The sequence below is a fragment of the Thamnophis sirtalis genome, unplaced genomic scaffold, assembly GCF_051295495.1.
Source record: "Thamnophis sirtalis isolate CommonGarterSnake01/CBP01778 unplaced genomic scaffold, rThaSir2_p1.2 scaffold_6, whole genome shotgun sequence".
Taxonomy (NCBI): Eukaryota; Metazoa; Chordata; class Lepidosauria; order Squamata; family Natricidae; genus Thamnophis; species Thamnophis sirtalis.
The window spans coordinates 53,804,601-53,948,779 of record NW_028261386.1 but is presented as its reverse complement, the minus strand read 5'-3'; the positions used below and the strand labels follow the sequence as shown (position 1 = coordinate 53,948,779).

The 144,179-nt window shown below is 38.8% G+C and overlaps 5 protein-coding genes and 3 non-coding genes across 11 annotated transcripts in view; 7 read left to right on the top strand and 1 right to left on the bottom strand.

Moving 5' to 3' along the window:
• Positions 1-19,600, top strand: part of PPP1CB (protein phosphatase 1 catalytic subunit beta) — a 25,012-nt gene extending 5,412 nt beyond the window's left edge. For both annotated transcript variants that reach the window (XM_014052685.2, XM_014052686.2), the window contains exons 2-8: positions 3,497-3,628; positions 6,344-6,574; positions 6,766-6,870; positions 13,074-13,145; positions 14,208-14,359; positions 14,838-14,972; positions 16,661-19,600. In XM_014052685.2, the coding sequence (XP_013908160.1) occupies positions 3,497-3,628; positions 6,344-6,574; positions 6,766-6,870; positions 13,074-13,145; positions 14,208-14,359; positions 14,838-14,972; positions 16,661-16,765 (932 nt within the window). In that variant the 3' untranslated portion in view covers positions 16,766-19,600. The remainder of the gene's footprint in view (positions 1-3,496; positions 3,629-6,343; positions 6,575-6,765; positions 6,871-13,073; positions 13,146-14,207; positions 14,360-14,837; positions 14,973-16,660) is intronic.
• A 6,458-nt stretch (positions 19,601-26,058) lies between these two features.
• SPDYA (speedy/RINGO cell cycle regulator family member A) lies at positions 26,059-50,003 on the top strand. 2 transcript variants are annotated; one of them, XM_014052683.2, is made up of 9 exons: positions 26,059-26,542; positions 33,148-33,234; positions 34,119-34,162; positions 35,729-35,981; positions 36,533-36,591; positions 37,649-37,734; positions 45,385-45,556; positions 48,799-49,087; positions 49,863-50,003. In XM_014052683.2, the coding sequence occupies exons 4-9, from the start codon at positions 35,747-35,749 to the stop codon at positions 49,934-49,936; spliced, it is 915 nt and encodes a 304-aa protein (XP_013908158.2). In that variant the 5' UTR covers positions 26,059-26,542; positions 33,148-33,234; positions 34,119-34,162; positions 35,729-35,746; the 3' UTR covers positions 49,937-50,003. The 2 variants fall into 2 exon arrangements, with proteins under 2 accessions (XP_013908158.2, XP_013908157.2); XM_014052682.2 differs by lacking the exon at positions 33,148-33,234.
• Positions 50,004-50,075: 72 nt separating this feature from the next.
• Positions 50,076-57,416, bottom strand: TRMT61B (tRNA methyltransferase 61B). 2 transcript variants are annotated; one of them, XM_014052681.2, is made up of 8 exons: positions 56,818-57,416; positions 56,287-56,422; positions 55,228-55,330; positions 54,187-54,377; positions 53,799-53,890; positions 51,174-51,394; positions 50,361-50,429; positions 50,076-50,213 (listed from the first exon to the last, which is right to left on the bottom strand). In XM_014052681.2, exons 1-8 carry the CDS (start codon positions 56,994-56,996, stop codon positions 50,128-50,130), a joined length of 1,077 nt encoding a protein of 358 aa, XP_013908156.2. In that variant the 5' UTR covers positions 56,997-57,416; the 3' UTR covers positions 50,076-50,127. The 2 variants fall into 2 exon arrangements, with proteins under 2 accessions (XP_013908156.2, XP_087574016.1); XM_087717890.1 differs by having other exon boundaries at positions 56,287-56,961.
• Positions 57,417-59,921: 2,505 nt separating this feature from the next.
• WDR43 (WD repeat domain 43) lies at positions 59,922-85,322 on the top strand. Its single transcript, XM_014052688.2, has 18 exons — positions 59,922-60,266; positions 64,583-64,717; positions 65,192-65,310; positions 67,184-67,304; positions 68,572-68,711; positions 69,408-69,510; positions 72,241-72,305; positions 73,073-73,244; positions 73,587-73,673; positions 75,947-76,069; positions 76,949-77,089; positions 77,462-77,548; positions 78,098-78,129; positions 78,810-78,873; positions 79,817-79,930; positions 81,429-81,498; positions 83,889-83,941; positions 84,035-85,322. Exons 1-18 carry the CDS (start codon positions 59,964-59,966, stop codon positions 84,194-84,196), a joined length of 2,091 nt encoding a protein of 696 aa, XP_013908163.1. The 5' UTR covers positions 59,922-59,963; the 3' UTR covers positions 84,197-85,322.
• LOC148044978 (small nucleolar RNA SNORD53/SNORD92) lies at positions 66,437-66,514 on the top strand. The gene has a single exon (XR_015697218.1). It is a non-coding gene; the product is annotated as a small nucleolar RNA SNORD53/SNORD92 (small nucleolar RNA).
• On the top strand, positions 67,415-67,499 carry LOC148044977 (small nucleolar RNA SNORD53/SNORD92). The gene has a single exon (XR_015697220.1). It is a non-coding gene; the product is annotated as a small nucleolar RNA SNORD53/SNORD92 (small nucleolar RNA).
• Positions 74,049-74,123, top strand: LOC148044976 (small nucleolar RNA SNORD53/SNORD92). The gene has a single exon (XR_015697219.1). It is a non-coding gene; the product is annotated as a small nucleolar RNA SNORD53/SNORD92 (small nucleolar RNA).
• A 29,880-nt stretch (positions 85,323-115,202) lies between the features above and the next one.
• The window catches only part of TOGARAM2 (TOG array regulator of axonemal microtubules 2), a 62,114-nt gene continuing 33,137 nt past the window's right edge, over positions 115,203-144,179 (top strand). The window contains exons 1-7 of the mRNA XM_087717889.1: positions 115,203-115,328; positions 126,769-126,899; positions 127,261-127,395; positions 128,669-128,935; positions 130,572-130,798; positions 141,593-141,768; positions 142,604-142,653. Of these exons, the coding sequence (XP_087574015.1) occupies positions 126,875-126,899; positions 127,261-127,395; positions 128,669-128,935; positions 130,572-130,798; positions 141,593-141,768; positions 142,604-142,653 (880 nt within the window). The 5' untranslated portion in view covers positions 115,203-115,328; positions 126,769-126,874. The remainder of the gene's footprint in view (positions 115,329-126,768; positions 126,900-127,260; positions 127,396-128,668; positions 128,936-130,571; positions 130,799-141,592; positions 141,769-142,603; positions 142,654-144,179) is intronic.

Here is a 144,179-nt window from a genome sequence, read left to right as displayed (position 1 = left end):
CTTTTTGTATATGTACGGCAATATTTCTGTATGCTTTATTTAATCCCGTTGGATTCCAGAGTTTTATAGAAATAGTTTAAAGATTTTTCTCCTGGAGGTTGAAGAATAGTGTTGAAGCTTTTTTTGTTTTTGTTTTACTCTTGTAATTAGATTTTAAACTTTGAAATAGGTCACATGTTTTTGAGGTATAACTTCCATTTACTTTCATGTTAAGATACAGTATATAGAACTAGCATGATAAGTTTGACTAGGATCAGAGACAACCATGAAACTTATTTGTTAATTTTGGACCAGTTATTTTCTCCCAACCCTTTTTACAAATTTAATGTTGAAAATGAATAAAGCATAAAATAAATAAGGTCACTGTGTAAAAACTGCATTAACCTCTGGGAGGAAAGTTAGGACAAAAATCTAAAAATAAATACATAAGTAAAAATAAGTATGGAATAGTTTCTTTACATCTGGGATTATTTAGCCAATGAAATATCATCAGTCACATAGACGTCCAAACATTTTTGTTGGCTATTAGTTTTTAAAGAATAGAGATAGTCCTTGACTTAAAACCACAATTGGGACCAGAATTTTCTTTGCTAAGCAAGATGTTGTTAAGTGAGTCACACCTGATTTTACAACTTTATTTGCCAGGGCTGTTAAGCGAATCACTACTTGTTAAATGAATCATGCAGTTGTTAGGCAAGTCAGGCTTCCCCCATTTGCTTGTTAGAGACTGCCTGGGAAGGTTGCAAATGGTGATGACATGATCCTGGGATACTACAATTGTTGCCAAGCATTTGAATTTTAATTGTGTGACCATAGGGATGCTGCAGTGGTTGTAAGTGCGAAGACCACTTGTACGTTACTTCTAATGTAGTAAGCATTTCATCTGACAAATGTCTGTTCTTTTTCAGAAGTATTAAGTTCTTTAATTCTGCTATCACATTTAACTTCATAGGCAGAGTAGTTTTTAACATATCTCTGTTGATAATTTATCAAGGTCAAATTTCTTATCTGGCTGACTGCAAAACATATCATTACTGTTAGCAAACTATGACCACTGGAAGATTTTGGAGGTGGGGAAATCTCCCTATATACTATGTACTTGAAAAAGGGAGTAACTAGTAAATGCTTAGCTATACTGTGTCATATTTTCTTGAGGTACTCTTTTTATCTCCAAAATCAGTTATTGCCTTACTGCCAATGAAACATATATCTTATGTTCATAGTTTCTTACATTAAAAAAAATGTGTATGTTCATAATTTTGGATTGGCATTAAAATATAAAATACACTATTCTCCAAAGTTGGTGGAGACAGCATCCAGAGTGGGTTAACTCCGTCCAGCATCCAATGGGACAACTATGATGTTACACCTCCTGTGTAGTTCCTCCCAGTTTTAGACTTTGTTGATCCAGGACTGAAAAACTTTTCAGTCTTATCAGATAGATATCAGTCTCCTCTTGAAAACCTAAAATGGAAACAAGTACCCTCCCAGGATATAAGAATTATACAAGATATAAGAATACATTACAGATAAACTAGAGACGCTATTATGAAAGAATTCCACTGACTCTTGTGTATAAATGCAAGTCCTGTTTATAGTGAAATCAATGTTCTTGCCTCTGTTTCTCCTGTCCACACTGTGTAACAGTTTAAAAACCAGGGTGAGGGAGCAGGAGAGATGGCTTTCACCTGGCTCTTCTTTCTCCTCTGTTTTGATAGTGGAGTAATCTAGTATTAGGTTGTTTATTTATGACATCTGAGAACTGTTTCTCAAGATAATAAAATGAATAAAAAGAATGGGAAAAAATTACTTTTATATCAGTTCAGACTCCCATGAGGCAATAGCTTTATTTAAATTTTTTGATACATTTTGCATGCTCTCATAAATATCTGCTCTGACGTGTTCTGCATAAAGAATCTTTCCCAAATCAATTTTCCAGCTTATAAATTGGCAAGATTTAAAGAAAAATAAATTGTCTAAGTATTTAATGTGAAGCAGAGAAGGGTATGAGTTCCAAAATAGAAAACACTATGGATCCTATAGTATTCTATTTCTTCTGCTGTTTTGCATAAGACACATTTTGTTTAGATACTGGATAGTAGCAGAAATGGGACCTCTGCTATATAATCTTGTATAATTGATCACTTGTATAATTGAACTATATCCACATCAATATGATTTGTCAATAGTACTAGCATTATTTCACATGCAGTTTCATGCTTTAAGAAAGTGGTCCATTCCATAAGAAAAACCATTGGATTTGTATTCTTTTCCATGGCTTGCTGTTAATACACTAATTTTATGGGATTTACGTTGATTCCTCTTTTCCTTTTTCCCATACCAGAAGAAGTAGGGAACTCCTCTTTGGTCTTCTGTGGTTGAATTAAAAGAAATGGTAGCTTTGGCCAGAAAAAAAATGTCATGGATTTATCTGGAAACACGAGACAATTTTAAACAGCATAAAATTAAACAGACATTACAAAGGGTTGTTTTTTTAATCTTGATTTAAAAATAGTATGATTTCTGCAGAATTGTATTTCCTTCAGCCCAGTAAATCAGTATTTTATACCCAAATAGTTTGGAGTTCTGGAACATCTGAATTAGATTAACATTTGAGGCATAGGGATTATAACAAAATGGAATTAACATTTTTTTTCAAAATTTGGGTTGTGAGATTTGAAATCAAGTATTTTTCCTAATTTTTATTTGTGGGAGGCCTCATAATTTTATAATGAAAGTGTGACAGATGTCAAAAGCTTTTCTTTTAAAAATTGAACAGTCTTTTTGTCTATAGTAGCAGTTTCTGCATTCTGGCAACCCTCTGAATGCTATATTTGCACTTCCCCCAAACACCATAATCAGGTTGAAGATAGTATCACTATTTGGAGCAATACAAAAGAAGAATTAACTCAGTGATTGCAGTAGTTGCAGATTCAAGGAATCTTGATTAAAATAAAATTATAGAAACCCCTACATTGGGGGGGTATGGTTTCTGAACGGACTTTAAAAACCTCATTATTTCTACATCCATATGCCTCTGGAAAAGTAAAGAACATAGGCATAACTACCTTGTTAAGCAGGGGAGTTTGATTTCTAGGCAGTCCACAGATGAAGAACCTCTAAATTAAAAACAATTTCTAGCTATGAAGACGCTGCCTATTACTAAAAAATTCAGTTTGAGTTCTTCTTAAGCTGACAAAGTACTGAAGATGTTCAGTGCTTTCAAGAGCCACTGAAGCTATTGGATTTTTTTTACACAAGGCCTGTTTTCAAGGGTTCCTAAAAACATTGCGTGTCTCCAGTGCTTCATCCACTTGAGAGAAGTCAGTGTGATCCACCATTTTTAGTAATACGCAACGTTTGTAAGAAGTTCCAACTTAAATAACCAATTTGGGTTAAAAACAGGAAACAAATCATTCTTAACCGAGGAACTGCATTTTTTCCTTGACATTTTAAGAGATTCAGAATTTTAATGTTTTAATTCTTCGACTTGCAGTGCGAGGATGTCGTCCTGGAAAGATTGTACAGATGACAGAAGCTGAAGTTCGGGGTTTGTGTATAAAATCACGAGAAATTTTTCTTAGCCAGCCCATTCTCTTGGAGCTAGAAGCACCACTGAAGATCTGTGGTATGTGCTGATTTCTTTCATGTTTTAAAAAAAACTTTAACTTGTATGACAAAATTTCTCAATATTGATGATGGATTTAAGTTATATAAAAAACACAGCAAAACATTCCAATCTGAAAGGATGATTGGCTAAGTAATCACTTAGTTTTAAAATTAAATAGTCATTGGAATGGGAATTAAAGGGTAAACTAAGAACTAAAATGTGTAGCATTCTGTGCAGTTATTTTGTATCTATATGTTTGGGATCCTCTGAATATCCTCTAAAGAAGTGTTTTGTCTTTTGAGCTAAACATCAAGAATGGCAGATGGTTTTGAGACTTTGAAGGAGTAGCAGAATGTCATTATAATAACTCTCACAATAATCTTCATTTTCCAAAATTAATAGGTAGTACAGAGAAATCTGTTATTTACATTCGTTTTTTCAAGTGGTCAGAATGATTGTCATGTAGACTGACATGGTACAAATAAAAATGGAAAGTAGAAAATATGTAATCTTAAATCGTATTTAAAATGTTTGGGTTTACTGGGCTTGAATTTTTGTTAGGTGTAACCAAATGCTAATACAATAAAAAGAGATTTACTACCTTTTTTGAATTATGTAATATTAATTTTAAAACTTCTGTTATGTATTTATATTAAAAAATGTAGAGTTTAGAAAAAAAACTTGGAAAAAAGAGGTCCCTTAAATATAGTCAGATCTTTAAATCTCCATTCCTTTAAAAAAACTACTTATGAAGAAAAATAGGGAGGCCTCAAGGCTTTCAATAAATCTTTTTCAAAGTTTATTAAGGACTTTTTAAAAATAAAATTTATAACATCAAGAGGATATGACCCCAATCAGCTGGGTGAGGTCAAACAGTAAAGATTCATGTTCCAGAACTTGACTCGCAAGGAAGCTGGAAAAAGAGGGCAAATCTTGCAGCCCTTTTCTCTACTCTCACATCTTTTTTAATCTTTACCTCCCTTCTGGGATAATTAGCAAGTGGAAATCGATGTTTGTATTTGAAAGGAAGAAAGTAGAAAAAGTAAGCATACACAATGAGGAATAGACATTGAAATAAATGCCTTGATACCTTGTTTGTGGCTGCTTAGGATATAAAAGAAAACTTTGGGGTGAAATTGATTAAGATCATAGTGACCTGACTGCTAATCAAGGTTGCAGAGCGGAGCTAACTTTCTGTTAGCACCTTTCAGGGAAGTGCAGCCTGTCTGGCAAAGAGAAGTAATTTAGAAAGCAAGAGCTTTTCCAAGCAATCTCTGTCCTCTGCAAGAGAGGAAATTCTGGGAATGGGAAAATGGGGACCCTAAAAAAAAAACAGTTTAGGCAATTAGGCGGGGACACAGGCTCCTTGAATTACTTATTAGACTTTTATCCTGTCTTTATATTTATAAGTAAATAATCACCAGGAGTCCACTCTGACTCAAAGGCACAAATAAAAAAGGAAGGATGAAATTTATTTTGTTTGCAGAATGAAGTTTTAATGGCATCATAATCATTGCTGCTGAGGAAGATTGAAGGATTAATCCAATTTAGATGAAATCCTAGTGTCCTTAGTATTTATAGCCATCTGCTGGCCTCCCCTATTTTTTCATCCTGTTATGAGAAACAAAATGAAAGAATTTGCTTTTATTTCCACATATTCATGTCCAAACTAAATTATGATTTTTATATGGGTTATCTTAACTATCCAGGATGTGAACCATAGTGTGAAGCTGATGTGCTTCAACACATCGTAGTTCAACATACAGTATATTGTCCAAGTTCTGTTATAGTAGTAAATTGTAGTTGAGTAAAAAATAAAATACTTTCAAAGCATAGATACATAAAACATTATTTTATATTCTTGTATACATCTGCCAATAAAAATACATGGGCAGCTGTATACAATAATATAAAATATCAAAGTTAGTATATCCTTATGATATGATTAAGAACAATTATAAAATGTCAAATGCTAAATAAAGTATGAAAATGCCCTAGCAAAAGGACTGCCTATAATTGTTTATCTGAAGAACGTGATATGAATGTGGGAGACTCATCAAATTCAAAATCAATTATGGTTCGCTCATGTCCATAAATAGATTCTATTTATAATTTACATGTGTGATAATATCACAGTTTTGATTACGTAGATTTGATTATGTGCTGGTATTGCTAAAGGAAAATTGGCACATATCTTATGCATATGGTTGATGTTAACTGATTAGCAATTATAAACAACTGAACATTTAATACTCTTTATGAAAGCTTCCATAAAAGGGACAAGGAAGATGTTCTATGTTAATAATTTAGTAAATTTGTATGGTGCCCAGCTCTCAAGACTCTGAGAGGTTCACAACAAATTATAATAAAACCAATAAGACATCAAATAATGATAAAAGAAGTTTAGTTGAAGCAAGGAGTGTTGCTTTCCCTCACAAAAGGGCTTGGTAAAAAGCCAGATCTTTACAGCTGTTGTAAACAGAAAGTAGGGCCATTCAGATCTTGGTGGAAGCCTCATTCCATATTCAGTCTAATGGGCAAAACAATTTTGAAATTATTTGCAAGATAAAAATTCAGATAGACAGAATCTTGAATCACCCTTGGTGTTTGCTATATTAATTATTGGAGAACTTGAGAAGCAAAATTCTGTTTTTTATTTCCAGTTCTTTAGATAGTTGTAAACTGATATAAGCCTCATGATACTTGTAATACAACTTTTCTTAATTATTTTAGGTGACATTCATGGCCAGTATACAGATTTACTTCGATTATTTGAATATGGAGGATTTCCACCAGAAGCTAACTATCTTTTTCTGGGAGATTATGTGGACAGAGGCAAACAATCCTTGGAAACTATCTGCTTGTTACTTGCGTATAAAATAAAATATCCTGAGAATTTTTTTCTCTTGAGAGGAAATCATGAGTGTGCTAGTATAAATCGCATCTACGGATTCTATGATGAATGTAAGTAAAATTTTCTGTAAATGATTCTCTTTTATGAAATGACTACAATATTTTGAAATGCTTAATACATTTATAGTTCTTCAAGTTTGTAATGCATCCTCTTGCAACAAGAAGTTAGTGAAATTGTTGAGCAATTCATGTCATATAACTTTGGTCATTCTACAGTGTAAATATTATTCCAATTTTATTAGGTAAACGAAGATTTAATATCAAACTCTGGAAGACATTTACAGATTGCTTTAATTGTCTGCCTATTGCAGCAATAGTAGATGAGAAGATTTTCTGCTGCCATGGAGGTAAGGAAAAGTCCATTTTTATATTGATGAAATTATTTCTTTGTTGAAAGTTAAATAAAAATATACAGAAATATTTGATTTCTTTTCAAACAAAAGGTGAACCATATGATCAGCCTATCCTCTAGAATACCAATATTTTCCAAGAACCTGTCCAAGAATACGTGATAAATCAAATTCAGCTTCCTCAGGAGGAAACATAAAGCTTGCAAACAGGGCATGGTAGTTTAATTCATTTTCTTAGTTGTGAAGAAAGACAGAGGTTATCAATACAATACAATAGCAGAGTTGGAAGGGACCTTGGAGGTCTTCTAGTCCAACCCCCGGCCTAGGTAGGAAAACCTATACCTTTTCAGACAAATGGCTATCCAACATCTTCTTAAAGACTTCCAGTGTTGGGGCATTCACATCTTCTGGAGGCAAGCTATTCCACTGATTAATTGTTCTGTCAGGAAATTTCTCCTCAGTTCTAAGTTGCTTCTCTCCTTGATTAGTTTCCACCCATTGCTTCTTCATCTACCCTCAGGTGCCTTGGAAAATAGTTTGACTCCCTCTTCTTTGTGGCAACTCCTGATATATTGGAACACTGCTACCATGTCTCCCCCAGTCCTTCTTTCTATTAAACTAGACATACCCAGTTCCTGCAACCGTTCTTCATATGTTTTAGTCTCCAGTCCCCTAATCATCTTTGTTGCTCTTCTCTGCACTCTTTCTAGAGTTTCCACCCATTGCTTCTTGTTCTACCCTCAGGTGCCTTGGAGAATAGTTTGACTCCCTCTTCTTTGTGAGATATTGGAACAATGTTATCATGTCTCCCCTAGTCCTTCTTTTCACTAAACTAGACATACCCAGTTCCTGCAACCGTTCTTCATATGTTTTAGTCTCCAGTTCCCTAATCACCTTTGTTGCTCTTCTCTGCACTCTTTCTAGAGTCTTCACATCTTTTCTACATCGTGGCGACCAAAACTTAATGCTGTATTCCAAGTGTGGCCTTACCAAGGCATTATAAAGTGGTATTAACACTTTATACCCAAAGGACTCCGGGCAGCTTACATACTGAATATAAAAAACATAAAAACAATACAATTTAAAACAACAATCATCCCTCATAAATTCATTCTAGTCGGGGCCGGACCTCAGTAGTGAGGTCAACAGCGCCAGGCCTGCTGGAACAGCCAACAGCCATCAGAGTGGCCTTCAGGATCACTTCACGTGATCTTGATTCTATCCCTCTGTTTATGTAGCCTAGAACTGTGTTGGCTTTTTGGGCAGCTGCTGCACACTGTGGCTCATATTTAAATAGTTGTCTACCAGGATTCCAAGATCCCTCTCACAGTTACTACTATTGAGAAAGGTACCACCTTTACTGCACCTGTGCATTCCGTTTTTCTTGCCTAAATGTAGAATCTTACTCTTTTTACCATTGAATTTCATTTTATTAGATAGTGCCCAGTGTTCAAGTTTGTCAAGATCCTTCTGTATTTTAAGCCTGTCTTCTGGAGTGTTGGCTATTCCTGCCAGCTTGGTGTCGTCTGCAAATTTGATGAGTTCCCCATTTATTCCCTCATCCAAATCATTGATGAAGATGTTGAAGAGTAGTGGGCCTAAAACAGAGCCTTGGGGTACTCCACTGCATACTTTCTTCCGTGTAGATGCAGTTCCATTGAGGACTACATGTTGAGCGCGGTTGGTCAGCTAGTTACGAATCCATCTGGTGGTGATGCTGTCCAACCCACATTCTTCTACTTTATCTAGTAGTATATTATCCAATGCCTTACTGAAGTCCAAGTAAACTATATTGACGGCATTCCTCTGGTTCACTAATTTTGTCTCTTTGTCAAAGAATACAATAGGATTAGTCTGGCATGATCTGTTTTTGACAAACCCATGTTGGCTTTTGGCTATTACTTTGTTTACTTCTAGGTGTTCGCTAATTTGTTGCTTGATTATCTTTTTCAGAATCTTTCCTGGTATTGAGGTCAGACTGATAGGTCTATAGTTTCCTCGATCTATTTTTTTTCCTTTTTTGAAGATGGGAACCACATCAGCTCTTTTCCAGTCCTCTGGCACTTCCCTGGTGCTACAGGATCTCTGAAAGATATAGTTCAGTGGTTCTGAGATCTCATCTGCCAGTTCCTTCAGAACCCTGGGGTGTAATCCTTCCGGTCCTGGTAATTTGAACTCGTCTAGGGTAGACAGGTGCTCACTTACCATTTTCTTCCCTATTTCAATTTGTGTTCCTAATCTGATTTTTGTGGTACTGTTTTTGATAGGTTGGACTGTTTTATCCTGTTGTGTAAAGACGGATGCAAAAAAATGAGTTCTGCTTTCTCTCTGTTGCTTGTCACCTTCTTGCCACTTTCTCCCAGCAACGGACCAATTGTTTCCTTAACCTTTTTCTTGTTTTTAACATGTTGGAAGAAGCTTTTTTTGTTATTTTTTACTTTCGTGGCAAGCCTTTCTTCATTGTGAGCCTTAGCTTTCCTTACTTCATCTCTACAGGCTCGGGCTGTTTGTTGATATTCTTCCTTAGTTATGCCCGCCTCTTTCTACTTTTCATACTTAACTTTTTTGTCTTTCAATTTATCAGAGAGTTCTTTATGCAGCCATACTGGTTTATTTTGTGAGCTGTCATTTTTCTTCTTCATTGGTATTGTGCTAGACTGAAGAATCTGAAGAATCAAATTGATTTGTTGAACTATAAGATTGCACTCTTAATTTTTGCTGGATCCATTTACTATTTATTATTTTATTATCCTTTAAGCCACTTCGCAAATATTGTAGCTAGGACTTGTGAGCAAAAGGGTATACATGATGCCTATGTTTCAGAAATCACCAAAGTGTATGTTAGTTGAGATGATCTAGAAATCCTAGGACAGCATAACTTTTGGTGTGAGCTGAAATTTAAATTATCTAATCCCATCTTAATAACTGTACTGTTCTGATGATATTTCCAGTTTTATTGAATGCTTCTGTAATTCAATAAGGAGGAGCATTTGCTAGGCCAGATCAAGTCTGGTATGCTGAGATAACATATTTGTTCAACTTTATGACTCCTTGAAGAATACAGATAGAGTGCCTAAAATCTTTCTGGAAGGGTAGGTAGACCTCAGTAGGGAGACTATGAACCTCCAGAACCATCCACATTTCTCATGGGATGCTAAGCACATTTCTTTGAGTCATTCACAGTAGAAGTCTGAATTTAAAGCACTTGGCTCAGTGGTAAATGAATATGAAGAAATAGATCATAACCTAATATTTTAAATTAAAACAAGCAGGTTCCAAATAAGCTTATCCTTAAATAGCTTCATCAAAATTCCAGCTTATGATACATAAGTAACTTGATGTGAATTTGTCTCAGAGTTGGTGCCCAGCAAATGAGTTTTAACTACTAACATTTCTTAACACTGGCCTTAACTGGGTAAGAAATTGTAGATGAAGTTCATATATATGAACATGCAACTAATATATTGTATAATAACAATTTCATAAAAGATGCAATCTTAAAAAAATCACCAAAGATTGGTACAATTATTTCACACAATATAAACTAGTTAAAACAAAATCCTACACTTTCAAAGATCTTATGAATACTTAAAAAAAAACCAAATCTTTCTCTGGAATTAAAATGATCATTACAACACAGTTACAAGGAATGCATTTGTTTAACAATATTTTTTGTTAAAGATAGTTTGTTGGAGAAAAATCAGATTTCATAAATACTTTGGGGGGGGGGGAGTTCCTAGTGTGCATTTAGTTCAGGAACTTAAAACGTTCCAGTGAACTGTCATCCTGCACGACCAACTGGAAATATATGGACTGTTTTTTCAAAGGATATGTTAATATACCAAATGGAGGGTTATTAGAACATCTATCATAATGAGGCTACATCCAGCCTACAGATTTCCATTTAGCTTCTGATGACAGACAGCGACCAGTAGATATTTGAAATAGCTGTTTTGTTTCTATGTCTACCCATAGAAGACTCATTCTAGCTTACAGTAACAGCAAAAGAATGGGAAAGTGTAATCATGATAATGTCGACACAGTTTTATAAAGTGTTAATGAGATAACTTAGAAAACTTGTCCTGCTTAAGTGGTACAGCAGCAAGCACTTGTTCTACCCACCTACACTTTCCTATCTGAAGAAAAAAGCTTGCACATGTACTCAGGAAGATATCTTTAAGATACCATATAGTTACTTTGTTTTATGTTAAAGAACTGAATTTGGAATAAATATATGGTAGACAGCATTTGTCGGGAAAATGAAAATATCAGATTAGTTTCTGATCTAGAACATGTATTTGTATAGGCATAGAATTGTATACAGTGGTCTTATTTCATGAATGGAATGCAGACAGATCAAATTCTTCATCTTGTACATCCTCCCTATTCTTCAGACCTATGCTATATAATTAAGAAATTCCATAGAACTAGGTCCAGGCTTATTTGCTTTGCACTTGAAAAAGTCTATTAGCATATTTGGGTATAGTTTAATTCCTTGTGCAAATTCTTCCTAGTATGTCCAATGAATAATTTATCTGCTAATTTCCTATTCTAGTAAATTTTCTTGTTCTATAAATCTATGTATGTAGTATGTTACTTGGGACTATGCTAGTCATTTTTAAAAGAGTTAGGATTTGCCTTTTGACAATTGGGAAGCAGTGTTTTGTATCCAAAGTACTATTCAGGGTGATTTAGAAATAGTGATGGTTTTTTTTTTAAAGTAGAAGTCATACAATCCATTACTGCATTTCCCTCCATAAGTATATTTGTTGAGAAGCTAGATTTCTGTAGCATTTTAACTTTTTATTTATTGATTCTTGTTCTTAATTCCTTCGATTATAGGAAATTGTATGTTTTAGAGTGATCTGTGCATTTTTTGAATAACAAAATGTTTCATTTGTATCATGCCTTTATTATTTTCACAAATAACTCAAGGCGGCAAACATATCCACCTTTGTTCACCTATTTTCCTCACAATAACAACCCTGTGAAGTGATTTGGACTGAGAGAGCAATTGGCCCAAGGTCACCCACCTGGCTTCCATGGCCAAGGCATGGCTAGAACTCATAGTCTCTATCCCATTGCCTTTTGGGGCTTTTTAAAAAAGTTTTAGAGTTGACATTTTTCTAGGAAAATATAACTCCAACCAAGCATATTCATTTGAATTGTTTTATGGAGAAAACTGCCTAAATTTTAGTTTATTCAGAATAAATTCTTAGATTTTCTGTGCTCAGCATTTTTCCCACCTAGAAAATAGTCACTATGTGGAGATGACTGTAAGAGTTTTTTTAAAAAAATGTGGCATACATTTTCAGTGTGTTGCAGGTACATAGATCTGTTTCAAGACATGCAAGACATACCAAAGTATCAGAAAAGCTTGAAATAAAATATGTGTAGTCTAACCCTATGCTTGCTTACTATTTGTACTCCCTCCCTTGAATTACTTACTTGTTTTTCTATACTGTTTTGAAATGATGCTGCTACAGCTGCATACCAGATCTAAAACCATCAGAGACAACCTTTTACTTACTAGTGAAGTTTGAATGGTGGCAATAACTCGTGTCTAGTCACAGGAGTTCCTTGCAGCAGTACAAGTCCTTTCTGAGATCCAGAATGCCGCCTGCAGCTTAACTCTGTTTCCTCAAGATCACCTCACACAATGTAAGCAGATAGTAGCAGAAAATAACCCTGCTGCTGTACAGTGGCACAGAAAGAAAATTTAAAATAGCATTCTGGTCCCATTGCACAGAACACTTAACCGTACAGTTCAAAAAGGCTGCGATTGTTAAAAGTGTTTGCCAAAAACACAGTTCTTAAAATGCCTGTTCTTTGGTTTTGAGCATAGAATACTTACATGTTCTGAGTTTTAAAATGTTGAATGGTTTTATATATGCTTAATCAAAAAAAAATAATCAAATTCCTACTCTTATGCCAGTTCATTGAACTATAACTGTTCTCTATCAAGAGTTTCATCTTCTATTTATCTGTAAAGTATTGGAAATGGATCAGTTAAGAATTCCTTTCCTGTTATTCAGACATGCAAAAATGGTAGTGCTGCTCTACTTAAAAGTATCAGCATTAGTAACACTAGTTACAAAAGTGACTTCAAAAATCCTATGGCTAATTAACTTGACTGTTTAACTGAAAAGTATAGAAAATACATTTTTTTACAGTAAACTTAAAATCTTTTGTTGTCATAGGATTGTCACCAGATCTGCAGTCAATGGAACAGATCCGAAGAATTATGAGACCCACAGATGTTCCTGACACAGGTGAAGTTTTTTAAGGATTAAGAATATGCTTCTGCAACTGCCGTTTTAGGAGCATATTCTCAAAATACTTAATAATCTGGTCCTAAAACTGTAATATTTAGAAATTAACATACACCACCTAGAATCTTACGGCAAGGGGACTAAAAAGTGTTATTAAAGTTAAAGTTTTAAAAGTTAATTATAGAAAATGCACTGTAGACATTTTCTAGTTATTAATGCTGTGGCTTGACAATGGGAATTTTGTCCCACTGGGTTTAGTGAGTACTAATTATGACATAGTCCCTCTCTATATATTAAATTGCTGTTTATATTTTAAAGAAGTAGCCTATTTGTATAAGAAATGTAGTCAAACATTGTTTATCAATTTGGATTCTCAGGGTTGTTGTGTCTTAACTAGGTTATTAAATTATATTACTTTTTAGAAAGTGAAACCAGTGAGTTATAAACTAGTGCTTAGTGATTGTAGCCTTGGGAATTAAAAAATACGTTTATGCTACATATATATAAATAAATTTAAATACAATAACCGCAATAATCAAAAATTGCATGACACAATATTGACAAAATTTCCATCTGCCAATAACAAATCTTATTGATTCACACATACATGTCAATACATTAGAACAGGGGTGTAAAACTATTTCATTAAGGTTGTGTTTAACTTCAGGGGGCCGGGATGGGTGTGGTGTCCCAAGTGCTCTGCCAGCGAAAACGGCCTCCTGAGCTCAGTTTTTGGCTGTGACGGCCTCCTGCAATCCTTTCAGCGAAAACGGAGGCTGGGAGGGCAACCCGCGGCTCTCCCAAGCTCCATTTTTGCTGGCAGAGGCACTGTGGGCCAGTCCGTCACCGTTTCCAGGGCCAGATCTAAGCATCCCACAGGCCGGGTCTGTCCTCTGGGCCTTGAGTTTGACCCCTGCATTAGAATATTGTAGGTTCTTGGGAAGAACTTGATGCAAATGAAAGCCAACACCAACTAAAGAAATGGCAGCTATGAGTTCATATTGTGGCATGTGTAATGTTGTTTGTAAGTCTTAATGAATGTATACTTTTTTTCTTTTTAAGGCTTGCTTTGTGATCTGTTGTGGTCTGATCCTGACAAGGATGTGCAAGGCTGGGGCGAAAATGACCGTGGAGTTTCCTTTACTTTTGGAGCTGATGTGGTCAGCAAATTCTTGAACAGACATGATTTGGATTTGATTTGTCGAGCTCATCAGGTATGAAAACATTACTGCTAAAAAGATTGCATTTTTTATTCTCAGAATTTATGCTTTGGCAAGTGTTTATTTTTTTTGCATTCAGTGTATTCTGGCATGTAGATGAGCCAGTGTAAATTGGATTGCAGATAACTATCACTTCTGTTAATACAAATACACTGTCACACCCAAAATGTTCCTGTGAAATTACGGTACAGGGCCATAATCATTGATATACTATATTCTCATGTACACCTTCATTTTAAAATGCATTATAAAATGTAGCACTTTTGTATAGGTGGTCTTGCTTACACATGCATACATACTCATTTTCTTTTATTCTTTTCATTGTTTTGCTATCTAAATTTTAAAATTAAAAATCCTGATTTTTAATAAGTTTTCAGCTGTTTTTAGACAAAATATTTTTAACAAGCAATCTCAAATTATAGATATATTTACAATTATATTGATAATGGTTTTCTGTTCTTCTCACTGGCAGGTGGTTGAAGATGGCTATGAATTCTTTGCTAAACGACAGCTGGTTACTCTATTTTCTGCTCCTAATTACTGTGGAGAATTTGACAATGCTGGTGGCATGATGAGTGTGGATGAAACTTTAATGTGTTCTTTTCAGGTAGGTGTTTTTGATATTAACCATAAGTTATAAATTTAAAAGCATTACTATGTGCCTAAAACTAGAATAGCAAAACTTAATTGGAATCACTAAAGATAATATTTAATTGAATCTTGATTGAAGATTAGGATTTTGGATTATAAAAGCTAAGCTCTAATTGGAAGCACTAATTATTATGTCCATTATATCAAACCAAAATAAAAGGCCTGAAGATGTGAATCCAAGCTTGAGCTCTGTCAATGGAATCTTTTGATAATGTAGGTAAAATAATACCCTAATTAGTGCAAAGCACAAATGGGATTTGGTGTTATGTTCAGAGATAGTCATTTACAAAACGCTGAGCTCCCATCTCTTTCTGATACAGCAATCAATAAATGCAATTATTTTTTAAAATTTCAGTTTAGCAATAACATTGGCAGGTATAGAAATTGAATGAATGAATGGGTATTTGTAAACCTCACTATTACAAAATGTTTTGCACTATAGTTTTATTGTATGCAGCTCATGTATAAGAGAGAAAAATATACTACTACTCTGTTGCTGGTCATGGTGTATTAGAGCATGGATAAAATCAACCTGATTTGTTCCGAACTCCAGATAAATTTCCAAAATGCTTGATGTTTTTTCTACAGTCAAAAACTTAGCGCCCAGAAATTGTTCTGTTTTGTTTAACAAATCGGAAATATTCTTAAATAATAGTTTGTGGATAATGACAACTCAAAATCCTTTTAAGCAAAGCTGAATTCTTGTTTGGTATTTCTTTAATTTTATATCTAATGGACAAGGAAATAACATGTAACAAGTTTTGTAACATCTCGGGCCTTGTGAACATATCGGAATCAGTCTACAGTTAGTCATCACTTAACAACCATTCATTCAGTGACTGTTTAAAATTATAGTGGTGCTGAATGAATAATGCTCAACTCTCCTATCTCTTGCCATCCCTGTTCGTTTGGCTACCCTGTGTTCTCTTGCTACCCCCACTGCAGCCAGCCCTGGCCCACTTGTGCACCCTCTGCCTCCAAGCAACAGCCATCTCTGATCCTGCCACAGTCCCATGCTTTTCTGCTGACCTGCTTGCAAGTGCCCAGGACTTGAAAGTTCCTGCCATTTTCTCAATTGACTTTGATTGTTGAAAACAAGCTGGAATTCATGAGGAGGTCCTCACTTAATGACAGCAATGGGATTACTGTCACTAAGCAATGTGGTCATGTAACACCAGTCGTGCTTTATGACTTCATTACTTAGCACTGAAAATTCTATTCCCAATTATTGCATTATCAAAGGACTCTACCTGTAGTATTTTGAAGGGATATATGTGTTTCTGAGCACCACTGTCTGCAAAATGACTTCTGCAGAGTAGAATAAATAATTGTTGCAGATCTGGTAGTCATAATTTTGCAAGACATAGGCTGTACAAGGTGACAGAAAATAGTCTAAGATTATATAATCCTAATTAAGGTCATATAAATTCAAAATAATGGGTTTATATTCAAGTCATCTGTCCTCCTTTTGCTATGGATTTGTGATCTTGGGCAAGTTATTTGTTTCTATTCTTTTCAGTTTCCTAAGTGAAGATAGGTATAGCTAGTTCAGTCATGGCAGCCATTTTATAGTGACATAAAATGATTTTTTGACATGCAAAATATTTCCCAGCTCATAAAGACTGAACTCTTTTTTCTCTTAAGATTCTGAAACCTTCTGAAAAGAAAGCAAAGTACCAGTATGGTGGACTGAATTCTGGACGTCCAGTTACTCCACCTCGCACAGCTAATCCACCGAAGAAGAGGTGAAGAAAGGAATACAGTAGAAAATCATCAGATCTGTAAAGGACAAAACTCCATATATACAGTATATAATAAGTGTGCACTGTAAAACCATCCAGCCATTTGACAACCTTTATGATGTCACATCTTTAACTTAAAGAGACGGGTAAAGGATCCTTAATATTTTCTAGTTGACAGATGTGCAACACTGTATTGTAATAAGTATACACCAAGTTCCAGTAATCAACATAAAGTAAATCAGATCTAAACAAATTATTTTGGTTGCATACATGTCAGTTTTAAAGTTGACCAACATCCCAATTTAAGCTTAATGTAATAGTTAAATCAGATGAGAGCATGATGTTTCATTTGTGTAATGTGGTCTTACTGTTGCTTGATTGCTTTTATTTCTATTTTGTAGCTAGAATGATGGCAAGGTATCTTAGTAATGTTCCCTGGCTAAAAATGAACTGTGGAAGGGATTTGAATAGCCAGCTGTTGCTGTTCATTCTCTTCCAGTAATCTTGCTGACTAAGTGTTTCCCCCTCTAATAGGAGTCTGGTGATTAAAGACAAACCAAGCTCAAGCTAGTTCTTACAGTAATGTTCCTTTTCCAAAGAGACTAGAAATCAGTGTTTTTTCATAAAACAAAACTTGTTATTTAGTCTGCCACTTTGTGCACTGCACCATTTTAAACTAACATTATACTCATAACAGCACTCATTCAACTAAAATAGGTCAAAAGTTGTATTCTTTGTTGGTCATGGAATATCTTGCATTAGATTTTATTAGCATGAAACATTTTTCAGCATGCTTGGCTTCTTGATAATGCCACACTTGCATTAAAGTACATTCTGCATTTCTCAGAAGACGTGAAGATTCTTCTCCGACAGCCTTGGAAGTGCTATTTCTCTTCCCTTTTCTTCCCTGCCAACACTCCAGGAGGGTTATTTAAATGTATATTGATAAATAAACAGTAAGGAAACTAAAGCTAATGGTGGTTGAACTGTCTAATATATCTACATGATTGTAAGGCTTATCTTACAAAGAACAATATCTTCTGGATTTTCATGATCAAAATTCATACTCATGTAGAGATTTCTGCTTTGTAGTGTACATATAGTAGCAATAATTTCTGTACATGATCAAGAGTTGATGCAGTATTTCTTTTCCTGCTTTCCTTTTTAAGGATTCATATTAATGATAAGTGTAAGGTCATGTGTAAAGTTTGTAAGACAATAAAAATTGAAAGGTAAAGATTTCATTGAATAGGATTACAAACTTTTATTGGACACTGAAAAACTTGTAAGATTTAAGAGGTAAGGTTACAGTTTGTACCATTCTGTGCGCAACAATAAATGTAAAACTTTAATTTTGCCTTTGCAAATGTTACACTGAGGATTTGAATCTTGCATTTTATAAATAGCACGTATTATGCAAGTGATTTCTGCTAAGTGAAGTTCTTTAAATTTAAGCCTCTTTTCTAATTCCATTTTGTTTTAAACATTAAATGTAGTTTTTTTTTTCCATTTAGTAAAGTTGTTTAATTCATTTGAAGTCTGACTGTTTATTCCAATCCTTTTAAATAATTCATTAGCTTTTAATGGCATGCATTAATTGCTATGTGGGTAAAAGGTTGATACTAATGCTAATATAAACATTCAATAAGGGTATTTAAAAACTGTGTTATTTTTCTGTTTTAAAATCACAGAACTCAGTAATAAGAATGGTGCAGTGCCAAGTTGCTGAACAAATGTCACTTCCAGAACAATGGCTAATTTTCAGTTGCAGTTATCCAGCACAGTGATAAAAAGTTCTCATCTGACTTCAGACAGGTGAACTTGAGTCATTAGCTAGATGAGAAATTCATGACAATAACCTCAGTAGGAATTGAGAAAATGGAAGCAAAGCTTACATAGCTGCTGGTCCAATAATGATCCTTTTTTACTTATTTAAGTGTTTTAGAACATTAATTTGTACATCTGAGTTTAAACATTATTTTTTGGGAGAAAATGCTGTTACATCACTGCTTATATAAGCATGCAAAAAATTATTGAAAGATGGTAACTTTTTACTTATCAGTATCCTGTAACAGAAATCTCTCTTGTCATTAATATCTGGTAACAGCACAATTCTAGTATCTGTGCAACAAATAATATAATCACTAAAATCACCACTTATCATCTTTTTCTTGCAACATTTCTGAAAGAATAATTTATTGGAAGCGCTTAAAGGCAAATCATGTTCAGTACATAGAACTGGTTCATGAATATGAAATCCCCATTGATATATGAGCTCTGACATGCCATAAGTTCAGTTTAAAGATCAGTAATGTGTCATTTCCTTTAAAAATATTTTGGACATGGGTGCATATCCTTTCTGTATAACCAGAATGGAAGTTGTAATGTATTAAGCATGATTTTAAATATTATTTTATTGTCTGTCTCCCCCCCCCTTTTCATTCATTGCTTGCGTAAAAGGAACACAGTTCCTTTTTCTGCAATCTTTCTGTAAAGCTGGTGTCACTTTCTAGTAGCGTTTTTCCACAGTTTTATTTCTAAGTAGATTCTACTTACTGTGTGGAGTTTTCTTTCCTGCTATTGTTCCATCAAACTGTCATATAAGCAATTTGCTTAAAGACAATCTTGTGCAATGTGGATGGACTGTTAGAAGATTCCAATATGAAAGTAGTTCACAGGATAGTTTTTGAACAAACTGTGTAAAAGACTTTTTTCCACACGTGTGAATGGACATTGTTTAAAACCCATCTTGTGGATGCAAAATATCATATCTAAGCTGGTTGTGTCCTGCCAACTTGGAGGAATATTGAGTTTTAGGAATAAATACAACTAAACCTCTTGATTCTGTATTCATGCCTCTTATTTGCACATTAATGCGTTTCAGTTGTACACATTGTCTCAAATGTATCTGCTGTTAAATTTTACAGACATGATGTTTTGGAAAGGAAGAACACCTCTTTAAATGCCACTAACTTTGTTAATCCAAAGGCAAGATAATCATAGAATCCAGTTAAGTTCCAGCTTCACTAGAATAGATTGGGTTAACTTTCCGTGCAACATCCCAATATCTGCTGAATGTTGGTTCTAACCAATATCCATATTTCATAGTGGTCAGTATTGAAGAGATAAGATTAGACAATTAAAAAGGCAAAAGAAAGAAGTGTTTCCATGCAGTGCAGATGCTAACACATATCCAAACATTTAAGAAATATGGAAACACACAAAAGTACATTATCTTTTGGGTGACCAAAAAAACATAAAATGTACAAGTGATCCTCCCCTGCAGATAGAAACTTTATAGAAATATTAAAATATATTCACATTGCAGATTTAAGAAATCCTAAGTTATTTTGTAGATACCCATCTTATGTAGACACAAAAGATTGGGGGAAATTTGTTTGCAATACTTCTAGCAGCTATATAGTCCAATATCTCTTTCTGCAATTAACCAAATACTTTGGAAAATAAAGCGCAAGGCTTTCCATCCTTGAACATGAGTTTATATTGTTTATATATGAATCAGATTCATTTTTCCAGAATGGGAGGAGGGAATGGTCACATGTGGGTTTTATCACAGCCTGATTGGTCCAAGGCTGAGAGGAAATCTATAAATACCGGTGCCTGTCCATTGCTAGCCCAGATTCTCTCAGCCTGGTCCAAGCTGTAGAGTAGTTGGATAGGTTCTGTTTGTTTTCTCCTTTTGGGTGAGTTCTATTCAGTCTGATTCCTATTTGGCTAATTGGGCACTTTAAATTTAAATTCTAAATTGATCTGCTGCGGCCCCAAGGGACAGATCTCTGCCTCGGGCGGCTGGGGGAGAGCCCAGTGGGGCACTAGTCTCCCCCCCCCCGCAGGCCAGGAACCTTTGCCCGTCCCCGGGTGCGGGGGTGCGGTTCCATTCAAACTACTTTGAAGAGGCTGTTTTTTTGCAGCAGGAAAGTGAAAGAGAAACTTTAAGCCTCGAGGCTCCAGCGAGCAGATCGCTCCGGAGGGGGCCCCTCGCTGCAGGCTTCCTTTGTTTGTGTTGCCGGGGAGACAGAGCAGGGGGGGAGAGCGGCTCTCCCTGCTCATTTTAAAGTGAAGCCGGCTAGAAAAGCCTGGCTGGGCTGCTGGTGATTATTTCCAGCCCTTTTCTCCCGCGCACGGAGTTCCGGCGGCCATTTTGGAGGCTGCCACGTGCGTGAGGCCTGGCCCTTATCGACGGGCCTAGTGCGGCCTAGTGAGAGGCCTTGAGCCTAGGTCTCCCCACAGGCTTCAGGCCCTGGTCTCAGGTGGGACTTTGGAGGCCGATTCCTGCTCCTTTCATCGGACACGTGAGTGGGGCATGGACGAGGGAGCGGAGATTCCCCAGGGACAAGGGGCAGGCCCTACTGGGAGTGAGGAGGCCCTGGATCAGGAGGTGGGGGGGAGGGCTCCCCCTCAGAGATCCCTTTCTTCAAGGCGCCCCTCCAGTTCTGTCTCTAGGGATGAGGCAGCTCGCCATAGGGCGCTGGAAAGGACCTTTGCCAGGGCAGAAAGGCAGGCCCAGTCCTCCAAGCCTTTATCTAGGGACAGATCCAGGTCCCCTGTTAGGCCCATTTCAGAAAGGTCTCTACTTAGAGGTTTTAGCCCGGCTTCTTCATGCAGCTCCCCTGGTAGGTCGCAGGCCTTCTCCAGGAGGGGGCGTTCTCCATCCCCCATAGATGATCCTCTGGAGGGCACGTCCAGAGGCCCCTGTTCCCCCTAAAGGTTGGCTCCTCAGGGCCCTGCTTCTACTTATGGGGAGGTGGAGGATCTGGATAATCTCCCTGAAGGGATTAAGAGGCTTATTTCGGCAGCCATCACTCGGGGCATTGCCCAGCGGGACAAAGGCTCCCTTTACTCTAGGCATGGGGGGCTGAACAGGGCTCAGTTTTGGGCTTCCTCCCCTTCCATGATCAGTGAGGCTTCCTTCCTGGGTGGGGGGGAGTTACCCCAGGAGATGGGATTCTCAGATGATGAGAATACCACTGTTTCGGAGGAACCTTCTTCTAAGGTCCTATTTATGCCCGCCTTGTTTAAAGTTCTCTTGGATAAGGCGAGGCACACCACCAAGGTCGGAACTGGGGATCCCTCTGTGCCCCCCCCAAGGGATCCCGACATGGTCATGTTCTCTGCCACGGCCACCAACAAGGAAGAGATCCCTGCCCCTCCCTTGTTCCTAGAGGTTCTGACCGACCAGTGGGCTAAACCTTCCACTTTCTCTTCTCCAGGTAGTACCGACCGTCGGCATTATAACATGGAGCAAACCTTTGCTCAGGCCATTCAGCTCCCGACGGTTGACACCCCTGTGGCCGCATTGGTGTCCTCCTCCCCGGTGGTGTCGGGCGATGCGGCAGATAAGATGAAGCCGGAGGATAAGCGCGCAGAGCTTACTTTGCGGAAGAACTTCAACGCCACAGCGTGGGCCATTAAGGCAGCGGCCTCGGCTTCCTACTTTAATCGTGCCACGGTCATGTGGCTCAAGAAGCTGCAGGCACGCATTCCCATACAGGAGGACCGGATCCATCAGGATCTGGTCAAGATTCTGGCGGCGTGTCAGTTCTCAGCTGACGCGACCTTGGACACGGTCAAGTTTGCTTCTAGCGCCCTGGCCACCTCGGTCACCTCCCGTAGGCTCCTGTGGTTGCGCCATTGGCAAATGGACAACAAAGCCAAATGGGATTTGGCGGCTGCCCCCTTCAAGGGGACCGATCTCTTCGGGGAGGCCCTTACTCGCATCCTCGTGGAGGATAAGGACAAGAAGAAGGTCCTACCCTCCACGGCTAAGAAGGCCGAGAACAAGTCACGTCCCTTCCGTAGGCAACGGTATAGGGCCCCTAACTTCGGCTATAACCAGTGCTTCTCTTCTTTCTCTTCTGACAGGCATTTCTTGGGGCAGCCCTTCCAGGACAGGAGCCGTTTCCAGGGCCAGGCTCGGCGGCCCTTTCGGGGGGGAGGCGGCCGTCCCTTCCGCAGGGGGAAGTGACTCGAACCCGAGTCATCCCATCGGCGGCCGCCTCGCTCTTTATGCGGACCGGTGGGACGACATCACGTCGGACGCCTGGGTTCGAGCCACGGTTCGTTACGGGCTCAGGTTAGAATTTCTCTCCACTCCTCCAAATCTCTTTCGGTCGTTCCCTCCATCCCGGAGTCGAGAGCGCCGCCGCCTGATGAGTCAGGCGATCGCCCACCTCCTCGAAATCCATGCGGTGGAGGCGGTTCCCGCAGGGGAACGGGGCCGGGGCCACTACTCAAATCTCTTCGTGGTCCCAAAGAGCACGGGGGGTTGGAGAGCAATTCTAGACCTCAAGCGCCTGAACAGGTTTCTGGTCTACAGGCGGTTCAAAATGTCATCGCTCAAGTCCATCCTTCAGGGCATCAGGAAAGGCGATTTCCTGGCCTCCGTGGATCTCACGGAGGCCTATCTTCATATCCCCATCCTGCCCGCTCATCGCCGGTTCTTGAGGTTCTCCCACGGGCCCCACCATTACCAGTACAGGGCTCTTCCCTTCGGCCTGGCCTCGGCCCCGAGGACCTTCACAAAGGTCCTGGCGGCTCTGGCGGCCCATCTGAGATCGGTCCCGGTCCGCCTCCAATGTTATTTAGACGATGTCTTGCTTCAGGCGGGCTCCCTGTCTCAGGCCGTTTCAGATCTTCAGATTACCATTCGAAGCCTCCAGGCCCTGGGGTTCTCGGTAAACTTCGAAAAGAGCCATCTCACTCCCTCCACTCGGATTCTGCATCTGGGGACAGTCATAGATTCCAAGTTGGGGGAGGTGCGTCTGTCTCAGGAGAGGCAGGTCAGCCTTCGTCGGCTGGCAGAGAGCGTTCGCACAAAGCGCTCCGTTTCCATCCTCTCTCTGTCGCAGTTATTGGGCAAGATGGTCTCTTGCATAGGGATTGTCCCGTGGGCCAGACTCCATCTTCGGCCCCTTCAATGGGAGCTTATCCCCTATCAGAGGGGACGAATGAGCAATTCCCTTCGGACTCTCCGCATCTCGACGGGGGTCCGTGCATCCCTGGTGTGGTGGCTCTCCCCGGCCATCCAGCGGGGGTGTCTGTTCTGGGAGCCGAACAGGGTGACCGTCACCACGGACGCGAGTCTGTTCGGGTGGGGGGCCCTGGTGGGCTCTCGGATGGCTCAGGGCAGATGGACGGCCTCGGACCTCCGTCACAACATCAATTGGCTGGAACTGAAGGCCGCGCGTCTGGCTCTGAGTCACTTTCGCTCCTCGGTGGAAGGGAGCCACGTTCTCCTCCTGACGGACAATGTGGCCACCAAGGCGCACATCAATCGTCAGGACGGGACCCACTCGAGAGCCCTCTGGCTGGAGGCTCTGCGATTGGGGTCGTGGGCGGAGAAACACTTACAGTCCCTGGTGGCGGAGCACATCTCGGGACTCTCCAACGTCCAGGCGGACTGGCTCAGTCGAGCAACTCTGGACAACGGCGAGTGGCAACTCCACCCGTCGCTGTTCCGGGAGATCTGTCGTCGGTTCGGGTCCCCCCGGGTGGACCTGTTTGCGTCTCCCGAGAACACACAACTCCCGCGTTTCTTCACCCGTTTCCAATCCAACTCGGCGGAGGGCACGGATGCCCTCAGGAGCCGGTGGCCCCCGGGCCTTCTCTATGCCTTTCCCCCCATTCCACTCATCCCGGGGACCGTCAGGAAGGTGGTGACGGAAAGGGCCCTGGTCATTCTGGTGGCCCCGTTTTGGCCCAGGAGACCCTGGTTTGCGGACCTGGTTCAGCTGTCAGTGACTTCCCCGTGGAGGATTCCGCAGGGGGAGGTGGTCTTACGGCAAGGGGCCCTGATTCACCCAGAGCCTCAGTGGCTTCAGCTGACCATTTGGCTCTTGAACGGCGGCTTCTAAGGGGGGCTCATCTGTCTTCCGGGGTCATTCGCACCATCGAGGCAGCCCGTCGTCCCTCAACGACCCGCATTTATAACTCCACCTGGGCAGCGTTCGTCCGCTGGTGCTCCCCCAAGGGCATCTCTCCCGACAGAGCCACCATCCCCAACGTCTTGGATTTCCTTCAGAAGGGCCTGGAGGACGGGCTCTCGCAAAACACCTTGCGTCGCCAAGTGGCGGCTCTGTCCTCGGTCTTGGGGGGGGGCGGGATCTTCTTTTCTTTCCGAGTCTCCTCTGGTCAAGCTGTTCCTCAAGGGGGCGGCAAATCTCAGGCCTCCCCCCGTTCATAGATTCCCCACGTGGGATCTTCCGCTTGTCCTCAAGGCCTTAACGGGAGCTCCGTTTGAACCTCTCCTCTTGGTGCACTTGCGCTTCTTATCACTGAAGGTGGTCTTCCTGGTGGCCATCACTTCCGCCCGGCATATATCCGAGCTGGGCGCCCTGTCTTGTAAGGACGACCTCTGTCATTTTCACCAGGACAGAGTGGTCCTTCGCCTTGACCCGGCATTCGTCCCCAAAGTAAATACCCCCTTTCACAGGGCTCAGGAGATCGTCCTGCCTGACTTCTGCCCGAGTCCGTCCACTGACAGGGAGCGTCTTTGGCATCGTCTGGATGTCCGCCGTGCCTTGCGGATCTACCTCCGGCGGACCAAGGATTTCCGCAAGTCGGAGGCCTTGTTCGTCTCCTTCCTACCTGGAGCTCTGGGTTCGAGGGTGTCCTCGGCTACCATCGGCCGTTGGCTGCGTCAGGCCATCTCGGAGGCCTACGTGGCCTCAGGGCGGCCGGTTCCATCAGGCGTCACGGCGCACTCTACAAGGAGCGCGGCAACCTCGGCAGCGTGGGCCACGAGGGCCCCGTTTGAAGACATCTGCTGGGCGGCTACCTGGGCCACTCCAACCTCGTTCATCCGGCATTATCGTCTGGATGCTTTCGCGTCGGCGGACGCATCTTTCGGTCGTAGGGTCCTACAGGGGGTGGCAGCTGAGGCTCCCCTTGGTTCCTAGAGTTCCTGTTCTCCCTCCCTGGGACTTTAGCTTGGGTATGTCCCACATGTGACCATTCCCTCCTCCCATTCTGGAAAAAGGACGTTGGTCTTACCTGAACGTCTATTTTCTGATGGGAGGAGGGAATGGTCACAACCCGCCCTGAGTTCTGTCTGTTGGGGCCAAGGGGAGGGCCCGGGGGGTGTTTCCCGGGGTTTGTTGCGTTGTTTCTTGTTTTTCAGTTGTACCGTTCATGTTCGAGAATCTGGGCTAGCAATGGACAGGCACCGGTATTTATAGATTTCCTCTCAGCCTTGGACCAATCAGGCTGTGATAAAACCCACATGTGACCATTCCCTCCTCCCATCAGAAAATAGACGTTCAGGTAAGACCAACGTCCTTTCTCTGTTGCAGAATTTTCTTTTACTTTGCACTTGCTCACAAATGTATTAAGAAAATGGACATACATATTTTTGGTTGCTTTAGTGTCTGCCAGGACTCGAGGACATCCAGAGTCTCATCTAACCCATCGTTCAATTACTTTTTTGGAAGCCTGGTAGAAACCCCACATGTTGTTTAGACATTTCCTTTGCCCCCACAAATATAGATTTGCTGGGATTGCCAATACCAATATTTAGAAAGGTGTGAAAATTAAAATTGTGGAATTACCGGTAAGTAACATCAGTTAAGTCATTAATATTATTACTTCTTGATTTAGAAGACACTAAAGTATGTGCAAGCTACCAGTTTCAAATATGCATATTTGAGAGAATGCTCTGATTTTTGTTATTTACTTACTACATAGAGCTATTTTGTATTTTAGGTGGAGAAGAAAGATATAGAAAAGGACCAGATGCAGACCAGTAGCTGGAAAATTGTAATTAATTGTAAGTCACCCAGGGTTAAGAATATGAGATGGGAAAAAAGAAAGGGAAAGTAATGTTGAAAAAAAAATCCCCAGTACATCAGTATGGAAGAAACAGCTGGAAAGCTCAAAATCTTGGCAACTACTACAATTTAATCTGTTCACTTCTCTAAAAAGAGTGTATGCAGCCTGCTCCCTGTTTTTTCATCTGCATGTTCATATAAAAATATGACCACTGCTAAAGTAAAAAAGTACTAACCTTAGATACTGTCCTGCCTGTTTTTTCTACCTTGTTTTACAACCATAGTGAAATAGACAGGTTCATGCATCACATGTAATTTAAAACTTGAGAGGAATGAGGTACCTCTCTGAATTTACTGAAATGTAAATTCAGCCAATTGTGAACAATTCAAACTTTGAACAAACCATGATTTAAAATGAGCCATGTTACTGTCTCTTATTACTAAAAACCTTTCACCAAATAAAAGTATAATAGAAAGCAAACAATGCACAAATAAGAAATGCAACATATAAAAACATAGATTTTAAAAATTTATAGCACTTCTATAACTAATTCATATCAGCACCAAGTAACCGTAGTGCTTTTAAAAAATAAATTTCCTGTTAATGACTTGCTGGTTAAAAAAATTCTAATTGTTTTACAGCAATAGGCAAAAAAGGTATACTGGATTATTTAATTTACCAGTTTTTTCAGTGAAACTGGAAATAAAAGTTAAGACTATCTAAACACTCCAGTAATTCTTAGCAAGAGTTTTCATACTAGATTCCCAACTGAAAAAAATACTGGGGTGATGAACTATATCTTCTCTCATCCTAATGAGCAATATCAACAACTATTATGATATATTTATCATTTAGATGGATTGATTATATGGCAATTCTCTGTCTTTCAATTTTTTTGGCATTACAGACTTCTCAAAATTGAGCTTTTAACAATGAAGATTTCCTTCTCTGTTTTCCTTTGAACAAGTACCTGATGATGCACTGGAATAATAATCTAAAATTCTTATGCTTATTCAAGATACAACCTACCAATTATGGATTCTGACCATAGAATTTAGTCAAACCTTTAGGTCCAATACTATTGCACATCTTTGAATTCCAATGTATAATAGGCCAATAAAAAGAAATCAGCATTGCAGAGATGATGAAATTTTCCTGAAATCTCAGTCTTATAATATATAATGCCATGATGGTGAACCTATGGCACGCATGCCCAAGGTGGCATGCAGATACCTCTGCGGGGATGTGCACTGTCACCAGCTGCTCTTCCGGGTTCCAGTGCATGCATGAAGACCAGCTGGCTGGTGTGCATGCACACGCCAGAACCCAGAGGAGAGCAGCTGGCCTGTATTCATGTGTGTGATGGGACCTGGAAGAGCAGCTGGCCACTCCTGGGTTCTGGTGTGCTCCAGTTCTGGAACCCTGCTGAAAAGGTTAGCCATCACTGATATGGTGTATTGGAAATTGCAGGCATTAAGAGGTATACATTTATTTGTGAAACCTAGGATAAATTCAAATCAGAATAACGCATATTATATACATTATGTGTTCATAAGAAGTTACTTTTTTCTGCTTGCTGACAATCCAATCCTGTTATTCAAACATCAACTTAAATTTATGAACTATCTGTTGGAAATCTGTTCATGTCCCAAGCAGCTTTCAGCTGGGTTGTGATTAGGAAAATGATCACCTTGCAACCCAGCGTGCTTTATTTGGGTCAAATGATGGCAACCAATGGATAATTTCATCAAGAGCATTGTACAGAAGTAGAAAGGGGCTGAGCTGACATGACTATTAAGTCCCTGACTTAAGTGAAATGTAGCAATATATGCAAATAACCCTGGTTATCTTGATCCTAGCCATGTTTTTTCAAACAAAATATTAATTACAAATGTGCATCAAATTTAGCTAAATTCAGAATCTAAAATTCAACAGTTTTAGAACGATTCAAAATGTCCATACAAAATTGGACTTCAGCTTTAATTTCTTAGCGCTTTAAATGGATTTTACAGAACTCATCAATCCCTATGCTCAAAAATGATGAACCAACTTATTGCAAGGAAGTTCCAGTTTTTAATGCTGTATAATTCTGTCTTCCTGGGGTAGAACTGATCTATGGGATCTTAGATAAGATTAACATTGAGTGTTTACTTGGAAAATGCTGGATATTGAATTTATCAGTGACAAAAAAAATCAAGTGTTTTCATTAATTATTCCCGAGTTCATGTTTTTGTCATAAAAATTGGTGAAGAATATCACTTTTATATAAATTGCTAAAATATCTGGGGTGGGGAGAAAAGAGAGAAAACTTTTTTCTCCTCTTAAACATAAAAGCCTGGCCTGAGTTCTTGTCTTTCCAAAAGTTACTTAAATAATCTATCTAAACTTTTGCAAAAAAAATAAATAGCTGTAGATCATTGATGTAATCCCTACCATTTCTTCATTTTATATTATGAAATACTATGAGTCCAACAGCCCATGGACTCATCTGAAATTTGACAGTTATTTCTTGGAAAGACATCTACAGAAATGCTCTAAATTTCTCAAAGAATAACAATAAAGGACTATTATTTCCTTTTTTTTAAAAAAACTACATTAACAAGTATCTGGTGGAAAGATTAAAGACTCTCAAAGGCTACAATGCTTGCAGTTTTCATTAAATTATTTTGAGGGGAAAACATAAGTATAATGATATACAATGCAAGGAACAGGCCAAGGATAGGAGAAAAACAATATGAAACTTGATCTATTTTCTGCAGGCCTCTTTTGTTGTTACTTTTGTTTTTCCAGGCAGAATCTTCTCCAAAGACTCTTTATTTCCACATTAGGTATCTACAGTATTAATACATAAACTTGGGTGTTAATAATTTTTATTAGTGTTTCCAGTGAGCTCTCTGATTTTATTTCAAGGAGTGTTGAATTATTTGTTCTCCTTGTTGTTAAAGGCATTTTCAACAGTCTTCACCATTCAAAGGCACTGATTTCCCCCCAGCTTTTCTGATAATTTTTTCCTGTTTTCATTCAGTTTTTATAGCCATACATTATATGTAGAAATCCATGGCATTATATATCTTGCCATCTTTGGCATTGTGATTGTTTCTACATGTATATTTTTTTGCAAAGATTTGTCATTTCCCACCCATAAAACAAACATCGACGACAAAATTTGGTTATTGTTTTTCTCAGGTATTCACTTGGTTCAGTTTCATATGTTGCATTAAACCAAACCCATTGTGGTTTAATTTAATATAGAAATCTTCAGAATAAAGCACATTTGCCAAAGTCCATAATGCAAAAAGCAAGCCCTATATAACTATGTTTGACCTTTCTTGTTTCCCTTAAATTCACAAAAAACTGCCTCCCAAATTGTTTAGAAGCTGTCCAGCAAACTTTCTGGGAATTTATTTTTAACTAAACCATAACTAGAATCCTGATAGACAATATGCAAATAAAAATAAGTATTGCATTTGGTTCTTATGTAACATTAAGATACAACAATTTACATGAGCTACAATGACCAGTTTCATGCACTACACCATATCAAATGGAAATGACCGCATAATATTTAGAAACTTAATTTCTGTAATGTGTATAGTATTTGCAAATTGATTTTGCAAGGGAATTAACTGTTTGATTTTGGCAATGGATGTATGCTGCCCCCTGCTGTCCAGCTAATTATGAAAGCTGAAATTTATAGAACATACTTATTTTGGAATGAGACATAAACTAAGTAGAATCATTTTAGTGACCAAAATTATATTTGGCTAAGATTATTCTTTTCCATAATCATGTAGCTAATTCTTAATCTGATACGTATTTTTCAGGAAAAAAAGGTTTCCTTATATTTTACATATTTCTTACTTGAAGAAATAGAGATTATAAATATTTTTAATGATATACCCCATGGAACAAAATCCATCAGACAATGACAAATGTAAAAGAAAGGGAACAAAAGTAAGACCTATAACATGGGTTAAGTCAAACTAATATTAAATGCATAGGTTACAAATGAGACATGTCCTAGTTTTGTAAACAACCAAGGGACTGAACATAATAATTAACAATTAAGGCAATATATACATACATACATACACACACACACACACACACACACACATATATAGTTATCCATCCTAATGGAGAATTAACAACAAATATAACAACAATAATTGACTAGGGACGTATCCCTTCTGCCATAATAGGAACATTTCAAACCAGGTGTTATTCCACAATACTGTAGTGATCACAATACTGTATTGGAATCCTATCACATTCCAATATACTGGCTTTTAAGATAGAGGTATGCTGAAAATAAAGAATTAAGGCAGACACTTCTAAATAAAGTTCAATTCACCAATAACATAGCTGTTGGTTTGATATGAGATGTGGAACAACATGTTGCCTGGATAGGAATTTGGCCAGGAGAGCAAAAGATGGTTGTGCCCCATATAATTCCTTAGGGGAAAACTGTATAAATGTATCCTAAACCACAAGAAGACATTATATCAAATGTCTCTGGTATTTTCACCTGACACCATAGATTCTAAAGACATATTATTCTGGAAATTGGTAAATGCCAATTTGGACGAAGATAATAACAATGCAGAGAATTGAGTGATCAAAAAGGAATGGGTGATCCATATATATTAGATGGCTCCCAATGGTGGGTTCTGGATCCTGTTCCAACTGCATGCGTCTTAGCGCCTCTGCGAGCCTCCGTGACGCTCCAGCAGAGCTTCGTGCAGGTGCTGTACGCACCATGCGCATGCACGGAAGCACCAAAGACTTAAAAGATCGATAAGGAGTTTGGGTGGGTGGGTGGGCCCTCCGGAGCACCATACCCGAACAGTATCCAGTGCTCCAGGCAGGCTCCAGTACACCCATACCAGGGCGTACCGTCTGCAACCCACCACTGATGGCTGCCCATCCTACTTAACCTAAAACTTTGTGACAGTATACCCTGGATCCCTGGCTCTTTAAAAGAAATTGACTAGCTGATCCTGGCATTGCCATTAGGCAAAGTCCCCAGAAAAGAATATATCTTTGTTAAAAGTGTTATTGCCTCATGGAAGCTTATTTTGGCTAAACTAATTAATAGCAATAATTCTTCTGGCCTACATTCCCTGGCCTGGAATACAAGGATAGTGCTCCCAATATACCAAAATGGATGAATGGTACTTTCCCTGGAGAAGTATAAACCAATTATTCTGATTGACATCATAGCTAAAACTTACGTAAAACATTCAGCTAATAAATTAAGAGGATTGGATCTTTGATAACAAAGTGGGTGCAGAGAAACAGGCAAGGTTAAGAGCAACATATTCAACAATTAATTATTGTTTTATATTAAGAGTATCTGATAAATAAAAATATAAAACACACCCACAGGTTGAATGTTGCCTTTTGGATTTTTATGCAACTTTTGATTCTATTGGTAGAATTAAACCATAGATGAAGCTAGATCAGGTGAATTTGGATAGAAAATTAATATATACAAATACTCAAATTAAGTATAGATTCACCTCAGTAGGGAACCTGAAAAATATCAAGCTTTTTAAAGCTGTGAAACAAGGATATGTACTTAAATCTTTACTTTTTAATCTATACTTTCCAAAAAATGCATTGTCTTCTAATGCTTTGTTTTAAATCACAATCTGAGCATTTTATATTATATTGCTATGTTGATATTATGACATAATTGTGTAGTTAACACATTTGCCACCCTTATTTGGTGGTTTAATAGTATTAGCAATAGCAATAGCAGTAGACTTATATACCGCTTCATAGGCCTTTCAGGCCTCTCTAAGCGGTTTACAGAGAGTCAGCATATTGCCCCCAACAATCTGGGTCCTCATTTTACCCACCTCGGAAGGATGGAAGGCTGAGTCAACCCTGAGCCGGTGAGATTTGAACCGCTGACCTGCTGAACTAGCAGTAGCCTGCAGTGCTGCATTTAACCACTGCGCCACCTTGGCATACATTAGCACACTTTCATTGCCTAAGTGCAGACCTAAGACTGGGAAATATATATTTTTTTCCTTCTCTCACCCATCTTAGAAACGATCTGTTTTAGCTCCTTATTTACTCTGATTATGTTTTGCTATGACCCCACTCTTTTAAAACTAAGCCATCCTTATTCTGGATTGATGAATTCCTTCTGTTTCAATTGGCTGTGAATTATAATGCCTCGGTCCTGATTGGATGGAAATTTAATGGGGGAAGGAAGGGTGTTAATAGCTCCTCCCCAGAAAACCTCCACACTGAAAGAAGTCAGTGTGAGGAGGAGATTTTTGATTGGCTGAAAAAGGCAGTGACCCCCTGTTTTTCCTTTCCCGTGTAGGGCCCTTAAGTCTGAGGTAAATGTAGCATGCAGGAAGTTTCGAGTTTTCTTAATAACTACATGCTGCTAAATATGAATCTTTCTTAGTCTTTGGAGGAAAAAAAATAAAATATAACTAAAAGAACATTTGAGCATTTCAAGCCCTTTACTGTGACAAATATCTTTATTTTTGGGAGAAAGGCTGCCATTTTACTGTGTATTTTAGGGAGGAAGGGGCCACTTCTGAATATTTCTGCCCCTTTCAACACTTTTATTTTCTACAGGGTGAATACCAAGTATGAAGAGGAATATTTTCTTGTTTAAAACATTGGGGAGTGCTGGTTTTTAAAAATCCCCTTAAAATATTTGAGGTAAGGGAAATTCTAGGGTGTCATTATTTATAAATAATATTAAATACTTATGCAGCATTAGGTCCCTTTGCTTGTATGCTAGGCCATCTTTTGAAATAATCTGTATGCTTTTAGGAATAAATGACAAGTAGCAAGCCATATTCCCAGAAGCCCTCACAAGCCTGAAAGACACAAGTTAATACATTTTACAGTTTCATAATTTTTTTAAAAAAAATAACTAGTTATTAGTCCCAACACTTTGAAAGCCTCTTGAAAAGGCAAACATGGTTTTTCAAATAAGCAGTCATAAAAAATGATACAGGGTGAGATTCTTTTTTTATCAATCCTATGAGGATACATTACTTTGTAGTATATTTTCATGGCTTATCCCATGCAAATACACTTTCCTTGCACTTGGGTTTTTTTTTTCTGCTGAAGGATTTAAAAGGCAATGGAGCTAAAAAGATGATTAGAAAAATAAGTTGAATATCTTATTTTATTCACATGGGATTTAGTTGGAATAGAACAAAAGTGCTCTGTAATAAAGGCGCAAGGTCTTACTTTGGGAAATATATTTCTGACTTAGTAATGCCATTTTAATAGTGCTGATAGCCTTTTTGCTATCTTTTTGCTTCTCAACTTTTGTTTAATTAATATTAACACAGAAATGCGAACCTCTGCCTTTTAGAAAGTTAATAAACTACAATTCTGTTTTTAGTTCCAAATCATGTTAGGGAAGTTACCTATTCTCTTTTCTGAAATTAATGTACAGAAAAGTTTACTGCAGTATGAAAGACCTCAAATTAGAAAAGGAAGAGAGAAAGAGAGAGGGGGTGGTATAAAAGGAGAAAAATTTGCTTTTCACTGGATAAGAAACATTTACATATTATGTTTTTAATCTGTAGGCTTTCAATTACCCAGTGGTGCAGTTCCATTGTCAGGATATAAGGTAAGCAGCACACCCTAGTGTTATTGATTTGATTCTAGATAAAATATTCCTAAATACTTACTATTTTCATTTCACCTCAGAAATTAAGACATAAGGAAGTAATTCAAGAAAAGTTTTACATGCTATGATTTAAAGTATTTTCTTGTAAAAAAAGGACAACAGATTAGTTTTTTAAATGTGATTTTCCCATATATTTTATTTGGTCAACAAATATCTCAGAACAAAAATCTATCAACTTTCTTTTCCTTCCAAAACCACTAAGAATATCCCGAGCATTAGTTTTGGGCCATGAAAACATGTAGACTTAACCCTAAATTTTCCAAAGTATTTAATTCTGGTCCACAAACAACTCCAAATGAAAAGCTGTCAACCTTCCTTTCCTTTCAAAATCTCTAGGAATACCATATTTTTCAAAGTATAAGATGCACCTTAGTTTTTGGGGAGGAAAAAATTCTGCCTCTGCCTACAACATCCATCAATATTCATCTGCCTAGCATCCTGAGTAAACAGCTTGGTCAGCCTCAGCACATTAATCTGATTCAGCATTAGCAGTTGATTGGCGGGTGGATCGGCCTCCCAGAATATCCCCAATCAGCTGTTCCCAGAGGTGAACTTTAGCAACAAGTTCGCTGGTTGTGAGCGCGCACTAATGTTATTAAGCTAATGTGGCTTTCCCATTGACTTTGCTTGTCGGAAGGTTGCAAAGAGGGAAATCACATGAACCCAGGACATAAATATCATAAATATGTCATAAATACGAACCAGTTGCCAAACATCTGAATTTTGATCATATGACCATGGGATGCTGCAATGGTCATAAGTGTGAACAATGGTCATAAGTCACTTTTTTCAGTACTTAATTTTCCCTATGGCTATATTGAAAACAGTATTTATATTTAAATTAACAATTTTTAATAATATGTTTTATAATCTATTTTTAATGTTCACTTAAAACTACTAAGATTTGTAGAAAGGATTGAACATTCCATGTGAAGGTTCTTTCCCAGTCAAATATGTTGGAAAGGCAACTTATATTTTGAGAAGGAATTCTGGAAACTACATACAAAAAATAAGTTAAGAACTAGAAATCTAAGTCAGAACACAATATAGAGTAGGAACAGTTTCCTACTATGCTTTATAATCATGTAGAATTACCACCACCAAGAACAAGGGTAATTCTGCTTTTAATCTAAAATAGGTAATTGAATTGCAAATTAGCACATATCAAGATAGTATTGATAATATCAGTGGTTACCCATTGTCCAAACTTATAATTATACCCATTAATAACTGTTGATATGATCAATACAATTAGTTTAAGTTACTCAATGACAATATATAATAACATTTTAAAACACCAAATACTCTGAGTAACTTGCAGAAGTGAGACTAATACACTATATATATAAAATTCAATTATATTGTACTTTATGTAGCAAAAATATAGAAAAGATATAACATTTGTCACAGCATATGAATAAAGATATAGCATATGCATAGTGTGTTTTTCAGAATAGCCTTTCTATAACTTTAATTTCAGCTAAGGATTTATTTTTATTTCAACAGGTAACTTCATTTAGGAAAATGAAACATAATCAAAGCTGCTGTCGAACGCCTCCCACTATTACCATTCATATAAAACCAAGTGAATCTAAATCATATCAACAAAAAAAGACACTTGCCCTTAAGCGCCCAAAATTTAAAGACTGCCGGGAGACCTCTGGAAAAAAAAATAATTATAATATTAAGCCAAAACAATCAAAAGGTTCATGTTTAATTATTCAGCGTCAGGAAATGACAGCTTTCTTTAAACTATTTGGTAGGTTTTTTGTCCATTAATAGAATGTTATATCTATGCATACACATACATATGTATATATTTATTATGTGCTATGAAGCCATTTATCCACACATGAAAATAGATACATAATATTTCATATTTCAATAAAATATGCAAACTGATTGTGTGTGCATGAGAGGCAACTCAGAAACTTTCACCAACTTCAAACTCTTCATCACTCTCATTTTATTCTCATGGGAACTAAAATATAAATAAAAATTTCCTGTGCTTATAGAATTCAATGATAGTAATGACTGTTTCTTCAATCTTCATATGTGTGGAAGTTGGAAATCAGATAAGGCTGATAAATGTATGTGCTAAAAAAAGTTTGTTTTGTGTTCATATCATATTTCCTTGGTCTTGGTTTTCTTTAGATACAACATCCTCCCCCCCCCCCCCCCAAAAAAAAGCTGGTGACTTTATAGTCAAATTAGAATTTATAAAAAATATAATTTTATTGTTAAAAAGCTTTTTTCCAAGAATGTGTCCTGAGATTATAATTAGTTTGTCGTTGATGCCTTATTTTACAGATGATGATTTGATACAAGATTTCTTGTGGATGGACTGTTGCTGTAAAATTGCAGACAAGGTAGATTTATTGCTTTTGTCGTTATAACTTTAAAAATCAGAGGATTTACTGTATATTCTGTTGTCATCTACTAAACCCTATTGTTTCATGCTAATTTCAACTTAATAATTCAATTACTCTTTTAAATAATACACAATTAAAAAATATTATGATTAGATGTGATTGACTCACATAGATCAATATTTTAATAATATAAATCAACATTTTAGAAATCTAAATAAAAATAATGTGTTAATACCTCTTATTGAGATATAAATGAGAACATGGCCCTAATTCTTAATACATGCATACTGGACATTGCTATTTAGTAAGTAGTAGGCTCATTTTAATATAGTCTAAGCTACTTGTCTAAATAATCCTACAGCTTTATTATTTATTCATTTGCTGAATTAAAAGTCTGAAGAAATATTTATTCAAAACCCAACTGTAGGCTTTAAAATAATTTTAACTCTGCTATTAAAATGCTGCAATGAATAAAATATTGTTAGAGTTGAGTTCTGCTATATGACATATGGTAAGGCTTAAAAAACAGCAAAGAATTTGAGAGCAGTGGCTGTAGGTATTGGTACCCTATAGGATTGTGCAGAAAGTGGCACACTGCATGGCATACTAACAATTTATGTGGCAGGCTATTATATAATTAGGAGCACTTTACCCTGCATCACTGGGACAGTAGCTGAAATTTATTGGCCCATTTTTCTCAATATCAGTTTTACATCAGTCTTGTGTTTGCTAAATTTCCAGTATAACTGAAAAATTACCTGATCCTTAATCTATTGGCTACGAGCGATATCTCTAGCCCTGCTTTATGTCCTATTAATGAGGTAAAGACAGTGAGAACCTGAGTTTCTGTGGCAGGGCATGACTGAAAAATCAAATTGGAGGTGTGATTCACTTGAATTTTAAAACCATTCTGTGCTTGGCAATTAATTAAAAATAAATTTTTCTTTCTTTTTGGGGGGGTTAATACTTTTTTTTCTGTTGATTTTATCAAATGACTTTTGTCATTTGACCAAAGGGAAAAGAGGAACATTAACATTCTACTTTCTTTCAACAGTATCTTTTGGCAATGACTTTTGTTTATTTCAAGAGGGCTGGCTATAGTATAAACGAACACACCAGGCTTAATTTCTTTGTTGCTCTGTAAGTAACTCTAAACTTTATAGTTGTGATTAAAGTGCAAGAGAGAGAATTTATTATTTGAGAGAAGAGTAGTTATAACAAAGCCTTGCTGACTCCAATGAATAAATATTTAGATTTATACATTTACAATATTTATAATTATATTTATAATATTTATATCTTGAAGCAGTTTAGGATTAATAGGCTGATAGAAATTTAATTTGTAAAATGGTGTATGATCCCAGCTTGCTTGTCAAAACTAAGTTGAAGAGTAACTGATTTCTGCAGATTTCTAATATTTTAAAATGAAAGTTAAGAATGGAAATATTTATATTTTATATTCACAGAAAATCTCCAAAAATATATAGTCATGGTGTGTAATCTTGTTTTGTAAAAAAAAAAAATGACTAGGGGCAATAGAGCCCTATTACTGGTAATTCTCTACCCGAGTGGTTATCTAACTTTCAATTTCTTTTTCAATATATATTCAGTATATATATTTCAGTATATATTTTTGGAGTTTTATAATCCAATTAGGTGCTTACACTTCCTGATTTGAACAGGCTTCACATTTCACCTTAAGTATAAGGCGCAAACTTCATTTAATTTTCTAAATTTCAGTGGGAAAAATTAATAAATGTTTACAATTTAAAAACAACCTTAATGAAAATTCTTTATATGCCAAAACTAGAGACTACTAAATTTTAGGAAAATAAGTATAACATTAGGCAATTATATAATTAAAACCCACTATTTGTGTTTTAAATATATAATTGTCTAATATTGTACTTATTTTCTATTTGGTCCACTATTTGGACCAAATAGTATTTTTGCACAATTTGCTTCTGTCAAAGTGAAAATCTATGAAGTCAGATTTTTGGCAGTAATTATAAGCATCCTTAGAATGCTATTTGGTAGACAAGACTCATGACTATGTTATGGGATTTGTTTTATCATAATTTATTAAATAGGAACAATTGCTGATGTTCATGCATAATACTAAATCAGGATATAGTATACACTTTTTTAAAGTAGTATTTTCCCTTTATTAAGTAACAAATCTTAATTATTAAGCTATCCAAATCTGGCCGGGCTGGAAGATTTCATGCCTGCATTCCTCTTAATTGTGCCACTGAATAGCACAAAAGGGTTGTATAGCCACCATTAAATGAGAATGTTGAACTCAGCTTTAAGTTGTCCACAGTAAAAGCAAACTATTAATTTGATGTCAAAACAGTATTTTATTAAGAAAAAAATCTACATTTTATATATAAACTTCTGAAAATTACTGAAAAATTAAGTAAGCTTTATTCTTCTCCCTAACAATTTAATAATCCTTTAAAGAGAATCACCCACATAACTTAGTACATTTTATTAGACATTCATAAAATTATGTGGGGGGTCAAGAAAAAGGGATAAAATATAAAATACAGAAAAATCAACAAATAATATGTCTTGGACTATATGATTTCTAGTAGATCACTAATTATAAATAACTAAATATACGTGTGGATTTATTCACTTATATATTTCTATGTATTTACCCACATGGGCTGCAACAAATGAAGGATACCAATTCATGTCTGACTAGATGGTATCTGACACTACAACCATATCAAATGTAATATTGTACATCAAGCAACAGCAAAACCTCATTACTGATTTCTTATCACTGAATGGTAAAGATGAGTACACTAACCACATGAAAAAAAATCAAATTCCTTTCAAAAGAGATAGGATATGTGCACAAGGAAGCTGTTTGAAAGAATTGCAGGCATCTATACTCCCTACTTTCCTTCCCATCTGAGTTTTCTCTTAGCACCAACACAGCAAGAGTTTCCAATAAATGTGCAACCTTGGCAAAGGTATGAGAGTTTTGAAGCTCTGCACCCAATAATAAACAGAGTAGAGCAGCTAAATGAAAGAAAGTGTTTCTCATTTAGAAGCAGTGGATGATCCAAAAGGAGGAAAAGAAGTATATTGTATAGAGCCCCAGCAAGACAAAGCACAATGTAAAAAAGGGTTCACCGACAAATGCGCGCATGACAAAAGCGCGCCAATACCGCGCCGAGAAAACCGCAATGTCAAAATCATGCCCACATAGGTGCGCGACAAAAGAGCGCCGACAGAAGCACACCATCAACAAACAACACGAAAACAACCCTAACCCTAACCCTTACCCTAACCCTGATCGCGCTTCTGTTGGCGCGCCTTTGTTGGTGCGCTGTCGACGTCATAGTTTTATCAGCACGGTTTTGTCGGCGTGCTGTTGTCGGGCGCGCATTTGTCAGGTCACGGTAAAAGAGATGCAAGAGCTCTATATGCTGGCTATTAAAAGAAAAAGAAGAAATTTATCACTGGCATATGTTTGTTTTTTACAAAATACAACAGCTTCCCAACCCTTAGGGGGGATATACAAAGAACCCGTTTGTCCAGGGTCCAGTGCTTTTGTGTCTTTCCTGAGTCTGGGTTAAGCCAAACAGTTAAAAAAAAGAACCTGTGAAAATATTGCTTTAAAAGACTAAAAATCACTATTAAGCTGTAGGGTAAGAACCATCAAGCAGAATTATAAACCACGAACAACCTCTCTCCAGGCCTTCCGAAAAGCCATTAAAACCTGGCTGTGTCGGCAGGCCTGGGGTTGATGAGTTCCCTTCCCCTCTCGATCTGTGTGGCTGTTGGTCGTTTTTAAATGCCTGTATTTGTAGTTTTTGTGTTTCCCTTTTCCCCCTTGGGTTTGTGAGTCCTGCTGGGAATAGGGCGGCATATAAATAAAATGAAACCTAAACCTAAACCAATTAACAGTGCTAAGAATCTGTCCTAATTTAGATACATCTGTAAAATTGAAATATATGCTTTATACATTAAAATGTCCCACTTTGGATGTAGTACAAATCCATGAATTAAGTCCTGATCTGGAAATAGTTTCCAATTTAAGTTGAATTCTATACCAGGATGACTTTTAACACATTAAATTGTTCTAAATATTAAAACCTACTCCCATATCTTGGTTATTTAATTATTCTTACATTGAGGACATCTGATAAATAAAAGTTTCTTAGTTGAGAAATGTCCTCAAGAAAGTATTGGTTTAGGTGAGGATCCAGTTTATTTGAACTGAACTGAATTTAAATTAACCACTATTATAATTATTCTCTAATCACATAGTAAATATCATGAGAAGGGTTGTAAAAATCCCTATAAATAAATACATCCCCCCCCCCAACTCTCACATAATATAGGTGCATGGGCCCTTTCCTGACAAAAGACAGAAATTCCAGGAACAGGTTTTAATGTTTCTTCTATGTCTTTCCCAAACCCCTGTGATTGAAGAACCCATAAAGTAATTCCTTGAGTGGATGGTGTAGCTGTCAGTCAAATATTTACATTTGAGTTTCCATTTATAGAAACTTTACAGAAGATTTACAATGCATTGGTTAAAAAAGGGGAACTCTTTCTGAGGAAGTAGCAAAATCCAGTATTATCTAAATTGCTTTGGATTTAAGATACTAGTTCTACGACAAATCCAGAAAAGTACTATTAGCCATATCATAGGGCTCTACAAATTTGTCCAGAGATGCTTTGCAATACACAGGAGTATTTGAATCAGTAAACCAGAAACATCTTTTTCCAGGTTTCCTTGACTGTTCCATGAATTCCAGTTTCCAACTCTGCCTGTATTGTTGAAACATTTATTTATTGTATGGCACACTCATATCATATTTTGATAAAAAGAGATAAAATATGAAATAAAAAATCTAAAATATTATAAATGTATGTCTATATTACAGATATAATTTTTTACTTCGTTTGTCACAGCCAGGAAATCAGCAAAGTCTCCATTATAGCCTCTATTTTGGCATTGTCACTATATTTTGGCTAGATTGTTTTTTGACCCCGCAGTCACAATTTAATGATGGTATTTTGCCCCAGGTATAGAGGGCATGTCATCTATCATAGCCACTGTGCAAATTCAGTTCAGTGTTTATCCATATCGTATGGGGCTTAGCACATCCAGGTGTTTTTTTTTCCAAAATGCAAGGCAAATTTCAACATTGTGGGAACAATTTTATTTTACATATTGTGTATATCAAAATCATCTTCTACAAGTACTTTAGCAATTGAAATAGCTGGATATCTGGAGCTCGACCAGGCAGGCTACATCTCTCAGTATTGGTAGCCGAGAGTTGTAAGTAATCTTCAAGTATTTGTGATGACCCAAGGCTGGGCATGGAAGCAACACAGCCAGAACAAAGGCTTAAGTCCCCTTTATTGAGTCTTGTTAAGAGGGGTGGAGTGCCCTTCTCCCCAATTGTCAGGTTGCCCTGCGTTGAACCTGCCTCCTCTCCATTCTCCATGCTTGGCGATTGTGTGGGTTATTGTTCATCGCTGGAGCTCCATGGCTCATCTGCTCTGCTGCCTGCCCTCTCCTCCCTCCTTGTTTGGTTGTCCTGTACCCTCTCTCCTGCACTGGCAACCCTTCCCAAGTCCAAGGGACCCAGGACTGCCTCATCCTGCTCTTCCAAGCTCCAATGGGACCATGACAGTATTCTTGGAGGACCACATTTGTTCATCTTACTTCTGGGAGTCATATGTGGTTCAAAGGAAGCAGCCAATATGTGGGAGTATTTCTGATCATCCCAATAACAATGCGCATTGACTCATGCAATTGTGCATCAATCCTATTTGTGTAGACTCTATTAAGCCATACTGTAGTACAATACTCTGCTGCTGAATAAACCAAGTTCAGTGCAGGATGACTGTTTGCATCCGTGATATTCCTTAAGTCACATGTGTCCCCTGGATGATGCTAAAGAAACAGTCACTTCAAGGTGAAACATCTGAAGCCTTGAAGATATGGTAGCCAATTGATCCTAGTGATCTCCTGGCTATATCACATCATAGAGCCAAGGTGGCGCAGTGGTTAAATGCAGCACTGCAGACTACTGCTAGATCAGCAGTTCAGCGGTTCAAATCTCACCGGCTCAGGGTTGACTCAGCCTTCCATCCTTCCGAGGTGGGTAAAATGAGGACCCAGATTGTTGGGGGCAATATGTTGACTCTCTGTAAACCGCTTAGAGAGGGCTGAAAGCCCTATGAAGCGGTATATAAGTCTACTGCTATATCATATGGTCACTTCTGGTCAGTACTAGGGGAACAGACCTAGCCCTTGGCACTTTTTATGAGGGGTGCCTCAGGGTTTTACATGAAGTTGTTGGGTGATGTCAAAATCAGTATGGAGTGTAGTATCATAAGTATACCGATGATATTCAGATGTGTCAGAGTCTGTAGCTATCCAGCCAGCACACAATTAAATAATTCAACAAAATTCATTTATAGAAGAAACTTTTATTATATACAATAATATAAAACATGATGCATGTATAGAATAACCATGCAGCTCTTGCAACGTGGTAGAGAGAAGAAATAGTAGCAAGTACAAGGACAAGAAGTAGAAGTAAGGACAAACGAATTCTTATATATACAGAACAATTAAACTAAGCCACGCCCAGTCACCAAACAGTTCCCATTGGCTGACTTGTTATTATGGCTATTCCAGTTCATAAATTCTTATTCACTGACAAGATGTACATCTCTACAGCAGGCTGGATTAGTGATGTGGTTGAAGCGCCTGGAGATTGTGAGCATTTGGAGGGTTACTGTGACAGTCTGAAAGAATGGGAATTATACAACCCTATCAAGATGGAGTGGTGTTTTTAAATTTAATTTTTTACTTTTAAAATAGTAACAGAAAATGAATAAAGCACAAAGATAATTATAATGGGTACATTCTCAAAGGAAAAAATGCATAAGATGCTTTAAAAAGGTGAAAAATACAAAAAGAAACAAGTTATATCATTAGAAAACAGTACAATTCTATATATACTTAATATAAACACAATTCAAGTGTGTATATTTTTATTTCTAATATACTTATATAACTCTCATTCTTTTTAACATACTATATTTTGTATAAATGAGTTCCATATTCCATTGTACTTGTCCATATAAAGTCTATATCTCTAATCTTCTCATAGGCGACAAGTGTAATCAGGTCTTCAATGTTATGAGTAAATGAGGCCATACACTTATCTTTTCAATGCTGTAGTATCAATCTTTTAGCCATAGTAAGGGCACATGGACTCCATTTAGGTTGTCTGGTTGTCAAATTCCTTGTAATAGTTGTGTAATTCAAGTGAATATTTTCCTCTAAAAATGTTAGCTTTTGTTACACATCATATTTATATAACCCACTTCGCAGATTGTTGGGGACAACATGCTGACTCTGTAAACCACTTAGAGAGGGCTGTAAAGCACTGTGAAGCGGTATATAAGTCTAAGTGCTATTGCTATAACCATGGGGCCCTATTCAGGGTCACTCAGTCACCTCTTGATTTTACTGTTGCAATGCAAGATTGCCCTTGAAGACCCCCCTTCCCTACCCTGAAGGTTTAGCTGACCCAGCTTGCACTGGTAGGTTCAGTTCTGGTACTCCAAAATTTCCTGATTTTGTGTGCACTGTAGTGGCTCCCAGTCATCTTTCAAGTATAGTTCAAAGTGCTCGTTATCACCTTTTAAGTCCAGGCCAGTTTATTTGAGGATCCACTTTTCCTTGAGGCTGTCTATCCAGCTTACCAAATCTAAAAGAGCATGTGTGCTCCAGATCCCCTCTTACCCCATCTGGTAAGACTGAGAGGTGTTCCTTCTCTGTAGTGACACCTGTCCTATGGAACGGTCTCTTGCCTGAAATCTGAAGGGCTTCCACTCTCTTAGTTTTCCATAAGGTTATAAAGACCTGACACTTCCCTCCAGGTGCTGGGCCAGAATGTGAACTCAGCTGGTGTGGGCAGCTGGTTGTTATGCAGAGGTGGGCTCCAGCAGCCACTACTGCCAGTTTGCTCGTGGTTGCGTGGGTACTTTGTGCGTGTTTGATGCATGCATGTGCAGTACAATAAAAATTGTTCTGCGCATGCGCAGAAGCAAAAAAAAAAAAAGGATAGTGATGCCTATGGGAGAACAGGTTTGGGGGTGTGGCAGGCCTGGATCGCGGCCGGTTCCAGCGACCCAGGCTGCCAGACCACTACGGGTTTAGCTGAACCCGTCTGAACCGGTAGGAACCCACCACTGTTATTATGATACTTTTATTGGAGTAGAGTGGTTTTTAATTTTGTATTTCTGTTCCTACATATTTATATTGTTCTGATTGTTTCTAGTTTCCTAGGGTTATATTTGAAGATGGCAGCAATATAAACCATTTCAATACACATATAACATAAATATCAATTATCAATTAGAAATATCAAAGCCAGATATTTTAACTTGAATTCCATTCAGCCTTGTTTCTGTATTCTGAAACTGCAAGACTTTCATTTTTTTAGAAACTGAGATTTTCAGGATGCCTGAATTTTATCTATTTCTGTATTTTGCCTTTTGACTTTCTTTGTACATATAGTTCTGAGTTTGATACTCTGAATATTAGGTTAAGAAGCTAATGTCAGAAATGATAATCTATTTTCCTAATATGAAATATGCTTAAGGATGTTTGTCCAAACTTAATTGTTTTGAGCAATCTATAATGACATGGGAATGGGGGTAAGAAAAAAAGATGGGAGTTACAGGTAAACATTTGATTAAAAATTATGTTTAATTGTCATATACATGTTATTGTAGATACCTTGCAAATACAGTTGAAGAAGACGATGAAGAGTCAAAATATGAGATTTTCCCATGGGCTCTAGGAAAAACCTGGAGAAAAAACTTCCCAGATTTCTTGGCTTTGAGGGATGAACTGTGGAGTAAGATGGGTTATAGAGCTATAGTAAGCAGACGTTGCTGTGAAGAGGTAAGAAAAGTATGTTTCATATTAAGAAAGAGGTTGGATCAATTATAATAAACAACCTCTGTTTTCTAGTACAGCACCTTTCCTTGTTTTCAAAACTCTAGTATTTATTTTTAAATACTGTCAAAATTATCATTACTCATTTTAATTGCTAGTGATACCATGTTTTGAAAGCACTCTAATGAATAATTGACCTTTATCAAAGTGATTGCATGTTTTAAAAAATATGATACTATCACTTATTGAAAAATATGAAATAATATACGAACTCAGTGTACATTATATAATTAGTTACTAGCTGTTTTTGTTACACCAGTTCACCAAACCTCCAACTTCCTTGAGTAAGCACCCTCATTGTCATCTAAAATAAGGTCTGCTACCCTTGTATCATCCTCATATTTCACAATATGGTTGGTGGCAAACCTAGCACAACAACAGTCATGGGTCAACAAGACCCACAAGACCCAACAAGACAAACAACAGCGGACTTAAGACATAGCCCTGAGGAGAATCTGTGCTCAAGAAAATAATGTTAGAAATATTAGTCCCAACTGACACATACTCAGGCCTATCAATAAGAAAATCAAGAATCCAGTTGCACAAAACCTAAAAGGCCCAGTTTGGATACTAGATGGTGAGGAATGATTGAATTAAATGCTAAAATCGACAAACAGCATTCACACATGTTTCTTTCCTCTTAAGTGTGCCAAGCTCAGATGGATAACAGAAGAAATAGCAGAACGATTTGGACATTAAGCAAACTGAAGCGAGTCAAATGCTGCAGGGAGGCTGGAAACAATAATGTCCTTTATCAGCCTCTCAAAACATTTCATAATGATGGATGTAAGTGCAACTGGATGATAATCATTGCATTATAAGTTTTCTACTGGTTCTGCCAAAAAGGGATTTCAAATGACTCTTATTTTTTACTGTTTCTATTATTTGGAAATTTGTACACAGTGCAAAATAAGGAGCAATTCTATAGCTGACTAGTTTCCAGCCAATAAGTGCCTTTGTTGCTCATTCTCCTAAAACAAGGCTAACCCCATGTTCATGCCACCCTTCATGGCTTGCATATGATGGTCTTACCATTCCTATTAATTTGGCTACTATCCACCTGATCTGATGATACCACGGATGTCTAGCTTGTAGTCATCCACAGGCCACAGAATTTGAGATTTTCCAACCTGGTATAGCGTTCTCATATTCCATGTCCCAATTCTTGTGTGATGTTCTTGGCTGAGAAGATCATTTTCAACTTCTGGCACCAGACCCCATGGCTAGTTTGCTCCAGTGCTGTCAAATAAGCAATATGACTTGAAACAGAACTCTTGCCTGGTTGATAAAATTTTCTTGAGATTATTCTTCCTGTTTTTGTTACTTCGCCTTATGAAACATCATAGAACCGTGCATTGACATCCACTGGCCATCAACTTTACTGATTTTAAGAAAGCATTTTAGCGTCCACTGAGAAGCTCTCTGGCAGATCCTACATCTATATGGTGTATTGACAGTCTTCATTATTATCTTTATACCTACAATCAAACTGCTGAATTAAGACTGAAAATGGCCATCCAGACTCCTTCCAAATTACTACCAGAGTTAGACAAGGCTGTGTTCTGTCACTGCTCCTCTTCCTTGTGGTCCTTGACTATGTTATGTTACGAACATCATGCATCAGGAAAGGCATTCATTATTCTGACCAAGACTGTCTTGGTTACCTGGAGTTTACAGATGATATTGTCCTATTTGAAGAAAACAAGCCAAAACTACAAGTGATGACTGCCTTAGATGAAGCAACCTAAATTGGACTCAGGATAAGTGCCGAGAAATTGAAGATCATGTATGTGAGCTCCACTGCACAGATACGGGAAATCACATTTAGATCAGTGACTTGAGAATATAGAAAGGTTTACTTCTTTGGATAGTGTAATAGCTCAAAATGGAGATGTGGAGATGGACATCAAGTGATGCATGGGAAAAGCAACAGCTGTATTCCAGATGCTGAATAAAATCTGGTCCTCATCATCTATATCATTGAAACTTAAACTCTGTTTGCTTGCTTCTGTAGTGATCCTGACATTCATTTATACCAACAAGATTTGGAAGGTGTCAGCAAATATTAACAAGAGACTTGATATCTTCCAACAAGATGCTTTCACTGAATCCTAAAGATTCACTATTTCGACCATATTACTAATGAAGAAGTGCTCGAAAAGTGTTTCAGCATGCAAAAACACTCAAGCTTGCAGGTCACGTTCTCCATGCATAGATTATGACCTGGCGAAGAACATTCATGGAAAACATCACATGGGAAGATGCTGAAGTACTTGCCCAAGACCAAAAATGCTTGAGATCCCTTGCTTCCCTATATGCTACACAGCACAGGAGGATCTAATGCTAAAAAAAAAAAAAAAAGGAAATGTGCTGTTTTGCCTACAGGTAATCCTCAAGTTACAAATGTACAAATAGAGTCTGCCAATTACATTCAGAACCTGAGAATTTGTTCATTGGATCATCACATTATATGTGATCCCTTCCTGCTTTCCACAACACATTCATTAATCGAATGCACAGGTTGTTAAGTACACATGAGATAATCTCAGAGTGGAGAAGACCATGGGGGCGTAGTGAAGGCCACTTACTTCCAACCACCCAAAGTCTTCCCTCGCCCACTGAGATATCTTATACTCTGCTTACAATCCCCTGGGGTACCCATATTTGCTCCCCTCCCCATCCTGTCCCACCGGGTCTCCACAGGCACTGGGCCTGTTTTGCGAGCCCACCAGATTCCACTTGCTCCACCCTACCTCATTATCTCTGGAGATCTTATTTTTTGAAGATCTCCAGTTTCAGAAAAGGCTGGCCCACATGGCACAAAAGCAGCCACCTTTTACTCAGATGCTGGTGAAGCTGTCACGGATAGTGGGGCATGGAATGAAGCTGTCAGGACTTTCCTAAGTGCTCCATGCAACCTCTCTTCTACACTTTTGATTTTTTGGTTCATCTTTTTCCGAACATAGATGTAGCATTCATTGAAAGTGGTGCCTGCCCCTTCACTTTCTCTTGCTCTATACTTATTAGACCAATTTTGCTAATGAATAGCAGTTTTTTGATGTTTTATAATTATGTTCTTGTTAATTAAGAAAATGAATCTTGCCCACTAGCCTTCATAATTTCTGTGCACTGTTTGCTATATGATAGTTCCGATGCAATCCTTTCTGAGATAAGAGTCTTTGATACAGGTAATGGCAATTGCCTCAACACATTATGTATGGCAGCGGGAACGGTCTCTTTACCATAGTGGAGCTATAAGAAACAGTTGCAGAAACAAAGTACAGTTGCCTCGAGGACCCAATACCACACCTGTAGATTGTTCACTTTGTGGGAAAAAAACACGATATATAAGGCTGGGATTATCATCTTCTTCCTCCACTGACACTCTGGAAATGATGGAGCAACAGATCACTCCTGGTTTGCTTGATCCAACAGATAAAATGCTCCTTGATCCATCTCATCATTGTCACTCCCAAGGTAAGTTAAGTGAACATAGAAATAAAATATTACTGTAATGCTTAAACTTCTAGTCTAACTATAGGCAAGAAATCAAAAGGGTTGTATGCTTAGAAGATCACATATATGTCTCTCTTGCTGGCAATGTTTTGTGTTTACATGAAAACTACAGAGTGGGTTTAAACTTAATGAAAGAACATCTAATGCACCAAGAAATTAGTGTTAATGAGCTGAAAGAAAGAACAATAGAAAGTAGTCTAAGCAACTATATAGTTCACTGGAAAGCCTTTATACAATTTTATTTTGCTAGTTAAGTTTTTCATTCTGTTATTCCTATTTATGTAATCTGTTCTGAATTACAGTTTACGACCACAATTGAACACAAATTTGAGTTAAGTGAGAAATTTGTTAAGTGAGTTTTGCCCTTTTTTACGACTTTTCTTGCCACATTTCTTGTGAATCACTGCAGCTATTAAATTAGTAACACAATTGTTAAGTAAATATGGCTCATTGAGGTTGCTTGTCAGAAGGTCACAAAAGGCGATCACATGACTCTGGGACACTGCAACTGTCATAAATGTGAGTCAATGGTCAAGCATCCAAATGTAAATCACATGACCATGGAGATATTGTAATAGTTGTAAGTGTGAAAAATGGCCATAAATTACTTTTTTCAGTGATGTTGTAACTGAATGGTCACTAAAGGAACTGTTGTAAGTTGAGGACTACCTGAATACAAAAGCATGCTTGCTTATCCATAATAACACCCTAAGCTCACAAATATTCTTTTTGACAGATGACCGGCCTCAGAATGGGAAAAAAAGTAGTCGAGATAAATCTATGGACTGGTTTACTGGAAATGAAGAATAACAAAACTTAACAAGTTTCAAAATGAATAGCAAATTAAACACAAAATACATGTCAAAATATTTGTTATCTAAATTTCTTTTATTTGTTAAACACACTAAAACATACTGCATCTTAGTCAATGTAAGCACATCCGTTGTTTCCCAAATCATATTCATATATATAAAAAAAATCTTCTAATGTGTTATTTCTGATTAAGTACAGTCTTCAAACTGGCACATACCATCTGGAGCAGTGTTTGGATTTAGTGCATTAAATTTCCTCAGCTTGACAAGGAATACTATATGAAAGGGGAGAAAAACTAATGTTTTAACAGTCATTAGGATTTTGTTTTATTATTCATTCTAAAAATGCTTTACAGTGCTTATGAAAAACATAGTAATAATGAAATGTATAGCTTATAACATTTTTGCTAAGTCATTCTTACCTGTGTGATTAACTTGATGTGGGAAAGGTTTAGCAACATAAGGTGTTCTTATATTGGCAGAAGCAAGAGCTGTTAAGATAAAATAAAATATATAAATGACCAAAATTCCTTAATTCAAATTTGTTCTTGAAACAAATTTGCTATCGAACTTCTCATCCCTGTGTCAATTCTCATCCCCCCTCTCCACCCGAGCCATGGAAACCTTGGCAAATTTCCCTGTTTCTTTCTTTTCCCATAAGAGGAGGACATGAATTTTATTTTATATTGTCATCTCTGAAGGAAAGCAATGATCAGACATTGGTATTTAGACAAATCAACCATCAATAGACACAGAGAAATAAGCCATATTTACACACTATTCAAAAGAGACAACCAAAAGCTAAGATGGAACAAAAGGAGTAGAACACATCTGTATCCTCTGGCAACCAAGACTCATAAAAGCAGGAATTAACACTAGGCAAACAATCAAGCAAACAAAAAACAATACTGTAATCAAAGAACTACCAAGGAGACAAACTACATCTCCACCAACACTGGTAGGGCAACAAGCTCTGTATACAAACAGGGAACAAACTTCAGACTCGCTAGCATTGATATTACCTAGTTAGGTAATTAAATGTCTGCAAGCAAACAACCATGCTCAGAGACCATTTAGGTCCCCATAGTTCATTCATAATGTGCGATTCAAGAAAGTTGTTGTTTATTCAGTAAACATGATTTAGTATGCATAAATCCAACCTACCTCTTCTGAACAAGACACATCACTAAGTTACAATATTTCAGTTATTACAAAGAACCCAATTTATTTCCTACCTTCATTTCCTCTCTCTTCAGCAGAAACATCATTTTCATAATGATAAACAGTTTCATCATTGATGTTTAGTTCAGATGCTGTGTTTTTAAGAACATTCTTCTTTTCCCATGTAGATGGGCATATTAGCCAATCTCTATGCGTAACTTCCAAAACCTTTTCACAAAAAAGGGCTAATTTTCTGATCCGGATAGCTTCCATCAATTCAATAACCTGCGTGATACTCGTAGAAAAATAAACAATTATGTATATTGCAAATGAATTTCTAAAAATGTATTTTAAGATTTATTTTGTAGCCCAATTTTAATGCATATTTATTCCATCAGGTATCACTGTTATTAGTGACATTCATTTTTCAGTAATGTTTATACAATTTAGAGCCAAGGTGGCGCAGTGGTTAAATGCAGCACTGCAGGCTACTGCTAGATCAGCAGGTCAGCGGTTCAAATCTCACCGGCTCAGGGTTGACTCAGCCTTCCATCCTTCCGAGGTGGGTAAAATGAGGACCCAGATTGTTGGGGGCAATATGCTGACTCTCTGTAAACCGCTTAGAGAGGCCTGAAAGGCCTATGAAGCGGTATATAAGTCTACTACTGCTACTGCTATAATTTAGGCATACAACATGTTAAGTCATAATGTGAATTATTTGCGTTTGCTTAAACTATCATGTAAAGTCAGTCATTATGGTTTACTAAACAATGGTTAAATCACATCTTATCATGATGTTTCAACCTTACTTGTCATTTTTGTTAAAGACAGAATTATAGAATTGGAAGGAACCATAAGGATCATCCATTCCAAACTGAAATGTGCAGAAAACAAATTAAACCAGTCTTGAGAGGTGATTAACCAGATGGAGAAATCCACAACTTCTATCAGTAGAGTGTTCCATTATTATATCTTATAATATTGATTTTTTCCCTTATATTTGAAATCTAAGTATAGGTAGTCCTTGAGCTATGGCAGTAACTAGAACTGGAATTTCTATTACTAAGTGATATGGCTATAAATAATCCTAGCAGTCCCCACTGCAGCTGTTAACCAAACCAATCAGGTGAAGACCAACCCTGATTCAAACAATTCTCAGTTTGTCCAGCCCTAATCCTTGGTGAGTTAAGGGTCTGCCTTCTCTTTCTCCTTTTCAAGTCCTCTCATTTGCTTAGCTCCCCCTCCCACTCTGCCTTTTTGGCTCTTCTGCCCAGTGGGGAGAGGTAGTGGTGCTGGGGCTTCAGAAGACTCATTTGGATGCTCCCACCTCAGGTCCTCTCTTTCACTCCCAATGCTACCAAGAAGTGCTTCCCTATGCTCTGTGTAACTCTAGCCACCTTAGTGCCACAGTGCAAAGCCCCAGCTGCCCTCACACCCTATGTTCCGTAGGTCTTGCTACGTCCTGCTGACCTTTGCTATTTTATACCGCAGCTTGACATGACGGGTCTGGCTCTAGGTGAGGCAGCTGCTGGTCATGTCAGGCCTTCTTGCCAAGGCTTCCATTCTACAAATAACATGAGGAGAACTAATGGGCAGGGCTCTCAAAAGAGACCTAAGGACGGGTTTGCTATTAGCGCTTTTCAGCCAAGTTGATTTGAAACCGTAGTTGAGAACCAATTGGGGGTATACCTCCAAAGAAGAAATTAATTACAAATTAATAGGATAGTGCCAAGCAGTGGCACACATAGAAACCAAACTTCTTTCTAAAGCAGCATTCTTACTTCATCTTGGAACTGTAAAGATAAGTCCTACACACTTGGACTGAACAGTTCCCAGATATTAAATTCTGAAAAAGAACAAATCTGAGCACCATAAAGAAGCTAAGAAATAACCTTAAGAAGAAGACATTGCAGGAATAAAGTGTGTTCCCTTTGAAGAGAAAACAAGATAGTCAAGGAGCAATGCTGAACAGTACTAGCCTTCTCTTGTGTTCTTCAAGATAAAGAGGCCTGCTATTTCACTCCAAGATATTTGTAGTTCATGTCTGGAATCTCATTAATTGGCCTACATACATCCTATAGTATTATTGTAAGAATATTTTTTATTTTAATTACAAACTGTTCCTTTACATAAACGGAAGCCAAAACAACAACAACTCCCTTCTCATTCTCAACTGGGAAACAGATAAAAGAACATGTCTGCATTTTACAAAACTACAATTGAACAATCTTGATAATATTGGAGGTTAATAACATGAGACAGACCACCTGAATATTGAGTTAATATACAGATTGAAAAAGAAGCAGCTTAAAGAAGACGTCTTAAAGGTGAAAAATAATCAACCAAGATGGCAAGGGGATTGAAGATTAAATCCTAAAGATTTGTTAAAAGAACTGGGTATAATTAGCCTAATGAAAACGTTTCATGCAATTTCTGTTCCTATTTGATCTCATAAACACATGCATCACAGCCACTTTGCTGCATTTTTTCCTGCAACATTGAAATGGCCCTGTATGTATACATAAAGCAATGAGGTGCAGCTTTAAGGCAGTAGTATTAGTCTGGCCAAATATTTGTCTGCTTGAAAAGTTTGAAAGAGGTGCTTCATTCATGCATGAAATAAAGTCAAATATTTTGCACAATTGTACTTTCTAAGCACTCAAAAGCAAAACCTGGAGATTTAAGGAATGAATACTTACTTTGCAAAGTATACAACACAGACTCCCCCTTGTTTAAGACTTGGGAAAATTGCAGGCAAAGCATTCTGAGGGGAAAGCATGTCCAGAACTACCTATCGAAAGGGAAAGAAAAACATTAATATTGAAGTAAAATGCAACAGGTTTTACTGCTGATTTAATGAGTACATGTACTATAAGACTTGTGACAGTGAATCTGTTTTTAGCATAAAGTATATCAATGTTTATAGCAGCACACAGTCACAAACCATAATGTCAGATTGGCTGGATTATGAGTTGATGATAAAACTAAAGGTGTTTGCTTATAGTGCTAATGGCATTATCTGTTTTAAGTCCCCAAGCCACTTTGAACACGAAATTCTGACTTTAAGAAAATAAATACAATACTTACAGCATCAAGTGTTACAGATTTCAAATCCTCAGCTGCAGTCAAAATATCTTGATTAATGAAATCCACATTATTTGGCCATTCTTTACCATGTCCTATTTTCCATGCTTTGCGCCATTGCCAAAAATTCCTCTCTGCCAATTTGTGATGTTGTTTTTTGATTTCATAACTTATTACATGTCCTTGTGACCCAACTGGAAACAGATAATCAAGTTGATTTATTTTTATAAATAGCCTCCTGCAGGGAAAACCCAAGATCTACCACCACTCTCTTCCTGTTTGACTTATATTCCCCCCATACCCTTTCCTAATTTTAGCTGCCCTACAATTCACCTTTGACTAGCTACTAGTCAACAACCCTTAGTTGTTGATTTAAGGGTCCTCATGATGATATATAGTAAAATAATCCATCAGCATATCTGCATGATAGCAAGTTTTTCCACTACTCTTGAAATTATTTACTCTTCTTCAGTCCTTAGGGAGCTGTTGTATTTCACCAAACTGTGGCATTGGTAAGAAAAAAAAGATGACAAATAAACAGAAGGAAAATGTGTGAAAGTTTCAGACAGAAATACCTTAGAAAAGTCATATAAACAGAATCCAATAATTGCATGACAGTATTATCTGTTAAACATTTCCTCATATTTCAAATGTTCATATTTCATCATCAAGAGGCACATAATTTTCTACTTATTTCGGACAGCATTATAGTGGCATATTCAGCCAACATACTAAACATGAACGATGGATTAAATATCAAAATTTCTAAGGCATAACCCAACAATTTGTACTGCATTATAAGAATTATTTGATAGCTATGAAGAATAGAATCTGCTGGAAATCCTGGTTTTAACCCCTGCTTCCTACTAAATTGATAAAGTGACAGGAATGAAATACATTTTTTTCTGCCTGAAACCTGGCAAAAGATGAGCATTTGTATACATTAAGATGTTAAAAAGTCTGAGTGTAAAGAAACAATAAAAGATGGAAACTCTGTCAGCTGACACCAATAATGAAAACCCTGTTCAAAAACTGTTATTTTACCTGCTTTTGATAGAAATAAACTCATGCTTCCAGAACCAGAACCAGCTTCTAATACTGTGTCCCCTTGTGTGATATCCATTAACAGCAGCATTGTATTGGCATCCTATAGGTTAAAAGAACAAAGATGACATATTTTAAAGCTAATATTCAAGTAGTATTGAAAGGGATGTTTCTTTAGTCTGTCCAGTTTCAATGCAGATCAAATTAATATTCAGTATAACTGAACAGCAGCTGTGACAGATGTTCACACGCAATTCCTGCAGAGAACAGGAGTGAGTATAATCTTATATGTATACCCACAGAAGTAATTCCAACCAGAATCTGGAGGTTCCACTACAATTTCTGTTTATAGCAATAGCACTTAGACTTAATACCACTTCACAGTGCTTTACAGCCTCTCTAAGGGGTTTGCAGAGTCAGCATATTGTCCCCAACAATCTGGGTCCTCATTTTACCGAACTCAGAAAGATGGAAGGCTGAGTCAACTTTGTAGTCTAAATTAGCTTATAGTCTAAATTAGCCCAGGTTATTTTCCAAATAAATAGATCAACTCTGAATTCTCACCAATTGCTATGCTGGCTGGACAATTCTGGGAGGAAGGAAAGTCCAAATGTCTGAAAAATGTCCAAGTTGGGGGAGGATGCCTTAATGATAAGATGAAGCACTAAAGGTGCTTTGTTTTCTATCAGTTTTGAGCTTACTATTGCAGTGTTTCTCAACCTCAGCAACTTTAATGTGTCTGGAATTTAACTCCCACAATTTCCCAGTCCAGAAAGGCTCATTGGGCTACAAAGGGAATCATACAAGAGAGGGGGGGGGGTTTAAAAATATGGGGAAAGTCTGATGTGATAGCTAAGGAAAGAAATAGGAAATATAGAGGCATAAAAGATTATATGGGATTGGGTCTTGTTGGGTCCTAAGAAGCCAAAAGTCTATTTTATCAATTCTGTTTTCAAAATGAGCCCACAAGATCTCAGTGGGGCCCGTTGAAACAATGGGAACGGTAACATATCAGTCCCCATAATGGGAATTGGGGAGCGCCGAACAATTAATATATACCTTCGGAGAGACGATGGAAGGCATTCGATCCATTAGCAGCACATATTCTTCTAGGGATGGCCTCCGAATCAGCAAGATTTTACCCTGGGACGTTTGGAACAGCTGTCCGGGCAGTTTGCCTACGATCTCAGAGAATCTGATGAAACCCAAATTAGTATTACACATTCCAGTATCAGTGAGCAGACACTGGATCTTCCATTTCGAGCCGTGTTTTCGATGACCCTCTACTAGAATCAGCTCCCCAACTCGGAAGGGACAGTTCCTCGAAGGCGCATTTTTACTTTTCTCGGCCAGAGAGCCTCGATCCAGCTGGGAATTTGCTCCAGGAAAGACTCCCTCCTTTGCGACGCGCGTTTCGCATTCCTGAGACTTTGATTCCTTCCCCTCCGCGCTTCTCAGAGCTCTGATTTCTGGCGAGAGGAGCTCGGGGGGAATCCTCCGGCTCAGCCTTTCTAAGGGCGATAGCGACCCTCTCCAAGCCCTGCTCCTCTCTCTCAACCTAAACGAGTCCGGCTGAGATTTAGGGCTAACCTGTTCTGGGAATTCCTCCCCTTCGTCTCCGTCGCCCGCCGAGCTAGAAGACACCCGGCGACTAACGCCTTGGGAACCGACTGTGGGCTTTCCTTGCAGCTGGTGCCGGTACGCTTTGGAATGACCGGTGACCATCCCTGGCACTCCAGCCCGGAAGTGCAGCCCTTTTCTCCCGGCATCGCGTAAGGGTCGATCCTCTCTCAACTTGGTCCAGAGCGATGCCCAAGTCCTCCCTTGCGATGCCCCCAGACCCAGCCTTTGCCAGCAGCAGGCCATCAATGCTTCGGTGCTTCGAGGAGAGCAGATGCCGCCAATTCACCAATCGCTTTCTTCTATTTTACGCTTGGCTTAATGGAACCCGCGCCGTTCTATCACTCTGCCAAAGGTACCATGCTGGTTGCAAGGCAACAGGACGTAGACGGGAGTTTTTTCTTCCCGGGCGAGCTGCGGAGCCAATCGCAATCCAGTCAAAAGGGCCTTTCCGAAGATCTACCGTAGGTTTTCCCTTCAGTTTCCGGTTATGAATGGACACCTCAATTGGGGGAGGGGGGGAAGTGCTGAAGGCAGGGAGGGTACACATTAATAGAAATACTAAGCGAAAGGAGGCGGATGAAAGAATGTCGTTCGCTATGAGGTTTGGAACAAATGAGACTTTTCTCTAAGATACTGATTCTCTCAGTACCCCTTCAATTCTGCCCCTCTGTCCTTTCCCAAGAGAAGCAGAGGTTTAACTGGCTTTGCTTTCTTCACTACTATCTGCATCCCCGTGACGGGAAAATCTGCCTGCTGAATTTCACACAGTAATACTCTTAATAATCGTGTTCCAGTATTTCCCAAGAACGAATCTAAATTGCAGCACACGGATCCTCAGAATGGAGGAAATACAACAAACTCAACATTTTTTTTCATTTGAACTTAACCTATGCATAACCTGCCGGAGTGGCGATACTTGGCTTCTGCTTTTAGACCTAACCAACAACTAAACGTTAAGCATTTTATCTTGTTACCGTAAGTTTTACGTATTTATAGTGGTCCTACCCGCATATGGAGACCTGTTAACTGCAATTGAGAACCGGATATTGAGGTATAAAACCATTGGATCTTAGCCCCATGGAGAGAAAAAGCACAAGGGATGATGCATATGCCCTGCGCCGGCTTAGTCTCACGTGGTTCTCTATAGAAGTCGTGTTGGGATGTGTCTTAATTCTTCTACTGTAATAAATTATCTTTGGCCTTGCCTCTCGTCCCATTTTCTTTTTCGATTTTCCCATGATTGGTTTGTTTATTTAGAAGGCTAATTATACCCCCCCCCCCACACACACACCCTGCTTGTGTGTAGTCCAACTACTGACTGCATAAAGGAAATTTGACACTTTCTGGGCAGAGACTCAATAAAGCCTTACATGCTAATCTATGTGTCTGGTTAGAAATTGTCTGTATATTCTATATATCTATGGTCACTAAATTGATGTAATTGATGCAAAAAAGAAAGAAGTGAAGAGCTCTGACTCCTCAATTCCGTTGAAATGAAATGTAACAGAGCCTTGCAGTTCTTATTCTTACTCTGGGTACAGCATGTAATTCCATTGTGAAAGGATTAAAAGATACCTATAGATGTCTGTCAACAATTTTCTCCCCATAATTGGGACCTAATTAAGTCAAAGGCAGAAGTGAAACTGATGAATGAGACAGAGTTGCTTTGTATGTCTGTTGGTATATTTCTGGATAAAAGCTTTTAGGGGTGGCACAGTAATCCACTGCTTTATAAATCTTGCCTGTTTTGGGTGGGGAAAAATATTCCTCCCAATCATGCAGTTTAGTCAAGAGATGAGCATAACGTTTAGAAGAAATAATCAGAAGGCTAATTGAATGGTATTTACCTGCCTGCTGTCCTTTTAAAGGACTGGGTCCATAATATTTAATTTCCAATTAATAAATACAACATAAGCTTTATTCCTGAAAAAAGTCTAGAATTATTTATGTGATTCTATATTTTGTAAATCATAATCAAGAAAAAGATGCACGTTTTCAGCTTTAACTCAGCTTTAACTTTCAGCTTTAAAAAGTTCTTTACAAAGGAATGTGTGTGTGTGTACACAAACATATAAATGCAGAAAGAGTAAATGAGCTATTAAGGAATTTAAAGTGTGCTAGCTATGTTATTTCTTAAGAATAAAGAAATAACATGAATAGTACATTTTAAATGTGAAAGGATATCTTATAGACCTAGAGATGAACAGTTCCACTATGATACAGTGGACAGAACATGGAATTAAAAGCACATTCCTGTCAGCGTCTACTCATATGCATCCCACCAATTGGGATTTACATATCCCTGGTATTCATTCCAAACAAATGAATTTAGGATTAACAAAAATAGACAACTTGGAGAAACGTGGCTGGTTTGTGGAACCAATACATTTGCATTGTCTTTCTTCACATCTTTATTTCTCCATATTGCTGATCGTTTAGAAGAGTGCTTTTAAGCCTTTCCTGCTCTTTGAATTAATTCTCTTCTTGCAGACATTTCACCTTAAGGTAAAATGTCGGCCAGAAAACAATCAAACTCAGAGAGCACCCAAACAGCTCGTCTCAACCGAGACCCCTTTTAAGATCTGTGGACTTCAACTCCCAGAATTCCGCAGGCAGCTGGTTTCGGCCGATTGTAACTTAACTCTTTATTAGAGGTCTTCAAACTTGGCAACTTTAAGACTTGTGGACTTCAACTCCCAGAATTCTCCAGCAGCATAGCTGGCTGGAGAATTCTAGGAGTTGAAGTCCACAAGTCTTAAAATTGCCAAGTTTGGGGACCCCTGTCTTATTACGATGAAACGCTGTGAACAATTACAGTCGGATTGCAGCAGCCCAATTCAAATATGAGGCTTGTCCTGATTTCTAAATCGGCTTCCAGCTGTGTTGATCCATTCTTGGGTGAATTCATTTTTGGAAGGAAGCCGAAGGTTCATCAGCCGGAGGCTACAGAAACAGCCTCCCGACGTCTACTTTCAAGCCTTTGGAACGTGAAGATGACGTACTGCAGCGCGTCGGAGGTTGCGAGTGCGCATGCTCGTGGGGGGAAAGGCCGACCACGTTGCTGCGCGCCTGCCCTGCTGGGAACAGAGAGGGCCGGGCCTGCAGCGAGCGCCATGGCCGCGGCGGCAGCAGGAGCAGCAAGAGGAGGGCGAGGAAAAGGCGCTTCGGCGGGCGAGCGGGAGCAGGCGGCGGCCTTCGAGAGCCCCATCTACGTGACAGGAAGCCCCTGTGCCTTTTCTCCCCACGAGCGGCGCTTGCTGGCTCTCTCTGGGCCCGACGGGCGGCTTCGCGTGTGGGAGACGGCCAGTAGCCGCCTCCATCACGAGTACGTGCCCTCTGCCCATCTCAGCGCCGCTTGTACCTGCCTGGCCTGGGCACCGCCGGCCGTCGGAGGAGGCCGACCGCCTCCCAGCAAGGTATTCAAAGGGTGGGCTAGCGCAGCGGCGGCACCGTCGCCTGGGTCGCGTTTGCTGGGCCTGGGCCTTATTCCCGACCATGTGGAAGCCCCCATGCCCAGCAGCGAGGTGGGCCTGTCACTGAGGGCGGCGAGGGTGGAGTGGGAGAAAAGACGATGGTGGTGTATGTGGGGTTTTTTTTTTTTGAAACCTCCTAATTGGGATAAAATCACACCCCCCTCGCGTGCCAATTGGAGCCACGTGCGATGGGACCTTCGCAGCAGCGCTCTGCTTTTTCTTAGAGACGGGGGATCGCCCGTGGACGGATCTGCTGGCAACTTTTTTCTCCCCCATTCCGTCACCTCGGGCCTCTCCTCAAAGCAGCCCCGATTCCCCCCCCCCCGCTTTCCCCCACTGAGATTCTTCAGGGCCGAAGCTGCACATGTGTGCTCTTCCTGGCTCCGCCCCCACCCGACGCATGGAGGATTGAAGAGCCGAAAAGAAGAAGACGCTGCTGCTTTGAAATGCGTCAAGGTTCACGCCACGACCTCACCCCTCTCAAAAGGGGATTTAGTTCTCTTTCTTCCTCCCCAGCGGGACCTTTCGTACAAATTTCGGAAGATAAAAGCATCATCTTAGGGAAAAAAGGAAATCCACGTCGAAACCTAGTTATTTGAGCATTACCACGCACATGCTATGCTTCCGATTTGGGGGAGCCACTTCTATCTTTCCCAATTTGTTCTTAACTTTGGCTTGGCATCAGATTTTGGGGTGGCACATAACAAAGCTCCCGTTTTGCAGCAATATGTGTACTTTTAGTGCCATCCAGAAATATGTCACCAGAAGTGGGTTTTGGTTTTAGACTGGAGTTCCTAAAGGCATCTTTTAGGTCAACGTTTCAGCTGTAATCCTAAATGACGTCTTCTGTTACTCCAATTTAGATGGAGAGATTTAGAATGTAAAGCCTATGTACTATTCTGAGTTGGCTATCTGACTCTTGATACACTCTACACATCTACTTCATTTGTGTTCTTTTATTTTTTCATAAAATATATGGGCCTTTGAAAAGGATTTTACATTTCTTCACTCCATCAGTCTGTAGAGTTAATTGCTAAAAGTCATTTAAAAGTTATTTATATCTTTATAAATTCAGACAATTAAAATCCTTTTAAATATTTTAAAGCTTTTTAATCAGACTTCTTAGTTTTTCAAGAACATGCATCTGTTTTTATTTCAATAGATATAAGTAAAGGGACAAAATAAAGTATTTGTTAATAGAGTGAGAATGTGGGAGTACTGCTGCTATGTTGAGATTGCAATCCTATATGCATTGCTTGAAAGTGAATGAAAATGTGTAAATTGTTACTGAGAGAAACTTGTTGGTTTATCAAAGGGGATTTAAATATGTAAATGAAAAGGAACATTTGCTGAGTAAATATTCCTGAAAAGGAAAGGATTGTAATGGAAAGAAAAGATGTTTCATGTTCTTGTATCCTACTTTTTTTCACTTGAACTTTACCTGTGTATTATCACTTTTTAACTGTTGCAGAACTTAAAAGTTTATCCAATTACTGCATCATTTCAGGCATGCAAAGTTTATGCTACCTGAGAAAAAATGTCATCCTTGTGCAAATATTAAAATCCAAAATTTTAATTTCGTATTCACAACTCAATACAATTTTCATTATACTTGTCTCAAATAGTCAATATACTGGTCTTCATTTACTGTTGGATTGTACTTCTTACAGCTAACAAAATTAGGAGATACGGTAAATTTTAACATTTTAATGGAGGGTGACCTACTCCACAAAACACTCACCAAGAAAATTCTATGGAACAAGTGTCAAACATCTAGAGTGCTCAACAATAGATAAGAGGAATCACAGTTAATGAGGCAGGTAGTGGCGAAAACAAATATCTGTGTTGTATAGAGATACATGTGATAGCCATGTGGAACACCAGAGGAGTAGGTAAATTAAATATTGTCAAATGTGAAATGATCAGATTGGAAATTGATCTCCTTGGTGTTAGAGTTACTCTGGTCAGACATTGGTTTTTTTCCAGTCTGAGTACTTTACTGACATTCAGGACATCATATTGGGAAAATGGATTGGCGTTTATTGTAAGTAGGAAATTTGCTATAGCAGTGAAAAAAGCTTTTCAGCTGTCAGTGACAGAATTATGACCATCAGAATTTGCATCAAGCCCCTCAACCTCACAATTGCCCAAATCTATGCCCAACGACTGCTGCAGCAGAGCTTGAAATAGGGCTTTTATGCCCTGGTCCAAAAAACTGAAACAAGTGCCCCAAAAAGACATCATTTACAACTTGGATGATTTTAATGTAAAAATTGGCAAACAAGTGGAGATAGGTGAAAGGGTGAAAGGGACGATGAAGGTGCAATTTTGCCAAGAATTGTCAAATTTAGGATCACAAATGTACAGTTCAAACAGCACAATCGCCACTTATGCACCAAATGGACTTCACCATAATCCGATTGACCTATGTCCTATGTCCTATCCAAGTGCTGATTGCGGTTCAGATCACAAACTGTTGATGGTAAAGATTAGTCGTATTATGCAGCATCAAAAAGGCAGTGCTTCCAAATAAGTTTGATGTCTCCAAACTCTCTACTACATATACAATGGAGGTGAAAAATAGGTTTGATCTATTAGACACTGCTGATAAGACACCTGAACAGTGACAAAAAATTCAATCGATTATTATAGGAATTGCAGAATGTTTGCCACTCAAGAAGTCAGAGAAAAAGTGCAAGTGGCTCCCAGATGAAACCATCAAAACAGCTGAGCAAAGAAAACCAGCTAAGGCAGCAGGCAAGGGGGAAGAAGTAAGAAGAGTAAATACAGCTTTCCAGAGGGCAGCAAGAAAGGATAATGAAATTTATAGGGATGAGCAATGTAAACAGTTTAAAATGGACTACATGAAGGGTCACTAGGAATGCATTTATGCAAGTCAAAAAGATCGGAGCATCATTTATTGCCTATAAAGGGATAATTAAAAACAAGCAAGGGAAAGAACTGTTGCACCAAGAAGGCATCATGAACAGATGGCAGAAATATACTGAAGAATTGTACGCAGGTAGCAAAGGCCTACCCTCAGGATGATGAGGAAAGAGATGTAGAAACAAAAGGAAGAGATCATATGGGCTACCTATAGCAATACTTAGACTTATATACCGCTTTACAGCTTTATAGCTGTCTCTAAGCAGTTTACAGACTCAACATATTGCTACCAATAATCTGGATCCTCATTTTACTGACCTTGGAATTGTGATTGTGAAACAACATTTTGAGAATTTTTTAAAATCACAATTGAAAATATATTTCAAGTTGTGGTTTCCAATTCTGATATGAATGTAAACTAAAGTAGAGAAGCCATTGACATGAACAAGATGTAAAATCGTAAGACTGAATTATGTTTGTAACAGTCAAACTGAGTGGGAAATATGTTTGAAACAGATTAATGTTATGCATTTTAGTTTAGAGGTAAAATTTTGAATGAGATTTGAAATGTTGGTATATTTGAAGCAATGTATATGAACTTTTATACATGTTTATGATCTCTGAAATCAGATATGGGGTTTTTCACAGGGTGGCTTGGAGAAATTACAAAGTAGAATTCTTGTTTTTAATTCCAAACGTACAGTAAACCATATAGGAATTAAAGAGCTGGAATTGCAACTCACATAGAAATAATTTTAATTTGAAACGTACAGGAGATAAATATACTTGCAGTGATCAATGCAGAGGGACAGAGAATAAAAGGGCCTTGTAGATCTGTGATGAACAGTAGCAGGAAGAAGCAGAGTACGAAAGATTCACTTGGAGAATTAATAGATTCTGAAAGAAGTGATGACTCAGTTAGATATAGAAGAAGAAAAAGGAAGTTATTTAAAAACTCATTAGACAGTTAATGTTGCAGAAATATGTTGTTTCTATTACTAAAGCAAAGCACCTTTCTTGGTTGGGAAAAAACTGGATTTGAGTATTTTGAACTGCCTAAGTACTATTAATAAGGATGTTATTATATCAGATTAAATCAATATTTATGGTCACTGATCATCATGCATGATGAATGTTCATGTTTGCTCAGCAGAATTGAAGGTTCTTTATATTAGCTGGATTTTAACAAGATAAAGATGACTGTTAGGTTTGAGCTTGGATTATGTTGATAGAGCAATTCAGCACTTTTTTTAAAGTGTACATAGGCATGCTGATTCTGTGTTTATACTCCCTGGCAATTTTCAATATGCTTTTATTTCATATCTCTTGTAAAATAGTTATTTAATATCCAGACTATTTTAACTATTTTATAGGAAGGTCCTCAAAGGAAGAAGAGGAAATCTGAAGTTGTAGAAGCAGCTGAACAGTTAGATCTTTTGGCTATTGGTACTGCTGTTGGTGGCATTTTATTATACAGCACAGTTAAAGGAGAATTACAGAATAAACTAGTAAGTATGATGTTTAGCAACATTATTTTTCTGTTAAGAGACAATTGATTTAAAGTTATTAAAAGCTGAGGTGGGCAATGTTTTATCTGTCTGGGATAGCAGTGGTTTTTTTTAATCTGTCTGAGGCTACAGAGTGGTGGTAACACTAGCAAAGTGGTTGGAATTATTTATTTAGTCCTTCCAATGTGCTAGGAGTATTAACAATGTAAAAAAAATACTCAAAGATATTTTTCTTTATGGGAGAAGTTAGGAGACATAAGGTGGAAATAAAACTGGTGCTTTCAGAAATAAAGCAGCTTAAGATAATGACTTTGCCTCTTACAATCTTTCTAGTGGTACAAATGGGTTAGTTTGGGAGGGCAATTTTAGGGGATTTAAAGGTGGTTGTAAGTCAAGGACCACCTGTAAAGCATTTTGGTCACAACTGGTTTGATGAAAGTATCATACTTGCTAATAACTTTTCTTTTTACCTAGAATGGGCATGACAATAAAATAAACTGCATACGGTGGCATCAGGACAATGGTTGTTTATATAGCTGTTCAGATGACAAACATATTGTGGAATGGGACGTGCAGACATGTAAAGTAAAATGGTGAGTCTGGCCTAGTATATAAGTGTCACCAAATTTCTGTTATTCTAGGTCGCGATAGGTCAGATATGACTTTGTGACTAACAATGAAAATCCTCAGATCAATTTATCTTAGGTGGAATTAAGTAATGTGTAAAGACTGTGTAATGTTTTTTCATCTCCAAATGCTAAAATGAATATTATTTGATTATTAAATAATATTAAAAGAAAATTTACAAAACAATGAGAAAATAACATTACGGATCTTACACTGTCTCAAACATATAGCAATCCCATTAAGAGACTGCCTCTCAAGGTAACCCAAGGCCTAGATTAAGAATCAGTTTTTAAAGGCTTATTTGAACAAGGCCAGGTTAGGGGTAGTACAAACTTCTGGGAGGGATAAAGGCAGGCCTTCTAAGTCCCATCAGATGATAAAGCTTAATTGAATACCCTGAAGCATGTCAGTTCTGTTAGAAAACAAGATCAGGAGACAGGTAGTCCCTAAGAATCTCAGAATTAAAATAAAATCGAAAGAAATAACTTACAACATTTGCAATCACTGAGGAAATTCATATCCATTCATCCCCATACACATTCTTATGGAAATTTCTGAATTAGTAAAATTTGATTGCTTTTTCTTTTAAAGTGTTTGGATCCTAATTTAATTTTTACTCAGCAGCCCAATTCTTTTATTTAAATTTAGAAATGCTTTCAATCCAATGGAACAAATAACTAACACATCTTGCATTATAATGTAATGATATGCAAATATCTTATGGGCTATTAGAACTAGAACGCTAATATTTGATTTTTAAATCTAGGTGTAAGAAATATTTGCTTGAAAGGGAAAATAACTTAAAATTGCATGAGAAAAAAGTCACATTACACATAACATCTTTTTGAGATGTAATATAAAATCCAGGACTAAAACTTGAACCCTTTCCTTTACTGCTTATAAAAAGTAAAGATCATAAACAGATGGTATATAAACCACTTTTTATAAGCAGTAAAGGGGGAAAATTGTATAGAAATTATTCTTCAAATTACTGGTTATATGTACGGAATAAAACAATTAACATCTTGCCTAAACAAGCTGGCCTATTTCATTTATTAATTTCAAAAGTGCAGTCTTCAAGTAAAAAATACCCTGCTGTGATGATTTCCAATTGGTTTCACTCACTTCTGATACCTAGTGAGGATACTTTTCTCTTGGCTGTCTGAGCAGGCTGTCTTCAAGTGAAAATTTAATATATTAAAGCTTACCAAATACCACGGTAAGTACATAGTTGGAAAAGTCCAGAATTAAACACATTTTTCTTCAACTTCTCAGTTAAAATAAAAGTTGGTTTAACATATTTTTAAAGATAATGAAAGTAGACACATCATAATATTTTTTCAAACTTCTCTATATAAACTATAACAAATGGAATTAAAACATTCCTAGATGTTAGAAATCCAATTACCAGACTTTGGTATCACATGTATTTCCAGAAATGTCTTGGGGCCCTACAAAGACCCTACATTGAGAACAACATCACCTTTAGTTAAATGGAGTGGGCATGTATAAGAGTCATTTTGTTAATAAGCATAGTTTTCAAGGCAGTCATTGTGTGTACATGCTCTCAAAATTATGAATGTTCTTATCCAAATAGCTTTGTCATGGAAAAGTAGCTTAACACGTCCTTTCACTCTTTAGTTTAATTTTTCTGGCTGCTCAGAAGTAGCCAATTTCAAGGAATATTTTGGGTTTAGATTCTAAATCAAAGTCTTAGTGATTTAAGACATTTAAAGTTCCGCTTTCCAACTTACAGAGTTATATGTATTTTCTTTTAGCCTTTGTTAAATAAATCTGTATTATAGTAATTTTTAATTCATTTTTTCTTAAATTCCCTAGTAAATGGAAAGGAGATAACAGCAGTGTGAGCTCATTGTGCATCAGTCCGGATGGAAAAGTACTACTTTCAGCAGGTCGAACTATCAAACTGTGGGACTTGGAGACCAAAGAAGTCTATAGAGTATGTATTCAGGGACACAGTGAACCTAAATGATCTTAACTCCTTAATCAATTGCTTTACTTCGTTTTGTTTAATAATATCATTAGCATCGTTGGAGACTGCTGGACAGTTTGCTGTGATGATACTTTTAAAAGGTGGTTTCAGATGGCTGACAGTTGAATGAGGACATGAAATTCCTTGGCTGTGTCTGAGCACTGCCCCATAGCAGCATTTGACAATGTTAATCTGAATTCCTGTAAACACTATTGCTGTACACAACGTAACAGGAATAATGTCTGGTTTGGTGTTTGTTAATTATGAAAGCATTAATGATAGTTAAACCCGCTACTTTGGAAAAGATAATTATTTTTATCATTACAGTGTTTTATGATAACATTGAACATGAGCATACTCTATGTATCGTATCATTGGATTAAAATGTTTACCAGTTTCTTGTTATTCTTAGACATTTAGTTGATTTTTAAATCCAAATCCTATTTAATATTATCTTCCGTTGAAATCTGAAGGAATAATTGGTAGAAACAATTTATCACTTTTTTGAGTGATAAAGATTGAGTCTACTGAAATTCAGTGTTTGAAAGCCTTGTTGCAGCCCAGGAGAAGTAATTTCATTCTTTGTGGTAGAAAATAAATTTATCTGTCAAGGTTCCAACTAATGAACCCAAGCAATTCAGCACTTTGAGACTTTCAGCTTTCTTAAAGAACTGTTTTGTTGAGTATATCATTTCTGCACGAATGGAAACAAAACCAGTTCTAAATATTTCCTGCAGTTTCAGTATAATTAAAGAATAGATAATTCCCTCCCTTAGGGTCATAGGCCACAGTGTACAATTAGGTATTCTGGTATCTTGGCAACTCCCCCCCCCCCCCCCCCCAGTCTCTGGCCAGCACCTGTTGGGATGACCTTGGTTCCCACAGGATGATCTATGTTGTTGTCTGGTCTGACATTCCAGGCTTCCCACCTCCCAAGCTGAGAAATGGAAAGATAGCTGCGTCCGTTGATAGTTGATAGTATCAATTTTTCACTTTTTATTTAGCTCGACAGAAAACTTAAATTCCTGATTGTGATTATGTTTAAAAAGAGTTCCATATTGCTTCTATTCTGAAGCTAAATTCATTCTCTACTTTAGGAAAAATAAGTTTCTTGTGTGACACTAATTTAGGGATAATGGATTCTTGTTGGGATACAGAATCTCAACTTAGAATTTTTCTGTGCATTTTAAATACTATGTCTTCCTGATCAGTCTAAATGACATTTCTTGTTCAGCATTTCACAGGACATGCTACAGCAGTCTCAATGCTTAGGTTCATCACAATGTGGCCTCCAGCTGAAAATCAACCTTTTGATGGAATTACAGGCCTCTATTTCTTATCTGGAGCAATGCATGACCGGTTACTCAGTGTGTGGTATGTATTTTTTTCAAACTCTTAACAATCACTGTTTGATAATAATCTTTAGTCCAAAACTAAGAAATAAAAACATGAAATAAATGAGGTTTGTGGATCACTACAGTGTATACATATAATATAAAATTAACCCATTGACTTGCATATCATCGTAGAAAAGAATTTCTCAACTATTCTGTGAATATTCTACATACCGCTTTCTGATTGTTTTATTCATAGCAGGCATAAAAGCTGCTTTGAGAAGTTGAACTCTATATGGGGTGTGGATAAAATGGGCAAGAAGAAGCTACTTTCCCCTTCCTAAAATGCTAGAACCAGAGATCACACAATGAAATTCAATCGTAGAAGAATTGGGACAGACAAAAGAAAACAATGCTTTACATAATTCATTATTTGTTCATACAATTCATTACCATAAAATATAGTCTTCACTACCAATTGTCTAGCTTTCAAAAAGTGTTGGCAATCTGTGGGTATTACCCTAAATGCAGTATGATTGCCCCTTGCCTCTGAAGGCCATCTACATGGAAATCAGTGTGCTTTTTGTGCAGTTGGTTGGCTACTCTATGAACAGACTGCTGTACTAGATCAGCTAGAGGTCCACTCCAATAGGGCATTATTGTGTTCTTATGCTGTCTAAAATCATTTTTACTTATGTCTTTTCATTTTTTAAAACCTGTCCTGCTTTTTCTCAAGGCAGGTGAGATCAGACAGGAAAGAAAAGAACGCTGTGATGAGTTTCACAGTAACAGATGAGCCAATCCATATTGACTTGACAATATCAGAAAGCAAAGAACAGGTAAGAAATAGAGCTTATTTTTTCAACATCAATATTTTAGTGCAGTTGAAACCACTTTAGAAAAGTATGGGGATAAATTAAAAGCTAGTGATTTTTTAAAAACTGGTTTAACAGCAAATGAAAATGAATTAATGATCTCGTTTTGTGCCACCTGTAGATTTGGTTTTCTTTTCCTTAGAGCCATATTTCTAGATGATCCATAATATTCAGTATTGATTTTATAGACAGTTATTCCTCGACTTATGACCACATTTGAGCCCAAAATTTCCATTGCTAAGCAGCATTTATTAAAGTGAATTTCTCCCATTTTAGGACCTTGCTTGCTATGGTTGTTACTGAATCATTTCCGTTAAGTTGGTTGTAAGTCAAAGACTACCTGTAATATTTGTAGTTCTGTTAATGATTTCTACTATGTTAATTGGTATATTTAATTTAAAGTTCAATATGGACAACATTTGTACCTTATCTTTTGGTTTCTTTTTTCTTTTTATATTTTATTAACCTTCTTTTTCATATTTATTTAAATTTTTTAAATACATTTTTAAAATGGTGGAAATGAAAAGAATGAATTATTATCTTTCTTAAACACAGAGATTTAGATCACACATAATGTCATGGCAATATGATTGGTGATTTTCTGGCGATGTGATAAGTAAATCATCCCAGAAAAGAATACATAGTCCTTTTTTAATAACGCACAATCATAGTTACAGTTAGTTTATAAATTCCAGCTTTTTACGTCTGAAAGGGATTAATGTGTATTTCTATTTTCTTATGTACGTTGTCCAAAATTTGAACAATGCCAGCAAGAATGAAAAGGAAGTTAACCAAGAATTGCCCAAAGAATTTGTAGCTATAAAATTCTTTACTTGGCTTTACATATATTCATCTAAACTGGTATTTTCATTGAAATGAATTGTAAAGAAAAGTACTTGAATGTAACGTTTATAGATACGCATGAAATTTTGTTTTGTTTCACGAGCATAAGTGTTTTTTTTATAATCGCAGCAAAACTCTCAACATATTTCATTTGCTGACAACAAAAGTCAAAAGAAAACTGCATTTTGTTTGTTAGAATATTCAAAATGTCTGTTTTAAGTCTTGGAACATTTTGAGATAGACGTCTTCAAATGAAGATGTCAAATGAAATATAAGCACTTTTCATCTTATTGTCATACATTGTGTTATTAACTATTGAGCTTGCTATACACACCTGCACAATGTATATAGATAACATTTATTGCAGTGGTTCCCAAACTTGGCAAGCTCTGCTGGCTGGAGAATTCTGGGAGTTGAAGTCCACAAGTCTTAAAGTTGCCAAGTTTGGGAACCACTGATTTATTGGATAAAAACTAAAATCATTTAATATCATTTTTAAAATTCTTTCAGTGGGTCAAAAAGTAACCAGGAGAGCAAATTAAAAATAGTGATTGTAATGTGAAAAAATATATTTATTACAGTTTTATATACATGTGCACACACATTATTTACATGAATAATAATTCATAGTATTTAATATGAAAACAGCTAATTCAATTGCTAAATTTATAATTAAATTTGCGCTACTAGTCTATTTTAGGAATATTGCATCACATCAACCTCCTTAACTAGTCTATTTTTTCCAAAATTTAATTAATATTTATAGAAATGGGAAACAAATGCAAGATTATTATAGAACAAGTCCAAATTATATGAGTTAAAAAATCTTCAAATTTCTTATATCGCAGTATAAAAAAATCTGTTTTGCATTTTCCAACATTATTTTTGGGGCCAGTAAACATAAATACTGTTATGATTAATGATATTCATTTTTAAATTGTAAGTTTATTTCACATTTAAAAAAAAATACGACCTGATTCTATTGATTCTCCAAAAATGGAATATTCACATTTTTCATTCCTTAGTTGAGATATACTGTATAATATTGACAGTCTTATCATTTTTTAAATATTTCATAAAATTATTTACTTCTGTTCAAGCCTTTATCACTAAAAGAAGCTAAAATTGCAAGTACCTTGGAGGCTACTGGTCCATCCAAATGTTACTGTTTAAATTGGTGCATGTTTTAATTGCATATATTACCAGGTGTATGTTGTAGGTTAGTCCAATTCAACATGCAGTGTCTTAAACATGTAAACAACATTTAGAAATCAGTTCATTTAAACTGTTGGCCTCAAACATTCCAGTAGACATTGCCACTTCCATAACACTGATAAGTGGAAGGCATCTTCCACCTCACCCCCCAATATGCTATATAGTGCCAGCTTCTTCCTCTACTCCCAAACAGAGCTCCAGTCAGAAGTCTTGAAAAATGACAGAGGGTGTGAGCCAGTGGCATTCATAGAACCAGATAATGTTAAAATTAGGCTGCTCTGCTTTGCACTGTGAAAAGTTTCCCATTTAATTTAATGTTGTGAGATGGAGAATCTGCACCTGAAGAGAAGTGTCTGTGTTGATGGCTACAAGTATTGCATTGAAGACTACAACGTTAGTTTATGCTCTTGGATTATATGAAGTTGTTACTAAGATGAAAACATTCAGCTCTTTCAGGGTTTGGCAAACGTTTCCATGTCTGTGAATTTTAAAAGGGGAAATTTTGATTTAAATCAGTAATAAATCATATATTTAACCTGATTTATTTTAAGTCTCATTCTATTTAAGAAAAATGTATAGTTGGATATACTGGATTATGACATTTTTTAACTTGTTGTAAAATTATGTTTTTTCTAGCCAGTGAAGATAGCAGTGGTATGCAGGGATGGACAACTGCATTTATTTGAGCAAGTTTTGAATGGGTAAGTTAAGAGTAAAGAATCATATGTTTAATCTGTTTTTAAAAACAAATAAGCCTGTAGAAAGAATTACTGAGGTAAGTTTCAATGGTAATAAAATTTATCTCATAATAACAACCTTTCACTGGTATGTCTAAATGTTTTCCAAACTAAAGCAGGTGGCCTATGGGTTCCATTCTTTATAAATCAAGTGTGGAAGTCAATTCACATAAATATCTTTTCTTTCTCTTTCCCCATTGCATTCAATAAGTGTCCTTCTCATACCTGTGGACTCACTGTAAATTCTGGATTCACTGCAGCAGGTTATTTTTGAGTGTGTGTGTGTGTGTGTGTGTGTGTGTGAAGAGAGTAAAACAAAGCACAGGAAAAAAGCATATTTTTTCTCAGATTCCAGTTTCTGTGTAATTTCAGTCAGTCCATGTTGACTTCCAGTCCAGTTATGATTCTTAGAGAGTAGTAGTTGTAGTTAGTAATATGAAGTCCAAACAATTTTCTCAGTTATAATGTGATCTTAGCCTAATTTTCATCAAGATGTGATTGTATGTGTGTGTATATCTTAACCAAGTCCCCATACAAATACTTTATATAACTTATTGCATAATACAATATTAAGTTTTACCCACTTAACTGATTTTACATAAGCTTGTATTCAAGCTATTCATACTGTGATTATTAATTATATGATAACTCAATTATTTCATAATAAGTGAAACCATTAAGGTACACAGTATAAATGATGTTTATAAGTTCAACAAATTGTTTTTCTGTAGCTATTGCAAAAAGCCCCTGACATCCAAATGTACAGTCCAGATAGCAACACCTGGAGAAGAAAATGATTCCACACCAAAGCCAGTTCCTATCTTAGCAGCTGCATTTTGTTCAGATAAAGAGTCATTGCTACTTGTGTATGGGAATTCCTTACATCCTATTATTGAGAAAGTGGTATGTATGGCTTTCTTAAAGGTGGTATTTTAATAACATTTTTTTTTGTTTGAAGTTCTAGATAAAATTCATTTTTTTTTAAGTAACATGCATTTTAAATAAAATTCTATATTTTATGTATTTTCTTCAAGAATTACTGATTTCAGAATAACACCCCCCTCCCCCCAGTAAATCTATATTCTTAACTCTGCACACAATATACAGCTACATATTGTTTAGTAATGATATTTTGCTAGAACCATTCGGGCATAGATTTAATGTTTAAACAATTTAAATCTGCTTTGGAAAAAATAACACCCACAAAAATATTAAAGTTGGTTTTTTGTCAACCTCATTTAATAGACTTTGAATACTATGGAAAGACACATCTGCTTTGTAAGGGACATTCAGAAGACTCTGACCCTGAAAACAGACATGGCTGTAACAAAGGTGAGATTTTAAATCAATATTTGATCCATAACTAGCTATATCAGTTATTATGAAATGAGATGGACTTCAACAGGATTAAAATATAACAGTATCCCAGTTCTTTAAAAATACAGATGTTTTGCAAATGAATAAAACCTAAACCAGTTTGCCTCCTTTACTTCAGTGATAACCATCTTATTCTGTGCTTGGTTGAGTTAATCCAGTTAAACATCTGTATTGCACTTCAGAATGCATACAAGATAGTTTCATGCTTGCTTTACTCATATTTTGTTTACCTGCATGCTTGCGTGGATGAACAAACCAGCGCTACAAGTTAGCTACATGGCTTATGATATGCTAATCCATGGAACAGAGAATGCCTATGGATCCTTGGATGTGCTGTGATGACCTCCTTATTGGTTTCACTTTTTACTGAATTTCTCTGATGACACCTCTTGGCTGGCTGAGCACATCGATTGGATAGAATAATGGGTAGAAAGGAATTGCTCTCTCAAGCATTTTGGCCTGCTATTATAAAGCATAATTTTTTTCACAATTTTCTGACTATAGTAAAACTTCAATGGATTATTTTGTAGAAGGATTATCTCTTGCATTAAAAATGTGCATTCAGTGTTTGGACTGATTTGTCAACATCTGACTTTTCTGTTATTTAAGGGTGAAGTCCAAAGTTAGTTTTGTTGGTTCTGTCTGACGTCTCTTAAATATAATCCATGATTTTATTGTGTATTCTACGAATAACTTTAGCATCTTTAATAGTACCCATAACACTGGTCATTTCCAAAGAAAATAGGATGCAGGCCCGCAGCAACTAGATAGAAAAGATGGAATTTTAGGGACATCGATTTCTTAAGAAAACTGTTCATTATTCATAGGTTATATTTTGAAACTATTTTCTGTAATATACATAGTATGTAAATTTTATCCAGCAGTGGGAGTCAGCAGTTAGCAATAGCAATAGCAGTTATAGACTTATATACCGCTTCATAGGGCTTTCAGACCTCTCTAAGCGGTTTACAGAGTCAGCATATTTCCCCCAACAATCCGGGCCCTCATTTTACCCACCTCAGAAGGATGGAAGGCTGAGTCAACCCTGTGCCGGTGAGATTTGAACAGCAGAACTGCAGTCAGCTGAAGTAGCCTGCAGTGCTGCATTTAACCACTGCGCCACCTCGGCTCTAGTTCTACGTGTATTGTAAAATAGCTACTGTGGGTTCGTAATTGAATTCCATAAGTGATAAATATAAATGTATTATGCTTCTTTGAGGATAGAAGAAAAGGCATGCAAATTCCAGGGAATTTATTTTTTCATAATGTTTCAGTGGAGATTAAATACAGATAGTTCTAGACTTATAACAATTCGTTTAGTGACCAAAGTTACAACGACACTGAAAAAAGTGACTTATGGCCATTTTTCACACTTATGACTTGCAGCATCCCCATGGTCACATGATCAAAATTCAGATGCTCTTTAATTGACTTATGTTTATGCTGATTGCAAGGGTCATGTGACTGCCTTTTGAGAAGTTTTGACAGGCAAAGTCAATGGGGAATGTAGATTTGCTTAACTGTTACTAACTTAATAATTGCAGTGATTCATTTAACTGACAAGAAAGGTCATAAAATTGGGCAAAAATCAGTTAACAAATGTCTCACTTTGTGACATAAATTTTGGGCCCAATTGTCACAAATTGAGGACCACCTGTATAGGAAAATAATTGAAGGCTCTAAGAATGTTGCTACAAAAGGCACAAAAATATTTGGAAAGGTGAAGCATATTTTCATCAAATTTTCACCCATTTAATCAATATATACCTAAAGAATTCCATCAAAATTTATTTAGCTTTTATCTCTTTGTTGGAACAAAACCATTATTTGAACTATAAAATATTGATCTTCTGTGTTGGAATATGAATTATACAATTGCATTCTCAATTATTAATTATTAATGAGTTCAAACTGTGTGTGTGTAAGTGTATCAATTGATGAAGAATTGATAGCTGTTTGGTATTTATGTATGCCTTAATTGGGCTCTCAAATGTATGATTATGAAGAAATATGCACTCTAGTAGGGGAATTTGGGGGGAATTTCTCTAGGATTGTAAATTGTCATATATGTATATGAATTAGCCGTTCAATGCAATTTTTACAAAAGAAAAGTTTTGAATTTTAATTAAATTATTTGGTTCAGGTGTTGAGTTTGATAAAAAAATATTAAATAGAGAACGTAGTAGTACTTGAATACATATAAATATATTTCTTTCCTTTAAAATTAGGTGAAGACTCCTGTAATCAACTCAGAGGTCAAAACATTAGTGCCTGGGATTCCTGGTCATAGTTCAACTGTGAAATCTTCAGTATGCAGGGATAAAAATAAAAGGAAGTCAGATGGCAAAGAGGTAATTATTCTCCATTTAGTATTCTGTATTTAACCCAAGCCAATTGTTGATATTAATCATCTGCTTTGTTATGGTTCATACTCTGAATTAGACTTACATTTTTTTAAAGTATAATTTTTCAGGCTGGGTTCTGAGAATTTTTATTTTGCTCAGAGAGGAAATACAGACTTTACAACACATTCATTTTTCTGAAAGAAAGTGTTCCCATCACTGGAGAATATTAGATGATTCTAAACATTGTGTTTTTTTCATGTAGGCAGAGGCAAAATCCAAGGATGTAATTTCACATGAACAAAGTAGGTGGCCCAAAATATTGAGAGAAACTTCTGTGCCTGTTAAGCCAATGCCATCCCTTTCTCCAGTAGGAAGAAAGTCTTTACCCTCTTTTATCCACTTCTGTTAATGGAAGGAGAACAGTAGAGTAAGCCTGGCTCTAGATCCAATCGTTGTTTAGAATAAGAAGTTCAAAATACAACATACATAAGAAAGGTGGTGTGTAGATCAATAACTGAAGAGTCAAAACTGATTTTTCAGATAAGTGACAGAAATGTGCTCTGTGATGGAAATGAGATTTGCATCAGCAAAGCTTCACCAAACCTCTTCTCTTTGTATGTATTGGATTACAAGTCCCACTACCTATAGCTAGAATGAAGACTAGATAAAATTGTTGAACATCTACCATTACTCTTGTTTTTGAGAATTGGTTTTCTGAATTCAGACATTTAACCTCAATTATCTCTGACTCTGAATTTTACCATATCCTTAAATCTGGAAGCACAATTCATTTTGTTACATGCAGTTATGGTATTATAAAGGAGAGATGCTTATCACAGGTAGCACAAAATTGCTAACTTCTTGTGTATTTTTTTTAATGTCTAGGAAAGTATTGAAGATCGCCTTAGCGCTATGGATATTGATGTGATGAAAATAAAACAGCCATCCGGAAGCCTTCCTCAAACTGATAATTTTGCAGTGCTTTTGGTTCAGGGTTTGGAAAGCAGTGATCCTGTGATTTTAAATGTAAGTATTAAAAGTAATACGATACTTGGGGAGCATCTCTATAACATCGCAAAATTATCAAAACTTGAAATTTCATTATATTTGGAATGTTGCAGTATTTTGTGTCTTTATGATAATGTAGTAAATACTATAAAATAATGACACAGAAATCTTTTAATAAAGAATTTTGAAGGACTTTATTTCTTACTTATCTAAATGATCTAAATTAGACGTGAGTTTTCAAGCTCAACTATATTGCCTCTTTTCGAAGAAAAACAATGAAACTAAATTTTATATCTATGGTAGGTCCCCTCCGAGATCTATAAGGTCTTGGTAGTTTGGGTGTCTCCTGATAACACGATTCCATCATTGATCCCTTTCTTTTTTTAACAGAAAGTGCTTCAAACCAGGAAGGAAGCAGTAATAAAGAAAACAGTAGCCAGAATTCCCGTATATTCTGTTATTCCACTACTGCATGAGGTAAAAGATTTAACATTAACTACTATAATTCTAGCTTTTCTAGTGTACCTATAGTAAAATTTAAATTTAAAATTATTGTTCTAATTACATAATAAATAAAATTGATATATTTGTAATCTAATGTATGAAAAGAGATCATCTTTGATTTTCCAAATGTTTGGCTTGCATTAAGAGTCATTGTGTAACACACACACACACACAAAGAGAGAGAGAGAGAGAGAGAGAGAGAGAGATAGTCATGTGATTCCTGTATTTATTGTGTACTTTTGGCCATGTATCTCTGTAAAAATCTGCATGGGTATATATGAAAAAATACAAGAAAAAATCTTAACACTGACTATAGAGGTAGGTGGGTTGCTTCTGGTAGATCAGCTTATGCTGCAAATGCTGCATAACACAATGGCATTCACAATGAAATTTAATCCCTACAAATATTTTGAAATAGTTTAGACTGTTTGAGAATTCATATATCTGCATTTTGTTGAAGAATATAGTTTATATACAAATCTGAATGGATCTCAGTCTTTATATTCTCTATTTCTGTTTCAGCTAACAAAAAGGCTACAAGGGCATCCATACAAGTAAGCAGCGATTACCTAATATTCTCTCGGATAATAATAAATAGTGGGGGAGAGGGTTCAGTTGTAGCAGGCACTGTTTAAAATATTAAGCTGGGCTATTTTAAAGCCACGTGGAAAGGGGCGCTCTTTATGTATCTGATTTGTTTGTTTTTAATTTTAACTAGTAAATGGTTCAAAGATGGCTTGGGAAAAATCCTTAGAAGTTCTGTAAATGCAGCATGCTGTTCATTAAACCAAATTAATGCTGTTCATTAAACCAAACTTTTGCAGGAGTCTAAAAAAATAACACGGCACTTTAAGAGATACATTTACTTTAAAATGGATTTCTTAAAATGTAAATATGTATTGGATTATATAACTGTAGATTAGAGCTGCAACATATCTTTATACTTGAGATTCTAAAAGGTTAAAAAAGATAAAAGTTCATACAGTTGTACATTCATCTGTTATAGAAAAATAAGAGGGACTCTTAATTTTCTTTTTGTTGCTGCCTGTGAACTGTATATCCGATAAGTTATTTCATGGATACTTTTATCTATAATATTTATCATGTGTGAGACTTTATCCATCTTTGTATCTCTATATAGATGCAGTTTAAATTTATCATTTTGAAATATGAAACTTTTAAAAAAAATTCTGACCCTTTGTATTAAATGAAAGATTTTTCTGTTATTTTCTAGTGCTTCACAAATGGTTCGATGGTTAAAACCTGTTCTAACTATGCATGCCTCCTACCTTTCAACGGTAAGTACTTTGATACACAGGGATTTTTACAATTTTGGTTTCATCTGGTGGATGCATGAAAGAAAGGCATTTCCAGACTGATAAAGGAGAATATTTGTAGTCCAGGGTAGAAATGAAAAGTCCTCGGTGCTCTCTGAGCTTGGTTATTTTCTTGCAAATGTTTCATTACCCAAATGAGGTAATATCAGTCCTAGCACTGATGATGTTATCTAGTTTAGGTAATGAAATGTCTGCAAGAAAACAACCAAGCTTAGCACCACAAGGTTCCTAATAATTTTCAGAGCATCAAATTCTTCTTTACTAGTCTGACTATATTGCATAGGCTTGTTAAAATAAAGGAGAATTGATTCAAATCTTCTAGAAGAGCAAAAAACAGAGAGGAGAGGAAATTAGATTTCATGAATTGCCTTTTGCTTTTGCAGTCATTGTATGCAGTTTTCTGTGTACAGTTGTCCCCTTCTCATGTTGAATTTATGCTGCTTGAATTCTTTTGTTTAAAGTGAATTCCTTACACAGTTGTCATTATATAACATGTTACTCTTGTTTCAAAGTTCACTAATAATAAGTGAATATCATGTTAAGAGCATAATATGGCAATATGATTTTTGCCTCTAAGATGAAAAAATTGACAAATTTGAAATAGGATGAGGTAAGGTGTTTAATTGTTCAGATGACACATTTAAAAATTATGTAGTAAGATAGGCAATCACTAAACGGGGCAGTCTAAGCAAGTTCATCCCCGAACTGACTTTGAAAACCAGCTGAAAATCAAGGCTGAAAATCAGCTGGCCATGCTGGAGCTGACAGGGCAATGCCTCACCTACCCTCGTAAATGGCTCTGCGTGCCACAGGTTCGCCATCACGGGCCTAGGACTACATTTGCATATGTCTTCATAGTTCTCTGTTGACTATTCTCTCTTTTTTCTCTTTATCCCCATCACAGTTGCCAGATCTAGCCTCCCAGCTTGGAACATTATATGAGTTAATGGAAAGCAGAGTAAAAACTTTGCAAAAGCTATCTCGCTTGCATGGAAAACTGTATCTTATTATCACTCAAGTAAGTTGAAGTTAATAATCTTGCTCCACAGAAAGAGTGTTGTTATGTACATAGAATGGGGGAATGTTACTAATAACAATGAGATCTTCTATCAAATGTGGGAGGGTTTGCCAGAATTTATAACATGAAAGAAGTCGTGATCTTTCTCAGTGATTTGGGGGGAAATGAAATTACATATGATCAGTGTTGTAGCAGTCTTACTTACAAAGTTTTTCGTGTATGATAATTTTCCCTGGAATAGTATAGTTATCATGCATGATTTTCAAATATAAAAGGTGATTTCCAACATTAAGGGTAGCTTCCTGTTGACCATTTGAGAATTTCTGTGCGTTTGATAATTCAACAATTCTTATAAAAAGTAAACCAGTTTTGGAAAATGAGAATATGTTAAGACATCCAGGGAACTTGGATGTCTTCAATCTTTAATTGAAGGCATTGCTTCACAAGCCTTTTATCCCACTAGAGACCTGTATAATTTTGTTTCAGTAGAGCAGTTTTACAGATTCACTGAGAATACAATGATGAAGGGGCACAAAATTTATTTGTTCTAATTTTCAGGGATTAAAATAAATTTAGAGTTATCTTTTCAGGTGAATGTTAAAGCACAAGAACATATGTATTCATGTTTCCATAAGGCTACCTAATTATATATTTATTGATAGGCAGAACATAAATCTAATGAATTAAATAAAACAAGCCTATAATGACATTTTGTTGGAAAAGAAATAGATTAAAACATTTTTATCAATGGCTATTGTTCGCTGTAATTTAGTAGCAGCTGCCATTTCTTTTCTTGATGCCAAAGTTGATTCAGTTCAGTTGTAGTGAAATATAAAACTTGTAGTTTGTACAGATGTTGCAGAGTCCTATTAATACAGAAGCAAATTCATTTTTTGAGTAGAGAGACAATCTATTAATGCCAGAAAAAAGCAATCACTTTTAATATTTGGGTTGGAGCTTCAGTTATCTTTTTTATACCCTGCAATATGTACTTCGTTACCATCCTATGCAGCACTGGACAGTGGTTGCGCTGTCACTTTCAGCTGCATTTAGATAGAAGCTTTAGTTAGTTAGAGCCTGTTTTGTAATGTTGATTCTAGTCATAGACATTAAAAAGTTTAGGTTAAGTGACATCATTAGTTTGTAAGATGCCTTCATCACTTGCTATAGATTAATATATATTTTGAGTTTTTGGAAAGATGTTTGATACAATAGTGTATAATAATATTTTTACTTAAAACATACAAATGTTGCATTTACAGTGTTAACAATTTAAAATCAGGTATTACTAAACTTGTGAAAATATAATTTAAAAATTATGTTATTTTATTGGAATTAAAACTTCATTGTTTGACAAATTAACAATAGCGTACAGAATAGCACTTTTCAAAAATTGTACATAGTTAATCATTTCTATTTGATGTACCGTAATTTGAATTCAACACAAGCTGTATGGCCTAGCTACAATCTCTGTTGATACCAAATACTTTTTTTTTAGGTGGCTGCATTAGAACAGGTTCAGGATGTGCCTGATATTGATCAGACTGCAAAACTAGTATATGAAGAAGGTAAGCAAAAGAAATTTGGTACTAATCAATTTGGATCAATTAGAAAATAAGGTAGTGTATTATTAAAGGAGAATATTTGTAGCTCAGGGTTGAAATGAGGGGGTCCTTGGTGATTGCTGAGCTTGGTTGTTTTCTTGCAGATGTTTATCCAAACTAACTAACATCAGAGAGCACCCAGGACCCTTCAAAATTGTGTACTCTTTTTTACTTTCTGGTTCTATTTTTTTAGTTGAGCGTCTTTTCAGTTGAATCTTCTCACTTAAAATTGAATGTGTCAGGGTAATGATGATTTAAAGCTGACCAGCAAATGTAAGGCTGATGCAACTGTAAGGCTGATGCAATGAGGATAAGGTTTAAGATTGTAAAGGGGTCCATACAAGTCTATCATTTTAAGAGGTATCTATATAAAGGAGGCCATGCGAGGGCGTCTCTGTCTCTGTCTCTGTCTCTCTCTGTCTGTCTCTCTGTCTGTCTCTCTCTCTCTCTCTCTCTCTCTCTCTCTCTCACACACACACACACACACACACACACACACACAGAGAGAGAGAGAGAGAGAGAGAGAGAACATGGAAGTAAAATTGAAAGTCATGATCATGATGCCTCGCTTAACAGCCATGGTGATTTGTGTGGACATGTGATATTTCTGCCAAGGAACATAGCACTTAGTGACAGAATTGCCAGCCCCAATTGTGGTCAGTACACAAGGACTGCCTATGCAGACAATCACCTGGATTAAAAGTTCTGTTCCTGTTTTTAACTTGAATTTGTATGCAAGTTTGAATTCGTACTTAACGAATGGGCCGCCTATTACTAAAATGGCAGATGACGTTCTCCTTCTGAAGCTATGTAATATTTTCATGAACTGCTTGGAACCTCTGAAGGCAGGCTCTGCATTAAAAATGCATGGCTTCAGCAGTTCATTAAAAAGATTGAATGGTTTCAGTGGTTTGTTGGCTCAAGGAAGGACAATGATGTCTACCACTTTTAATAATGGGCAGCCCATCTATAGAAAGGATGTTCTTAATCCAGGATTGCCTATATAAAAGATGGAGATTGTAGGCTCAAAGCAGAAGAAGTACAGGTTCCTTACCTCATTTACTAAATAAAGTGCAATTTTAAAATGCTTAAATATTCGGTCAAAACACAAAGTGAAAACTGTGGAGGTTTTATGGTTGGCTTATTTAAGGTGAGTTGCTAGTTTGCAGAAAGTATCTAGGGGTTCTTCTACTGTGTGCTATCATCATGCCCAAATTTGACACTGTAACGTATGTGCCCTACTTCAGTGTATATTTGCACTGACCAGAGTTGCTCCATGAAGGATATGGGCAAATTGTGAATGTGATAATATAAATTTTAAAAATATATTTAAAGATCTGTTGAAAGGAATAGTGCTATACATTTATCTCAGAAAACCAAATGGGTTTGTTGGAATATATATCTAATCTGTCCCATGTTAATATTACAAAGATTCAAAAAAGCATGTGGCCATCGGTCTTTTCAGGATCCTTGAGTTCTTAAGACCTGACTTCTTAGGAGTTAAAAACAAATACAGGTACTCCTTGCAACTATAATTGGGGCTGGCAATTCTATCCCTACACAATATGGTCACTAAGTCAGACAACACTTATGATTTTACTGCCAGCTTTGCCCTTGAGACCGCTTGTCAGAAGCCGCTTGTGAAGCCACTTGCAAATGGCAGTCGTGACCGTGAGATGCTGCAACAGTTGTAAGCACCCACTGGATGATAAGTGCCCAAACGTCAATCATGTGATTGCAGGGACATTGCAACAGTCGTAAAAGTGAGGACTGATAATAAAGTTACTTTTTGCAGTGCCATCATAATTGCAGACAGTTGCTAAAGAGGGCAATTACAGGTAGTCCTTGACTTATGACCACAATTGAGCCCAAAATTTCTGTTGCTAAGCGAGACATTTGTTAAATAAATTTTGCCCTATTTTACGATCTTTCTTGCCACAGTTGTTGAGTGAATCACCGCAGTTGTTAAGTCAGTGATTGTTGTTAAGTGAATCTGATTTCCCCATTGACTTTGCTTGTCAGAAGGTTACAAAAGGTTACATGACACTGCCAAGCTTCTGAATTTTGATCCCATGAACCTGGGGATGCTGCAATGGTCATATGTATGAAAAATGATCATAAGTTACTTTTTTCAATGCTGTTGCAACTTTGAACGGTTAGTAAATGAACTGTTGCAAGTCAAGGACTACCTGTATTAAGCAAGGACTCCCTGTAGGTATACTGATGAGATACACTCAAAGATCTATAGATGAGAAGTTCTCAAACACATTTTGGGTTGCCATTTTCTTTATTTGCTGGGCCATGTTTGTTTTCATTAATTACAAATATCACACATTGGTGCTCTTTATCGACAGAATCATCAGACGATGGTTCAGATGATGAAATGGCTGCAGAGAGAGATTCAGATGTAAGTAAAGTTCAATGTCTTTCTTCACATACTTAAGAGGTTAAAAATGATTATGGTGAATGCATATTTTGTGATGTTCTCTGTCTCCTACAGGAAAATTGGGATGAAGATGAAGAGAAAGAAGATGAGGAAAACAATGAGAGGGATGAACAGTCGGACGATGAGCAGGAAATGGCAATAGAAAAAGAAATCAATGGAGATTCAGATTTGGATCCAGACAATGACAGTACAATGCTATACCGTACAATACAATAGCAGAGTTGGAAGGGACCTTGAAAGTCTTCTAGTACAACCCCCTGCCTAGGCAGGAAACCCTATACTGTTTCAAACTAATGGCTATCCAACATCTTCTTAAGGACTTCCAGTGTTGGGGCATTCACAACTTCTGGATGCAAGCTGTTCCACTGATTAGTGAAGAAGAATAGCACACTGTTTAAAGAAAGAAAACTTGTTGGGAGCTGGCTACCAAAATGTGTCACTTCTGGATTGCCATGCGGGAAGCCACTTGGATTCACACAAGGAGTGCACACTTGATTCCTAATATATCTGATGGCTTATTGGAAAACTCTTTGTTTCCAAATCAGGAGAGCACGATGCCATGGTTCTTCAGTTCTATATTTCTAGGGATCACAGTGAAACAACTTTCTTCCATATAGCAAGCAAATTATTATTTTTATTTGGATATTTCTTTTACAGCTCAAGTCTAATAGCTTATCGATCCCCATTGGGTGATGACCCTATTGCAGCTTGTTTTAAGTTCTGATGGATTGAAGACCACTCTTATCTTCTTACCCTGCTCTAGTTAAATACTTTCTTAGTTGGCATCTTATTACAATTTTTTGGAAGAAACTAAATATTTTTGTAAGACTCAAAAACATTACTTTGAATTTCTTGGTAGTTCTTCCTCTTTCCTCCACAACAACATCCATTCTCGCATAAGATAATTATTCATACCTTGGCAATGATACATTGCAAACCAGGTTTTCAGACTAAACTGACTTTTTTATATATTTGTGTGTAAATCAGTCATTTTTCATGTACTTAAAAAAAGGACTTGTGTTTAATCCTAACTTTTTTGGGTTTTTTGCGCTTGTATATAAATTTATTTGCTGATCCAGGGAGAGTTCTTTGGAGGCAGAAAAATAATGAAAATTGGGAGGGCAGAGACTTGTGAATAACGTTACACAAAACTTATACATTTATTTTGAATTTTTAATCTTGGGAAGAATGGGGTTGCTATTAGCTCAATTAAGCTGAATATAAACAATTGGGTAAAGTTTTTGAGCCATTCATCTGTATAATGTACAGTTTAATTTGTTGGAGCTGTTGCAACTTAATGCTCTCCTTTGTAAAGTGAATAAATATACCTTGTCTTTATGAAGTATTAGTCTGTGATATATGGAATATAATGAAGTGCTTGTAACTGGAATTTTGTATTGAAGATGCACCAAGCCCTTTTTTTTTTTGCTATCGAGCAAGTTTGGAATAAATTCTAGTTTTTTTGAGCTACCTTATTGCATTGTAAAGGTAGTTGTCACTTATCAACAGTAATTGGAACTGGGAACCCCATTGTTAAGTAATGCAGTGGTAAAGCACAATGACACTTGGCTGCACCAACTTAACAACCACTCTGGTAGTTGCTATTGCCCTTGTTAGCTGAATCCCACGCGGCTGCAGCATCTCTCAAGTCATGTGGTGGCTATTTTTGACCTTCAACTGGTTTCTTCACTGATTTTGTTGTCCAGAAGCCAGTTGTGAAGGTTGCAAATGCTGGTATGTACCTGGGATGCTGTGTGTGACATAATTGTGAGCCAGTTTCCAAGTGTCCTGAATTGCAATCACATGACCATGGAGATGTTACAGCCGCTTCAACTTTGAGGACCTGTTGTAAATATCCCTTGTTCAAGACCATCACAACTTCAGTTGCTGAACAAGTGGACAATAAACAAATACTACTTGTATTTTGTCCTTTTTCCGCAACTTGCATTTGTTCATATTGTTTGCCTGAGCTGCAATATGGGTTGCCATGTAGTATCAAGCGAAACCAAAGAACCCCTATATACATAGTTTTAACTGAATAAGGTGGAGATACTTTACAAATATATTAGCATGGCTGGCTGAGGAATTCTGGGAGTTGCCAAGTTTGGAAACTCCTGAGATATATCATGGAAACTTCCATGTCAAGCCATCTTATACCACTGCAATGGCATTTTCAAACAAAATGATGTCCCCCAATATCCTGTCTTCATTCCCTGCCATTCAAACTAGGAAGGTTATAGTTTCAAACTAGTTTGAAAATTCTATTAACATTTACTAGAGAATAAAATGCAATGAAAATGAAGATTAAAAAGGGGGAGATTAAAAAAAATGAAAAAGTAGAAAAAACAAGATCAAATAAATTCTCTTTGTTTAAAACAGTTTACATTGCATTATTAACCAAATCCATTTTTTTCTTTTTTCCCCCCCATTATGGGAAAATATATAATTTGAAAGAAAAAAATACACACTTATTTTAGGTCACCTCTAACAAACCACCTCTTTATCCTTCAACAATAATGTCCCCAAAATAGCTCTAATCTTCAAAAGAAGTAACAGGTTGTGACCTTTTAGCTTAGTAAATATAATAAATACAGTTAGTCCTCGATTTATGACCACAATTGAGTCCAAAATTTATGTGGCTAAGAAAGATTTGGTAAGTGAGTTTTGTCCCACTTTATGAATTCTTGCCATAGTTAAGTGAATCACTGCAGTTGTTAAATTAGTAACAGAGTTGTTCAGTAAATCTGGCTTCCCCATTGACTGCTTATCAGAAGGTCGCAAAAGGCAATCACATGACCCTAGGACTGCAGCCATTATAAATATGCATCAGGTTTCTGAATTTTGATCATGTGACCATGGGTATACTGCAATGATCATAAGTGATAAACAATCATATCTTTTTCAGGGCTGTTGTAACGATGGACAGTCATTAAATGAACTTTTAAGTCGACTACCTGTAAAGTATTTAAGAAGTGAAAGGCACAACTCCTGTGCTCTGCTTGGGGAATCCAGCATGGGTTAACTTTGTCCAATAGCCTAGAGACTGAATTATGCATATTTATGACCACGCCTCCTCTGACTGGACTGATTCAGTCTTTTAACTCAGTCCAGCCTAAAAAGATGCAAAAACATTTCTCTAGGTTATTAGACAAAATCATTATTAATCAGCTTGGATTCCCTTAGAACTCTGTGTAACAGCTTGAGCTTTTTCCACGGAACATCAGATATCTCTGCATATAGGTTCGTTTCCTTTTGTTTAAGGTAGCAATTGGATGTTAGCGTTCCTGGAGCCTTTGGGGCCAGGGAACCTTTTTCCTTGGAAGCGAAGTCACTTCGGTGATATTTGTTGGAACGTCGGTTTGCTGCCTTTGTTCGTCTTGCCGTGGTTGGGGATCGATTTGCCGCCCCGTGCCGGCCACTGTACCCATTCTGTGCTGTTTTCCCGAGGTTTGCTTTGTGACGTGTGGAATCTGGATGCCTCGTCACCATATAGCTGGGTTCGCAGTCTTTACCTCGGCCATTGAGCGCATCTGAGAGCCGTGGCTGCGGTCACTGGCGAATTACGAGACTGGCCATTTTGGAGTCCATTTTGCACCGAAAAACAGTCAGGCTGGGCTCGGTTTCGTTTTCCCGCCCACAGTAACGTAAAATCACCAGATTTCTTGCTCCACGTAGGTCGGTTCGCCACCATTCTACCGGAGCACACGCTTGATCTCTTGCGGTCTCCTGCTTTGATTACGATCGGCATTTGGTCTATCATTGAATGTGACCTTGAGCCCTTTCAACCTAGTTTAGCATGGTGGATCGTTCTACTACCGGGGGCAGCGCTGGGGCTTCCACCTCCCCTCAGTTGTCCTCCGGTGCCACTGGGGTCTCAGCCAGAGTGTATAGAACCACCACCAGGGCCGCCAGCCACAGATCCCACACCACTTCAGCAGCTCCTGCCAGGGCCGCTAAGCATGCCAGTAAGACTAAGAATGTGTCTAAGAATCCCTCAACCCCTAGGCCACCTCCCATCTTGCTGCCGGAGGGGCCTTCTACCTCCAGCTTAACTGGGATTCAGGGCTGGTCCCCAGACCTCCTTATCCTTCAGGACATAACCACTGAAGGGCCTGACTCAGGCCTTCAGGGCTCATCTGATCCTTCTGAGTACAGCCCAGGCCCGGCTCCTTCCCGATCAGGGGCCTCAGCCACCTTTACCCCCACTGCCTCTGGCAGCAGACCGGAGGACAATTCAGAATTTGACCTCTCCCCTGGGCTCAGGACATGATTGCCACTGCCATATCTAGGGGAGTAGATGCAGAATTACAGCATAGGAGTCAGCGCTCTAGGAACTTTATTTCTGCCAAAGATTTAGCCACCTCTCAGGCTGATCCCCCTTCTCCTTTGCTTTCCATCTACAGCGAGGGATCTGTTTTTGGGGAGGAGGGTGAAATTTTGGATCTAGAGTTATCAGATGAAGAAGGTCTGATCCAGGATAAAGTTCCCTTCTCGGGCCTCTTCAGACTGCCCTATTTAAATCCCTACTTTATAAGGCCAAGGCCACCTCCAATTTGGGGGAAATAACCACTCAGGCCAGCACCGAAGTGGGTCTTGACCCCACGGAGTGCTTGTTGGGGATTCAGGGTACTTCTCCCTCTCCTATACCCCTCTATCTAATAGATCCTTTTCTAGTCTCAGGACAGGTTTCAGGACAGAGCCAATACTAGGGACAGAGGTAGAAACCAGCATCAACAGCAGACCCAGGCCTGACGGCCTTTTCGTGGTGCCAACAACCGGTCCATCTGTTGCCAGTCCGAGCGGAACATATATCGAGCACTGCAAATGTCCAAGCGGATTGGTTAAGCAGGGCCATGGTGGATCAGGCGGAGTAGCGGTTGCACTCAGCCCTGTTCCAAGAGCTTTCCCACTGCTTCGGGCAACTGCAGGTGGATCTGTTCACTCAACCTGACAACACACACCTGCCGCAATTCTACACCAGGTTTCAGGTACCAGGGGTGGAAGGCACCGACGCCCTTCGCAGCCCTTGGCCAGAGGGCCTCTTTATGCCTTCCCACCCCTACCAATTGTACTGCTGGTCATCCAGAAGGTTCTAGCAGAATGGGCGGAGGTACTACTGGTCGCACCGATGTGGCTACGATGTCCCTGGTATGCTGACCTCATCCATCTGTCAATTTCACGCCCATAGAGAATTCCGGACGACCGGCTATCCCTCTCTCAAGGATTCCTCATCCATCCGAATCCACAGCTTTTACAGTTAGCCGTGTGGCATGTGAGCGGGCGATCCTGAGTCAACAGTATTTCTCTGACAAAGTCATCTTCACGATCCAGGCGGCTCGCCGCCCATTAACAACACGCATCTACAAGGCTACCTGGTGCGCCTTCTGCAGATGGTGTCGAGCTACAGGTGCAGATCCAACGAAGGCAACCATACCGTAGGTATTAGACTTCCTACAGATGGGCATGGACAAGGGCCTAACACCTAACACCCTCTGCCGTCAAATTGCGGCTCTGTCTACTGTGATTGGTAGTGGGCAGGGCCACCTCCTATCACAACACCCAGGGGTGCATCGAACCTTAGTCCACCCATTGTTCATTGCTACCCCACCTGGACCTTTCCCTGGTGCTCAAAGCCATTACAGTTGCTCCATTCGAGCCTCTTCGGACCTTCTCCCTCAGGTTATTGACTCTTAAGACTTTTTAGTAGCCATCACATTGGCCAGACGGATGTCAGAATTGGCAGTGCTCTCCATCCGGGATGACCTATGCATCTTCCATCCAAGAAGGGTCGTATTACGTTTAGACCCAAGGTTCCTTCCAAAAGTCAACTCATGATTCCACAGGTCACAAGAGAGCACTCTCCCAGATTTCTGCCCAGATCTGTCTCACCCCTGAGAACGGCGTTGGCATCACCTCGATGTCTGTCGTTCACTTCACTGCTATGTGAGATGCACTGCATTGTTCAGAAGGACAGAGGCTCTGTCTGTGTCTTTCCAACCAGCCACCATGGGCCAAAAGGCATCCTCTCATACTATCGGCTGCTGGTTGAAGGCATATATTGCCCTCACCTACGACTGTCAGTCCCGACCAGTTCCCAGTCGCATTACTCCCCATTCTACCAGAAGTGCTGGCAGGGCAGTGACCTGGTCATCGCCGTCGCCCTTTATCCATCATTACAAGGTGGACGTTTATGCCTCGGCTGAGCACGTGCTGCAAAGGGTGATTTCTTCACCTACGACACCAGACCAGCCTCGCTCCCGCCCCTGAAGTTTATTGCTTTGGCATATCCCATGCTTGGATTCCCCAAGCAGCACACAGGAGAAGGACCATTGACTTACCTGAACGGTCCTTCTATGTGCACTGCAAGGGGAATCCAAACCCGCCCTCGGCTTCGGCTGTTCTGGGCCTGGATCTACCTTTCTCCAATTACATCCTGACTTACCTTGACTTCTAGACTTTTTTGCATCTCTCAAACCGGCTGAACCTTCGTGCAAAACAGAACCAGTCCAGTCAGAGGAGGCGTGGCCATCAATTTGCATAACTCAGTCTCTAGGCTAATGGATAAAGTTAACTCATGGTTGGATTTCCTTCGCAACGCACATAGAAGAACCATTCATATAAGTCAACAGTCATTATTGTCAGTAATGGATGCTTTTTAAATACCTCCCAGCTTATGGATAACTCACCTGGCTGCTCCAGAGCGTTGCTTCAGAGTCTCCTTGCAAACCACCACCATAAGAAAGATTTTGAGTGACTGGGTCTCTCCCTAATCCAGGAGAGTCATAAAAATTTAGGGAATTCTGTTTCTTTGTAAATTTATACAGCATAACTCTTCAAGCAGATGGCAGTACAGAGCTGACTTTGGTAGATGTTGAAAATTTCAGGAGGTTTAATTTAGTTAATATTTAATTGTAAATAATTTAGTTAGTATTTAGATGGGAGACTACATGAATTCCCTGGTTGATCAACCAGAATGGAAAAGTAAAACATGAAGACAATATCCAGCTATTTCTAACTGCTGCAATAAACTTACATTGACGTGTTCTGTGGTAGGTAAGGATTGAATTTAAGAAAAATCTTTACTTTAAAAACAAAACAAAATAAACCCACCTAGGGTGAAATATAATAATTTGCATTCATAAATTGTCACAGATTCACATCCAGCATTGTAACAAATGGGGTGTATCCATAAATCTAATAAGATAATGGAAGAAAACATTTGGTTGCATTCACATATTTGTATAATGTACCTTGCTTTCTAATGCATGCATATGGTATACAAATCTTTTTATTTTGAATATATTATGACACATTGGGTTGTGTGGTTTTTCCCCCCTTTTGGGAGGTGTTTCTCCACCTGTTGACTTTTGTGGAATTAGTTTTTAACATTCAGGTTCATAGATGCCCAATGGGTGCTCTAAAATCTTATTAATGCATTAGAAATATAATTCTAAAAGTGGCCATCGGGTGTCATATATGTGCTGCAGAATAATAGTAAATAATTGGCAAATGCTACAAGGTGCCAGTAACATGAAGTACATTGAATTGGTTCTTGCAACATTAATATATTCTGTTTTATATTACTGCTTCTTGATTCCTTTCAAAATACATTGTGGTAGTGCTAAGCCCACGAGAGGACCTGATATTGCTGTAAGTCGAATAACAAGTGATATCAGATTTGCTTAAAATGTTAACCTGCTAATATTGCCATCACTGTGGGAAGAATTTTACATTTAAGAGCATTATGGTCCGAATATTTGAGCGACATGTGTTCCATGGGGAAAAGCAAAACAAAACAATGCTCATCTATAAACAGAGTGGAAACATTGTTTTCGATTCAGCTTTTTCTTTATTGGTTTACAATCCATGTTCCATAACAGGATTTTAAATTTAGTTCTTTCTCTAAGGACCAGAATACTGCTTTTCTCCACAGAGAGTAACTCCAGCTTAACAAGATTTTTAGTTTCAGAGGCTGGCACATTCAAAACCGAAAGAAGTAGCTTCTCCATGACTTCCTGCTTGCATACTTTGAGCAAAACAAGATCAGGATCGGGGCACAGCAATTATTTTCTATATAGTAAAAAAATTGGCTACAACCTTTTCAGAAGTGGCATTCTGCCGGTTCACCCCGGTTCAGGCGAACCAGTAGTGGTGGCAGCAGCAGGCTCCGCCCACCCGCCCAGATATTATTACAGACGCTCTGCGCATGTGCAGAAGCACCTCACGCAAGCTCTCCAGATTCTGAACCGGTAGTGAAGATTAGAGCACTTCATGCCTGAACCTTTTGTACTTAACTCACATCCACAGATTCCCCAGTTCAACTCCATATGAACTTGGGAATTTCACTAGCCATGGGATCAGATATTTCTCTGGCTGGCCCTTTCTTGGCTTTGTTTTTGTGGTGTATGTGTGTGCGTGTATTGTCTTTGACTTAGTTTTGGCTCCGGGCAACTGCCTGGGCAAATCCCTGCAGTTTTCTTGGCAAGGATTTAGAAGTGGTTTGGCCTTGCCTGCTTCCTGGGGCTGAGAGAGAGGGACTGGCTTCAGATCATCTGACTGACTTTGTGCCCAAGTCAGGAGTAGAACTCAAAACTGTTTTCTAGTTGGGTGCCTTCACTACCATACCAAACTGGATCACATTATTTCCATTCCCGGTCTTAGCTTTTCCCATTTTACTTTTCATTGGGCATTGAAAGCTCTATCTGATCAGCACTATTTCACAACAGTGTAGGCATTCATAGACCTCACCAACCCTTGTATTTCTGTTGCCTTTTCTTGTTTTCTCCATTCTTCCTCTTCCCACCACTCTCCTCATTTACCCATTTATGGCAACCCAACTGAAGTTTCCCTTTTGCAAGTAACGGCCTCACTGCAGATAGACTGTGCCAACTGCTTGAATCCCATATTCCCTACATTTCTATATACCCTAATGGTCATAGTAGGGCTAATATTTCTTCAGGTATTTATTACAAAGAAATGCTTTTGCTTTTGTTAGTGCCATCTATCATCTGGCATCTGGATTTATCATCTTTTGTTTTGGGGAAGGCTGCAAAGCAAGGCTCACAGGGCAGCTGAAAGCAAGAGGATTTTGAGATTGTATTTTAAGCTTACCCATATGCAATTGAGGGTAGGAGTGTTATGTTCTTTTCCTAACTTTAGCTGGATGGATTTTCTTCTGAAGTACAGAATGTTTGGGAAATTATTTTCTCATGTATCTTGAGCCTCATCCCATGAAGCTGCCTTTAAACTGATCACACAAAATGACGATGGAAAATGAGATCTAATATTTAAAGCATTCTTGCCACTTAATAAATTTAGTAAGTTCACATTTTGGCTTTTGGTTGTATTTCAGCATACTCTTGTGTTCTAAATACCTCTTCCTAAAGATCTGTCAGAAGCAATGTTCAAGTTCACACATTGTTTTAAGCTGATTTTTTTTGTTGAATCGGCTACAGTTGGGTAACTCTTATTTTGAAAAGTATTTGATCTGTAGTGCAGATAATTTTATTTCTTTTATTTTTCCCCTTTTTAAAAATATCTTTTAAAAAATTATTTTATCTAAATTGGATTTCAATTTTGGTTCTCTGTACTGAGTAACACATTAACATAGAAATACAGGGCATTAAAGTGTTAAAATCAAAATTTTGACATACTTTTACAACTTCCCATACAGAAATAGGACCAGAGGCAATGCATAAAATTTAGAGCAGAAGAAGCAAATTTCTTTATCAAGACAAAATATCTACATGGATTTTTCAGGTGATGGCAGGGATTCTGAATCTTAATTTGGAATCTGCCTGCTCTGAGGATTAATGAATAGAAAATATATATTTGGCTTCTGTAACTGGTAATAATTGAAACCCATGGATTATATTGACTTACTTTTCTATAACTACTCAAAGTTGTGAATACCTGCATTTGTTTGGTTATTAGAACAGGACAGAGATTGAACCCCAACAAGAAAACTACCCTGTTATAGAACCTAAATCAGAAGCCAAATGTCCTTCTTAAGAACCATCTTAGCTTTATTCACAAATGTCAACATCTTCACAAATAAAACAAGGCTCTGAGTTTTTTTTGTTATTTTTACCTGTCAACCAAGTCTTACTCTACATATATTGCGTGCACAAAGAACAAGGGAAGTAGGTGTCAAACCCGGAATTAAAGAATTTTGCGGGCTGCAGATACTTCAAAGTTGCTTGAGCCTCTTATTCATAAATATTCAATTCAAAGGCATTCTTTTTCTCATTCTTTGCAGCTGCTGAAAATGTTCCGGTGCTTTTTAGAGCAACACTTACCTTCTATGTGCACCTGTATAAACCATCACATGTTCTCTCTTACCAACTAGGTCCTTTGTGTACTACCTTCAGGGAACTCTAATCTTCCATAACTGGTTTATCTTTTGCTCAATTTAATATTCTTCTGCTCTACAAATATTGCTCTCTTTTTTTGCTATTCCCCATAATCTAAAGGCACCAGATAAAAGAAACAAACAATAAGGAATGCAGTACTCTGCTGAACAGATTTTGCCCCTTTTCCTTACCTTGGAATTGATATTTGTTTTCTGTAAATGCCTAATTCCCTGGTGCTTCTTATCTGAGTAGCACCATTCTACCTGAATAAATGGGACTCCTGAGTGTGCACCACATGGGAGAGACAAATGCAATGGAACCTCTGGTCAGAAGCAGACACTCTCCCACTGATTTTATAACTGCATAACCTGAAATCACTATAAGCCATCTAGAAATGAAAAAGCAAGGACCGTAACTTTCTTTTGTTGGGTGGGGGTAATACAGGGGTAGGCTTCAAAATTTTTAGCAAGGAGTTCTCTGCTCGGTTGCTGGGTGGGCATGGCCATGGTGGGCATGGCCTAGTTGGCCTCCTGCACCATGGTGAGGGAGCATTTTGGCCCTTCCTGGGGTTCAGAGGCTTTTCTCGAGCCTCTGGGAGGGCGAAAATGGCCTCCCCAGGCTCTGGAGGCCATCTAGAGTCTTCCTGAACTTCCAGTAGGCCCATTTTTCGCCCTCCTCAAGCCTCCGTGCATGTCCTGCATTTAGAATAGCATAATGCTGGGAAAGATTGAGGGCAGAAGAAGAAGGGGATGACAGAGAATGAGGTGGCTGGATGGAATTCACCAAAGCAGTAAGTGTGAGCTTGAATGGACTCCAAAAGATGGTAGAGGACAGGAAGGCCTGGAGGAATGTTGTCCTTGGGGTTGGACATGACTTCACAAGTAACAATAACAACACTTGCAGGTGCAACTGCTTAATAAGATACACAGAATATATACAGTACTACCACTGGTGGTGGCTTGAGGTCCCCTTTCTTCCAAAGGAGTAGACCACAGTACAAATACTGATAGGCCTCCCTGAAATTCTAGATTTCCTTAACATCAGAAAATACAGGATTATCTTCATGTTTTCTACTTAACCAACCCTAATACCTCCAATTTTTACATGTGCTTTGTTGTTATTGTTTAATTCTATTTACTTTCTTCAAAGAACAAGATAAAGAACACAAGACTACATCTCCCAGGGTTAAAGTATTCCTTCACATGTGATCAAATTAGGCAGCTGCCCATTCACTATCTGTAGTAAAACTTACTTTATGTGTCTCATAGAACATGTGCCTTCTTTTTCTCCCATTTCCCTCACCAATTGTGTCTTTTTCTTTCATGGAACAACAACTACAGTATGTAAGTTTCTTCATTCATGTGTTTGTAGATGCTGATAAGTATCTTTAGTTTCCATTACATCTTCTTTTTTTACTGGCAATAAAAGTGACTTGAGTCTATTACTATCAACTTTCACTCAGAGAGAGGAGCCAGCCTGAGTGTGCTCACCCAGTAAATCCATTCTTAATATTCTGTTACTGACCAGGGAGGGCAATAAGAAATGATTTATAACCATGACAACAGTTGCTGTGAGAGACTGGGATCAACAAGGATCTCTTTCATGCCTGCATCAATGAGTTTGGGATAAAGAGCTCTTCTATCCAGCTGGAAAGTCCATGTGTGCCACTTTTATATTTTTATCAAGGTAAGTTCTATTGAAATGGTCAGGCACATGCTCCCTAAATAGCTTTCTTGGGGAGAGAGGCTTTGTGACTGCATTAGAGTTGTATCATTCCATGAGGCTTCTTGATCCCCTTGCTTTCTTCACCATAAGGGTAAGGGAAATTGGGTTGTTGAAGTGGTTGCATTTGCAGAGAAAAAACAGTTACTTCTCCAGTTAGATCCAAGTTCAGGACAAGGAGAGCTTTCAAATGCACCTGTTTCCTGAAATTATTATCTGAGGTCATGAATTTAAGGTCATCATGTTGGTCTGAGGCATGGAATTGCCTTGGATTCATTTTAAAACAGAAAAAAATGGTGGGGGCTTGCTCAGCATTCTTCCTGTGATTTTATAACATAGAAGAGATTCATTGCAGAAGTATGGAGGACTATTAAGGAAAATTAGGTTCATTAGGTTGAGAAGGATTTGGGAAATCATCTAGCACAGAGGTCTTCAAACTTGGCAACTTTAAGACTTGTGGACTTCAACTCTCAGAATTCTGGGAGTTGAAGTCCACAAGTCTTGAAGTTGTCAAGTCTGGAGTCCCATGATCTAGCACAATCCCTGAATCAGAATCCCTAAACCTCAGGCTGTCTCTACAGCAGTATTGGATAGTGATAGCAATGATGATGATGATGGTCTGATTCTAGTTCCAGACTTACCATGTCACCTTAAATGATACCAGAGGTGATGTTTTAGAGAAAGGAAGTATTACTCATTGGGATGCCACCGATTTGTGGGCAAACAGAGCAGATACTTATTTGTTTTTGCTGGTGGTTAATACGTTGGATTGTTATGCAGAACAGCTATCCCACTTGCCACACTCCCTTCCATGTTGCTAAGAGCAGTTCTCTAGAGCAAAGTTTCTCAACTTCAGCAACTTTAGGATGTGTGAACTTCAACTCTCTGATTTCCCCAACCAGTTCACACATCTTAAAGTTGCTGGAGTTCAGAATCACTGCTCTACAGCCTGGAGATTCAGGAAATGTCCTAGCCCTTTCTAGATTAGCCAGGGATTGAACCTGGTATATGTAGCACAATTCTGAGCTACAATTCTGGCCGTTAAAGTAATATTCTCAGCTGTAAAGGAAAGGTTAATATCTGAAGCACCTGAGAATGAAGCAGAAAGAGTTTTTTCTCTTAGACGTGAGGCAATTCCCTGGTCTCCTGTCCCTTCACAAATGTTTGAAGACCTGGCTTTGCCAATTCGCTTGGGGCCTGCAAAATATAGCACATAGCCCTTCCCTCACCTTTTTTATTTTGATTATGTTATCCTTGCTTTTAACTGTTGTTTTTATTATATATTATATAGACATTCTATAAAAGAGATGGCTGATTTCTAAATATGATGGATGGATGGATGGATGGATGGATGGATGGATGGATGGATGGATGGATGGGTGGATGGATGGATAGATAGATATATAGATATATAGATAGATAACAAATTTCTTTGCTAGCATAGAATATGGACCCCATTCTAATCTTGAACACAATCAAGTCTCCTTGTAAACCGAATTACAGATTTTTACACATGGATTGTACAGCAAACAATGCTCAGCAAATTTCAGCATGCATTACAGTTTAAAGTCTCCACTTTGACTGGATATTCTTTGGTCCTACAAGGAATGTTTTGAGGGGAAATTAGCATTATAGGAAATAACCGTTTTGAAAGAGCTTTGTAACACTCCTTTCTCCCTTTCAAATTAATCCTTGAATAGATTTTGCCTGACACTTGGGTTTTTATAACTCTGAAGGTGTCATGATTTGTGGACCCACTCTATCTAATTTTTGGTTACACATGGTTGGTTGTGTCATGATGCAAGGTAGATTACTGATTGCCATTGCAGTTCGGATTAGTATTTACCCAGCTCTGCCTTTGGGGTGTTTATCTGATTATAGAGTTGCTGTATTTTGTCAGCCTTGTTTATGAAACCTGGTGAAATTAAATGTTATTGATTACAAAGCCAGAAGTAACTGCGAAATCAGCAAGAAGGAATTTAGTGAGAGATTTATCAAAGAGGGAGACTGCAATAACTAAAACATAAACTTTTAATTGAGTGTGCCAGGAATTAATTTCATTAAGATCAGATATGATGGGCTTAAATTTCTGTGAGTAAATCCAGGATTGGGATGATATGGTAGGCTGGAGGTGGTCTGATGCATTTATTCTCATTGTGAAGCATTTGATCAGCTTTCCTTAGCAATTTCTTTCTGTACAGGGAATTGGGCTGTATTTTGAGGTAAACTTTAACCTCCTGATGTTTGGAGATGATAACTCCCTTAATTCTCAGCCAGATCCTGTTGGATCAATGTCTTTGATAGTTTGAAACTAAAAACTTTAAATCTTGTATTGTGTTTGTCACTAAACCTTCCGCAGACTATGGACATCACCAGTCTATTACCTATTCTGAACTAAACCATGGGGTCTGCTTTGAAGTGATGCTATAAGCATTGCAGAAGTTGGAAGACCACCAGCCAGGCAGAGTGTGCTTGCACGAAGAGTGACTAGCAAGGATCACTAACATAAAAGCAGTTAGTGCCAAATTCTGTGAGTTGGCCCTACACCAGAGGTAACCGGTAGTGGTGATTTGGCTTGAGTCGCAGAACTGGCAGCGACCCAGACTGGCCACACCCTGAACTGATTCCCCAGTCTCTTCTGCTGTTGTTGGCATGTTTCTGCGCATGTGCAGAACAATTTTTAGTCAACTGAGTATGCATGAGTAATGCATGGCATGTGTGCGTGCAGCGAACTGGTACCAACCAACCGGTACAGGAAGCTAGCCCTGCCCTACACATGTGAAGAGACGACTTATGAATAGCTACTTGGCAGATTTGTTCATAAGGAGATCTACAGTAGTCAGGAACTAGTTTTCTATGAGGTCATTTTGCCAAAATATTTGAATTCTTCAATATGTACCTTCAAGGCAAATGTATATACTACATTTTTTGTCCCATTCTTCATTTCAGAATTTGACTTGACACAATTCAACTCTGCCTCACAAATTCAAAGTAAACTAAATTGGCTGTCTACTTCCCATTATATTTAATGTTTGGCTAGAGAGCTAAGTTCCAGTTTCTAAAAACCAATCACTGGCCATCAACACACAAATTAACCAATAGGAAGGCACCATATCAGAGGTGGTATTCAGCCAGTTCTCTCCAGTTCCAGTGAACCAGTAGTGGTGGCTGCAGGAAGCTCCACCCACCCACCTCAACGGAATGTGCGAGCACTGAACATGTGCAAAAGGTGGAGCGCAGGTGCAGTAGGTGGAGCATGCAAGTGAAGCGCGCATGCGCATGCTCACATTTGCAAACCGGTAGGGAAGGTAAGTGAATCCCATCACTGCACCATATAAATATGAAGCATGGAATAGTCCAAAGCACATATTCCCCGAGGATGTGCTCCAGCAAAAGTCTGAAACCTCTGGTCCTGATGACTAATCCTGATTGGATCTTGCAACATTATCCTGGGACACATATATTGCCTTTATTCTAAAAACCTTGTCCAGCATTCTAACCAACTGTAGTGAAAGTGGCCGAAAATCTCAAACTTCTTTTCAGAAATCCATTAGACCTTCATACCTTGGGTCCATTTTTTGTAAGGACATGGTAATTTCTGCTACCATCATTATTGTGAAAGATGTGTCCATGGAGTGGAAGCTGGTGTGATGGATTACAGTGAACTGGTAGTTTCCCAGGAAGGAGAGAGCACATTCGAGAAAGATTGTGGGGAGAAAGAAGAGGCAACTCAGCCCAGAGCTAGACAGAAGACAGATGGAGAGAAGAAGGATAGCCACTTCTTAGAATTTCCCATGATATATCCATTAGGTTGAGAGTACTAAGGATTTAAGCAGGCAAGATTCTGTCTATTATGTGTCAGCAAATAAAGAACTGGACTTGGGCTGAATTGTTCTATGTCATTCTTAGCTTAGCTTGACACTTATTTTCCAGGTGACACCCATTGCTGGCTTTCTCCTGTAACCCGGTGTATGATAAAAGTAGGACTGTCACAACCAGTGCAACCTTTCTGGCAATGAGTAAGTTAAAAAAATGCCAAAAGTAAAATAATTTCAATGGTGCCACTTGGCTATATTAAATGGAGGCACATGGCTAATGGATTCAGTCATATCTTGGGAGAAAAACCAACCTCACCAACTCAAGAAATAGACAATACTAAACTATTTTAATATACAAAATGGATATTCTCCTTTATGTCTTGAATATAAAAATGCAAATAATGTAGTATATATGCACTATCATTAGCATAACACCTTTTTATAGCTGGAAACATAGAACGGTTGTAGTGCAATGTTCCAGGCAGACTACAAGATGACGATGCTTCTGCTACAAATAGATGGTGAAAATTTCCCATATTATGCTACATTTAGCAGAATATTCTAAATATAATTAATACATTCATGAACACATAGCTGATATGCATAGAAGACAGAAATACTTACAGTTCCTGAACTTAATTAATGACTTAACTTGTTTATTAGGAAAATATATATGGCCACCTAATGAAGATAGGACTTTTTGTGGCTACCAGTGAACAGAATAAAAATAATAATATGCAAAAACCAAAATAATAAAAACATTGTGCAGAGATGCTCCCAGAAAATACTATAAAAATTAGACACTAAAGGGAACTAGAAGGAACTAAAGAAGCGAAATAAGGAGAACACACACTCAATTCATAAATACAAAATAAAGCAGGATATTTTAACATTGGATACAGTGAAGGACATTTATATAGACTCAGCAGTTACGGTAATTTTAAGAGTCGCTTTCTCTACAGATGTTTAGAAGCTATATGGAGGAGGAACAAGTTTTACCTGAAAAGAGAGAGTGATCTGAAAGTGGATTTAAAAATTATGGTCTACATGGAAAGGATGGTATATTGGACACACACACAAACACATAGAGAGAGGGGGGAGGGAGGGAGAGGGAGACTGATGTTTTATTAATTAAAAGGGATATACCAATAGTAAACCAGTGATTTGGATAATTTTCCTATATTGCAAAAGAGGCTTTTTAAAGCTTTGAGTAAATTTGCATAATTTTCCTATATTGCAAAAGAGGCTATTTAAAGCTTTGAGAAATTTGCAAAAATGAATAAAGAAAAATGAAAATGAAACAAGTTTTGGAACATTATTGGAAGGGACTAAAAATCAAGATTGTTAGAAGTAGGTGGGAATATAAAGGTGGTTTATTTGATCAAGGTTTAATATATATGTTGTTATCACTCGTAATCCTTAATGGACTTTTGCTGACATAAGGATTGAAATGAAGCTTTAGGGATTTGTTTATACACAAGATATAGGATATGGGAAGAAGAGATCATTTTTGTAATATAAGAAAAGGTGATAAATTACTAAAGTTGTTTATATTAGTGATGAAGGGAAAATTATTTCTTTACATATTTCATTTCTTTACTGTATTCTTACTTTTTCTATTTTTCTATTTTTTTATGCCTGGTGGAAAAATATTAATAGTTTTAATTATAATACCAGTAATAAAAAAGATAATAAAATTTAAAAAGCAAATAGAAAAAAAGAATAAAAGATTCAAAAAAGCAAAAAATGAACAAAATGATTCCTTGTCTCAAATTCCTTCAAAACTTTAAGAAGACTGTTCTGTAAGTATAGCATGAAAAAAATTCCAATTGCTCCATTGAATTGGCATTTTGATTTCTGTCTTCATTTTTAGAGCCTGATTCTATTTTTTTATATCCAGTGATAAATGCTTGTTCATGTTGTTCTCTATAATCATTTCAGACAGGTTTTGTTCCACATCTCTTTCTATAACAGCTTCTAGTTTAGCAGTTTCTTCAGGGAATATAAACACACAATATACAGACGAATTCACTTCAAAATCCCATTGCCATCCTTCAACAATAACTCTAAATACTGTTATAAGTTACTTATTCTATTAGGTCTCCAAATATTGAAAATAACTTTTCTTTCCCATGAAGATACATTTATTCTTTAAAGCTGTAATATTCAAAATCAAATATTCTAACTTTTTCTGAGCCCTTAATGTTGTCTTGCTTTTCACTGTTTATTTTGAATTCATAAAGCTTTTAAGTAAGGGATGCAGTGACTCAGTGGCTAAGACGCTGTGCTTGTCAATCAGAAATGTCAGCAGTTCAGCAGTTCGAATCCCTAGTGCTGTGTAACGGAGTGAGCTCCTGTTACTTGTCCCAGCTTCTGCCAACCTAGCAGTTTGAAAGCATGTAAAAATGCAAGTAGAAAAATAGGAATCACTTTTGGTGGAAAGGTAACAGTGTTCCATGCACCTTCGGCATTTAGTCATGCCAGCTACATGACCATGGAGACATATTTGGACAGTGCTGGCTCTTCAGCTTTGAAACAGAGATAAGCACCACCCCTAGGGTCAGGAACGACTAGCACATATGTGCGAGGGGAACCTTTACCTTTAAAACTGTTAAAAATACAGTTTTATTGTCTTTTGTTAAGGTTCAATGGCACTCACTCAATGTTTTTAGCCTTGCGGTTTTGAAGGTGTCTAATTTCATTAAAGAAGTTAGTTAATAGGCAATTTCAGCAGGTGGTTAACAAGGAAGTACAAACTTAATGTCCTTTAAAGGCTCTGACTGCAACAGGAGCGTGGATGGAAGATTTCTTGGTATCTTGATCCTTCCATTCTCTGGAGACTGCTGCTTTGCAATCTCCTCAGGAGGAGCAACCGTATGGAGTTCAGCATAGGCAATCTGTCATTTTCTCTTTCCCCAGAGATGGTCAAAGGATTGCTCTCCTTGTTCTTAACTGCAGTTTTCAGCCCTATGAAACAGGGAGCCATCTTCAGTCAGCCATTTCACTTCAAAGTTTTTTTATTTCTTCAATTGATTTCGTCATTATATACAGTATATAACCATTCATTTTAGGTGACTTTAGGCCGAGTGCCGAAATAAGAGTGTGCACACACGAGAGAGCGCATGCCGGAAATGGGAAGAGCAGCCTCCCAGCGTGCATGTGCATGCTGGGAATATGACCTTCCAGTTTCATAGTAGCTTCTAAACAGCTGTAGAGGAAGGGACTCTTAAAATTGCACATGTGAATACCAGATGGCTGGTGCGCATGTGCGAGTTGGAAACCGGAAGAGCAGCTATCCTGTGCGCATGCATGCACCAGGAAAATGGCCTTTTGGTTTCTGGCACATACATGCGCACCAGCCACTTGGTCTTCCAGTTTCCAGTGCTCCCACATGCATAAAGACCAGTTGAATGGCATGCCGGAACCCAGAAGCGCAATGGGCGACAACTCGCATGCCCGGAGAGATGGCTCTGTGTGCCACTTCCAGCACATGTGTCATAGGTTTCTCTCTGTTACAGCAAGTGAGCTGTTTATGTGGTCCTGGAACTATATCAGAACTTGAATAATCTTAACATGGTCACTGTAAAATGCAGTTTAGTAGCTTAAAAGGAAAGAAAACTCTGAATTTGAAAGAATCAATATTGGACCCATCATAGTAAAAATGATACAAAAGTTTATATAAGTTGTTTACACTGGGTTGGAGGTGCTTTAGCATCCAGGTTTAGAAGGCATAGGTCAGTGTTTTTCAAACTTAGCAACTTTAAGATCTGTAGACTTCATGCCATTTGGGAAGTTCTGGAAGTTGAAGTCCACACATCTTAAAGTTGTGTGGACTAACACAACACAAATGGATGCCACCTTCAACTTGTCTCAGACCCATCATGGAGGCAACTAAGAGAGAAACTAAAGGGATTGGGATTGTAATAAAAGGCAGAATAAACTTAAACAATCATGAGATAAAAGCAAATTGCTTAGGCAATTTATCATAGGCACTTTATTGTATAAAAGGCAACTCAGAAACCTCGAAACAACTATTCTAAATCATTCAGAGATATTTCACCTTCATGAACTCATTTTCAAGGGGGGGTGAATAGAAAACCTTTTTTCCAATTTCCAAGATTTGATATTTTACCACAAGACCTCCATTAAAATACCATAATGGAGTCTATGTAGTTCTTGCTCTCTTGATCTTGCTCAGTTGTGTGGGCTTAACAGCAGCCTGTACTTGGGTTTATACTACCACTTCTAAAAAGTCATTTTCCAGTTTCTCCCAGAAAAAGATAGAATGGACATTTGAGGTGCCTCCTACTAGAGAAAGGTTAGAGGCAATGACCTGACATCGGGGTGGGTTCCTGCCAATTCTAACTTCTTCTATAGAACAGGTTACACAAATCTACAATGCCATTTAGAACCGGTTCCAGCTCCCTCCGCCGGCCCGTCTGCCCATCATCAAGATGAAGAGCAAGAGGAGGAATTCTGGGAGTTAAAGTCCACAAGTCTTAAAGCTTTCAAGATTGAACACCCCTGGGTTTTTTTCTAAAGAGTTAAGGGTGCAAGGGTCTTGTAACTTGACAGCTTTAAGACTTGCACACTTCAATGCCAGAGTTCCTGAGCCAACATGACTGGAGGAGGAATTCTGGGAGTTGAAGTCCACAAGTCTTAAAGCTGTCAAGTTTGAACACCCCTGGTTTTTTTTTCTAAAGGGTTAGGAGTGCAAGGGTCTTGTAACTTGACAGCTTTAAGACGTGTACTTCAAATGACAGAGTTTCTGAGCCAACATTTTGGTTGCTAAGCAAGAGTGTTGTTAAGTGAGTTTCACCACATTTTACCTTAGCCACACCCACCCAGTTACATGGCTGGCAAGCCACTCCCACACGGTCACATGGCTGGCAAGTGACTCCTACCCAATCACATGGCCGGCAAGCCACTCCCACAAAGCAGGCCACACCTACAGAAGAGGTTATAAAAATTTTTGAAACCCACCACTGCCTGACATGTTCCATATTGGTCATCTGATAATGCCATAGACCACCCTTTTTCCACCTTAGCAACATTAAGAAGTATAGTCATCAATTCCTAAAATTCCTCAGCCAGCCTGAATCGTCAGATCCTACAGAAGTGATGACCGTATGGGATCAGAGAATATGCAAAATAGTTACTTCCCCTGTACTTCTGCCTCGAGGAAGATGCTAGTTCATTGATCAAGCAGAGCATTCCCTTCATGGAATTGGAGAACCACAGCAGAACACTTTCAGGTCTTCTCCTACCAGTAACTGACACCCATAGAGATATTCTCCATCCCACCATGTTTCCCCTTCCTTCTAATGAAAACAGAATTTTTATCATGCCTTGTTACTAAAGTAGAATAGAGATTGAAAGAATGGGCAGCCAATTTTTCCTTTCAGTTCATGAAAACACTTAAATACAGCCAAAAAGAGGAGCCTGTAGCAGTGCTGGCAAACCTTTTTGGCACTGAAATGGGAGAGCGCGCACACTGGGAAGCACCAGAAACAAGAAAAGCAGCTCCCTGGCAGAAACTGGAAGAGCAGTTCCCCGAAGCGCATGTGCACACTGGGAAGCTGAGCTTCCAGTTTCTGGTGCTGGCACACATGTGAAGACCAGCTGGGTGCCATGCATGTGTGCAGCAAAACCCAGAAGAGATGGTTTTGCGTGCCACTTCTGGCATGCGTGCCATAGGTCTATAGCAAAGATATCAAGCAACAATTCAGATCAGAAAGCTAATGCTCCATAAGTATTGAACTGATCGGATCCCTCCCTTGATGACTTGGGAACACCATCTGGGATTGTGGGTGGCATTATCATCCCAAAACATCTGGAAGGCACCAGTTTGGGAAAAAACTAAAATGGATCTTATTTGTTTGCATTACAATAAACTGACTGGCACTCCAGTGAACTTTTCAGATTCTCAGAAGCCTAAGCACGATAGTGCAATAGTAATGAGATAGTTTCTTCATGCGTACACATAGATATCAATATATTTTATTATGCATTTGGAGGAAATCTCTTTGTCTTACAGGCAGAAATATTAGACAAGAGAGTAAGACTCAATGTCAGATTTTCTGTAATGGAATCGATACAAAGAATGACCAACCTTTATGAAATTCATGTAATTTTCCCTGTTGAAAGTCTCAATAGTAGGGATTTAGCAACAGAATCACCATGAGTCAGATTTGTATTTGTAAGGATGCAATTAATTTCCAGAATTGCCACTGAAATGGCAAAAAGGATTAATTTTAACTAACAGCTACTAGGAAGAGACAGCAGGGGCTCACCTGGCCCACTTCCTTTTCTACCTTCCTATCCTTCATCTCATTATAAAGCATTCCTGCAGAAAAGAGCTGTTGGCAAACCAAATAGATTTTCTTCTCCCACTGTGGCTGTCTTGCTAGAGGCAAAATGCCTGCTATTATTCTCTATCTTTTCAGCAGTTCATCCCCAAATTCCATATAAATCTATCAGCAAATGGATAATTGCAATAGTGGCGAATATCTATAGCTCGGGTATAGGATGAGGGTGACGGTTCATTCTTCAAGTTTGTGGGTTGGATTCCGAACTTTTCGTTACCAGGCTAGATAACAACTAATTTCAGAGGTCTGGGGTGCTGTCTGCATATATTTAAAAATATTTTGGTCCAATCTTCTATAGTACTTTTTGTCTTTCTTAACTTCCGTGATAGTTTTAAGTTCAGAGTTTGGCAACAGCTTTTTTTTTTCCTCAACTGGTATGTACTGTGGTTGATGGCCCAAGTTAATATGAAAGACCAAGGCAAATTGTTGTGTATGAATTCGACCTTGAAGGCAACAGTTGCATACAAGATGGAACATAGTCTTTCCAGTTTACAGAGGACAGATAATTCCACATTCCTGGGTTTTAGAAGTACAAAGTGAAATTGGAAACTGAATGTCCGCTGGTAAGCCAAAGGTTACTTTTTATGGACTATATAGTTGAATATAAATAAACTTCCCAAATTGGTTTTGTATTGCAGGGTGTTGAGTTTCATCCTGTTGCAGCAGCTAACATAGCCAATCACTCTGCTGGCCAGGGATAAAAGAATCTGTATCCTTATGCTATTGGGTAAAACCACATTTTGAAAAGCTATTTCAAATACAGCCAAAACTTTCATAAGGGTTCTACATTCCATTTCTCAATACATTAAATGGAACAACACTGTAGTGACTGGATCCATGTTATGGGATACTGTTTATATCTGACAAGAGACATAAGGTGAACAAGATTCTCCTCCAATCCATAGACATTCATATTAACCACATGATGACCCCTATTAGGGCAGTGACATGAGTTTATGTACCAAAAACATTTCTAAGATGCAGGTCTATTATGATGGTCTAAATATATTTTATATGTATTATAAAGGTTCAGCTCATGATCCTTTAAAATGGTAGAAAAACTAGGAATTTATTATCCAGTCTCTACAATCTACTCTCAGCATTAAACCCCTACTTGTTAAGTATATTCTGCAAAATTACTAACTATTTGGAATGGAGTGTTGTTGATCAGCAATTCAATCAGGGAAGATATGAAGTATTAGAGCCAGTTTGAAGAAGGATTAAAAAACAAATATTTTCCAATCTTAGTTTTCCTAACTAAGAGGGACTTCATATGAATTTAATGTCCATTCTATAGTGGTCACATTTACATGAGTAGATCCTTAATGATTCAGCAATCTCATTTTTCACATTCCCTAATTTTTAGCATTGCTTTGTAAACAAAAAGTGCCTTGTGTTCCGTGTAATAAATATTGGCTATAAATGGCCATGTCCTAGCAACATCTCAAAACAACAACTGGGAACCATTTCTTAATGTTTATTAATGTTCCAAGCTTAACTCTGTTTGGAACTGATTAAAAGTCTATTTTCTCCCTTGCCCCTTCTGTCTTAGCCAGAGCGAACACATTCTTTCCAAGAGAAATTGGACACTGTGCAATTGGCTGCAAAGCTAAGCTAGCCATGCATTTAAGACAATACGAACAATTAACTGGATTAATGACAGAGGAAGCCTAATGAGGCTCTCTCCAGATCATATGATTTCTATGCCCATAAGCCAATCAAGTGGCAAGCGATTAAAGCATAGCTGGTGAGAAAGGTACCCTTGAATGTTTTATACAGCCCTTGTCTTTCCAGTTATCTCCCATCACTGAACTTGCTGTATTTACTCAGTTCAGAGTTTGGTCAATGATCTGTGTAGAATAAAGACACAGCAAGCTCATTCTGCCAGTAGATGAATCCAGTGTACAATGTAAATCCAATACAGCTTAACTGGTCCTTCTTCTTTCCACTCCTGTCCCTGCCAACATTTTCCACTTTTTGGGTGACCCTCTGTACAGCGATATGGGGATGGGAAAGAATCAGAAAAATCAAGACAGGGGAAGCAAAAGGCAAAGGTAAAATTTCCTCTCACTCTTATGGTTGTAAGGAATCAATCACATCAACAGCTTTTGCCCCTCTTTGCAAGGCTTTTCTTCTTTCAGTTGCTGCTTGCTTCCTGAGCGGAATTTATAATGTTCTCGTTATTTCTTCTCTCCTCCTCCTGTTCTTTTTGTTCACATACTTGGTTGCTTTGTTAGCTCGTCACTTCAGTGTAAAGCTTTCTTGTTTTTCTTTCCTCTGCGTTCTTTTGGGAAAAGGCATTATTAAAGCTGCAGCTTTAAATGAACATCTTCAGAGTTGCAAAGAGCCCTTTTCCAAAGGTTAATTCAAACGTCTGGCAACACATGGTTACTGGCTTTGGCTCTGATTATATTGCTGCCACAAAGATTACCCTTGATGAAAAATTGCCCTCGCTCGAATTAAAGATCGCTAAGCCAGGGATATCCATGGGAGGCAGGGGATCAAGATGATGGCTTGAATCACGTAGTCATGGATACCCTCTTGACTTACCTCAGCCCTGATCGGAAGTGGAAGAACAAACTTTGTGGAAAAATCAGGAGTGTTTTCTACTATGTTACCTGTGGACTCTGCTTGATATTTCAGCTAATGTTATTTTCCTGCACACCTCTCTCAAGAACACTGATATTAGCGCCTTAACAAAGAATGTCCTTCAGCTGTATCTCAAGCAGACATGTTCTTACACAAAGAATAGGTACATGTTCTCACAACCACTTGGCTATAGGAGAAAGTCTAGCAACAGCCATGGTTATTTTCTGCCAAACATAGGATTATTTATGTAAAAGATAAGGGTGTCAACTCCAGTTTTAAAAAGATAGCCGTTACAGTACATTTCAAATTAGTGCAACAGTTGAATCTATCAATAAAAACATACATTTAAACATGATCTTGTTGAATGAAAAATGGATGCAATTCTGTTTAGCATTTAGTACACCATGGTTATGCAAATTTAATTGGAGAAGGATATTTGTGATAATACATCAGAAGCTGGATCATACAGAATTCTGGCTTCTGTGAATTGGGAATGAACAGATAATGCAAACCTATGCATGGATGGGAATTTTATTTTCCCTGAACAATTTAGGAGTGTATTTTAGTTATCTAAAGCATAGCATAAACAAACAAAACTGATATTAAATTGGAATAAGACTCTGAAGGAAAAGAGGAATGAATTTACTTTCCCACGCTTTTTAATAAGCATGGATTGTACTATCTTTCTTGCAGTGTAAATTAACCTTCAATGTTCATCTTTTGATCCCTCTGGATCTGCAGATTGTATTTGGAGAATAGTAAAACCTTTTTCATTCTACTGCTGGTGATTTATGGATGCTTCCATTTAATTTTATTTGGCAACAATAACATTAGTGGGGTGATATCCCACTAACAGCTTCTGAATATGTATTTTCAACTTCCCAGCCTTGTCTACATCCTTAATATTTCCTGGTTCTTTCCTATTTAAGTGCCCGTGGTCATGTGATCAAAACTCAGATGCTTGGCAACTGACTCATATTTATTTAAATGTGTTTTTATTTTCCATTTTCATTTCGTACAGTCACATATATACTGTGCATAACCGGGGCCATAAAACATTAAACAATAAACACAGCCATTCCTCTTGTCAACAATACCCCCCAAAATACAAACCCAATGTACCAGTTCGACCCTCCATACACCCTTTCTTTCGCCCCCCTCCAACTTTCTTTCTTCCCTCCAATATTCCCCTCTACCCTACTTCCCCTCCCACTCTATCACTCCTCTCCCCCAGTACACTCCCTCCCTTCCTTCTCACCCTCCCTCCCATCCTCTCTACCACCCTCTCTACCCCTCTTTCTTCTAGCCCTCTACTCCTCCCTTCGGTGTATTTCTACTATCTATTAATATATTCAGCTTGTCCTATTTTTACAGTGAAATTAAAGAGCAACAGTATACAAGTGCAATCGCGTTACTATAAAATCTAACACATACTATATATCCCCCCTCCCCCCTCCCATCCTAACAACTGACTCATATTTATGATGGTTGCATTTCCCTGGGTCATGTGATCAGCTTTTGCGACTTTCTGACAAGCAAAGTCATTGAGGAAGCCAGATTCACATAACAACTGTGTTACTAACTTAACAACTGCAATGATTCATTTAACAACTAAGCAAGAAAGGTCTTAAAATGGGGGCAAAATTCACTTAACAAATGTTTCACTTAACAACAGAAATTTTATACTCAGTTGGGGTTGTAAGTCAAGGACTAACTTTTGTTCTATTCCATCACTGACCAGATATCTGCAGATTCTGTACATTCATCCAGCTATTCATACTTTTTATTATAGTAGGGAAATTTTGGTTATGAGGGTAGTATATAGGGGGAATCAAAGGAGATTAAGACTTTTTCCTTATTAGCCCTGTAGTAAATATTAGAAATTATATTTCTAATCTATTATTCCAGAATGGTTCTTTCTGTCAAAAGTTCATCTCCTGCTTTGCTACATAATTAGATGGCACAGCCATTTGCCAGTCTCCCCTGCAGGACTCCATTTGGCTTTCAATGGTATGTTATTGTTTTTTGTTGCTCCAGGTGTATGAAACGGATGTGTGGTATGATAAATCAAATGAATATTCTTCCCTCCTGGTACTGTTTATTTCTTTTAATTAGGAAAATTCTCTGTGTGTCTGTTTCCAAGTCAGCCTTAACTGATTTCAAGAACACTTGATGCATACCCACGCATATAAGATTACAGCCTTAGTTCTACTAAAAGAAACTAAGTGGCTATAAAATGCATATCTAAAATAACAGTAAACACTGGGAGGTTGGAGGAACTTCCCAATAACAGAGAAGTAGCACTTTACCAGAGCAAATGAAACAATTCCTATAACCAGCAGCAAGGTAATTAAAAAGTAATCAGTGCCACTGATCACTGAAGGCATTTTTTTGACAGCAGGATTCTTGCTCTTCGGTCCTTCCAAGTCACTCTGAAGTTGGAGCCCAGAGAGCAGGCGAGGAAAATGGAGTTAATCTGTGCTCTCCCTCTAGCTGAGCAATCAGAGTGTAAACATTTATTAAATCACTACCTTGTTCCAAACTACTACAGACTGTAAAACAACAAACATCCTCTTACTCTCTACTCCACATGCAAAATAAATATAATAAATTACTCTCTGCCCAGTCTGGGTTTCTGTAGATTTATCTGGGTGTGGAGTATGTGTGTGTGTGTGTGTGTGTGTGTGTGTGTGTAGTTGTGTGTGGGGGAAGGGAACATTTTGTATAAAGCTGTCAAAGCACCATCCCTGTGTTACATTTAAAGCCTTTTGCTACCTGTGGTGGTAAAAGATATGCTAACATTTTTGGCAAGTTGATGCTTTTGCCAGTAGCTATAATCATTCAAGTTGCTTTGGCAGCTACAGTGGAGGAAGGGATGATACTTGTCATGGGAAATTCAGAAGTACAGAGCATAACACTGAGGAGAAGAACCATGTTTATTGTGCTGATAATTGTACTGCATTGAATGTTAGATGCCTGCTTTATAAAAAAAGAGGGAGCCTGCACAATGACTCCCTTTTTACAATCCTTTAGTCCCTTAATAAGGGGTACAGCTGGGGCTGAATAAAAAAGAATTTTTTTAAAATAGAAATTGAGGGTTAAAAAGAAGGAAATCCTGGGGATCCAATTTTCTGGAACCTTTTGAGGGAGCTAAGCAGGGCCTTTTCCCTGTACCTGCTGAGGAAGCCCATTGTTATTGGGATGGGTCTTGAGGTAACACATAAATTGATGTTTTTTTAATTTACAATGCTATGTTGCAACTTTTTTATTAGGCTGCCCTTGGCTGCCCTTTGAGCCAGTGAGCAGGCTGCTCTTCTTTGGTTTAGATGGGATTGCAGAGGGCAGGGAGGGTCAATTTGGGTCTGACTGGATTAGACAAAGAGAGAGGAGTTGAGTTTCACCCTGATCACATCCAAAACACAGTGAGGAGAAAAAGTGCAGCCTCCATTTTGTTTGTTAGATTTCTTTTTCTTCACTACAAAATGTATACAGTAGACATGTATCTCTAGAAACAGGTACAAGCAATTCTTGTTATTTGCAGGTTCTGTATTTGCAAATTCACTTGTTTGTTAAAATGGATTTGTACCTGCAAAATCAATACCCATGGTGCTTTTTTGGTAATTTGCAGACATGCAGAACAGCAAAACATTTGAGTTGACAGATGCATACATCGTCAGGTGGTTTTAAATTCACTAATTCAATATTTGTGGTGACCTAATGCAACATAACTACAATGAATAATGAAAAATGACTACGTCAGGAACAGGGTATTGATGGTTGCCTTATAACAACAACAGCAGCAGCGACAAAAAATTATTTTCGCCACACAAGCAGTTGCTTGACAAATCCAGGTGCTTGGCAGCAACTAGTTCCTGCTGGAAGACAGGAGGGAATTGGGCATAATCCATTTTAACTTCTCACTGTTTCTCTTGCTTTAGCTACGGTCCTGGGCACTGAGGGAATGTTGCAAGAATCTGCATAGAGCCAAAATTGCTCAGCTTTGCCAGGTGTATTTTAAAATGAAGTCAGCAGTGTTGCTATATAAATCTGTAAAACCATCAAGCCACCTGGTCCCTTTTAAGGACCCATGGCAGAACACTATCAGTTGGAGCTGGGGGTGGAGAGGCAGGATGACAGAAGAATTCTTATTACGACTTATCTGAGCACAGAGCTACTATATGACATTCCTTTCTCTTTGGTCGTTCCTATATATTTCTTGATGTAGAATTCATCAGTCTAGCAGCCAAACACTAATGACTGACTAAAGAATTAATTTCAGAGAGGCGCAAATACCCACATGTGTATTTATTTGTGTAGGATAGTTACGTTTTTTTTCTCATAAGATATTTTTGTAAGATATAAGCTTTAAAAATAAACAACTAAATGAGTCTGGCTGGGATGAACTTTCTTAGGGACAGATTCTAGAACAATGATATCATGACTGAAAAAGCTTTGTATCTCATGCTACAAAATGGAGAATCTTTGGCTTATACAGGGCAACACATTTCTTGCCATGATTAAAAACTTGAGAGTTTTTAGCTTAGCAGATTTTCAGGCCTTTCATGCTGCCGTACTATGATGACTCTGATTTCTGTGGGTTGGTGAATGGGGGATAGATCTTCAAATACGTTTCCAAGATGTTAAACAATAGCTACATGATGAAAATGAAAAAGGACACACATATCATTGTGTGAACCAGGAAAATAAGATGATATCAACAAACAGTATACAAACAACCAGAGTTTTTAACAAAAAAATATTATACAATATAATGTGTGTTTTTAGTCATGGTACAATTTCAGAGGGAAATGAAATAACTAGGTACATTTAGTCTCCAGAAGAGATGACTGAAAGGACATATGATAGTGTGGGAAGTTATCATCCAGCCCTCTCCCAGAAAAATGAAATATCCTAGGAAATATTGAAAAGGCAGAATGTTTCTCTGGATGTGAAAAGAAGCATGTTTTAAAAGACAGAATAGTTGTCTGTAGCTTCTTGCCTACCCCTACTTTGTTAATGGGCCATTGAGATGGCCAGGCTAGCCCACTTTACATAATAAAGACTTCTCTGCTGCAGCTGTAGGGGGAAGGGATATTACTCAACTCTTCACATGGCATCTGAGAACTCATCTATACCTGGACTCATCACATCCTGACCTAGAGAGTAGCCCCCTGCATGGCACCATGGGAGTCTGACAACCAATCAGAATACATTTCTTACACAGGAACAGGAAACACAGAGGTGGGACTAAACAGGGTCTAAAAGCCTAGCAAGCCCCTTCCTCACCCCTTCTCCTCTTCTTCACCTACATCAAAGCATGTAATCACCTTTTCTGGTCAGGGCTCAAGCCATGTGGCCCTGTCCAACAATAAAGCAGCCTCCATGTCTCCAGTGTCTTCTTCCCCACTTGGAGCTGAACCCAGAAGGACATTTCTTTCAACAATAGTAATCTTTAAATAGCAGAAGGTGTGTTTCATAGAACTTACAATCCCAGAGAGCAGGACCAGAATCTAAGGGTTAAATTTACAAGTAAGTATGCTCAGGTTAGATGCAAGAAGGAGCCAGTGAAACAGACTGCCGCATAAGGTAGGGAAGTCAGTTTGCTAGAGGTCTTCCAAAAGAGCCTGGATAAATATCCTCCAGAGAAATACTGAACTGAACAGGGGGCCAGCTTAGATAACTTCTACTACCTCTTCCAACTCTCATTCTAAATTTTTATGTAAAAGTGGTAAGCACTAATTCAATGAGGCACAATCATCAATCTGTCATATTATCTACTTCTTTATAGATAATTATTTGTGAGATATGTGACAAGAGAATTGCAAAAGAATTTGTTCCCTCAGTAATACTTTAATCTAGTCAGTAATTGTTATATAAAAGAAAGCATGAATGAGGAAAGGCTGTGAGGTGGCAATTTTGTCCCCTCAGTAAGCAGAAGGAGTCTCTCTCTCTCTCTCTCTCTCTCTCTCTCTCTCTCTCTCTCTCTCTCTCTCTCACACACACACACACACACACACAAACACACACACACACACAAGAGAATTTAGTGCATCTTTGCAATGTACATTTGATCATGTTATTGGTTCCTGGAAGCAAAGGCACACAACCCCCTTTCCTATTATTGTTGAGAGTTTTTCAGAATTAAGGTGCAGCCAGGTTACTCCAGTGCTTGTCTTGCAAATCCCAGGAGAGACAGGCCACAAAATTTCTTCCTCACGCCACCGGCATCTCAAGACTCCTTAGAAAACATGGTTGCTATGCAGCCTTGTTTGTTCACGGTAGGTGACACTGTTTGCTGCCCGGAATGTGTAACCTGCAAGTGCAAGCTTATTAGCCTAGTGCTGAAGTGGGTTGGCCTTGAAAAGATACCCACAGCTTTTGAAAGCTGCCGAGGAAGGACAAAATTTTTAAGGGGAAAGGAAAGCACTTGCACCCACTTCTGAGGCTCTGCCACACACAGCACATTTGTTCAGGATCCTGACATAAAAGACTAGAGCAGGTGAGTGACAAGAACTGACTTCACTGCTATTTGAGGGATCAGCCCTTTCCTCTAAGGCTGTTTACTCTGCCACAAGCACACAGCCTGTAGAACCTGTCATGCAGCCCCTAAGCTATTTGGCATTTATTTTTTAATTAAGGGATAAATGCTGTTCCAGATCTGGTACAAGGCTTCCCAGGCTAGTCAAACCTTCCAAAGAGAGGAGTAGCTATTTTTGGAAAACTGAAAAAAAGGTCGTGAGATACTTATAAGGAGTACTGTAAGAGTGTAATGTAGGACTGAAACTGAGGAGGACATGACAAGTTCGATGAAATAGCTGGAAATTTGTAATGGCCTCTGTGAAAAAAAATGACAAGATAGTAGATCATAGGGTAGAAAATAATCTCAGAGTAATTTACCAGCCATCCAATGGTTTTATCTTTTTGTAAATGGTGAAGTGGAATACTGGAGGGAAAAATAATCGGGTGGAAACGTAGATGTATGGGCTTGTCCAATGTGGCTGAGAGTTATGGAAGCTGAAGTCCATAACCATCCCAAAACAGACTTACAGCATCCAGGATGCTGGGAACCTTCATTTAATATTCATAAGTTATATTAGGCAGTGTTTGTTTGTTCTTGTCTTAATGTAATGCACAAATTTACCAACAGTGGATTAATATTATGCATGAGTTACTTTGGTGTGATCAATAAACCAAATCTGTTAAAATATGTCCAACTGCTTTCCTCAAACGTGTGAAAAGTAGAAACCCAACCACTCTCTTGAAAGCTAGTTCCTGAAGATACCTTGCATTATAGATGATTTGTGGCATTATTTTTCTGGAAAAGGAGAGAACGTAGGGGTCTCCAGCCCATGGTACCAAAATTCCTAATAAAAAGTAGATAATCTTAAATTCCTTTCTATTTGAATTCAAGAAAACAAAAATTTAAACAAACAAGGATAATTTGAATTATATTGCTTTGAACTATGAAGTTCTACCAAAAACCTCATAAGCTTCCTATTTTTGTTAGAAATTTGAATAATGTTTTGATGACTGTGTTACTAAAATAATAATTTTGCAATTTCTAATAGTCCAACAAAATGGATCAATGTTTTTGGTTTTTTACTGGGGAGTTTGAAAAACTTGGCATGGATGCCATCATCTCATGTTGTTTGTTGCACTTTGGCAATGTAAACACATGATGTTTTCTGCTTCTTCAAAAGAGTCAAGTCTCTTATTGTGTCTAAACCTGGGAATGGCTTCTCTGAATCCCTCTGAATTCTCTAATCCCACCATTCTTATATCTTTCAAGCTTTTTCTCAAAGTCTCTTACTTTCCATACTTTACTGCAGTATTTAGCAACTTTAGCAACTTTGAGACATGAGGGCTTCAACGTCCAAAATTTCCCTGCCAAATGACTTGCTGGGAATTCTTTGAATTGAATTCAAGATATCTTAAAGTTGCCATAGTTGATAAACATGGCCTTATTGTACCTGGTGCTTTGAGAAATTCTAAGTGCATGAAGGAACTCCAGACTATTCTACTTTCCACCCATCTCTACTTCCTGTGCTATTTCTCTCTCTTGAATGTAAGAGTTCAGGTTTCTCTGAAAATCCTTGTTGCGTCAGTGCTGCGTAAGTATAACAAGTGAATTGAATGAAAGCGGAATAGTGATGTATTATTCTGTGCATCTTGCGGTGTCCCTGGTAGTAAATCCCAGCCCTTCTTTGGAAAAACTGATATGACCCATAGATACAGGCTGCAAGATCTGTGAGGCAACGCTTATTCTTTCCTTCTGGAAATTCCTGAGAAAGTTTTTAAATTTCTGGCCATTCTCCTGCCATTGGCAAGAAAGCTCCAAGATTTTCAGCTCCCATGGGGTATGAAGCAGACACTCCCACTGCACATTATTAGGCATGTTTGCTGGTACTTTTACTCCCTCTGGATTATTGTCTTGCTGCTTGCTACTACCACAGCAGATCAGTGCCTCAGCTCTGACGCTAGAAACTGCCTGGGAGGGTGGAGAGGGGAAGAGGACAACCTTTTCTAGCCTAGAATCTCTTGTCCCCAAGTACAAAAAGCAAATAAGAAGCAGAAGTGGGGGGGGGGAAATAACACCACTGATCTTCTCTTTGATGGCAGGGGGAAAGCAACAAAATATCTGAGCAATTTAAGATTGGCAAACTTTTTAATCAACTAATCAATCTATCTTTCATGAATAGTGTGAGTCTGGTTAGCTGTTTCTAAACAGTTGACCATTCTGTAATGATCTGGCTTCACAAAATGTGTGAAAATCTGAAGTTATAGACTTGAGAGATGTTGAAATCATTCTTGGCTCACTCACTTAATAAGTGTGACATACTCACACTTCCCTGATAAAAGACCAACTAAAATTTTCTCAGGCAACCCTTTCTTTCTTTCTTTCTTTCTTTCTTTCTTGTAGTCTAGCTAACCTGAAGTGGCAGAGCTGTGCTTTAGAGTTTGGCTATACATATTTTAGAGTTAGTAGAACATAACCATTCAATAATTCTTCCAGGTTGCCTAAATAGACTGTGTCAAATCTTACTTCTGAATTGTAAAAGAGAACTACTGATCCATAATCTTGACTCTTGTACTCCTTTGACCCAAAAGCTGCATTATTACTTTTGTCTGCACATTTATAGGTTATGCCAAGAAGTTGGAACGGGTTTTCCCTGTCCTGGTTGTGGAAAAATTAAGCAAAATAAATAAAAAGATTTCTGATTCATGTTAATTTAAATCTCTGTGTTAAGAAATATTGGGGGGGAAAAAACTTGCTTTGGGTGCCATTTGGATTAGTCCTAATATATGTATATTACTCAATGTGGGTTTCATTTTTTTCTTCTTCCTTTTAATATAAAATATCTATATATTCATTTTGCATAATGTATTTAGCTTTTATTAGTAAATGGGAGGAGCAGAGAATGATGCATGCTGCCTTCAGATCTTACAAAGACTGCTGTTATGTCCTTGTCCCTCTGAATGCCACCAGTTCCTCTTCCTGTTGGAACTTGGCTTTCTTATAACATTAGAAGCAGACAATTTGCATTTTAGGAGAGTCAAGATCAGTGGGTTGCTTCTGTAGAATCATAGACCATTATTTTTCCTTAATATATTCTGTCTCAAAATGCTCAACTGTTTCTTTTTGCTTCTTTCTTGAGTGTTCTATCTCGATATCTTTCCTTTTTACCTGTACTCCTCATTCCCTTCCTTTAGATTTTTTTAAAAAAGTTTTACATTCCAATGTGTTATAAGTTAACCCTAAAGCAGTCACTCTGCTTGGTAAATGGAATGGCTATATTGATTAGTATGGCTTGGCCAACATTCTGGCTAGTATTATGCTGACAACATTTAGTTTAGCAGCAGCATTACACAAGATATGAGATGGTGCCTACTCATAGGACTTAACTAGCTGGAAAGGTATGAAATTTTATTTCAGTTCCCCCCCTTTTTTTCTTATCTTTTCAGTGAGTTCACAGCTATTTCAGACTGTTCATATCTGCAAAGCAAAGTTAGTATCCAGATGGACTCTTCAGCCACTAAGCAGCAGGCAGCTGTCCCCCTATTATTATCTGGGATTATAGTCGCTATGTCCAAAATTGAAATCTTATTCTCCTATGTACAATGCAAGAACATTCAGTATAAAATAATCAGGAGAGATTAAATGTTGAAATAAGAGATCTCGCTGCAATTTTCATTGTTAGTGAAATATATTTTTAAGAGAACTCTACTTAGCCCATTGCAGAAATTATTTAATGAACATGGATTTATGAGGCATAGAAAGTGAGGTTTCAGCTTGTGGAGTCACGCATAAAGAAATAGGTAGGAAAGTGAAATCATAAAGGTAATGTACAAATGGCCCAATTTTTGCAGTGAAAAGGTAATTACGTGGGAACTTGATTTTTGCCCTTCCTTCTGAGTCCACTTTAGAGAGGCAACTGAAAACGCCTCAGAGATATTAAAGTAGGGGTGTCCAAACTTGGGAACTTTAAAACTTGTGGACTTCAACTGCCAGAATTCCCCAGCCAGCATGGCTGGCTGCGGAATTCTGGGAGTTGAAGTCCACAAGTCTTAAAGTTCTCACGTTTGAACACCCCTGTATTAAAGCATGCTGCGGTTCCTCAAGTAAATGGCAGGCTGAATGCCAGCAGGTCTATGCCCCAGCATTGATAGACAAAGCGATGCAATCAGGCTCAGGAGCTTTTGTGCTGATCTTGATTGTACAGTTTAGCTCAGAACAAAAAGTTCCTCACTCATGCAGATGTCAAAATGCAAAGCACTAAGAGCTCACTGCTTTCAGTGTTTCAATGGTAAATTCAAGTATGAAAGGTTTTCCAGCCAGACTTAAAATTTAAACATTTCTTCACGCTTTTGATATTAATGGCTGAATGTCTCCCTTTTTCTCTACTCAAAATCTATAATTATTTTGCACCAGTTTCAATTGTTTTAGAACTGTTTTGGCACGCAGGGTTACGTGGTTGAGATGGATGGCAATAGAAATTAAATACGGTAAATAAAAATAAAATATAATATGTAACTGTACTAGCCTACATTTGAGCTCGTTCCCTATTTACTGGTATGCCTGGCTCAGCTTTGAGAAAATATATTAAATACATATCCAATACAATGGGAGCGGCTTTAAAGAAAATAGAAAGTGAATAGAGCGATTTGATATTCAGCATACGATGGGCCTGAATTTGTGGTGAACATACCTGTATATCATCACTAAATACTGAAATAATAAGAAAGAATGTATATGTTTGAATCAGTCCTCTTTCTCACGAAGACAAAAAGGCCCAACTCATAGACCAGTGTTTCTCAACCTTGGCAACTTGAAGATGTCCGGACTTCAATGGAAGTTGTTCCCATCAATGAGCGTCTTCATGATAAGATTCTGATCTAAAAGTCATTGAAGTGAAAAGAAGCATATCATTGACTACACGGTCCCTAAGAAGAATGAATGAGAATAGACTCTCTGTCCTTGCCTCTTTGTTTAACTGTGAAAGCTTGTTGTACAATCCATCAGCCACCTTTCAGAAACACACCTTTCTGTGTGTCTTGGCCGCAGCGCTAATGGAGACAGTAACAATATGTACTCTGGAAACATTGGGCAAGGTGTTTAAACAATTTGCAACGTCCTAAAGTTGCCACTCCATAGACGTGTCAAATTATAGCGAGAGTTTCTATTCAAAACCACTCAGTCTCTCCCCACCCTTATTCAAATTCATGCTTCTGCTTATAATGTGTCTCCAGAATAGTTAACTTGCTTTATGTAATGTCTTGGTGTAGCTACCCTTTTAAAGAATCATTTGTTCTGGATGCTCTGACAGAATTAAGAATATAAACAAGGTTACAATTTTCTTTAGGGGAATGCTTTGAATAAGTAACATTACTGATTCTACTGTACTTCAGTGCTAATATAAAAATTTAGATATAATGGATTTTTGTGGCTGAGTTTGCATTTTTAATAGTTCTGTGCTTTGATTTTTTTTTAAAAAGAGAATGATAAGTCATGAAAACTCTAGCTGGGCATTTCAAAAGGTAGTTACAGTTATACACAATTATACACAACTTGAAAAGAGGATTGTGCTGAATAACTTTGCTTCCAATATTGGGTGTGTTACAGTGGTGTGATTCAATTTTTTTTACTAACACTTCTGTGGGCGTGGCTTGGTGGGCATGGTGTGGCTTGGTGGGCATGGCTTCATGGATGTGGCAGGGGAAGGATACTGTAAAATCTCCCTTCCCTCCACATTCCAAGGAAAGGTTATTGCAAAATCCCCATTTCCTCCCGATCAGCTGGGACTCAGGAGGCAGACAATAGATGGGAGCAGGGCCAGTCAGAGGTGGTATTTACTGGTTCTCCGAACTACTCAAATTTTCCGCTCTACTGGTTGTCCAAAACTGGTCAGAACCTGCTGACTACCACCTCTGGTGTATTGGGTTTTAGTCTCCCATTCAGCTTGCTCCTGGTAGCTCTGAATGTTACAAGCTCTTACCATGAAGGAGGTATTTACATTTTACCAAAATCTATTCTCCTATATTGTACATTCTTTTAAATGAGTTCTGGGCTCTTTTGCTTGCAAAGAATATATCTTTTCCCTTTTCTGGGTGAGGGTCATTCAGGAATGTCTCTTTCTCTCTTTGTTTTTTTTTTTCTCCAGGCTGAACATATCATATACACTCATGAATAAGTCAAAACTTATAAGGGCCAAAATATACCCAAAAGATTTGGGTCTCCCTTATCAATGGATGGGATTATCTGCAAGTATGTATGGTAACCATTTTCAAAAGTATCCTTATATCATATACATACTTGTATATAAATCCATCTGTGGATAAACTGACCCTGGATTTTTTAATCAAAATACTAAAACACCCCTCCCCAAAAAACCCAAACCAAACAAAAACAAAAACAATCCTCCCCAATTATCCATGAATTACCCATGGATAAACCAATTGTGAAAATTAAAATATGTGAGAAATTCAAGAGTTGGTTTATCTGAGGATGGGCTTATATGTGAAGATATATGCTGTATAGATTTAATTCTCACCTTCCCTTAACCATCTTTAGCATTTTTTGGTGAATCCAGTGTCAAGCGCTGGGGAAATCAGGAGATTAATGCAGTTCAAATGAATATAAAGATTTATTGCAAGCTTAAGCTCTCTATAATAATCTGACCAACTAACAGCCAAGGGAAATGAGCAGGAGATAAGAGAGGCATTCAAGGTGGATGGAGTTAGATCTCTTGTGGGCAGCAGGGACTCATGCTTTATGATGCATTTGATCCTTCCCTCGGGGCTTAGTCTGGTCATATCCTACATCTAGTTCCCAACATGGACATTTCCTTTTGTACTTAAAGGTTTTCTGTGCCACTTGAATCTTTACATTAACATTTTATCAATCAATCAATCAATCAATCAATCAATCAATCAATCAAAAAGCATGCTGCAAAACACAGGTGCTAGTTCAAGAATTACCTTTATTTTAGGGTTATGAGGCCCTATAAAGCCTCATAACCTTCTTTAAAGAAAAAAAAGGTGAGCCAGTTACAGACGAATGATTTGCTTGGAAGTGTGACTATTACCTTTAAGACTAAAGAAGAAAGATATGGGAACTTTGATCATTTAGAAACTTTTCATTGCCAAAGTTTCCTTTATAAAATGTTCAGGGTTTTTTTTTTTAGCATGAAACATTCAATTTGTCTTGGCATTTGACACTTAATCTTATTTAATCCTTCATATGATCAAATGTGGTGATTCACAGAGCAGAGTGCTAAAGAGAAGAAATCTTGCACAGGGAAGATGCCTAAGCAATGACTGTCAGGTTATAGCGTGATAAATGGAGAAATAAATTATATCCAAATTCATAGTTAATTGGCTGACTTCACATTGAGGCATACATAGAAGCACTCTCAATATTTCATCTTTATTGGAAGAATGAATCAATACTTATTGTTCCATCCCAGGTTCCTATTCTATTGTCATGGTTTAAGCAAGCATGAAGCACTCAATTTGTCTTTTCAGATTTTGTCTTTACAAGCCAATCCCCTTGCAATGATTGATCAGTTTGATTTGTTGTGGAAATATCTCTTCTTTTTACTGTGGAATTAAGACACTTCTTATAATAATCAAGCTTGTCCATCACTGAAATATACTTTACAGGCTCTTTTCATACTCTATACTCTAATATCCAAAGAATTTATTCTCTTTAAGCAAAAGCTGCATATGGATCACTTTCACAGGGGATATTTGGCATTTATTCTGAAATCACCACATGTTACTTTTGCCATGTGACTGTTTTGGGTTCTCCAAGGTTCTTCCACCTATCTATTTTCTTGCCTTTTTTTATAAAATGGAAGAGCCATACAACTACAAATAAACATGAATTAATTTAAGTTGCATTCAAGTCAATTCAATACTGATTTTTGATGATTTCTTGGGCATTTAATGATGTTTCTTTCCTGCCAATTGCCGATTAGTTTGATGGTTCTTCTGTATTAGGAGTTTCATAACCTAAATGCAAATCTGGAACTCAGATCGGGCGAACTCATTATAGTAAATCTGACTGGGGAGAAAGAATGGAATAATAGTGTAATCTTGTTATGAATCAACCACTTTCTTGCTGCTCTTACCCATTCCTAAAGAAAGCATGATTTATATCTGGGTCATTAGACAGAGTGAATTGGTTGGTTTAAGTGAAAGATGCTGGAGAATGGTGGCAATAGCCCCCAGGTAGCACCCTCATTTTGAGAGCAGAACCATGTATTTTTCAGGCACTTTGTCTAATATTCCCAAAGCTATTTTGTTGCCCTCAGTTGCAAAAGGGTGTTCTCCCCGGACAAGAGTCGGTAATGGAATTCAACTATTTATCTGTAGGATGAGTGATAAAGGTATCTTCTTGTTTGCTTCAGACAGGAAAATGTCTTGGAGTAGTCTTGATGTGTGCAATATTGTGTACTAATACATTTTATGGATCATGAATCATGGACTTACTACCTACTTTCAATTTGACAGACAAATATACCAATAAATCAGAGGAACACCCATGGGATCACTGCTCTCAGGACTCGTAGCAGAAACTATAATACAGCATGTAGAAACTGTAGCAGTCTCACACATACAATCAAAAGTACAGATCGATATGATGAAATAACACCTTCATCATAATAAAATAGAAACAACTAAAGGCAAAGGCACCTGAAACAAATAACATCATCTTCAAAGGAATACAATTCACAAGAGAAGAAGAAAGCAAAACATTGAACTTTCTAGATATCCTGATCAACATAAGTAAGGGCTGTTTGGTAAAGTTTATTGTCAAACCACCCACACTAATCAAGTGCTCCACTACCACAGTAACAGCCCAATGTCCCACATGAGAGGCTACCTAAGAACACTTTTTAGATCAGCACAAGCCCACACTAGCAACCCTGAACACCAGGAAAAGGAAGTAGATCACCTCTACAACATCTTCCAACAAAATGGATACCCAGGCAACTTTGTTAAAAAGTGCCTGACCACTCAAAAGATAACTCACACAAGCTATGAAAAAGGATAACACTTCCATACATTAAAAACATCTCCAAAACAACCAACAGATTATTACAATCATCACCATAGTACACAAACCAACTAAAGCTTTCCAAAACATCTTAAGTAAGATCCAGTAGCCCTAAAAGGAAAAAAAAAACCAAGAATTATCTACACTCTACAGTATAAGGCCTGTAATAGCCACTACATAGGACAGATAGAAGACTAGCAGAGGACACCCATGAGCATCAACTAGTAGCCAAGAGACATCATGAAAACTCCTCAATTGCATAGTACTGAGACAGACTTCAGAGACATACTTAAAACTGAGCATCCTACACCAAGTGACATTTAAGTCCAAAATGCTAGAAAATTCCTGGAAGCCTGGCACTCATATAAAGAAGCCATCAAGAGGCACATGAAGATAAATACATCCATTCAAGTGGGACAGTCAAAAAGCTAAAAAAACAAAACAAAAAACCAAAACATTTTTTTCATCAGCAATCAATTCTCAGATAAGCAGAGATAAACATCAGGCGCAGTGGTTAGAACACAGTATTGCAGGCCACTTCTGCTGACTGCCTCCAGCCAGCAGTTTGGCAGTTCGATTCTCACTGGTTCAAGGTTGACTCAGCCTTCCATCCTTCTGAGGTCAGTAAAATGAGGACCCAGATTGTTGGGGATAATGTGTTGACTCCGAAAGCCACTTAGAGAGGGTTGTAAAGCGCTGTGAAGTGGTATATAAGTATAAGTGCTATTCCTATTAATATCAGACCAACAATCAAGCAGTAAACAATGCTCCAATCAAAGAACCACCAACTCAGAGAAACAAACAATAAAAAAACAACCCAATCAAGGAACTACGTACCAAGAACACACCTACCAACACTCACAGGTAAACTACATCCTGCATATAAACAGAGAGCAACACCCACTGCTAGCATTGATGATGCTACCTAGTTGGGAAATGAAATATCTGCAAGAAAATAATCAAATTCAGAGAGGACCCCACAAATTTGATTTTTTCTGAAAATGGACATAAATTGACCTAATTTGTATTGCCAACAGAAATGCGATGATTGTGACCTAGTGATCTTGTGCACTTTGCATTTTTGGGAAATTCTTGATGCAATGATTTTTAACTGAAAACTTTGTAAGAAGCTATATTAAAGTCATATTTATTTGCTGATTTTATCCCTTATGTCAACAACTATAAATATTATATTCAGTTAAAAATAAATATGAAGCACATAACACCAAATAATAGGTACTAAGCATAAAACCATTAAAAATATGGAAGGGAAAGAAAAAACTGGATTCATACATTAATCTTTAACAAAGTAGTTAAGAAATATGGTGTCTCCTGAATGACAAGGAAGCCAGAAAAGGCCTATTTGTCTTTAACAGTCAGATGGCTAGATAAATGCAGTATGGCCTCTTTGTTAATCTTAGTGACCATCTGGTTCTATGGAAAGAAAGGCCATCTACAGTTTCTTATGGTTTCAGATTGCATCAGGCAGTATAAGTCAAAAGCAAAAACTTTGACTCAATTACTAATAGCCATAATCTAAAACTAATCTGCTGGTGTCCCATTCAACATATTGACTCTTATGTTCTGCTCAGCTGCAACCTCAGGCAAAGAGCAAAGGTGACTCCACCTAGAGTACACTAGAGTAACCCAACACCCAATGTGAGGTTACCAGTGCATGTACCTTTGCAGCTATTCCTATTGTCATATCTGCTGTACAGTACCAATTGAAGATGTTGTTTTTGTCTTAGTCCTTTATGAACATTTATGAATTTAGGAGTACCACAAATTACAAGTCTGCTCTTTTTGAAGTTTTACATACTCCACCATCATCAGACTTCTCAGCGAAGAACAGGCAAACGTCTTAGTTGTCATCCCTGAGAAGTACCAACCGAAAGAGTTTCTGATTTATCAGGTTCCACAAGGCAACATAAAATGTCTTCATTGCAAGCAACCCATCCAACCTTCAGTTTTACATCCACATCTATTTACCACAGAATTCCATATCCTACCATCACCAGAGAACTATTGTCATCCATATTAAAGACTAATTTCCTATTCTGGATTTGCAACTTGATTAATAATTCACATGACTATTTCACTCAATATGGCAATTGCATGATTTTTAAACAGAAAGATTCTTTTTGTGTAGGATTTTTTAAATGTATAAAGCAGTTCTCAGTTCTTTATTTTATTCATTTATCTGTCATAAATTTATGCACTATTTTCTATTCAAATATTTAATGGTGGCAACAGTTTATGGCTAAATCAAAATAGCTGACAGGAACAATTATGTGTTTAAAAATTTCTCTGGCAGGTGAGAATGTAATAGACATAAAGATGATGCCATACATTGTGATGTTTATACTGTCATTTCGTGCAGAAACTGAGATATTTTGGGAAAGAAGCAACAACTGTTCTGGATCCAGAAAAATGGAGTAGAAGTTGCAGCTCTTAGCTGTGCAGGTATCTCAGACTCTTCAAGGTGCATGACAACACATGATTTTATGGCAGGTAAAGACCAACCTACCTTCCTTCCTTCCTTCCTTCCTTCCTTCCTTCCTTCCTTCCTTCCTTCCTTCCTTCCTTCCTTCCTTCCTACCTACCTACCTACCTTCCTACCTACCTACCTACCTTCCTTCCTTCCTTCCTTCCTTCCTTCCTTCCTACCTTCCTTCTTTCTTTCCTTCCTTTTTTTTGTAAATTCTCAGAATGAAAGTTTGCTTACACATTGTATTTCCCTGCTCCCTCCCTGAAAATTATGTCCTGAGTGGCATCAACCTGAGGCAAAGCAAGGAATATGCACAATTGAAGGATTAGCAAATGATGGTTCTCTTTTCTCCCTTCTATTATTCATTTTTATTTTATTTTATAGGAAACTACCAAGCTCAAGTTGCAATATATTGTGGCAGCATCCCCAAACTAAAATCTGGATGCAAGTCATCTAGAGGTGGAAGCATTGATTCTACTTTGCAGCTCCATGGAAATCGATGGGTGACCACAGATGAGGGTGAGGACACTGCCCTGGGCATAATTGACAGCCTAGATATGGGTGTGGTTGGTGGACCCCAATAAATAGGAAATGAGACTTAAGCTGATTTTCTCTAATATCCATTAGAACTGTGTATGATTTTTATTGACCAATTTGTTTGTACGTTCATACATATTTCAGTATACACATATCTCCAAGGGGCTACAGCTTGAGCAGTAATCTTGCGATTAGCTAAGACCAGAAAATAGCTATTATCAATATAATATGGGTGAAATATTATGGGAACTTGCAAGTATTGAGACAATTTGAAAGAAGAATATATTAGACTAACAGGAGAAGCAGAAATAGTCAGCCTTTCATAGTGGTGCTGCAAATTTAAGTCTAGCTCATGGAAAACCTGTCAGAAGCAGTTCAACAATATACTGCATAATTCTGATCTGCTCTCAAACCAGGAACATATTACAAACACAAAGAAAATTGAATTTTATATAGAGATATTGTCATCATGTTATTGCTGTTTTGATTTCTAGATAGTATTCATTTTATCCCATTCAATACTCTTGCAAATTCTAAGACTTCCCCCCCCATTCCTGCACGATAAGCTATTTTTACCCCAGAACATTTTATTACTGCATCCAGAATTTTGCAGAAGAAAGAGAAGCCACATCTTACTTTGCATCTGATTGGCTAACTATCCTTGCATCTGTTGTACTTAATCAACCTCCTGACTTCCTAATTCTCTGGAGTCCCAAATGTGCTTTTTCAGAAGGCAACTGGACTTCCTTGTTTTTTTTCTTTGAAGACATTTTGCTTCTCATCCAAGAAGCTTCTTCAGCTCTGACAGGATAGTGGGGAACGGAAGGATTTATATTTTTTGCAGACAGCTGGTCATTTGCATCCTTTCAGAAGGCGTTAAAGCACTTGGAGGTTTCTCCTGTGTCTTCAGGATCACCTGAGTAGTGCTCCTGGTTTCTGCAGTCTGCAATTTTTCTCTGGAAATCCATTCCTACTCCCACACCATTCAAGTGTGTTCATCCCAAATTGTCTAGCTTATATTCCTTGAAGACAGCTGGTCATTTGCAGTCCTTCCATTCCCCACTACCTTGCCAGAACTGAAGTGAAGTGAAACATCTTCAAAGAAAAAACAAGAAAGTCCAGTTGCCTCCTGAAAAAGCAGCTTTGGGACAAGCATGACCTGGATGACTGAGAATCTTTGCAGACTCTTTTAGTTCTCTGGAGAAGTAAAATTTAGTCTGAATAACTAAGCCGCTCTGCTTAAATTGCTCCACAGCCTCAGTTTTAAAAACACAATCATGTTTATGGGGAAGCAAAGGAGAACCTCCAGATGTTTCTTCCCTGGAGAGCTGGGACAGTAGAAATGGCCTCCAGAAGAATACAGACAGCACAATCATGAATGGCTCTTCACAGACACCTAATGCCCAGCCAAAGTACTGTTTCAGTAAATTGGAGATAAACAGTGCAGCCATGGAGACTGCACAAATCAAGGATAAGCTCAAAAAAAGAAGAATGTCCGAAGGCCTACTGGCATCAAAAAAAGGTATGATGAATTCTGGTAAGAAAACATTATCTGTAACCTTTATATATAATTGCTATAAATCAAGTATAGCTTTCAGCCTTGTTTGGATAAGTTGTCATTATTCTAATTTTACGGCTGGAGGCTGTGCCAGAATAACGTACCCAGTGAAACCATAATTCTTGAATCATTGGCTCTGTGGTCTAAAGCTCAGTTAAGCTACATCATTAGAGAGCAGAAATACAGAGTAATTAAAATCTGCCATTACTACATACAATGATCAATCACTCTGGAAACACATATCTGCAAGGCAACTGGACTAAAATGAGGAAGTATTTATTTAAAGTTTAAAGAACGGTGTGGGTTAACATGCGCTGCGTGGTGCAGGCTTCTTCTCCAATAGTCTAGTAGGTGATGTTATAAACATGCTGACTTCATTATGCTGGTCTGTGATTGCAATAAAGATTTGATTTGATTTGATTTACTGACCTCAATATGAAAGCAACTGAGAACCACTTTGCACACCAACTATTTTCAAATCAACCTGAAGGCTCCTTCAACTGAAATGAGATTAATGCTTGCCAAAGCCATGCAGTAGATAGAATTACCAATTTGGGCTCTTTCTTGCATGTTGCTCATATGCCCAGCCTTGTTTGAGTTTGTTGTATATGCCTGATGCATTTTTTAAAAAAAGGTCCAGTTTACTGGATCCTTTTTCATTTTTTAAGGTATAGCATACCATTGTGTGGTGCAGTGGCCAGATGGTGGAGCTCTCGCCCCACAATCAGAAGGCTGTGATTTCGATCCTAAGCAAATATTTCTCTTTCTGGGCACGATGAGAATATATCTGCTGAATATAATTCTGCATTGGTGACAGGAAGGGCATCTGGCCAGCAAACACTCAGCTCCAATCATTTGCCCAGACTCCACCCCGCAAGGGATTATGGGGTTATTAAATGAAGATGATGATACCATTAGATCTTGTGTCTTTGAATTAATTGCAAAAGATAATGATCTTTCTTTCCATATTTCCATTAGGAGAAAGGCCCAGTTGTTACTGATTCAGAAATAGGATATAGCTTTTTCTTGGATTCATTTCTGGAAGCTCATGATTATTGTAGGGGTTGGATTAACCTGGCACCAGAGGTGGTAATCAGCAGGTTCTGACCAGTTCTGGAGAACCGATAGTGGAAATTTTGAGTAGATTGGAGAATCAGTAAATGCCACCTCTGACTGGTCCTGCCCCCATCTATTCTCTGTCTCCCAAGTCCCAGATGATCAGGAGGAAATGGGGATTTTGCAGTAACCTTCTCCTGCCATACCCAGCAAGCCACACCCACCCGCCAAGCCATACCACACCATGCCTACCAAGCCACGCCCACAGAACCAGTAGTAAAAATGTTTGAATCTCACCCCTGCCTGGCACCTTGATCTCTGTATGCATAGAGATAACTGCAGGATAAGAATGCTCCATACTCTTATTCAGGGCATTTCCTGGTGTTGAAAATAACCCACTATAGGACAAACTTGATTTGGAAAACAAGTGATAATTCCTTATGCAATCAGTTTGGGGCTGCTGAGGGACATTGCCTTGAAGTTTGACATTAATCTGCAAATATTCCCACAACCATGTTTTTTTTTAAATCTTCTGTATTTACAGGCTTGCTGGACAAAGCTGTTTCCAAGGAACCTGACCTGAAACCAGCCATTTCCAGATCTGCTTCTCAAAGACTGCTGGTCTCTTCCAAGCCTATGCCTCCTATTCAGAGCATACCAGACACCCCAGAGACCAACAGAGCTCAAGAAACAGAGCAACAAGCTAGAGAGAATGCTTCGGGCTCTTTACAGGTTGAAGGGGTTAATCCAGAATTAACATCCACCCAGCAGGTATAAAATAGATGTGTTTAAGAGATGGAAGCTTGATCAGGGGGTTGGACTGGAAACAGGTTCCCAACTGGAGGTGCGAGACGATATTCCAGGAGGTGCGAAAACTTGGGTTTAGAAGTTTCAAAGTTATAATGCACATGCATAATTCAAATCAGGTATTTACTTCTGTAAAGGGTGCGAGAATATATCAGAAGCGTTCCAGGGGTGCGGGGTATAGAAAAGGTTGGGAACTCCTGGACTAAGGGTCCAAGGTCTTTTCCAACTCTACTATTCAATTTTTAAAATAACTTCCTTTACATTACACATCTGCTATTAAAAATGAGGATTTGAATGTGTGGGATATATAAATTCCAGTTGCATTGTTCCAAAAATAGCAAAACATGTAGTTTCTGTATATTCATGTATATTCTTTTGCATCTTGGAGCGAAGGGAAAGGACGCGACAAGCGGGTATGCAACAGCAACCTTTATTGAGGTCAGAGTAACTACGATTCAACGTGGCGTGGTTCGCGCCAAACATTTATACGCCCGGGTTTGAACGAGGAGCCAATGGGGCGTCGAGTAGCTCGACCTATCAGGGCGAGGATTGAACCGGCTCCGCCCGGGAACCAATCAGAAAGGGAGTCCTTATTCCCGCGCTTGTATTTCCCGCGCTAGTATTCAACACCCCTCCCCCCCTAGTCAAAAGAGTTCCTTAGGAAGGGCAAACATAGTCTTTCAAGTAGGTGGGACGGTGACGTTCTCGTCCCGACCTTCGTGGCTCCCCGGCGGTTGTCGTCGGGGGGGAAACCGCCGGCGGAGGTGTGTCCGTGGTGGGGCGGTGAATCTGCGACGCGGTCCCAAGAGATGGCGCTGGCCCCGGGCCCGGTGTCCGATGTCCGTTTGCCCGGGGTGGCGTCTCCGTGGCAACAGGAGCGTCCGACAGTGGCCCCGTGCAGTCTGGTTGGGGGGTAGGTTCAGAGTCTCGATAAGGGCTTCGAGGAAAGGAGTAGCCGGGTGAGGCGCGTCTGTCCGAAAAGTTCGTATCGGCTTGTCCCCTGTTCCCCGGGTGGAGGCGGTCCGTTGGGGGGAAGGTCATCGAGGGTGGCTCATGCTGAGAGCGGGTGCCTGAGAGGTTCGGGCCGTCTGTATCCGCGGGGAGGCGTCGCCTTAACTGGTCCACGTGGCGCCTCCATTGTGTTCCGTCGGCCAGGTCGACCCTGAAGGAACAGGGGCCAGTCAGGGCTGTGATGGTTGCGGGAACCCACCGTGGATCCCCAGAAAAGGAGCGGGCCCATACAGGATCCCCTAGCTTAAATGCGTGGGAAGGAAGGGCCCCCAGGTTGCTCGGCAGATCCCCTGCGTAAAGTGGATGGAGCCTGTCTAGGGGGGTTCGCAATCTCCTACCCATCAAGAGCTCCGCGGGACTTTTATTAGTCGTTGGGCAGGGTATGGAGTGCTGGCTCAAGAGGTAAGCCGCCACTCTTTCTTGCCAGTCGCCCTGGTCCATGCGGCCCAAGGCTTCTTTGGCTGAGCGAACTGCGCGCTCCGCCCGGCCGTTGCTAGCTGGGTGATAAGGGGCTGTGGCTGCGTGTCTGATTCCTTGTTCGGCCAGGAATTCTTGGAACGTGGTGGAGGTAAACTGGGGCCGTTGTCGGAGACTATCACATCCGGTAACCCATGTGTGGCGAACATCTTGCGAAGGGCCCTCACTGTACTCTCTGCTGTGGTGGAGGTCATGATTACCAGCTCCACCCACTTGGAGTAAGCATCGACTACTATCATGAAGTTTCGGCCGTGGAAAGGGCCGGCAAAGTCAATGTGTAAACGGGACCATGGGCCTCTAGGGGTTTCCCACTCACGAGGGGCGGCTGTGGGGGGATTCGGCCTAGAGTTTTGGCAGATCCTGCATCGGCCTACGTAGTCTGCAATTTCCGAATCTAGCAAGGGCCACCACACATAGCTACGGGCTAAGGCTTTCATTCGCGCTATGCCTGGATGGTTTTTGTGGAGTGCGGGCAGGATTCGTGCCCGCAGGGCTGTGGGGATTACTACCCTATCCCCCCAGACAAGACAACCCCCGTGAAGGGCGAGTTCGGCTTGTCGTACTTTAAATGGTCGGAATTCTTCCGCTACCTTTTCCGCGGGCCAACCCCTCAAAACCCATGAAGCTACTTGGGATAGGACGGGGTCAGCCTTTGTGCAGGCTGCGACGTCCGCGGCAGAGACGGGGAGGTCGGATTCGGCGATGGACAGAATAGAGAGCGCGGGCACGTGGGCTGTGTCCGTCTCTGGCAGAGGGCAACGGCTCAGGGCGTCTGCGTGCCCTAGCTGTTTGCCCGGACGGTATAACAGTGTATACGAATACGCCGTTAGGAACTCCGTCCAGCGTGTCATGCGGGGAGACAAAATGGGTGGGGTTGGCTTGTCGCCTGCCAGTAGCCCCAGGAGGGGCTTGTGATCCATGACAAGGGTGAAATTCCTACCATAGAGGTAGTCATGGAACCGCTTAATGCCGGACACTGCAGCCAGGGCTTCTTTATCGATTTGGCTGTAGTTCCGCTCCGTGGAGGAGAGTGTCCGGGAATAGAAAGCTATGGGGGCCTCTGAGCCGTTCGGGAGGACATGGCTCAGGACCGCCCCTATGCCATAGGGAGAGGCGTCGCAAGTCAGAACTAGGGGCATCCTATCGCTATATTGAATTAGGACTGCCGACGAGGTTAAAATGTCTTTTATAGCCGCGAACGCGTGCGCTTCACGGCTACCCCATTGCCAGGCCGCTGACCGGTCAAGTAGTCGGTGTAGCGGCTCAGCTAGCGACGCCTTGTGGGGGATAAAAGGGGCGTAGAAGTTTAAAAGCCCCAGGAACGCCTGCAATTCCGCCCTAGAGGTGGGTGCGGGTGCGTTTTTGATGGCGGCGACTTTGGAAGGAGTGGGGTGGATGCCTTGGGCATCAATGAGGAACCCCAAGAATTCTACTTTGGGAACAGCAATTTCGCATTTGCTGCGCTTTAGTTTCAGTCCTGCCTCCCTAAAACGTGTGAGAACCTCCCGCAGTGTTTTCAGGAGTTCCGAGTGGCTGGGGGCTGCGACCAGGACGTCGTCGAAGTAGGGAACGACGCCTGGGAGCCCGTGGAGCAACCGCTCCATGAGGCTCTGAAAAATCCCCGGGGCAACCGAAACGCCAAATTGGAGGCGGCGGCAACGGAAGGCCCCGCGGTGGGTGACGATGGTCTGGGCTGTAGCCGCATCGTCGTCTACGGGAAGCTGCTGGTAGGCCTGTGCCATATCTAGCTTGGCGAAAATGCGGCCCTGCCCTAAGGAGTGGAGTAGGTGTTGCACTACGGGAACCGGATATGGATTTGCCTGCAGGGCCAAATTGATGGTCGACTTATAGTCGGCACATATTCTCACCGATCCGTCGGGTTTGACCGGGAGGACTATGGGGGTTTCCCAACGGGCGTGATCTACGGGCTCGATTACCCCCTGCTCTATAAGCTTATCAAGTTCAGCGTCTACCTTTGCTCTCAATGCGAAGGGGACCCTGCGTGCCTTCAGCCTAATGGGAGCGACCTGGGGATCAAGGCAGAGGGAAATGGGGGTGCCCTTATAACAGCCCAATTTCCCATCGAACACATCTGCGAACTCATCTAGAACGCTATCTACGGTGAGGGGAACTACCCTGTGCACCCCTTCTATGGTGAGGCCCAAGGCGGGAAACCAATCCAACCCAAGGAGAGCGGGCAGATCGTTCCTGACGATTAGAACTGGGAGTTTCCCCTTAAAATGCCTGTATTCCACCTGGATGTGGAATATTCCAGCCGTGGGAATCCCATTTCCCTGGTAGTCTAGGAGGGAGACCCCGACGGGGCGCAATTTGCTCTGGGGAACCCCAGGACAAAGGCGGGAAAACAAGGCCCAAGATAGGAGGGAACGGGAAGACCCGGAGTCCACCTCCATTCGACAAAGCTGACCTTCGAGTCGGACGGCGGTGCTTATTTTGCGATCGCCGGCGGGAACGTGGGACGCCTGGTAGACCACGCAGTCGGCGCGGGAGGGCTGGTAGGTTGAGTGGCAGTCCTCAGCTCGCCTCGCAGGACGTGGCTGTTGGCGGCGTTGCGGTGCCTGGCGCTGGTCGCTGGGCTGCATAAACGATGGGGCTGGCACGAGAGCCCGGCAGACCCTGGCGAGGTGTCCTTCTCCTCGGCAGCGGCGGCAGACGGCAGAACGGAACGGGCAGGATGCGCGGCTGTGGCGGCCGCCGCATCCGCGGCAAGGTGCGTTTGAGGCTGGCTGAGCGGGCGTCGGTGGTTGCTGGGGTGGCCTCCGCTTCGGCTGCGTCCTCATTTGTCCGACGGTTTCCTCCTCCTCCTCCTCGTCTTCAGCAGGAGAGAGGTCGTCGACGAGGTTCATCTGGGTGGAAGGCCCCGCGGCGGTTTGCGCGGGGGTTTTCAGCTGGAGGCGTTCGATGTCGGCCGTGGATTGTTCGGAGAGCTCCGCTGCTCGCGCGGTCTCCACGGCTTGCATCAAGGTAATTTTGTGATTCCGGAGCATGCGGCTGCGCAAATGCACATCGCGGACCCCGCATATAAACTGCTCCACGAGGTTCTCCTCCAGGTCTGCAAAATCGCACTGGGCGGCCACTGTGCGCAAAGCCTCTAGAAACTGGCTGATGGATTCGTTGGGCTTTTGCACTCGGCGGCGGAAGGTGAAGCGGCGCGCGATCAGAGAGGGTGAGGGAGCGTAGTGGTTCCTCAGCCTGGACATCAGCTCGTCCCACCCAAGTTTGTAGGCTGGCCTCGGGGCGGCCAGGGCTCTCGCAGAGGCGAACATGGAAGGCTCACAGCAGGACAAGAAGAAGCTGCATTTCTCCTCGTCGGTCTGTGCCTGGTTCTTCGAGGCGATTAAGTAGCACTCGAAACGCTCCATGAAGCCGTCCCATGATTCTCCGGCGGCTCCGAATGGCGCGAAAGGAGGAAGCGATGATGCCATCGTGGTGTGGAGCCAGAGAGAGAGAGAAAGAGGGCGGAGAAAATTTTGCGTTCGCTGCCGGAGTTCTCAGCCTGAGGATAGCGTTCGTGCTGGTTCAGACGCGGTGGCAGCTGGCTTGTTCTTCTCCGTGGTCGCGGGAATCGGAATCCCACCTTCGTCGCCAGTTTTGCATCTTGGAGCGAAGGGAAAGGACGCGACAAGCGGGTATGCAACAGCAACCTTTATTGAGGTCAGAGTAACTACGATTCAACGTGGCGTGGTTCGCGCCAAACATTTATACGCCCGGGTTTGAACGAGGAGCCAATGGGGCGTCGAGTAGCTCGACCTATCAGGGCGAGGATTGAACTGGCTCCGCCCGGGAACCAATCAGAAAGGGAGTCCTTATTCCCGCGCTTGTATTTCCCGCGCTAGTATTCAACATATTCAATGGGGAAAAAATAAGCAGATTCCAGTGAGATCCAAGATTAGGTAAAAATTAATCATAGAAGGGCAGTTTAGACCAGCAGTCAACAACTGGTGGTCCGTGGACCACTGGTGGTCTGCGAGAAAATTTTGGTGATCTGCAGAAAAATTATTTGCATTTTTTATATTACACCAAATCAGGGGTCCTCAAACTATGACCCCTGGGCCAGATATATGCAATGAATGTTTTTGTTGCTGTAGAGAGTCTCCTCCTTTGGGGTCTTTTTGTGTGGGTCAGGAAGGGGAGAAATTCCAACTTGGGTCTGCTTCAGCCTGCTGGTGCGGGGCTTTGGCCGAAGGCTGGAGGGAAGTTCCCCTGGTGGTGAAGAGCTGGAGGGCCTTGTTCCAGTGGGACTGCATCATGGCCTTGAACTGGATGACCATCTCAGCCTGCTGAGCCTCCAGGCACCAGTACCTGGCCTTATACTCCTGCAGGCCTTCCCTCTGCTTGGAAAGTCATAGTCCTCAGTGAGGTGCTTCTGCTGAATCTCCTTCTGGGTTAGAATTTGAACTAAGCCAGCTGTTTTGCCAACTCTTTCTCATAGTGGCTGCTTAGCTCCAACAACTGCTTCCTGTTGGGGCCCTAACGACCCTGAGCAGCAGATGAAGATGTTTGGGAGGGGAGGGGCAAGTAGAGGCTGACGAGGCATCCCTTGATATGGCTGACATCAAGTTGGCCATGCCCACCCAGTCACATGACCACCTAGCCACGCCCACCCAGTCGATCATTTGGCAGATCATATTAGTGGTCTGCGGGATTTACAATTATGAATTTAATTTAAGCTTACCATCTCTACCAGTACTTTCATAAACAAATAAACTGTTCTTATCTTCAGGAAGGCTTATTATTTTACCTAGCACTGAACTAGTCTTGCTTCATGTAATGGAAATCCATTATTCTATAGAGCTAACAGCCACTGCAGCCCCGTAACTCTTCATTAGGACCATGCTTTGATCTTCTGATAACCCAAGCCAAGCAGTCCTTGCTCAACTCCACTTCCTTCCTTTAGCATTAAATCCTTGTAGAATATGGGTACCATAGTGTTACGGTTCTATTTTTCTTGGCTCTATAATACCAATATGACCTCTTGTTAATATGAAACAAAAATAAGCTACCCCTGCTTGCTTTTGTGCCAAATGAAAGACCTTAGCAGGCCACTGAGAACTGGCCTATAGACTGAGAGCATGCAATGTAGGAACAGGCAAAATAAACTTACATCTAAGAATTGTTGATTCTCATTGCAAATTATTGCTTCAAGAGAAGGCACAGTTCAACTTTGCCCTACAACTCCCATCATTCCCATTAACTCATTGGGAGGTGGATACCAGTTTCAGGAGGTTGATGTAGCCATTGAGTTGGCAGTTTGGGTTGGCAGTTTTCTAAGAGATCCCCTTCTTGTTCTCTTCCTTTGGTATCATTGGAGGAAGGTAAAACAGTCTATGTAGAGAATCAACAAAGTAAGCTGCACTGCATTAAAGATTCATTTCTGATGCAGGAATAATTGCTGAGGAAGACTGTATATTTCATGTAGCACACTCAATGTGATATGATGCTCTTCAAAAATTAATAACTTGCAGTAACTTAGACATGGCAATTATTAAATGGCATTTGGAGAAGACCAAGGGTCCTGTGATTGCATCTTATTAGGTAGGTTGAGAAGTTGAGGAGGGCCAGCAGGAGGAGCACTAATGCAAAAAAGTAATAGGTTTCTCTTCTGAAAAACAGACTTTGGTGGAAGGTCAAAAGTATTGCAAAATTGGCCAGAACTCAAGGCTATCTGGCAGGAACAATACATATACATACTGGAGAGTGAGAGCTAAATTTATTCCAATAATGTTTTTAAAAATAAGAATTTAAAAGGAATCAAGAGCTGAAACTCTGAGGGGGGAAAAGAAGGAAAGAAGGAAAAACAAGTAGAGGGAGCTCTTATTCCACAGCTAATATTTATAGAGTGAAAAGCCAGAAAACAAGGAAATACTTCAGCTTTCAAGCAATGTGGATTTTTTTTCTCCCATCTTTCTGCTTCCTGAAGATTTCTGTGCAACTGAAAAATGTATGTTCTGCATAAACAAGAGATTAGGTATTTTTGACCCTTTGAAGTTGAGCTTAAGTCCTGCTGACTTTCTGAACACATTCCTGTAGTTTTTTTGGCAATGGTATAGAAGTGGCTTGCCAGTGCCTTATTTTGGAATGGTTTTTTAATTTTATTTTCCAGTATAACCTACAGCTCTGATGGTCTCCCAATCAAGTTTTCAAGTTTCTCAGACCTGACTCTGCGTAGCTTTTCAACTTGACAAATGTTGGCCAAGTGTTGCTACCTTCTGAAGCAGAGTTTGGTTTAGCTGGGGGTGAGGGGCATGTTATTTTCCCCTTGATTTATTTGTTTTCAGTAACAATAGTCCAATTATCTTGGCATTTTCTTTTCCATTGCACCACCTTCTAAGGGCAAAGAAGTACTGTATGTGAGAACATAATGTGACCTCTGATTTCCATCGTGGAGTTTTATATTCTACATGATTTTTCTGAATGGTCTAATTGACTGTTAGCTGTGCCAGTATAGATTAGTATTTTAAAGAAGAATTATTCAGTTCTTGATACCTGTGCCTGAAAACATATTCCTATCAACAAGTCAAAATAAATTGCAAGAACTTCTGCTTATGTGGTATTGACAAGTGAGGTGTCAAATCAGTTGCTGGTTTTTGCATTAAAAGTATCCCCTGTCTATCAAAATAACTTGGCTAGTTGAAGCTTGTTTGACAGGGTGAAGCCCTTGAGAAAGTTTGACTTAGTCAAAAGAAAGCTTAAGGCAGCAGGGAGCAGTATTGGCAGGATTTGGGGCAGCTCTCAAGCAAATCACTCACTTTTGAAATAAGTGCAGAAATTTTCCTGAAGCTTCTCCATCTAATTAGAATTACTGCCTTAGCTGAAATTCCTTCTGAATGTTTAGTTCAGTTCCATTTCAGCCTTCTATATGTGGTCCCTCAGGTGGCTTGAGTTGATGGTTTTGTTACGAGCTACTGGTTTTATGGTCCTTTCTGGACTGTTATCTGTCATAGATTTGACATAGGCTTGCTCCAAATGGAATATTTAAATCTCCTGTACTCAAACGATCTCTGTAATTCCATCCCCTTTCAAACTTCTTTTAGGTCACAGGCAGAGGTGAGTTGCTCCCGATTCAGCGTGGTTTGGCTGAACCGGGAGTGGAATTCAGGCCTGGGTCCCAGGCCCGCCACATCCCTGAACCAGTTCCCTCACTGCTGCTTGGCTTCCGCCATTTTAGTTTTTAGTGACTGCGTATGCGCAGTTCACTGTAAATTTTTTTGTGTATGCACGAAGAACAATTTACATTGAACAGCGAATGTGTGCGGGTTACGAACCGGTTGTTAGACCCGCAGCATCCCAGACCTGGTTACAGGTCTATATTTCAATCATTTTTTGGGGTCATGAAACTCACAGGGGTGTAAACTTTTAACCAAGTGTCCCATTCAACAGAGATCAGGGTTCAAATCCTAATAAGCTCCCAACCTTCGTAACTGACTTTGGATCAGTCATTCTGTCTCAGCAAGAGAGAAGATAACCAGAGAAGAAAAACTGAGCCTGCTGCAATAAAATCAGTAAATACAGGTGACTTACAATCTTTTGTTTAGTGACTATTCAAAGTTCCAAGCACACTGAAAAAATGACTTATGACCGGTCCTCATATTTATGACAGTTACAGCATCTCCATGGCCATGTGATCAAAATTCAGACATTTGGCAACTGGTATGTATTTATGACAGTGGCCGTATCCTGGTGACATGTGATAGCCACTTGTGATCAGTTGGCTCACTGAGCGAAGAAAATAGAGGAAGCTGGATTTGCTTAAAGACTATGTTATTCACTTAAAAACTACAGTGGTTCACTTAACAACTTGTGATAAAAACTGTCATAAAATTGGCTGCAACTCACTTAACAACCACTTTGCTTAGTAACAGAAATTCTGGTCTCAACTGGGGTCAAAAAGGTGAGGTTGCCTGTGCAGGTAGTCCTTGTTTAGCAACCACAACTGGAACTGGCACCTCCTTCGCTAAGAGCAACAGTTGTAAGTGGAAAATCACAGGACTGTGATGGAATTATGACCTTGGTTCCCGTTCAGTCATTAAGTGATTCAACACAGTCATTAAATAAAACATCACATGACTTAGGATTTTTACTTCTGTGTTCACCATTAACTCTGCTTGTCGTGAGCCATGGTGGTTAGAGTGCAGTATACTGCAGGCTACTTCTGCTGACTGCCGGCTGCCAGCAGTTTAGCAGTTCGGTTCTCACCGACTCAGGGTTGACTCAGCCTTCCATCTTTCTGAGGTTGATAAAATGGGGACCCAAATTGTTGGGGGCAATATGCTGACTCTGTAAACTGCTTGGAGAGGGCTGTAAAGCACTGTGAAGCAGTATATCAGTCTAAGTGCTATTGCTATTGTCACAAGCCAGTTAGGAAGTGGCTGAATAGCAATCACATCACTACGGGACTCTGTGCTTGTTACACATGTGAAGTTTGGTTCTGAAGCTTTTTTTTGCATACTGTACAGGGATGGGTTCCTGCTAGTTCGAACCTCTTCTATAGAAGACGTTCCACAAAAGTACAGTGCCGTTTAGAAGCGGTTCCAGCTCCCTCCCCCCCCCATCCGCACATCATCAAGATGAAGAGTGAGAGGAGGAATTCTGGGAGTTGAATCCACAAGTCTCAAAGCTGTCAAGTTTTTGAACACCCATGGGTTTTTTTTCTAAAAGGTTAGAGGTGCAAGACTCTTGTAACTTGACAGCTTTAAGACTTGCATGCTTCAGTGCCAGAGTTTCTGAGCCGACATTTTGGTTGCTAAGCAAGAGTGTTGTTAAGTGACTTTCACCACATTTTATAAGTTGGCCACGCACACCCAGCCACATGACTGCCAAGCCACTCCCACTTGGTCACATGGCTGGCAAGCCACTCCCACCCAGTAACATGGCTGGCAAGCCACTCCCACAAAGCAGGCCACACCTACAGAAGAGGTTCTAAAAATTTTTGAAACCCACCACTGATACTGTCATAGCTTCAAAAAGTTGCTAAATGAGGTAGTTGATAAGCAATAAGTCAATATACACTTGAGAATTGCTTTAATTAATTAATAGAGCTGCACACCTTACAACAGATAGGTGGCAAATAAATTTGATAAATATCTAGATAAACAAATATGACTCTAGGCAGCAAAAAATAAAACAAACAGTTAAAAACTGTTTTAGATCAAATGGGAAGAGGCTGTTGCTCAAATAACCTGGTTCTCATGTCCCAGTGACTTTCTGCAGAATTTTAAAGTTTTTTTTTCCTCCTATCCATCCCTGTAGATCATGCATGGTCCTGATGAGAATCCAAAAAAGTCTTTAGGGGCTGCTTTGATCCCACCCATCCCCAAGTTAGCAAAGGCATGTGAAGAAAATTCTCAGAAGGCTGCAGAACTCTTTCCAAGCTTGCCACGGACAGAATGTGCCCCACTTGCTATAGATGAGTGTCCCAAAACAAGGTAAGCCTTTTATGCTGTTCCTGTTCCTTTTTTTCAAAGTTGCATCTAAAAAGCCTCATTAGTTGATTTTAAGGCAGCCTTCACTAAATGGCATCTTCCAGATATGCTGGCATTGCAATTCCCAGAAATGTTTTGATATACTAGTTGGGGAATCCTGGGAGTTACACTTCCCATAAATCTGATGTTATTTTGGAGAAGGTTTCTCCAATAGGTTATAAATTGTCCCATGTAAGCTTTCTCGATTTCATTAAGCAATAGAGCATTTTAAAAATCTCATTCAAATAGAAACATGAGCTACACTGCAGTGTTATATAACTAAGTAAATTTCTAAGATTCAGAATAAAAAGAGAATTTAAATGTATGACACCAAAAGCTTTCTAGTTCTTAAAGTGGAAACCAAAATGCCTCTACAAATTCCACACAGCTATTGTCCCCTCTTGTTCTTGCATGTAGAGCCTTGTGAAGATGGATTTGATGCAATACAATAACTGAACAATGGGTTAGGAAATTCTTGGTTCAATCTCTGTTATGCTTGCATTTGGAAGCTAGTTATGAGTTAAAGATTTCATTGTCTTGATTAGCTTTACTTACCGCATGTCACTGCTTGGAAGGATGGAAAGCTGAATCAACTTTGGGCTGTTGAAAATCAAACTGCCGAATTGCTGGCAGCCAGTAATTAGCCTGCAGTACTGCATTCTAACCACTGCACCATCATTACTCTTTCTATCAACTGAGCCCCCTAAATTATTACATTTGCCTTTTTTTGGGGTGAAAGACAGTTTAATCTCTCTCTTTCTCTCTATTTTTTCATTTCCCCTACCCAATTGTCTTTAAGATCATTATTAAAGTCTGGAAATGGTGAAGACAACAACCAAAAAACACTAGGTAGGTACATATAGTAATTTATTTGAACTTAAACAATGGTTGGATATTTCAGGATAAGTTAAAAGTGCTTCAAAATAAGCCTTTTGTGGTGGAAATGCCCTGTCTCATTCATGGAATTCTGCGTAGGTAATTCTCTCATTTTTCCTTCTTATGTGGGAAGGATGGACAACTCTCAAGCTCCCTCTGATTAGTAGAGTCAGTCAGAACAGACAGTATGAAAACATTCAACTGTACCTTAATAAAGGGAAATTAAAAATGAAAATGAATTTATATAACTTTTGGTGACTTCTTAGAAAGATCCATGCATAGTAGTTTTCTTAATGACAATTTGGCAATGACACAAATTATATTCTTGGAATTTTTGGATACTTTTCTACTTAAGTTGTAGCCAGGTTGGACCTTGCCTTGTTTTTCCAAGGTAAACCAAGATTGCCTGAATGTTCCCATTTTCATCTTATTAAGATGAACGCTAGGATTTTTTTGTGTAATATCTTACACACAAAAAATTACACAATTTTATTTCTCTGTCTGAGCTACCTGAAAAGATTTTTATGAGAATAGATCATATATACTACTTTAAGCACTATGGAGAAAGGCAATAGATAAATGTAAATGTAATAAATAAAAATTAATGAAGCCGAAAGAACCTATTTTTCTTGTCATAGTGCAGGGTATTGTGTTATTGTACGAACAATCATGAAACTATATTACTGATCTCTCGAACATGAAATTTTCCCTGTGGCAGCTTTAGCAGTAAAAGTGCTCCAGGCTGGAATGAATTAAACACACAAAAATATGTTATTGATTTTTAAACAACATTGTTGTATAAATTATGACCAGCTTATAGTTTGAGTTCATTTTTTTTAAAGCAGATCCTTTTTAATTCTCACTGGTACAAAAAGCTCAGCTGGAGAGTCATTTCTTGTGTGTTAAAATGAAATGTCACATTTTATCCTGGGGTGACTGCCTGGTCAAAGGTGTTAATTTCAAAGGGTAAAGCTGCTTGCCTTGATAATTATTCCACAGCAGAGATAGCTTGAAAACAAATTTATTGCGATAACTACTTTAAAGTAGCTAAAGTAGCTGTATTCTTTTATGATGCAATTTAATTTCTTTGCAAATAAGAACAGGTATTTCATCTGGATCCAAAATCTGGAGTTTAGATCCAGTATCTAGCAGTCAAAGATGTTAGAATGTATATCTAATATTTTTGCTGCTTTCTCTAAACCATTCATATAGAGCAGTGTTTTTCAACCACTGTGCCGCGGCACACTAGTGTGCCGTGACATAGTGTAAGGTGTGCCGTGGGAGAATTACTTTATATATAGGCAATATAGGCACAGAGTTAATTTTTTTTAACATTTTCTAATGGTGGTGTACCTCGTGATTTTTTTTCATGAAAAAAGTGTGCCTTTGCACAAAAAAGGTTGAAAAACACTGATATAGAGTATATGGGATACAGTAATATAGCAAAGCAACCTTCTTGTTATTTTTGTCTGAGGTCCTTACAGTTTTCTGTGGCTCAT

Bases quoted from the DNA above. Each gene is read 5' to 3' on its own strand.
- WDR43 (XM_014052688.2), top strand. From the start codon at position 59,964: ATGGCCGCGGCGGCAGCAGGAGCAGCAAGAGGAGGGCGAGGAAAAGGC. The intron at 69,511-72,240 runs GTAAGAAATAGA...TGTTTTTTCTAG, and splicing joins TATCAGAAAGCAAAGAACAG to CCAGTGAAGATAGCAGTGGT. The intron at 78,874-79,816 runs GTAAGTACTTTG...TCCCCATCACAG, and splicing joins ATGCCTCCTACCTTTCAACG to TTGCCAGATCTAGCCTCCCA.
- SPDYA (XM_014052682.2), top strand. From the start codon at position 26,509: ATGCAGACCAGTAGCTGGAAAATTGTAATTAATT. The intron at 35,982-36,532 runs GTAGGTTTTTTG...CTTATTTTACAG, and splicing joins AGCTTTCTTTAAACTATTTG to ATGATGATTTGATACAAGAT. The intron at 36,592-37,648 runs GTAGATTTATTG...TTCTTTCAACAG, and splicing joins GCTGTAAAATTGCAGACAAG to TATCTTTTGGCAATGACTTT.
- TRMT61B (XM_087717890.1), bottom strand. From the start codon at position 56,952: ATGGTCACCGGTCATTCCAAAGCGTACCGGCACCAGCTGCAAGGAAAG. The intron at 53,891-54,186 runs GTAAGTATTGTA...CCCTTTCGATAG, and splicing joins AATCTGTAACACTTGATGCT to GTAGTTCTGGACATGCTTTC. The intron at 50,430-51,173 runs GTAGGAAATAAA...TTATCTTAACAG, and splicing joins TGAAGAGAGAGGAAATGAAG to CTCTTGCTTCTGCCAATATA.